This window comes from Zosterops lateralis (assembly GCF_965231275.1).
Source record: "Zosterops lateralis genome assembly, chromosome: Z".
Lineage (NCBI taxonomy): Eukaryota > Metazoa > Chordata > Aves > Passeriformes > Zosteropidae > Zosterops > Zosterops lateralis.
This window is the reverse complement of record NC_139800.1, coordinates 75,921,636-76,065,814: the sequence shown is the minus strand read 5'-3', so window position 1 is coordinate 76,065,814 and position 144,179 is coordinate 75,921,636. Positions and strand designations below refer to the sequence as shown.

Here is a 144,179-nt window from a genome sequence, read left to right as displayed (position 1 = left end):
ATTATATCATTTGCCAATCCACAGAGGTACCACAGGCACAGTCAGAAAAGACTTGAGGGTCAAGTGCAGCATCCCAGCATCCCAGAGCTGCTTGAGTGAGTAGCAACAGGGAAATTCACCTGCTGGGATGCAGTTCCTGTACCACCACACCAATCCATGATGCATTCCAGTTAAACAGCAGCCTTTAATTGTTACTTTTTTTTTTTTTTTTTCTGAAATGCATCTGTAAATCTGGATGTCACACTCCTCATTGAGTCTCCCATGGCAGAATCCCAGCCCACAAACAGGAGGGAAGTTGTGGGTAAGAGGCTGGTGGTGGTTTCTGCTCTGGGGTGGTCAGCGAGCAGCACTGGTGATGTTCAGCCCCCATCACCATGAGAGGAGTCTGGAGTATTGCAGCCTGCAACAGGGGTGGGAGGGCTGTGAACAGCTCTGATATGGTACAATTTAATTCTGGCTTTGCCCGTGAATCAGCAGGATCTGGAGAGCTGTAAATCCTGGTGGTTCTTGCTCCCTGCCTGCTGACGGTGCAGGACGGTGCCGCGCTCCGTGCTGGGGACGTGTTGAGCCAGGGTTTTGCTGGAAGAGCTCTGGAGCACTGCCATCCAAGCCAGGGTCAACAAAATCTCCTTGGCAAGGTAAAATCTGATGTGATATCATGTGCAGGGTGTGTCTGGGTGTGTGGCAGTGGCCAGCATGACAACACAGGTGCCTGGCTCCTCTGGGGATGCTGCAAAGGTGTCCACATCTTGGTTTTGCTCTATGTGTCTCAGGCAGAAGTACAGGATTTTTAGCCAGTTTTAACTGAATGTGAAGCTTTCTCTGCTGGCTTTTGTAGCACAGGATGGAGAAAAGGGAGGCACTAAAAGCAGGGATTAACTGAGTCCTTGCTGTCTCCAGACAGGTAGGGCAGAAATCACAAAGGAAATCCGTGTGTTATTAGCCAGCTTGGTTAACAAAACGTTGATGTGATTGACACATTTAACAGTTTAAATATGTCTTAAAACATTTTACTGGCAAAATCTGAAAGCCATAGGTATTTCTGCACAGAGCCAAGGAGCTGTGAAGGAGTTGTGTCATGATGCTTTGTGCATAAAATATGTCAAGAAAAGGAAAAAAGCTATGGGATATAATGGGGGAAATAACCCTGGACATGCTGGTAATTCTTTGTAGAAGCACTTATACTTGCAAACAGACAGACACACTCTTTGCTCAAGGCTGTTTTGTGCTAGAGGAGTAGGGTAGGATGAAGCTGGGAGAACAGGCTTGGAATGCAGCAGCTCTCAGAGGACAGAGAGAGGAGACCACAAAGTCAAGGACACTGCCAGGTGTGGAGCTGAGAAGGAGATGCTACAATAAACACACAGGAGTGCAAGAAGGATGATCTTATGTTCTGTGTTATGCTTGGAAGGAGGAGGTGGCTCCAAGGCACAAGTCCAACTTCTTCCCAAGGCTGCTCCCAAAGGTGACACCAGCACGTGGCCAGGGGGAAAAAGGATCAGGTTTCTCTATCCAGCACTGCTAGTGTGCAGGCAATAATTCCTGATGGGTGGGGAGGAGTGTGCAGGGCTGAGACTGAAATCACACAGAAATAAATGCTCACCACCATCCAGTGGGAACGTTAATGGAACCTGCACCAGCTCACCAGGAAGAGCCTGGAGAACAGCTTGAGAGTCACTGATGAATTATGGCCTGTCTCCTGCTACAGACACTGCCTTAGCATCTGAAGGGAATGATAGAAATCTGTCCTTAATGATTGCTGACCTTCAAACAGGAGGGGGAAGAAAACCAGACCCAGCTTGACAATATCTTCTCTGAAGAAAAAAAAATAAAACAAACCAAAACAAAAAACCCACCCAAACAAACCCCAACCAAAACCCCCTATATTTAACTGGATTCTCATGAAAGATCACATGTGCCACAAGAGGATAAATTTGGAGCATTCTCGGTTTCAGAGTGAATATTTTATATAAACAGACTAAACAGCATAGGAAAAATACAGTGCTGTGCACAACAGCAATGCTCACTGAGCTAAAAAACCAGACTGGGCCAGATCTTAGTGATAATTCCCAGTGCAACCTATTCTTGAGTCTGAAGTCTCCTGAGAGATACCTTACATAACAGGAAATTGTGGATAATCACAGAAAATACATCAAAGCCATTTCAGATATTTCTATCACAACATGTACTAAATGTTATTGGGGGGCAGGGGGGGTTGGAAATAAATGTGCAGATTAGCATTTAGTGTCGTACATTTTTTTCTTTTTTTTTTTTTTATTTTGAGTTGGTTGGAATATTTCTTCCAGGAACAGGGGCTGAGAGATTTTCCAGGGCGTGGAGTTCTGACCGGCCTGTGTGTTCCATCCTGCCCGTGTGATCTCCACAGGAGAGCACAGGGAGGGAACAGGCACGGAGGATCAGAGGCAGTCAGGGAACATTAACTGCATACATGCATAATTATTACTACAGTGACCTGATGGAAATTTTGCAGGGATTTCAAAATGTGTGTGTGAGGAGCAGAACCTTCCCCGAGCCCTTTGCTGTGTGTTTCCCCTCGCGTGCTGACAAAACAGGAATGGTAAATAATATCATGGGTAGGTGTTAATTCACCACAGACCCGGCAGAAGGGGTTTTTCAAGAGAGGGTAACTGAGTGCTTAGAAAATGGTAGAAGACTGCATCAAATTGGGTGTTACATCCATCCATTCCATGCGGGAATAGACAAGGAAGAAAATGCCAGAGTGACTCTGGCTGCCACCACCATCCATACAGCCTTCACCATGGGTCCATCCACCCATCTCTCTCTGTGTTGATTTTCTGTGTTATGGAAGTATTATGATAATGTAAAGGTGGAAAAAAATTCAAATTTACCATGGAGTTTTGTGGGTTTTTGGTGGGTTTTTATTTTCTCAAGGCAGCACAGTGGTGGTGTTGAACACTGTGTGCTAACTTAGCCAGAGCTGGGGACTGTGGGCTGGGGAGTTTCAAAATATGCTGGAATTAATGACACAGAATCCACTGTTCCATGGTTTTATACCAGCCTGTCTCAGTCTAAGGTCAAACTGGAAAAGTTTCCTGACAAGAGCTGTAGGTCTGACTCTGCCTCGCTGCTGACTGAGCTGGGGAGCTGCATAAGTATAAAATAACCCGAAAAAAAATCCTCTAACAGAGGGGAATGGGGGAGATGGGGGGGGATCCACAAATTTAGGTTAAAAACAAAAGTTATGGCAACGTAAGTGCCTCTAAGTTTTGCAATAATCCTCCAGTACTTTTTGCATCCCAAAAGGCTCCAGATGTGACCAGCCACTGCGAAGTGGCGAGTTGTTTATCAGCATCCTGCTCCGCAGACGGGCACCTGTAATTTCACTCGTGCTTTGCATCAGCAGAATTAAGATATCCAGAAAAAATAAAAAAATTAAAAAAAAAAAAAAAAAAAAAAAAAAAAAAAAAAAAAGTAGAGGGGAAAAAAAGAGAAATTGCTCTGTCAAGGCAGGTTTCTGCATTTTAAGGCATAAACAGGGACTGTGCAAAGCCCTGCCTGTCACCCTCAAGGTGAGGTGGGCAGCACCTGGCTCCTCCTGCAGGGAGGGTGTTTCTCTCTGCTGGGTGTTGAGGGTGGCTCTGCCCATAAAAAGAGTGAAAATTAATAAGAACCAGCTACTCTCAGCAGTACTCCTAAACGCTTGGATTTTTTTTTTCCACGTCTTTCCCAGCTGTGAGGGATGGGGCTGCCATGGTGTACATGGTGTGTTTGAAAACTACCTGATTTCAGCCCTGCTCCCTTCCTGATCCCTGGTCTGTTCACTGCTTCCTTTTGTTTTGGGGAGGAAAATTTCCTCTTGATGACTTCTTTCTAAAAACCAGTGCCACCTTCCTCTGCATTTTTACAGGTGGTTAATTCAGTCGTTGATAAAAGCCACCAGGTAAAATTCCTGCACTCGAGGGGCAGATCTGTATTTTCAGAAAGTCACCTCCATGTTTGTGTGAAGCACCTGCCAATTAATATGCTTAAAAATATCACTGGAGTTATGTAAGATCTTTAAAAATCCTTCTGCTTCTTGACTCTGCGGCACTTCACCTATGACTAAAAGTCATCAAGCTTCAATGTGCTTTAAAATAAACTCAAAACCCAAGCAGCCCGAATTTAATAGAAACAAGAAATTATTAACTCCTTCCTCTTGTGCAGGATTATTCAAACCTGTCCATACGGAACACAGTCTGATCTTGGAGTAATGATCTTCAGGACCTGTGTCTGGCACCCCCCAACTATGGTGCCTTAATATATGATATTATTTTATATATATGAAAAATATGTATCATTCTCTCTTAATGATATATAAAAACTGTGACACTTAACATTTTATTGGCATTAGAATGGTTATGGCTGGGTAAACTCCAAACTCAACACACCAAACACACCGCCCAGGGTAATTCTGATTCTCCCATCCTTTACAATTCTAATTTTTTTAAAAAAAGAAAAGACTATATGGAATTGAACCTCCAGGGGCAAGTTGTGGCAAATGGATTTTCTTCTGGTGCTGTTTTGAAGATGAGAGATTTGATTTTGGGTGACATGGGTGTGAGGAGTTACAAACACATCCAAGCACCAAACGAGCATCAGGGCTGAGAAAACGTGCTGCTTATGGCCCCTTTAAACACATTTAAACACAGTGGGATTTGTGTAATATAAATATTAAATCCTTCATAGCACCGTTTAATATACAGGGTGTTGGAAGTCATAAAGGTTTTCTGGTTTAAAATTATAGAAGATACTGAAAGTGATACGTGGTGTTTTCTCTTCCAGGAGCTGATTCGGGCTGCTGACATTAATGAGAATTTTTCCTTTGTGAGCTGTGGATGAGGCTTTAAGCAAGACTTATAAATAAATCAACAAATAGATAGATAAAGCCTCTCCTTTCCCATTTGCTGCCCATTTAGAGGATTTTTTAGAGCTGGAGCTGTTGTTGTTCACCAGGTACCGAGAGCTGGGCAGCGCCTGCTCTTCCTGCAGCTCTTCCTTGCAACTCCAGTAACCCCAAATATATTTAGACCGATGACTCGATTCCCTCATCAGAAAGATATGTGAGTAGGAATTGTTGTCTATATTGTAAAAACAGTGCCACACTTGTGCATGCATGTGTGGGGCTGTTAAAGGTTTTACAAGGTACACGGGAATGTGTGGCTGCTTATCCAGGGCAAGGAGGGAGCCCAGCACCACCAAAAAACCCTCCCTGGCCCTCCCAGTCCCAGCTCTGGGCTCCCTCCATGGCACAAAACTCTCACACTCTGCACACAGAGGTGAACACTCCGTTCAGGTCAGGAGGGAAGATTTAGGAGCAAACTCTACTTCCATTTACATCATTAAAATCCTAATGAGGCTGTAAATCAGGGTAAGAGTATGGTCGAGGTCGATAGGGTTGGGTGGGTTTAAATGGCTGGAGAATTTCTCTGTTTTTGGTGGAAATACAGACCAGACCAGCCAAAGCAGAGCTGAAAGAGAAAAGGTTTCATGTTGTTATTAAGATCTGAAGGGAATAACAACAACTATCAATTTTGAGTCAGATTGTTTCACTTCCTTCTGAAAGGAGATAATAGTGGAAATGTTTACTGTCCTAAAAGACAGTGGCTAATAACAAATACATTGAACTGAGCCAAAATTACTTATAAAAGTTTGAATATTTTTTCTGATATATCCTTAATAGGATAGTAATTAGAACTACTTTTGTATATTTCAGTTTACAATTTTCTTCAAACTATTAATAAAATCTGATATATTTCCCAAGATACACCATCACGATTACATTTTCCATTACTTCTTTTTTTAAAGTAAACTTCAATATTTCAAATATTACATAATGTGGAACAATCTGGAAATGCACATATTCACTGAGAGTTTTGGGTTGACTTTGAAGTTTTAATTAATATGTTTAATAAATGCTTCAGTGTAGGAGGGCACAGTTTAGAAGCTGAGAAAGGCAGCCCACCCTGTACACCCAGTGCAGACCACTGGTTTCAGTGGAATTCTCCAACTAGCACAGCCATGGAAGCAGCCTCTCCTCTGAGCTGCAGCCAACTTGTTTTTCTGTTCCTTAAACAGTCCTGCAGCACTTGCCAGGAAATGCAAGAAAATAAAATGACTCACTGAAACAGTAGTTGTTTCCATTGGAAATTATTAAAACAAATGGCAATGTTATCATATATTAACTATAATATTAACGTTCTGTAGCACAATTGTTTCTGATGATGAGTGGCAGCATCATAACAATGACCATTTTGTCTTAAAAATAATATTAATGTGAGCTTATGCAAGTGGTGAGGTTGCCTAATGCAGTAGTGCTGACACAAGACATGGAATGACAATCTGTGGACCATGGAAAAAACCCACTGTCTGCTGAGCCAAGCTCACATCTTCAACCTGCACAGCAGCAAATCTGTGATTTAATTGCGAGGCTCTTTAATTCCATATACCACCACTGGTAATTGTGCTTATGTTATAGACAGACAGGATTATTATTTTTTTTTCCAAAATGTGAAGGGAGTGGCTCTGAAAGACAAATTTCTAGATAAGATATCAAGGCTGAAAGAGAGAATTTGCACATAAAGGATTGCACTAGGCAGAGTAACATTGAAATTATTACAGGTTTTTCCTCTGTCACAATCCGAGTCTGAATTTCTCTGTGTTCTTCCAAAACAGTGCAATATCTATTTTCCTGCATTGTTTGATCTGCCCAACAACATCACAACACTTCCCAGCAGTTGGAATACAGACCTTGGGAGCAGCTTATGCAAAGGGCAGCATCCCAAGGAATGGAAAGATCTGGAGACCTGCATGTTTCTGCATTGTTGAAAATGCTAAATTTCTGTAACTGCTGGGAGTGATGGGGGTGATTTCTGGTGCCCTCTGAGCAGTTGTTGTTTAACCAGGAGCTGGTAGCTCCTAACTAAACATAAACCCAGGTGTGTGTAGACACCCTGCCTGACGTCATGATTGCGTAATAAAACATACATAAGAAACACCAAGGCTTGTAATTAGGGCTCTGGTGAGAACATTTGCGTCTGACAGTCTAAAATATACGTGAAAATTTTGAATTATTTGCTTAAATTGTGCAGTTTCTGTAAACAATCCCAACAGTAAACCTATTAGCTGAAATATTCGCACAAAGTAAACAAAAGGAGCACGAACGTAGCCAAGTCAAATTCAACTTTCTGTCTTAGTAAACACTTGTCAGAGTGTTTTTAGAAGCACATTTCTAGCTCTGCCTCGGTTCCTCAGAACGTCCAAATACTGGTCTTTACAGAATTAATAAAAGTATATAAAAGCACATTTTCTCCCAAACAACAGCAGAACTTCTATAAAAATAAAAGGACACAAAGCAATGAAGTCAAGCATGAGTCTTGCCCCTTGTACCTGGACCCAAATTATCAGTTTTCAATCCCAGCCCATTTTTGGCTGCTTTCTCCCCAGAGCTGCCCACAGTAGAGGGAGGTGCATGAGTATTCCTTGTGCAGGTTATCTAAGCTGGTTTGCTCCTGGGTGTACCTGGAAACCCATCCTGTGTCCACTCAGGCAGGTTGGCTATGGGAGTCCTACAGCCTAAATTTCGCCTCACTCCTATATTGGGCACATCAGAAACTGGAATTATTGGGTAAATGTAGGGCTGGAGTGTCAGGAAGGTGTTTTTTATCACCAATCTGCCATTTTATAGCAATTTATGGAAGAGGATGAAGGGATGGATGGGAGGGCACACAAAGAACTCGTCATGAGAGGCACCTTTGGGTGCCAAAAATATCGATTTTTCCCCGGCTCTGGTGTGTGAGGGAGGACACCTCCAATGGCAGATTGCCTCCTAGTGCCACTCTCAGGAAATGACTGAGAGGCCAGAAACCACCAGGGCAGGTATTTCGCCGTGGATCCCACACCTCAGTGACATTTAATGCCTGCATTATGAATGGATCGAAATTTTCAAATAGAGATTAAAATTATCTTAAGTCCAGTTTAAAAAAAAAAATCTTAAAAAGGTGATTTTGTCCACCACCACAAAAAAAAAAAAAAAAAAAAAAAAAAAAAAAAAAAAAAAAAAAAAAAAAAAAAATTGTTTCTGTTTTCTATCATGAGTTAGAGAAACACCTGTTTTGTAAAGTTTGTACCAGGGACATTCTGCATGTTTTTTTCTTACTTCAAAATCTAGTTTAGTTCAATCAACCATTTGTTTTAGGTTTTGTTGCAACAAACTATTACAGTCTGCATCACATATAGAATGAGAAAAGAAAGAAAATATTTGTCCTAATTCCTTTCCTTTTTCTCCTGAGGATGTCCTTTGGAACCGCAACTTCTCCATCCTTGTCCCAGAGAAGAGATCTATCATCTTTGCTGCTCCTTGCTCTCTTGCCAGAAGTAAAACCATTTTTTTTTTTAAATTTTTTTTTTAATCTCCCACCCTTCCAAATCTTCCAGTGAGAACAGTTGAGCGAATTTCACACCTCACACAATTGCAAAGGCATTACGGGCAGGCTGACAACGCCCTCCTTCAATTTGCTTCCAGGAGGACGTATTTTTGGTAAGGAGTAGAATTTACAGGATATCAAACATATCATTGGGAGCGAGATGGAGCAGCAGAAGGGAACATTTTTATATATTCCATCTCCAGCAGACACTCGAGGAAACAGCAGAGGATGCCCATGTTCTCCATCAGCCTTGGGCAGGGGATGGGGTGCCTGGGGCAGGGCTGGGGATGGTGTGCAGGGGTGGGAGGTGGGTGAAGATCAAAGGGGGCACAACCAAGGGGTCACGCACCCGAGACCTCCTTGGCTGGCAGCCTCACCTGGAGCAGCCTCACCTGGAGCAGCCTCACCTGGAGCCCTCCATCGGGCTGGCCTTGGGGACAGCAGCCCCACACCTCTCGCAGCCTCTCCGGAGCCTTCCCCAGAGTGGAAAGGAAAGCAGGAATGTTAGATGTTAAAACCCTAACTGAGCTGACTTGCAGAAATTACTGGAATACCTCCTTCTGTTCTGGCCACTCCGTGTGTCCAAATTCCTCCGAGATCTCTCAGGATTGGCGCTTCCTGCACAAGCTGCGGTGGAAAGGTCTGAGCAGGAGCACTATCAATAAAGAATATTTTTACCAGTAGCGCAATTTCGCTTTGGGCAGACCCTGAACAGATCAAACCCCTCTGTTTGCAAAGCCTGACACAACACAAGAAGCAATGGGAACCTCGAGTATCCATAGGAATTCATGTTTATCTTTGGAAGGTCAAAACCTACCCCAGTTTCAGTTTTCAGCTGAATGTGGGGAGGGAGTTGCTAAGGTTCAGCTCTTAAAAAAAAAGCTGTAATAGAATTGTCTGGCAGAAGAAGTTTGACTCGCTCCTGCAGGATTCATTACTTCCCCAATAAATGCAACATGGCATTTCAACATGTTTGTATTGTGACTTCACTAGCTTTTGTTATGTATTTGAAATATAATAATATTCGATAATAGTTCATGGCAGAGTTATATTTAAAATGTATAACAGTGACAGCATTCAGACATATTACAGACTTCATTTGAATGAGAAAAAGTTTATGATTCACTTGCCTCACAGAAATTGTATTTTACTGTCATTATCAAAATTACATTATTTAAGTACCGCACGATTTTCATACCAAATTATCTTTTCACAGAAAAAAAAAACATCACTGCGGTAAATTACAGTGTATTAAAATTCTGTACACCATTTTCATATTACATTACAAACATTCTTTGTGCATTGTTTCTTCACTGGAGCTTTGCTCTTTCATCAGATATAACCCAACATGAGATGCACAGAACTGGACTGAATGGGGAAGAATGTAGAGGAGACGCTGGTGCTGGGATCTGTTATGCTAAATGTAAATGTTAATCATCTGTGTTCCATTATGCTTATCTTTCCGTGGATTTTTGGCTAATTTTCCAGGTCCAGGATATTACCAGTGTTTTGTGGTACGCATGGATTAGGTTATTGTGTTAGGGTTGGAATGGCTGAGAGGGTGAAACCAAAGAAATGCAGTAAAAAGCTGTTGTTTGTGGAGCTGTAAATAGTTCCCAGCAGAAATGTCTCTGCCCACTCTGCTCAGCCCCAAAGCCTGGGGAAGGGGATTGGTTTGTTTGCTTGAACTCAGAGGTGGCTCTGACTGCTCCAGGTCAGTTATTAATGAGGAGAAGAAGGCTAATGGCAAGAGGAGGAGCTGACATCCCAGCTTTTATTCTGTGGAACCATTCAACATCAGATAAAAACAGTTCTCGTGTCACACTGGCTGCAAAACCGGCAGTTGTTCAAACACACCTGAATCTAACCAGAGTTTTTTAGTATATATCACAAAGACTGTGGCTGGAATAAATAGTAGATAGTCACCCAATGGTTAATGTGACAGTCTGATTTCAGTGGCCATAATTAATGATTAATTAATTAATTAATTAATTTAAAGGTGACTCAACAGCCCAGCTGAACAAACCACCTCTGCCCTCCTCACATGGGACATTTCAGCCCGAGGTGGGAATTTAACCCGCATTCTCTTTCTTGGTTCTGTGCTGGACTCTCAGACAAGCCCTGCTCTTTAAATGCTGATTATTTGTCTAATTTGTTTAATTGGAAAAACTGCACCATCAGTCAAAGAAAGATCAGGTGAAATAACCACGGACTGGGTTGGAAAAGATGCAGTCTAAGGGCAATAAAGGATTGGTCTCTGAAACAGGGGACTGCAGCTGGGACCCCATGAGAGCAGCACAAGGAGGGCTGACATCCACACTGAATTTTGTGGGGTTTCACTCAAAAACAAACCCAAGTCTGGTCCCACAAAGGGAATGCTGTCTTGAAACAGGTTGGATGGGCTCATAGGCTGTCAAATACACTGCATTTCAGAGCAGCAACTCCATGGCTGCACAAACATCAGAGTGTTCTTGGTCTCTCTCATCAAAGGAGCACCTCTGAAGTCACTGGAGAGCCAGAGCTCCATTTGCCACAAACCAGCATAACATTAGTGTGGGCAGGGCAAATCAGAGCATGGACATACAGCAGCAACAACATCTTGCATTTTTAATCTTAATGTATGTGATGTCTAGGCAGGTACTGAGAAAGGAGTGGTGTAACTGATAGCAAGGGGAATGCACAGGTAAACCTGCAATGACTGACCATTGAGGAGTCCTAAAAAATGGTGACATCTAGCATTTAGAGGGGAAGAAAGTGGCTTGCCATCAGGGACAGCCCCAGCTAGAAAAATCATGTCCTCACTAGGGAGGCCCATGTGTTAATGCTGGAGGAGTTAATGCCATTTCTTCAGAACAGAGAGGGCAAGCACATAAGGTTGGGGATGGGAACATATTTTGGATTATTCTATGTATACTGTGTATTGTCCACGTACTCTTCCTTTTACCTGGCATTATTTTATTACTATAAATACTATAAATTAACTAAATTTAATATATAGTGTTACTGCACCGTCCCCAAATCCTCATCACTCCATGCCCAGTGCTGTCAAATCACAGATAAAACCAGGACTCTTGTCCCAACACCATGAGAGATATGTTATGTCATGATTCTAAATAAAACCCAAGCTTTAATACAATTCCATAGGAAATATAATTTTTTAGCATGTATTAAAAAGGATTTACCTTCTGGTAATTTAGGACGCATTTCAATCCAACTATCCAGAAAGGCCGAATTATGCATAATAAATGATTGTTGAGGAAGAGGTATCACGTTATCTGTCTTGTCCACAGCAAATTATAAAGCTATTCTAAACCACAAATGCTGAGTTCTTAATCAAAGAAAACTACTTCCAATAATTTTGCTGCAGGTTTTTATATAGCTGCGAAGACGTACGTCAGTTGGAAAGATGATAACATGTTTTTAGGGGATCAAATGTTTTTTAAAAATTCATATTGCTTTATGTCTTGGAATTCTACTAGCAGGCCTTTTCATTTTCCTCCAGCACGGCCATAGGCTCAGCTCCGTGGTCTTTGCAGCCAGAAATAAAAACATAGAGATGTGGGTTTTTTTTACCTGAATGATGACATCACGGGGGGCGTAGCAGCATCCTCTGAATAGTGAAGGTGACAGTGAGATCCCTCTTCCTTCATCCCAGCCAAGGCAAGCCTGGCTTGGGGAAGGGGGTTAGGATTGGGTCCCTGGAAAGAAGAGATAACGAGCCATAAGTGGGGATAATGGGGTGATCAGAAGACTTGGAAAACGTAGGTTGAATATCATTAAAATCTTCCTGACAGTGAGCTCTATTGTGCCGGGGAATAATCTCCTCGGCTTCAACGGGAGCACTGCCAGGGGAAGGTCTCAGGAACAGCCCCAGTGCTGATCCAGAGCCCATGGAGCTCAGAAAGGACATGTCCTCACCCTTCAGAGGGGTGTGGGCCTGGCCTGGGGCAAGCACTGCAGGTGAATTCGCCTGGACTGGCACAATTCCCAGAGATTTTCCCAAAATTGCAGTGAATGTTTGAGAGAGGCTTCTTCACACAGGCAGCACATGGTGCTCCTGCTCACTGCAGCACAGCTGAACCCCACCGGCTCAAGAGGCATCTTCCACCTGGTGCAAATGTAAAAAAACGTAAAAATCATCGATTGTGGTTGAGCAGTCAGGTCATTTTAACAATGGGGGCCACTGTGAGGAACAGGGTTAGGGAACAAGGCCCTGCTGGGTGTTCTTGTAGCCCAGGGATGGTGGAGGTGGCACTGGAAATCCCTGCTTTCTGTTTTCCTGCCATGGGCAGAAAGTCAGGGGAGCTGCAAGAAAGGGAGCGCCAGGCACAGCATCACATACTTGAAACAAGTGAGAAAAGAGCTTTTTTTTTTTTTTTCCCATGCATGTTTTTTATACCCTTGGTAAATAAACTGCATCACGTGGGAGCTGACAGCCCCTGCGTCTGCTCTCTCCTGACAGACAAAACTTGCAGGATTGAACTTTAGCTGCTACCTGGCTCCAGAAGGGCAGCAAGACTAAATATTGGTGGGAAGTGCCTCTGCACAAATAACCTCACTCATATACTGCTTGGTAGGCACCAGTGATTAAGCCCATTTTAATGCCGAAACTCAATAAAGTACCCCAAATGCCAAATATTAAAAATCACATTTTCCCAACAACAAACATGCTTTTGCCCTTGTGTGAATCCACTGCACCTGGGTGTCTTTTTCAGCATCTCGTCCAGCCCTATCCATATGTTTTATATTCTGCCACACACTGGCAGATGCTGATGTGAAAGTTTCTGTCTCCCAGTAAAGTTTCTGTAGCTCACTGGTTGAGAGGAAGGGGTTCATCCATTTTTTATTCATTACTACATGTACCACAGTCAATGAGATGTAGAGATCTGCAGCACTCATCTGAGGCTAATAAAACCAGATTAAATAAAGTTCCTGTGGTTTTTTAGGTAAATTTATTGAAACCTCAAGATCTGTGTGTGGGGAAAAATAACTACACACCTCCTCAGTTTTTAACTTGCAGCACTTGCTGGTCTGTTGGAGAGGGTTTACACAGTTACTACAGCACTTCGTGATTATATTAGTTTAACCCAAAGCAGAATGACACAGTGAAAGGAGTTTCACAACTACTTTTTGGCATTTGAAGTATTATGCTGAGCTTCTCTGCACCTTACCTTTTGTATCCCTGAATAGTGTTCACCTCTTCTTACAGTACTCTGATGGTTTTGAGTTTTTGTTTCACTTTGGGTTTCCACAGCTCCAGCACAAAGTCTGTCTCTACCCTGTGTACTTCCTCGGGGTGTAATTTTGGGTTTACTAATTGAATTTCCACCTGATTTTCAGAGTTTTCCTAATTTTCAGCAAAATTTTGAATTATCACCCTGCCCTTGAACATGACCTCCACTTGCCATTGTCTTCAGAGGAGAGAAACTTTTTGTATTTTATTAACTAAGCCATTGCTAAAACCTGCTGTACAGTATTGGACTGGAGAAGAACCCCCAGTGTGAAATCCCATTTGATAATCTGTTTCTACTTCAATAATGTGACACCTGTGCTCTCCAAACACATTTTCAGTAAGCTGATTAGTAATTTCATGTTTCCCTACCTTGCACACAAGAATTTTGTGACACAGTGACACAAACCCACTGAAGCCAAAATTGTACCATGTCCACAGCTTCCTCCTGCTCCTGATGCCAGTGACTCTGTCATGGAACAAAATTAGTTTGTTTTGACATTACCTGCTCTTGACAAATTCGTCTTGGCTGCTGCTTGTCTCTTTGTTGTCTTCTAGAAGACTATAAATATTTTAATTAATTGGTCCACAACTTTCTCCCCTGATTTTCTTCTTCATAGTACAATGGCTTTGAAAATGACTAGTTGTATTTAATTTTTTTTTTTTTTTGTCCTGGCCTACCTTTTTTTTTTTTTTTTTTTTTTTTTCAGTTTGACCTAGTTTCCAACTTCCTGTACTCTCTTCTTGTGTTTTAAGCCATTGAAACATGCCTGATTTAGCTACATTCACTTCTAGCCTGTTTCTGCATTGGCAGAGTTTATGGTTCTGCCTTTAATATAGTTTTTTAAAGGAGCTGTCAAATCTACTGGATATCTGTTCTCCAGAAAATCCTTCCATTCGTGTGTATTTATTGAACAATGACTTCTTGATGACCATTTGTTTTGCTTTGCTTCAAACTTCAAGCTGATTTTTCTCCTGTTTTCCTGGTTTCCTACCTCACCTCTGGAGCAGTTAAACTTCTGCATTTCCCCGGGTTCCAGTGTTTTCACACAATTCTATATCAGTTTACAAAAGCATCATTCACTTCAGCAGTGCACAAAAGCTGTGATTTTTCCCTGCTACTTTCACCCACCAGTTTATAACCCATCCATCTTCTTTACCACCTGGGCCTTGGGACAATCCTTGTATCATCTTGATATTTAGGAAAACACTTTCCGCTGCCCTCCCCACCCTTCCAGGGAAAGTTAAACCCTCACAAATTAATATTCCAGTCATGTAAATTACTTGAACAAGTGCCTGCTATGCTTATTAACTTGCAGTTTCATTCCAAGATTTTGCACCAAGATTTTCAGCCATTCCTGTTAATTGCCCCACTTTTTGCTGCACGAAATTGTAAGATATTGAGTAGGTGGCTTCATCCTCCTGCTTGTCCCTCCACCAACTACAAATATCATGATTTTTGATATTTATAAATATCATAAATATCCCCAGATATTCCACTTGTAGCCCTTTGAGCAGAACTTCCCCAGTGTCACTGTTCTGACCAGGCACAACTACTGCCAGGCATGTGAAAAATTCTGAATTCTGGCACTGCCTTTTTTCCACATTTTTGAAGATGGACTTTTTTTTTTCCCCTTTTATTTTTTTTTTCTGGTATTTGCCAAAGGAAATAATCACAAAGGCTCCTGCAAAATAATGTGATGTTAGCAGAAGTCATCAAGAACTCTACTGAAAAACTAAACTAAGGGCTAAATTGAAAGGTGGCTTTTTAAACGTTTTTTAAAATGAAGCCCAGTTTTGATGAAGTTAATTCAAAATGTGAATTTTTCTGCTATTTAATAATATTAAAATTCCCTGTGTTATATTGAAACTCCGGAGATACTTAGAGGAGCTATTAGGGAAAATTTGGTGGGATTTAGGAGAGTCTTTCAGCATCTTGTGAAAGCACATTTTCTACCAGATGTTTGTAAAGAAAGGAAAAAAAAAAAAAAAAGGCGTATTTTGATTCCATTGAATCATCAGCTGCATGAGAATCTTTGTCTTCTGAAAGCCCCTTAAGCACTTTCTCTGGATCAAATATTAAGAGAAACTTTCATTAATTAATATTTTTTTTTACAGCAGACGGCAGAGATTGGATTTGAAACTTCCTCAGGAAATTTTCTGATGATTTGGAAGACAGGTTCTTATTTTCTGTTGTTTTTTGGTTTTTTGGTGTGGGGTTTTTTTTTTTTTTTTTTTTTTTTTTTTTCAGTTTTTCCAGAACATTACTAGCTGGAGAGCCGGCGGAATTTTTAACACTAGCAGAAAACGCTGTTTATAACTCAGAACTCTTCCCTGTCACAAAACCACGTGAAAAAACATCAAAATAATCTATTTTAACGCCACCGATAATCACCATCACTTAATAAAAACAGAAGCACATCACAGTCCTGCGGAGGAATTTTTCTCTCTCTCTCTCTCTCTCTGCTCAGGCTGAAGCACGATTTCCAAACTCTCTGGGTTTGGATCACGTGCCTAATTGCTGCTGCTGCTGCTGCTGCTTTTCAACACTTCCAGTTTATTTCTCCTTCCCGACGAGAAGATGGGAACCAATACCTGGCACCACCGAGCCAATATTCACCTGGGCAGCACCTGGGACTTGGCTGCAGCCACCAAACCCCCAGCACAGGAGGGCTGGGCGGGTGTCTGGGGGTGTCCTGGGGGGTCTCTCCCGAGCAGCACAAGCAGCTCTCCCACCCCTCCAGCTGTTTTCTGGCCGCCCACGGGCGCGGCACAGCTGTGCCAGCGCTGCTCGGTGGGCGGCTCGGCATCCACAAGCGCTGCCGATGAGCGGGGAGGATGATGATGGTGATGATGATGATGAGGATGATGATGCTCCGAGCGCCGGAGGAAGGCTCGGGGTGGTGCGGGGCAGCTGCTGCGGGAATGTCTCGGTTCTTTCACTCAGTGCTCCTTTCTCCCCCGGTCCCTTCCTGGGCACAGCCCCGGGGAGAGGGAAAGTGAAGCCTGCTGTGACTGCTGTGACACTGCCAGCCCACGCTGGGGATTAATTAAAGCCCAAGATGCTGGTGAAGCCACAGGACCGAGGCCAATGGGAGACAAACCTCCTACAGTGTGCTGGCTCCAGCTGGGGCACAGGGAATTGCCTCCCCAGTGGCTGCTGTGGGTTGTTGTGTACATGGGGTCGATAATTCAAAGATGTTTTTGTTATTGCTGAGCTCACTCAGAGCCCAGGCCCTTTTCTGCCCCTGGGTTGGGGGTATCTGGGAGGCTGGAGGGGACACAGCCAGGACAGGTGACCCAAAGTGACCCAAGGGATGCTCCAGACCATTTGGCACCGTGCTCAGAGTGGAAGGTGAGGGAAAAGGGAGGAAGAGGGGTGTTGGCAGTGCTGGTGTTTGTCTCCCCAAGTCACTGTTACAGGTGAAGGGGCCCTGCTCTCTGGGAGGTGCTGAAGGGGAAGCAGGGAATGAATTCCTGTCTTGCTTTGCTTGTGTGCATGGCTTGTGAACTATTGAATTATCTTAATCTCAACCCATGAGTTCTCTGTGTTTTACCCACCCAGTTCTCTCCCCAGTCCCACTGGTGGATGAATGAGCCAGTATCCATGAGAGGCTTGGCTGCTGGCTGGGGTGACACCATGACACACAGACACCAGTGTCAGTTCTGAGCTGGTGGAAACCCAGAAACAGTAGAAAATTCACAGCCCAACTCAGCCCACAGCCTCCTTGTCTAGATCTTATCCACAGGTGTCCTGGCTTGGCAAAGTGTCCCACAGGGGGCCAGACTGCTGCTGTCACAAAACAGCAAAATGATCCCTCCCAGCCAGAAAAGTGAGAGTCAGTTTTGTGAGACAGGGTCTGCTGCACTAGTGAACGTTTTGGTGGATGTACAGTGGGTTAAACTCAGTCTCCCAGCCTGAGAAACCCAAGGCACCAACAAATGACCAACAACAAATGCACTCACAAATGTAATTGAAAAAGTGTGTCTCCACTGTGGGCGTTCCCCAGCTGAAGAAAGTGACCCCGTGGTTTAGGAACAACTCATTAATTTGCAAATTCTCCTCAGTACAAAGCAAACATAGGTGTATCATTCAGGGCTTGGATCTCCTGTTCTCTCCGTGTTTAATCTGTTTCGGTAGCTGCAGGAATCAGATGTTTCCAATAAAAGTTCAAGGAGCCCTCAGTAAAGATGTGCAGTGATCTGCCCAGTATCTGTCCGTATCTGACTTGTTTGTTCTAAGATTGAGGGAAGATTTGGAACCTAAGGTTTTATATCTCCCTCTGTACATGTTTGCTTTAGTTTATCTGCTCCGATTTTGAATGTTCTTGCTGCTCATAAAAAAAAAAAACCTCTGCTTTCTTTTGTAGCTTGGAAACTGCTTGACCTCAGTTATCTGCTGTGGCAATGTGTTCTCTCATCTGAAGTCATGTGGTCTGATAAAATGTTTTCTTTCATTGGTGGTGAGTTTGTAAATACTGATGTTCCACTCGCCTTTTGTATGAAACAGTGGGAGCAGAGGCTGTCAATATTTTTTTTATTCTGCAACAAGCCATGAAATCAGCACTGGCATGGCAAGTCAGGGCAGAGTGATCCTTATGCAGATACACTGCCCAAAATGCCCTGCCAGTGCATCAACAAGACCATGTATTTTTTGGAAACAGTACTTTCAAAGTATTGATTTTTAGTTAGGATTAGCTTTTAGAGGCTTAGGGGAAAAAAAAAAAAAAATCTCTAGAATAAAGACCTGAAAAGGGTCCTATGCTTTGAAGTGGATGATTTTTTTTCTCATGACCTTCATGACCTTTGGAAATCTTGGAGAGATCCTTGGAGTTTCTGAACCAAAACTTCCATATCTGAACTCCACGCAGTTTTCCAAGTTCCATGTTATTTGTGCATGAGAAAACTTTGGACACAAGGCAGCAAATGCTTGAATCTGCTTGAGTGGAAAAAAAAAAGGAGAAGATGGCTGAAAAAGAGAAGGAGCCGATTGTCGTGAGCTGCAACCTGAAGCAAGTTCTCTAAACAACAAGACCAAGCATGTTAATCCTCCTGAGGTTGTAGAAAAACTTGGAAAGATAAACATAATTCAGTCTTTTATAGGTTGCAGTAGCAAGGGTTTGGCTCAGAAAAACCCTAAACAAAATATGCATATAGGTGTTTCATCAGAACTACAGGATTTAACAGGGAATCTGAATCAGGGTAATCTGTTTGCTGAATCTGGGTTAGAGGTATTAACTCTGGGTACCACATGTGAAACCCCTCATCTCACTGAAATCCTTGGGAATTCTGATCCTTCGGCGTCTGGGTTTCAAGTCACTCATTCTTCAGAGAGAGAAGAGTTAATGTTCATATATGTGTGTGTGTGTGTGTGTGTGTCTAATCAAAGTGCTATCTTTTTTAGACAGCAAAAAAATCAGGCATTAATTAGCAGGAAGTGTTGGAGTTGGGCAGAGAGCCGTGTGGAGAATACAGCTGAAGGAGCAGAGTGGACCAACCTGGAAAAAGCAGGAGGCAGAGCAGGGTCCACTGAGTGATGTAAAGCAACAGACTGGAATAGTGAACCATCCTGAGCAGGGAATTAAGCAAGGAATGAAGCAGGCCAGCTAGCCAGGAGGCAGCAGGGCTTACTGGACAGCTCTGCTTTTAATGAGCCTGTCGCAAGCCACACTCGCAGGATGTCAATAGTGCTCATGCTGCATTTATTTTATTTATGAATAGATGGATTCTCTGCGGCAATGGCAAAGGCAGGAACATCCCAAAGGCACCAAACTCTCCGTGCAACACCTGCACACGATGGGGCCGTGTCACGACAGGGTGGGATGTGTCACGACAGTCCTGAGGTGCTGATGGGTGTTGAGGTATTGCAGTTTCTGACAGAGGTGGCTCTGCTGATGGCAGGGATAATCCCATGTGTGGCAAACGGGAGCTGAGGGAAGCCTTTTTTGTAGTGGGAAAAACAAGAGTGACTTGTGGTTTTGCTGCCCTCCCTAAAAAAAAATGAAATACTCCCCAACTTCCTAAAAAAACGGGTGCTCCCAGGGAGGTCCTTCCATCCTGGGAAGGGACAAGCAGCAGTGTCAGTGGGAATACTGGGAATTGGGCATTTTTAAAGATAAGATATACCTCTGAGCGTGTACCCAGGGAAGTATTTTTGGAATCCAGAGAGTGCCGTGTGTGTGAGGAGGGCCAGGAGAGCCCCCCATGCCCCGGGGCTGGCCCAGCTGACGGGGATGGGGCTGGGGCGGGCTCCGGGCTCAGGGCAGGGCTGGGGCCGGTCACGGTGCGGGGACCCCCCGAGCGGGCGGGACACGCCGCGCGAACCATCCCCGGGCCGGGGGCACACGGACCCCGCTTTGGGGATGTGGCTGCCCCCGGCCCGTCCCGCATCCCCCGGGCCCAGCCCGAGCATCGCTCCCGCTCCCACTTCGCCTTGGCCGGGCACCGCCATCAGCCGGAGTGGGAGGAAGAAACATTAACTCCAGCAGCTGTTTCTTGACCCCGGGCTGTCAGCCCTGCCCCCCGAACGGGGCGCGCTTGGGGTTCTGCTCTTGTTTATTTATTTTTTTTTAATTACTTAAAAAAAAAAAAATTAAAAAAAAATTAAAATTGTCAGACTCCAGCACTCAAAGGCGGGTGAAGTTTTTTTTTTTGGGGGGGGGGTTCAGTGGGATGTGTGTCCCTCCACCCCCCCCAAGTCACCCGCGCCTCCTCCCGCGGGGGGCGCGTTCCCGCGCGCGCGCGCGCCCCCCGCGCTCCCGCGCCGCCTCCTCCTCCGCGCGCGCCCCCGCGTTCCCGCACCGGGCGGCGGGAGGGAGCGGGAGCGGGAGCGCGCTCGCTCGCTCGGCTCCGGCGCTGGGCGCCCGCAGCTCCGGCAATTCCCCGGCAATGGGCGGCTTGAAACTGCTGGGGCTGAATAGCATTTGCTGTTCCGTCCCCCGCGCCGCCTCCCGCCGCCGCTGCCGCCGCCCGGCGCCTGGCGCGGCCGCTCCTCCCGCCCGGCTTGTGCTGACACAGGCGGTGCCGCCGCCGCCGCCGCTGCCCCCCGAGCATCCCGAGCATCCCCGGGGTCCCGGGATGGGGGGCCGGGATGGGGATGTGCCCTGCCCGCCGAGGTGCCGCTCCCGGAGCCGCTGTGCCCCTTAGTTGTTAGTTGAGGGGGTGTGGGTCCATTTTTTTTTTTTTTTTTTAAATTTTTTTTTTTTTTTTTGGGGGGGGGGAGTTTAATATACATGTGGAAGGGGACTGAGGGACTGTCACTCAGCTCACCCCAGGCTGTGTCACTCGGGGTGAGGGCACAGGCGCGGGTGGGGTTTCACTGGCGGTGCCAAAATTGCCCGGTCCTTGTCCCCCGGGGGCCGGGCAGGGCAGGGAGGGCCGTGGGCAGGTGTGCCCATGTCACTGTTCCCAGACCACCGCACGCCCACACCTGCGGCGCTGGGCAGGCCGGGGGTGCGCTCCCTGCTCCCCGCTCCCACCTCAAGTCGCTTCCACACAACCCGAAGGGTTTGGGAGGTTTCGGGGGGGGGGATACTGGTTTAAGTGGTCTCCTCTTGGCTCCGTGCCCCCCGAGCCCCGGGGAGGCTTTGCGGAGGGAGCATTAACCCTTTGCAGGGCGCAGCAGGCGCGGGCAGCCCCGGCCGAGCGGCGGGACCCGCAAACCACGGGCGGGCACTGCCCGGGGTCACGGCCGGGAGAGGAACGGGAGGAAGGGGAGGAAGGGGAGGAAGGCAGAGCCAGAGCACCAGGAACGGCAGGCGATTGCTCTGGCCCCTCGCTGGGGTCCCTGGTGCGCTCGGCTGGGCTGGAGACAGGAGGAATCCCTGATGCTCCCAGCCCCGGCTGAGCATCCCTCCGCTCCCGGCTCCCGCTCCCTCCTCCCAGCAGGGAAAAGCGACTCCGAGGAGACGGATGCTGGAGTGAAGGTGCCCCTGGGTGTGTGTGTGTGTGCCCAGGGACAGGGTGCGAGGAGGAGGAGGAGGAAGGCTCTGAGAGTTGATACCCAGGGCAGCCAGAGCTCCAGGGGCTGAGCAACATCATCAGCCTCACCTGCTGTGGGGCAGCAGGACACCCATCCTGGCCAACTTGGTGAATGAAATAGTAGTTGTATATTATATAGTAACCATTAAAAAAATAAAAATCTTAACCACATATGTTATAGATTGATCGAAGGATATTTATCTTAAACTAGCAGAGATTATTCTCTCCCTTTTGGTAGAGTGGGAGTACCTGTCTGTGACTCCTCAGGTCCATGCAAACCTCCTTATTTTTGGGTGAGCTGACGTATTTTTAGTTGCTCTAAAATTAATTTGATTGTTGCAGCTGGTGAATAAGTTCTGTTTTGGGTTTTTAAAATAAAATTCATGACTCTACCAGTGAAAGCTCACTTGGAATGTCAAGATTCCTGAACACAAAGCAGGAATCTCTCACTGCCCTTTCAAGAAAAATCTTATAAACTTTAAAACTTTCTGGAAATTACTGTGCTAGTGCCTAAGTTGTGGGTGGGTTTGGGGTGGTTTTTTTCTCCCTTTTTGTTGTCTTTATATTTAGTCTAGTTGTGTTTTGGGGAAAATTAGTTGGAATTCCTGTAATAATTTGCTGAAGGTTTGCTTCTTTGCCAGCTGTGAATGCAGGTGAGACATCAGCAGCCATATTGGCTGACAAGTTTCCAGATACACAACCAAGTAATGCATATTATATATAAATAGATATTGCATATAAAATATATTCTATGTGGCTATAATATCAAATATTACGTGCATAAGTATGTCCTGCAGGATTGTTTCATGCAAGTTTAATACCAAGGCAGGTGTAGAGAACATGTTGCACTGAGACTAAAGACAAATCTGGTGCAGCAGGAGTGTTTTCCTAAATCTAGTCAGAAATATAATCTGTTCCATGCCTTACACAAAGATTACTGTTATTTTAACTGCATTCTAAGTGCATCTTGTGCACCTTCTTAATCCAGAGGCAGCATTTATTACTCATGAAGAGGATGGTATCTGGGCAAAATTGTAATAATCAAAGTCCATAAGCATGAGGCAGGACCCTTCGACTGCTTCCACAGAAGCTGGTGATAAAGTTCCAGAGATCTCATGGGTACAGGATTACTTTTCTAAAAATACTATGCTAGTACAAATAAACAGAAAGAATAATAATAATAGCAAAAAAAGAAGAGTAAGCAGTTGGGAAAGCAAACTCTTTCATGGCCAATGCAGATGAAATTCACATTTTTCTGAAGTTTTTGTGGTAAGTTTTTGTTCTTCCCCAGTGCAGTTGATAACTATCTCTGTGATATTCTCTGCAGGAGCAATTTCACTTGGGTGCTGATGCCAGTTTTAGCCTGAGAATACCTTCCCTGCAGTTGGAATCTGGTTTATGGTGTCTCTGTCGTGTTTTTACATGCTTAGCAGCAGAGTGCTAATGAAGGCATGGTGCAGAGATGGTGTGCTGGTTTTATGGTTAGCTAAGACATAGATTTAGATTTGAAAATGAAGGTGCTAAAAACTAGATTAATGAGGTCTGGATAAGCAGTTAAACAGCGCCTAATGGATTAAACTATAATAAATACTCAATGGGTACTTCTTTTTCTGCAAAAAGTTGCATTGTGTTGTCCAATTATTAGAGAAATTTCTTAGGCTAGAAGGAACAATTGCTGATTTTTTTTTACCCTTATAATTTATGGTTATTATCTTTTGAATTATTTTTGGTTTGGGCAGCAGTGTGTTTTTTGGTACAGTGGCTACCAATCTTCTTGTCATGAGTCATGACACTGTATTTCAGTTACTCCCGTGGACAAAATATTAAATCTTCTCTACTTGTGGCAAAATTTACAATATCAGGAAATTACTTAAGTAATAGCCCAAACACACATTTAGCACGTGGCTTAATTCTTCAGTATGTGCAATAGGAATACACAGGCATGTGAAACGTGGATTTAACATTTCAGTGGCTCTCCAAAATGTGATTATGGCCAGCAGAGGATCTCGGCAGTAAACTGAAGTATTTATATCCCACTAGTGGTGCAGACCTGAGCTGCAAAGCAGAGTGGACCAATAGTGACTGTGCCAATCCTGGAGCAGACATTCCATAGGTAAGGGTAACCTTTTCAGTAGAAAGTGTCTCAAAATTAAGAGCTTTTTCCCTGCTGATGAGAAAGATTAAATCTGTAGTCACAGGGTTGGGTTTGATAAGAGAAGAATGGGGATCTTGGCTAAAAAGCAAGTTTATTTTCGTGAGTTTCTTACAAAAATGCTCCAACAGTTTCCAATGTCCAGATACTGTTTAGTGTGTCCTTTATGTTTTCTGTTTTGGGGGGATATGGTGCTGTGTGTTACAATTCTAAGTCTTGGTACCAGTACTTTTGGATGTAACATCACCAGGCTTGCATTAATCTTTGAAAAGGTTCTGAAAATGTACCTTTGTAAACTGGAATAATGGGAGCATGGGAGCCTGGAGCCAGTGGTAGAGCAGCAGGTTACTTGGCTGTACTTGGCAGTTGTATTCCCTCTAAAGAAATTAACTGAGCAGGGCATAATGAGCACTGACTAGTTCCAGGGAGTTGAGGGGGAAGGAATGAAACCAGAGCAGAGCTCGTGCTGCTGTTTTTTAAAACAGGGTGTGAGAGGAATTTGGAGCAAGAAAATATTTGGGCAACTTTTTCCTTTTGTCTGAAGAAAGAAATAAAGAAGAGGAAAAAGAAAAAAAGAATAAATCAGCTCATTTAGGATTTTTTTTTGATTTTTTTTTAAGGAATAGTTGGAAGTTCTGATCCTTTTCCTGGCAGGAAAAATCCTCATGCTATGTTAGGAAGTTTCCCTGTGCACGTGGAGGACCAGGAGAGCAATAAGACAGGCGATTCCTGAGGGACTCACGTTCCACCACTGCAAGAAGCCCATTTTTTTTTTTTTTTTTTTTTTTTTTTTTTTTTTTTTTTTTTTTTTGTGCCAGCACCAGAAAAGCAAGCCTCTAATGCTGGTAGATCCTGCAGCTAAAGCCTTAGGTTTACAGGAATCACTAGGGGATAGCCCGTGAGCAAATCAGAGAGGCTGGGGAGGACAAAGCCATTCCCAAAGTGACACTGGAAATGCTCCCTCCATCCCTGTGAAGGAGCCCGGGTCCTGGCACCACTCTCACCACACCCCCACAGTGAAGGTTCCTCTGGCTGAGTGGGAAGCTTTCTTTGACACCCTTAAAAGCAATTTAATAATTCTATTTTCCAACCAGGGTTAAAAAAAGACCAGCAACAACAGATTAAAGACTGAGTAAAAGAGCAGTAAAAAAAAAATAAATACTGATCATTGAAAGAGTTTACTCTGATCTGTGCCCTCAAAAAGGTGGGCAAACACAATACAGATGAACCACTAATTACCACACCAGAATGCTGATGTGTAAGATGAACAAATTAAAGCTAAATTGTCTGTTTTGACACTTTTGAGTACTAGACTTTGCAAATGTAATAGTATTGAACACATTATTTTATGTACAGTATGTATGAAGTGGTGACAATTTTGCTAATACAAATGATGCTCTTCAGAGGACCTCTTTTCTAGAGGGAACATCACCTAAAATCCTGGAAAATTTCCATTTTATGGCAACAAAGAAATAATAAACGTAATTTTAATTCCTTAACATTTTTTCCTAAAGTTCTAAAGGGTGTTTCTCCTTAATAGGAGAACCAAAATCAGAGTGAAGATTTCAGAGAAAAGTTTAATCAAAATAAAACCAAAAAGAATTTTCAGCCTGTTCCCAAAACAGTGCATTTCAGGATTTTTTTTTTTTTAATGTCCTGAGAACATATCTGGGAGTGCTAAGGAATGCAAAATTTTGGTGGGGTTATTACATTACACATAAACAAGAAAACCCTTAAAAAACCCAAACAAAATAAACCACAAAAAAACCCACGAAAAAACACCCCAAAACAAGCAAACAAAAACCCCCTCAAACCAACCTTCCAAACAAAAACAAAACCACCACCACAACAAAAAAACCCAAACAAAAACCACTAAAAAACAAACAACCCCCCCAAACCCCCCTCACAAAACAAACAAACAAACAAAAAAATAAAGAAAACCAGAAGAGAGAAAATGCTTAAAAACATATTTATCTCAACCCCCAAATTCTTACCTTATCTGGAAAGTAGCTATTGCAACCTTTTAGTGCAAGATCAGCACAAATACAAAGACAGAGATAAAGCAGAGGTTATGAGGCTGGTTTTGCTCTGTATGGTGGATTGTGGGAGGACAGATGCAATGATTTTTTTTTTATTTGATTGAAAACTGCAGCTTGTTTTAATTGGATTGCAAGTAATATACTGATTTCACATCAATAAAGTTTTAAATAAATAATGAATTGAAACTTATTGATACTAAAAGTGATTTTAGCGTGGAGTAGTAACTTTGTGTGACTAGAATGGCTCAAAGTCCAAACAAAATCATGACAATGAAATGGAAAAACCTCTGGGTGATAAATTAGGCTTGTTAGCATCGAAAATGCAAGTGGTGAACAATGCAGGCATTCCCCAATGAAATAAAACTCAGGGAAATGGGTATAAATAAAAACCCCAACAAGCTCTGATTCGTACAAACTTGTCCTGCACACACCTTCAAGAAATATTGTATACGCTGCGATCAAAAGGATTGTCTGCAGTTTCCATATGATACCATCACTTTGTGGCTGGCAGTTCATGCTATAGCTCATGGATACAAACTTTGAAGAATATTAACAATATCCTGTCTAATGACCCTGTGTTTTTTGCACTTTCTGCCTCGGCATGTCTGCTCAGGGAGAGACTTTCTTCTCCTGACCAACCTTCTCTCACAGAGAGGGTTTGTGACGTTGATTACGCTGACAGAATATATAACCTGGCACTGAAGTACTGAGTAAACAAACAAACAAACAAAGAGCACACAATGGCCAAGAATGGGGCATTTCTTCACACTGCCAAGCTCTTCTTGCTCATCCATCCCATTAGGCCGCAGGTCAGGATTTGAGTAAAGCACATGTAGGAGAGAAAATCCTGTTTCCGGGGTTCCTTTCGAACATGGATTTTTCAGAATGAAATCTATCTGAGCCAGAACCCTCCAGTGTTTCTACTACTACTTTATAAAGCTGCAGCTCAAACAATGTCAAAAAAGCACTGGGTAAGGTCTGACCAGCTGTAACTGCTGATGCTGTAGACTTGTATTTAAAAGAGTGCACACAAATGGCATGGGACAAAAGGACCCACACTTGCAGGATGGATACATGCTCCAGAGGCAGGGCCAAGTGCCAGCAGAGTCATGAAGTTTATGTTAAGCATTGCATTGTAACCACATGCCTTGGAATGAATTACTGAGCTTCTTAAATGGTCATGCTAATGTTTTTACTTATGAGTTCTTACCTGTAGAGGTATGGTCTCATAATTACGGTAATTACAAGGCTTATGAGTCTCATCACTCAAATCACCTTGCTCCCTCAAGACATTCTCAAAATTGCTATCTGTCTGATTCCCACACACTGAAAACATAATTTTGGAGTAAAGTTTCCACAACGAAAAAATAGCTTGAATAGTCAGAGGAAAGAAATACTCTGCTTTGTTATTCAAACCCCTTCTCCCTTGCAGTTTTCCTTTCTAAGTTTACCAAACCTCTTGTGAGCAGGGACACCACTGCACAGGCAGCTGGGGGTGGGTGAGGAGCACGGTTGGTGTGGGGTGTTGCAGGGTGAGAACTACAGCACCGAGTTTATTAACTGGTGCCTGAGTTAATGCCCAACAAGAGATGGGAAGGAAGAAATTTTTCTCCGTAGTTCCAGCAGCACTGGCCACAATACTGAGAGCTGCACTAAGGGCTGCACTGGCAGCGTGCTCAGGATTGAAGCTGCTGGATATTTCTTGGCTTTGATTTTTTCTTTTGAAGTTGTGTAAAGGCAGGGAAATCTTCCACTGTCACGGGCTGCTCCAAGCCCCAGTGTCCAACCTGGCCTTGGGCACTGCCAGGGATCCAGGGGCAGCCACAGCTTCTCTGGGCACCCTGTGCCAGGGCCTGCCCACCCTCCCAGGGAACAATTCCTGCCCAAGATCCCATCCAGCCCTGCCCTCTGGCACTGGGAAGCCATTCCCTGGGTCCTGTCCCTCTGGGTCCTTTCCCAAATTCCCTCTCCAACTCCCTTTTAGGTGCTGATATTAATTTATTATGCCACTAGTTACTGGTTCCCACTTGGGTGCTGAGTGGTTTCCTGTAACTTTTTGAATGCAGCCATCCAGCCAGGTCCTTATCTATCCAAGAGTCCCTCCTTCAAACCTGTCTCCCCAATTCAGTGCCAAAGTCTGAGTCTACACAGAGCTAAGTAGTTCTTCTATGAAGACAGAAATTATTTAGAATGCAAAAGAAATCTTGTATCCTACAGGGAATAGCTGTGTGCTTAATTTTGAAAGTTCAGAATTGCCTTATGGCTAAATATGTGCATGTGTGAAATCTGGAATTTGTGGAGATGGTGGCTGTTAGCCCCCAAATACATAAGAGAAAAACAGGATAAAATGTGAAAGAGGAACATTTAGAAATGCATCCTCTTTCATAGTATAGAAAGCGTTATTAAAATATTATTGTCTTTTGCAATAATATTGAGCATATTTTGTATCTAAATTTAAGATATATAAATTTTAAAGATATATATTATTAAATATATATAAATTCTCCTTTAAGACCCTAATTACTGCCTCTTTGGAAGTAATGTGGAGGGGCATCCAGTGAAGAGAGAGAATTCTATAAATAGAAACCCCAACGAGAGGGCTGCTACTGGAATGTTCATGATACTGTGGAATCCAAATGAGCAGACAAAGTTCAAGAAATGAAATGCAGTGTAACATGAGATCCACACTGGGTGCTGTATCACATTTATGTCTGACTTTACATCATGTACAGAACAGTTATAATTGATGTGATTTATGGCAACATGAGATTTATAAATGCCACCCCTTTAGCCTTTTCTGGATTGAGCTGGAGATACTCCATTTCATGTCCTCTGAAAAGGAATAGTGGTTGCAGAAGTAACATTGGCTCCTCAGGAGCAACCAAGGGAATTGAGGGCAATGTGGCTCAGTTTGGACCTTTCATCTCTAATAAATTCAAACATGGTAAATCTTCAGGTGCTTTTTGATGACGTGTTTCTTAAGACTCAGAATTGTAACAGAATTAAAACAAAATTGTTGTTGGTAGCCTCTATCTGATAATATAACTAGTATTAACAAAACAGTAGGGACCAAAATCTAGATCTGTTAATGTTGTATTTACTGATTTGATGAATATGGTTACAGGCTTGAGCCCTTAAAACACTATTTTACAGCTTCCCATTCCCAACCATACTGCCACATATCTTTTAGATGCCAAGATTGTGGCACCTGGGAACATGGTTTAGTGGTGAACATGTAGTGCTGGGTTAAAGGTTGTACTTGATGGCCTTAGAGGCTTGCCCAACCTCAAGTGTTAACATGAAAAAAAAAAATTAAGGAAATGACTATTTCTAGCTAGGAACGCCCTCCCTTGAGCTCAATTAAAAATGCTTTTTTTTTTTTACTTTCTTAATATCATGTCTCAAAATCCTTCAGTTCCAGTGGTCTGATTATCTCATCATCTTGCCTTCCCTTCCCTTTCACTCTGAACAATACTGTACATTTTCATAATAATTATACTTTGATTTTCTATACACCCATGCTCTCACTTGAGAGTCTGAAAGGGCCTTAAGTACTATTGAACTGATCTTCAAAAACACCTCTTCCATTATCCTCCTCATCCTCATTCTGCAGGTAGGTGAAAACAGCAGCAAGGAGCCAGTGACCTGCCAAAGGCAATAGTGAAAGCAGGGGCAGAGATGGAAGAAGGTGAGAGCTGAAAATGGGTGACACTCACCTCACCATTAGCCCCCAGCAATTCTCCAGTTGATAAAACAGGATAGAGCAGCTGTGCCTCAGCTCCTGGACACCCACAACGAGCTGTCATCTCCCAGGGTGCTTTTATCCACCTCAGTGTGTAAACATTTTCCTGAAAAAGGCTTATCAGATGGACAACATTTGTAGGTGTTGTTGCAAACATACATGGATAGGTACTTTTACATGAACAAAACATGCCTGTCCACAAAGCCACGTTATTTGACTGTGAGCAAGTGAGGGGACAGGAAAAGTTACCAAGACTTGGGATAAAATGGATTAAGCAGAAACTGACCTGGATTTGGGTAAACTGTAGGGATGGCAGACAAAAAAACCCATGGCTGGGAAAACAGTGCTCGGGATGGCTGCTGCTGGGTGGGTCTGCTCTGAATTGGTGCTCGGGGGCACATTCCACTATTCTTGCATGCTGAATAACCACCTCTCTGGCTTCTACAAATCACGTACAGATGTATACATTGTACACCAGGGATCCACCGTTTAATTTTACATCTTATTTTGGCTTTGTTTCTCGAATTTAGCTGTTTCTGTGAAAATTCCCGAGAAGAGAAATAAATCTGTATCTTCAGCGTGATTTAGTCTGAGTCCTGCACAGGACTTGCACGGGTTTGTCATTCCTCAGGTGTTGCAGCCCCACCACCAGCCCGGATAATGCAGAGTGATTGCTGGACTGAATGAATTCTGACACGACCTCCCTGACTTCAGCAGAGCTGCACCGGTGGTGAGTTTGGCCCGTGGATCCCATTGTTATGTTAAGGAGCTGTCAGTGCCGTGCACAGATCAGGGGAGCTGACGCTGATGAGCTACTGAAGCTAAAGTGTGCTATTTCACAGTGTTATTAAATAAATCATTCAAATTTCGGCGACAGATTGCTCTCAGACTCTTGCCTTCCTGACTTCCTTTGACTCCTGCTGTATTATTTACCTGGTGAAAGTGCTGCATAATGGCTGGGGCTGGGGATTGGAGGTGGTTTGGATAACCTCTACCCCCTGCCCTGCCTGAAATCTTCCTTTGTGGTATAACTGTGCTGTAGGTAAATACTTCAGTCAACCCTTGTGCCAGGGTAAATCTGGTCAAGTGGGTCAGTGCATTTGGGAATCATGGACTAAAAGTAAGAAATTCTGAGCTAAGTACGGGGATGGGAATGGACACGAGTACTGAAACTGCAAGAACCTGGTGCTGAAATTCTGCTGACATGGTTTGAAGGGTTGGACCCCAACAAATCCCTTTTTTTGCACATACTTCTGCAGTGGAAATTGTCAGCAGTTTCGGGGTCAGGAAAGTAGTCCAGCAAAATTCAAAGAATCATCTTACTTGATACACGCAGTGATTATGCAGCATGCTGCAGGTTTCAAACTTTATCTGAATAAATGTACAGCTATTATGGGGGAAAAACCCACCAAACTCAAACAAAATTGGATTTGATAATACCTCTAATTTAACTGCTGATACGACTTTTGAAGGTTCTGGTAAATTCCTGGACTCTGTAATTCAAAAGAAGGAAAAAAAGTCCTTGGCCTTGTCCAAATAATGATAAACAAAAGCATGAGTATTATAAATAAACTTATGTTATTTAACAGAGTATTTCGTGAAGTCTAGCACAGAGGTGATATTTTAGCACATGCTAACCTCTTCATTTTAGGCAGCAGGTCTTTTCTGTGATGTAAAGAAAATTCTTATCATTAACAAATGGGAGAAAGAGGTATATTAAAAATGCATAGTTAGAGGGCATAGTCTCATGTTGGTGAGGACATTAAAACACAGGGATTTTCTCCAGTGCCATAACTGTTTTATTAGGAATGCTAGAGAGTAGTAAAACGTTAAGAATTCCTAGGGAAGGGGAGGCCTGAAGGAGAACTGCATAATCCTTTGTTTTAGGTTACTTTGTTTCTGCAACCATTTAATTCACATTTTAACAAGTGGCTTTGAAATGCTCGCAGAGAGAACCATCACCAGGTGATGCTTAAGAGATACTTAATATCATATTTTTCCAAGTAAGCTTGTAAGTTTCTTACAGAAGTAGCTCCAATCTCCTATTCATAAACTCACACTAGTGTTAGAGGCATGCCCGCTGACAGCACAAAGCAGTTTAATTTCATTGTTGTAGGTCCATGTCCATAGCCCATTGGATGTTTTCTAGGGTACAGAAGCCCAGAGTCACACCAACTCCCACCTCGTAACTCCCAAAGACCACCTCAACCCAGGGATAATCCTCCCTGTAGCCCCCCAAATCACCCCAAATCCGTGATAACTCCCCTATAGCCCCCTGAGACCCCTCAGAGCTGCCCCAGATTAATGATAGCCCCTTATGGCCCCACAGACTGCCCCTGAGCTCCCCAGGCTCCCCAAATCCATGTTAACTTCCCAGAACCTCTCCCAACTCCCTCAGCACCCCTCAATCCGTTTTACCTCCCCATTAACCCTCTTGTCCCTCTAGAACCCCCTAGCCCCCCTAGCACCTTATAGCACCCCCAGACCCCTCTAGAGCCTCTTCAAACCTGTAACACCCCAGAGCCCCCCAACTCCTCTACACTTCCAAAACCCCAAGAAAACCCCCTATAGACCTACCAGAAACCCCCAAGCCCCCATAACTCCTTGATACCCCCCCAGACCCTCCTACACCACCAAAAATTCATGATAAACCCCATTACCCCCTATAGCCTCCCCAGACCTCCCCAAAGACCCCCATAATCCTTCTACATCCTACCAGACTCCCTACAGTGCCCCAAATCTATAATATCCCAGAGCAACCCCAATCACATTGTGCCTGTCCAGGCCCCCTTAGACCCCCATAAACCCCTGAAAATCCTCTACAGCTACACAAAAAATTCCACAGCCCCGCCAGACCTCCCAAAATCCGTGATAAACATCTTAACAGCTCCCCCAAACCTCTCTAACATCCCTGACCTCCCCAAATCCATGATAATTCCCCTATAGCCCCCTCAGACACCCCCAAACCTCCCCCCCAATCCCCTTGTACCCCTCACCCAGCTGCCATCAGGAGGCATTTTCACAGCTCTGGCATGTCTCCAGCGCGCCCAAAAGCACATTGCAGTTGTGCTGCTCCACTGCTAGGTATGTAGCTGGCATTTCCTCCTGGGATCTGAGCAGTCAGAGAAGGATTTCATGGTCTTTAATAAGAGAAATTAGCTGTTACTAAAATAACAGGGAGTGATAACACTCTGTGGGTAACAACCTTGCTGGGAAGGGCTTCACTTGGACCACGAGCTTAAGCCCCAGGGCTTGTTGCTTTGGTCACAGGCAAGGGGAAAAGTAGGGAAGAAAGGAAAATGAAACCAAGCCTAACTCTTGGAACAATGCCTGTGGTGATCCTCAGAAATCCTGGAGTCAAACATATATCCTCGGTGTGCAGGGTGTTGTGTGCATGCACTGCTGTGACATCAAGAACATGTGTTAAGTCCAACCTGCTGGGACACAACATGTACTGCACACACTATACATAAGTGCTATTTAAAAAACTATGCTGAAATACTTTTTAACTTGTGTTACTTCTTCCTTGGCTTCTGGATAGTTTCTGTTGTCAAACTACTTTGTTTTACCAAAAAAAAAAAAAAAAAAAAAAAAAAAAAAGAAAAAAAAAAAATCCCTTTTACCTGTGAAGAATTTCCCTCTCAATCTTCAACTGGATCAGCCTCCTTAGGTAGAAGAATTCTTTATACCTGTACCAGAAGAGTAATTTACTCTGGAGCTTAGCAATAGGCTTCATCTATGTTATTTACATAAAATTAATCCTAGTTCTGATCTACCTACAAAAATACTTCACACACTGCACTTTGAACTTGTTTCTGACTTTTTAGTGAACTTGACACTGGTATTGTAGTTTGCTGGTTTGATAAAACAAGAGAGAAAGGCTAACTTGCTTATTTATTAGAATCATATGTATTTACTATAGTTCTGAGTGTATTCTCTTACTGTAATTTCATGTAATAATGACCTTCATTGTCCACTGATATTTTAATAGTGTTTTGACCAAGAACTTGTGAGGTAATTACATTTTTTTAAAATTTTATTTATTTATTTATTTATTTATTTTTTGCATCAAGCAGTCCTCATTAGCCACAACACCCCCCAAATTCAATCTCCCTGCCCAGGAGCAACATTTTGAGACCTCCAACTGTTGCTACCTTTTGTATGAATGGCATCAGTATTTTCTAGATAGCCTGTCTGAAGTTGAGTTTGATATATGCTGGACTCTTAGGAGACAAAAAATTAAAGAAAACAAGAAAGGAACATGAATAACAGCAACTGGAAGAGAATACAAAACAAATTAAAAAAATGAATCTGAACTCTCAAAGATTTATTCAACTTTTATGTAAAATGAACAAGATAGGGAAAATAGCTAAAAACAGAAGGTGGCAACAACTGCTGCATTGTGACTGTACTTCATTCAGTGCTGATTGGAAACATTTGCCACTGGAGTGGAATAAAAACCTTCATGAAAAATGAATGCTGTTTGTGTACCTCTCCGTTTATTTCCTTTTGAACTTTCAGCACAGTCACAGGGCCCAAGAGCTCAAACAGTTGAAGGCACAGAATATGAGTTGACAAAATTCATCTCCATTCACCACCTCAGCAGCTACCACATTCTTCAACAGGTCACTTCATTCTTCCATTTCTGCCAGCAAAAGGAAAAATAACACTACTTGTATACCTCACAAAAGAAGAGTGGTATTACAGTGATTACTGGAAAATGTTTTTTTTTTAACAATTTTGATAGAGTAACTGTCCACTTGCCAAGTTCTATCAGGGGACAGAATTTTGACTACTAAGTCTCGTGAACTAACACAACATAAAAATGCAGAATATCTTAATTTTAATTCTTATTACATATTAATAAGAACAGAAAAAAACCCAACTTTGTTTTATAGCAGAAATGAAGTGGTTTGAACATGCTGTCCAGCAGCCTCACAAGACATTCTCAGAAGCATTTTGCTTTGGCTACACCATTATTTCTGTTTTGGCCCACCTGGCAATATTCTTTTTTTTTAGTAAAACCTTGCAACATGGGTACTGCCAGGCACTGGCAATAACAAATTATTATCTCTTTTTGTCCTAGCAACATCACTCAGTGTCAGAAATTAAGAGTAATCAAAGAACAAAGTGTAAGAGGTGGCATTAGAATTACTGTGAAGAATTACTTTGTCAGGAGATGAAGCACACTGAGGAAGATTCATGGAATGAAATGTACACGGTGTTAATTCTGTCAGACTGAGAGCTGTAGTGTCACCTTTTCTCCTTTGGAGAGTGGAGTGCTGCATGAACTGCACGACTGATCAAGGGGTTTGGGCTGGAGCTGCATTTCCTGGGACAAAAGAGCAGGATGAAGAGATGAAAAAGACCTTTCAAAGGTCCTTGAGTCTGTCTGATAAAGGATTACTCTCCATGATCTTTATTTGGTTTAGTTCCAAAATTCCCAATCAACAAAGTTCTTACAACAACTGCAATTTACATTGAATTTTTTTTTTGTTTTGATATATTTGATAAAAATTTAGTATTTGTATCAATAATTTTGGTCATTCATCATCATCATCAATGATAATATATGAAAAAATATATATTCTAAATGCATAATAATATATTTAGAAGAAAATTATATGGTCTAATGACCTTTCAATGAATTTAAGTATATAAACATCTAAGCAGAGACACAAGGAATAGGGCTATTAATGCGCTTGTGTGGCAGAGATGAGATGGAAATTTGAGGCATTATTCAGGCAAAAGGAGAAAGAGAGAGGAGAAACCCTTGACTTTGGGACTTCTTGTCCAGTACGTTCGGAGCTGCAGCAGAACATTTCCCTTGATAAAGAGGCACACACTGCAATCTACTGCAGTGCCCTGGCAACGGGACTGGAGATGACCAAGCTGATACCAGGTGCTGCAAGAACAGAATTTCACTCTGCTCAGCCTTATTTTTTCAGCCATGGTAACTCCTTTGCCAACTTTGATGCAAAACCAGGGCTCTATCAGCCACTTTTTATATGAGCCACGTCTCAAGCCCAACGTTTCTTCCCTAAGATAATCCAGAGAGACAGTAACAAAGCTAAAATTAGAAATCAGGAGCTGTAGCTTCCAAGGAAATACACATTACGTGACTTTTTTTCATTACCACATGCATTTAGTGTTTGCAAAAATGGCCTAGAGAGAACACTCCATAGTGCAAAAACCCTTCCCCAAAACTCAGCGTTTTACTCACCAAATTAAAAAAAAAAAAAAAAAAAATTAAAAGAAACAGTAAAGAATGATATAAATAATTAATTCTGATGATTAAATACGGACTATACCATCACAGCCTGCAGCTATAATGGCATCACCCAAACCATGCAGCTGATTTTAAAAATGACTTATGCAGTGAATATACCAATCTATGACAGCACCGTAATCTGTTCAAAGCACATAATACAATTAATAATTCTCCAGAATAACTTAATGAAGTAAAACTTTGCTTATGTATACACCTAATTTTGAAAACTGCAAAATTAGATGGAACATTTCATTGACCACAAGTGGTAAAAATCATCTTTACACACGAACTCTGGCATTTATTTGAAAGGCTTGGCTGCTAACAGGAATTTTAAGAACAAAGAGAAATGCTTTACCTCAGGATTATTTCAGAAAAAAAAAAAAAAAAAAAAAAAAGAAAAGAAAAAAAGAAAAGGCAAAAAAGCTTTGTCCCTCCTGAGCTGTCCACACCCAGCAAATTACAAGGAAATTAGGAAGTGCACGGTTGGGAAAATGTCACATCACAACACACCACTTGCATCCCTGAGTAGGGTGCTCTCCAGAGTGGTGGGGTAGCTCTGGTTTACTATAAACACAACAATCCTAGAACTGTTTAAAATGGCAGTTTAGAGCTAAATAGGTACAAATAAAGATTTTATGTTTATCCTGTTGAAGTGCATTCTACACACAATTCCTTTGACTGCTCAGCTGAGCCAGACAAGACTTTACCGCTGAAAAATGCATGGTTTAATAGACTCTTTAATTTAAAAATAATTCCCCCACCATTTGCGTAGCAGAACAGCTTCGATGCTCCTCCCAAATTCTCAGACCTAAAGGCAATTACAGAAACAGCACAGCTGGATGATGGAAGGAACACTGGAATACACGCTGGCAACTCCTGGAAATGGCCTGGGAAGGACAGTACCCAAGTGACCCCCTGGCCATGTTAACTCCACACCTCTTCCTCCTCAAAAAGTAACAACATGACATGTTTATACAGCGAAGGTGACTAGGCTTGGCGGAGAACAGCCTGGGCTGGGCTAAACCTCGTGGAGGGCAGGAGGAGGCGAATGGCAGCGCCGGGTGCACAGAGGGCCCCTCCATCTCTGCCACCCTCATCCCCCGGACCACACCCTGCTTGTCCCCCTCGGCCTGCAGCCCCACCTTTCATCTCCTAGAGGCCCTCATTTCCTCCATTCCTCTTATCCCTTATTGCCTTTATCCCTTTCATTCCCTGCATCCTGCCATTCTCTCATGCCCCCATTCCCTCATGCCTCTCATTCTCTCACTCCCTCATCTCATTCCCTCGCTCCTTCATTCCCTCACCCCTCTCTCTTTCATTCCTTCATCCCACCATTCCCTCACTCCTTCATTCCGTCATCCCTCTCATTCCCTCACTCCTTCATTCCCTCACTCTTTCATTTGCTCATCCTTCTCATTGCCTCACTCCCTCATCTCTCTCATTCCTTCACTCCTTCATTCCCTCATCCCTCTCATCCCCCCATTCCCTCACTCCTTCATTCCCTCTTCCTTCTCATTGCCTCACTCCTTCATCTCTCTCATTCTCTCACTCCTTCATGCCCTCATCCCTCTCATTCCCTCACTCCTTCCTTCCCTCATCCCTCTCACTCCCTCATCCCTCTCATTCCCCCACTCCTCCATTCCCTCCCACTCCCCCGATCCCCTCAGTCCCCCATTCCCGCCCCCCTCCCCGAGCCCCGCGCACGCGCAGTCCCCCTCCCGCCCCCCTGCGGGTCCGCGCATGCGCGTTGGGGCGGGCAGGCGCCCCGAGCGGCGGGAGGAGGAGGAGGAGGAGAAGGAGGAAAAAGAAAGGAGGAAAAGGAAAAGGAGGAGGAGCGCACGGTACGTGAGGGGCGGTGAGCGGGGCTGGTCCCTCCCGCTCTCCCCGACCCTGTCCGCCGGGGCCGGGAAGAACGAGGAGAGGAGGGGGAAAAAAAGGAAAAACCTGCGCGGGGCTTGCCTGGCCTCCGGCAGCCGGCCGGGCCCGTGTCCCAGCGGGTCGGCTCGGGGCTCTTTCTCAGAGGGGATCCCATCAATCCATACAAACATCTCCAAGGGCTGCCAGAGGATGGGGCCAGGCTCTGCTCAGTGGGGACAGGGCCAGGATGAGGAGCAATGGCCATCAAATAAAGGCCAGCAAGTTGCAGCCCAGCAGGAGGAAGAACTTGTGTCCATGGAGGGGCAGAGCCCTGGAAGAGCTGCCCAGGGAGGGCCTGGAGTGTCCCTGTCTGGAGACATCCCAGCCCAGCTGGACACGTTCCTGTGTCACTGCTCCAGGGGACCTGCCTGGGCAGGGGATTGGGCTGGGGGAGCTCCAGACGCCCCTTCCAACCCCAGGAGTGCTGGAATTCTGTGGTTCTTCACAGCTGCTGATTTCCTGAAGCGCACAGCTCTGCTTCAAGCCTGTGAGGGAACTGTGCGCTCCTCACTTTTTCAATGAAGGCGTTTTGCAACCCGTCATCAGGGCTGGGGCACTTGGGGAGTTGTAGAAACACCTGCATTTTGTCTGTTTCCTGCTTTCCCCCTTTCCTGGCATCCAAGAGGCACAGAGCAGCAGTCTTGGGTTAACTGCTGTTGGGAGTAATGTATTTCAAGTGCTAATAAATAATTTTTGTCGTGGGCAGACAGGATGATGATGTGACTCAGGGTCAGATACTGAAAAATAACGAGCATTGAGTGAGGTGCTGTGTCACTTGGATTTCTTGTTAAGGAGAGGTGTGATCTGGTTGTAATAGTTACAGGTTATTGTTGTGATGGCCATTGACAGGACAAGGGGAATGGCTTTAAACTGGTTAAGAGTAGATAATAGGAAGAAATCCTTCCCTGGGAGGGTGGGCAGGCCCTGGCACAGGGTGCCTAGAGAAGCTGTGGCTGCCCCTGGATCCCTGGCAGTGTCCAAGGCCAGGCTGGACATTAGGGCTTGGAGCAGCCCGGGAATAGTGGAAGGTGTCCCTGCCCATGGAACAAGAGGAGTTTTATGGTTCTTTCCATCCAAACCGTTCTGTGATTCAGTGATTTGTTTGTGGTGCTGCAGTGCTGCCTGATGTCCACAAACACATTAAACCAGCTCTGTTTGTGACACATCCTCATTGGGATGGGCAAAAGGAGAAGGGGGGGCAAGTAAAAATGACCAAATTCTCTGAGAAAAAAAATTATCTTCAAAACCCTGTGAGAAAACCCTTTGAGGAACAGGGAAGGCTTTGAAGCCATGCTTCTGGGCCACTGAGAGCAAAACTGAACTATTAAGGAAATACATGTTTAAAGTGCAGCTCCAGGCTGCCCAGTGGAAGGAAGACACCACCATACTGGAATCAGTCCAGCAAAGAGCCCCAAAGATGATTAAGGGTGTTTGGTGTATGAGGTAAGGCTGAGAGAGCTGGGATCAATCAGCCTGGAGAAGAGAAGGGTCAGTGGGATCTTCTAAATGTCCATAAATACGTGGTGGAAGGGAGTAAAGAAGATGGAGCCAGGCTTTCTTCAGTCAAGACAACACAAGAGGCAACAAGCACAAGCTGATGGCTAAATGCTTCCAGTTAAACAGAAGAAAAAATATTCCCTGCTGTGGTAGTTGAGCACTGAAACAGGTTCCCTAGAGGGGCTGTGGCATCTCCATCCTTGGAGATAATCAAAACCCAAGTGGAAACAATCCCAAACAACCTGCTGCAGTTGACACTGGTCTCTTCATATCCATGATTTCATGATGGAATTGGAGAAAAGTTTTTGTTTTATTTAAAGCAATATTTTTTCCCCTATGCTTTGTTATTTTACTATTCGGTTGCCATAAATTAGTGAAATTTCTTGGTGTTCTTTTTATCTGCCAGCACTGACCTTCAGTTTTCTCTGCAGGTATCATGTAGCATGGCAGGTGGAGAAGAGTTCTTTTTGGATGAGAAGAGATTCAAGCAGTGCTGTGAAGACTTTGTTAAACACTCGCAGCAGATAGGAGATGGTTGGGAGTGGAGAACTAGCAAGGTAAAACAGTCAGAGTGTTGACTTTCAGAAACTCCTGGCGGACTTTTTGAGCTGTTGCCAACCACCACAAGCTGGAACATCCTTTTACAACACAGGAAACAAATTTTTTATGCAGCTGGTCCAAGACATAACTGCAGAGGTGTGTTGAGGGTTTAGGCCAGGGCATGTATTGAGTAGGGCTGTGGATCTCTGAATCTTGGCCAATCTATCAAAACCCTTTTTCAGCTGTGGGCAGGACCAGACAATGAATGTGGTGTCACTGTGAAATTCAATCCCTCCTACTCTGGGCATTTATATCCACTTTAACCCTTTAGGCTTTGTTCTAGATCCTTGGCTCAGTATTTTCATTACAATACCTGCCAGTTGCATACAGCAGCCAGAAATATCTGCCAGTATTAATGATCAATTCTCATTATTTGCTGCTTCTCCATAACTTTCAAACCTCTACAATAATAATTACATATTGTTTCTAGGTCATTAATCAAAATTTTAAATAGCACAGGGCTAAGACAAGTCCCAAAGGACCCCATTAGAATCACTTCTTTTATGATGATTTCCCCATTTTTTAAGTTACACTTGAGATCTGTGAATTAATAAGTTTTCATCCTATAGCATGTGTAAGATTAGTGTGGGATTATTTTAATTTTTTTTTTAATTTCCACTTGTGGAATCCACAGATATCTTAGGGAATTCTGAGCATGTATTGTTCCAGCTTGTATGTTTATCAACCAGACATATCCTCTGAAATTAGACTTGACAAATTCTGTTTTAAGAAAAATGCTTTTAGTATGCGTATTTTTTTCATTTTTTAAATTCTATATGACTTTTGTTGTTTTGCTCAGGATAATGTCAAACTAATATGTATATAGGTACACAAATTACACTATATGTATATACAGTATATGTATTATAGTGTATAAATATATATTGATACAGTAGATAAAAATGGCTGGCTTTCTCCAGCATGTATGTTTTCATGTTTTCTTTTTTGTGTATTCTTTCTATTGTAGAAATTGTCCTGCTCTAGCTTTCTTTTTTTTAAGAGCTTAATGGCTGTACTGGTTTCTCATGCTGTCATGGGTTTTTTTGGAGAGAAGTCATGCTTTTTCCAATGTGTGCCATCATTTTTACATATATAGTTGTACATTAATATTTGTAACCCTTTCATCACAGACAATCAGAACTTCAGTAAGAGGGAGGACCTTGAACTTTGATTTGCTCTGTTTAGGAGTTTTTAAAAGAGTGCAAATATTAGTTAAGTGTTACAATGCACCCTTTCTTACAGAAAACCATTTGAAACTTTAGATTTCAGTCCAAGGCAATATTTGTGAGGATTTATTCAACAAAGAAAGATGCTCTGAGCCTCTACTGGGAATTTAATACATGGGTCAAAGTCTAAACTTTCTGTGAAATAAGAAGCTTTGCTGGAAGTAGCAGAATGAGATAGATTTTTGTTCTCATATAAAAAAATTCTAAGAGGGTTGTTTTCTTTTTTTAATGGGCCAAGTTGGCGACTCTGTGATTTCAGTGTGTGATAAAAACCTGGCCGTGGAGACCATCCATTTATAGTGTGGAGTCTGGGAAGAAAGCTTTCCCTCAACAAGATGTCTCATTGTCTTTTTGCCTTTTAATTTTTTTTTTTTTTTTTTTTTTTTTTTTTTTTTTTTTTTTTTTTTTTTTTTTTTTTTTATAACCAGTATATGTGTTGTGGGTAGTAGTTTGGGGCACTTTTAATTTTGCTGATGTAATGCACTTGGATCCCATTCCTCATTCCTGACTCACGTGAATAGACCCATTGATAGCAGTGAGACCACACAAGTGAACCGGGCTGGTAGAACTGTGTTCCTGTGTTCCCGTGTTTTCTGTGGAGATTAAATTTAGATGATGAAATACTCATTGTTCTCGTGGAGCTGGCTCTTGGTGCATAAGCTCACATGGCCCAAGCAGAACCCTGTATTTATAGCTGTAAGTGAAATGTTCCAAATGATGTTATTTTTATAATGTGTTTTCTTGGTTTGTGTTTTTTTTTCCCACTGGAAGAAAGCTGTATAAAAGCTAAGAGCACCTCTTCTGCAGGAGCTGGTGGAGCTGAACCTGGTGCTGCCTTTAGGGATGGATGGTTAAATCTTGCTGTGGAGGTCGAGATTTAACTGAAGGAAATGAGGCCCTGTTTGCTCTCTGCTTTATGTTTGTCTCATATTTAGTGAGGTTAATCCAGGTAATCATACCAAAAGCTGCATTAGTTCCCTTTGGTTTTTGATACAGCTGCAGTAGGAAGGGACTCCCTTTGCACATCAGTGAGATCAAGGTTCTGGCTGCAGCTTTGATTTATAGGGGTATAGAAGTGTACAGAGTACAAAACACTGCAGGAGGGATGCTCCTCCTTCCTGCCTGCTCTGACACACAGCTACCAAACACAGAGACTGCTGGCTCCAGGTCTCCATCCATCCATCCATCCATCCATCCATCCATCCATCCATCCATCCATCCATCCATCCATCCATCCATCCATCCATTTTTTCCCGTGGCACTCGCAGGATGCAGAGGCTGTGAGGTTTGACCGCACTCTGTTGTGGGGAAAAACTGGTTTAGGGGGGTGGAGGCTCTGTCCAACCCTGCTCTGGCACAGCTCCCTGTGCTGTGGGCATTTCACCCACCTCTGTGGGTAGCTGCAGCAATTTCTCTGCTACTCCTGTGGGACAAATACCTGTGCAGGGATCTTTCCTCCTGCTGGCTCTGTTGGGAAGCTCCACAAGGAGACACTTGAGAGGAACAAGGAGACACTTGAGAGGGTGTTGAGAGTGAAAGAAGTGGATTTTCTATCATCAATTTAGGCTTAAGTTTTTCTTTCACTGTTCTCTGCCTGCTGGGTTCCTCCCTGCCTTTAGCTCTGCAGCCAGGACATGCAGGAAAGTTTGCTGGGCTCATGCTCTTAATGAGATTTATTGAGAAAATAAGGCATGCAGTAGGAGAAGTGAGCAATGTAATTATCTGTAGTGTTATTCATGTTTAAAAGTCAATGGAAAAAATACATGTAGAGAGGATTATCCTTTTTTTATGTGTGTGTGAAACTTGATCAGGACAAAGTAAACAAGTAGCTCATAGTAGATTTTGGAGGTATGTATAATCTACAGTCTTTGGGAAGAGAGAACTAATGTGTCAGTATAAAACCTCTGATGGTTTAAAGGTCAAAATAAATGGCATAAACTGTGTCAGCAATGACAAATTAATTAAAGAGTTAAATGATAGTTAAATTTGCAGTCTTATCAAGTAATTTAGTGCTATGTTAATGAATTTGGTAGCGAGACTGTTTTGAGTAGAATCCTTTTTCATCAGATGTTGTGCATATGCTCTCTGTTTGTCTAAAATAAAATGTAATGAAACAGCTAATAAACCCCCAATTTATTTGTTTCCTTTGAGAAATAAATCGTTGACATGCAACTACTGTTCTTTGTGTTCTGTACATGCTTTCTCCCTTTCAGAGTGTATCTGTTATTAAACATTTTCTCTCCTCTTGCATCTAATTAGGAAACATAAAATGTGCAGGTAGACAGGCCAGCAATGCAGGAAAGCTCCTAAACCTTTCTCCTGCCACTCTGGGATTGCACATGGGCACTTAACAACTGTGGGCTGTGTGGCCTGGGAAGCAGAATGATAAAATAGCAACTGAGGGAAGGCGCAGCTTCTTCTGTTTTCTCTTATGTTTGACCTCAGAGGTGATCAAGAGAAGGAAACAAGTTGTGACTCTGCATACATAAATTCTGAAATGGTTTTGTTTTGTTTTGTTTTCAGAACTTTGCAAAGTCAAGAGGGGGAAACAGGGCAAAACCTAACCAGCCTCTCAAGAGTTGGGAAGTTAATCCTGGCATGAATGCATTAAAATAGGTCAAAATCGTTAATAGCTCCCCGTCCCTTCATCACCTTGGTGCACTGCCTTCCCCTTCTTTGGCGCTTATCCTGATCCCCAGGGTGCAGTTGTCTTACTCCATTAATAGCTGTATTAAACTTCATTTTTGCTGCTCAGGTCTTTGACTTCCTTCAGCACTGAGAACTGGTGTAAACTGTCTGTGAGAAGGTGCTGAGGAGCACTGCAGTCATCGGTGCCTATAAAAAGACTTGGAGCCTGTGCCTAAATACCATGCTCTGTTTGTTTTCTAGAACAGTGAAGGCATTTACCATTTTGGTTACAGAAAATTTGTTTTTTTCTTTCTCTTTTTCTGGACACAGGACCTTGGTGATGGTTATCTTAGTAAGACACACTTCCAAGTAAGAAATAGACACATCCCACCAGACCTCAAGGAGAAAAACAGTGATAATACTGAACAAATGTTACTTGCACATATAGAAGTAAGTACAGATTTCTGAATTTATGTGTTTATAAAATAAGTAATAAAATTAAAAAACACTATGCTAGTAAGTCCTTCCAGCAAAACTTCAGATCTGAAGCTACCAGTGGCTTTTAGTTAGTTATAGGAAAATTAATTAATACACCTCATTGAGATATACAACTGTATTGGTGATGAAAACTGGGAAGAAATGGAAAAGATTCCAGCATCCTTTGTGTAGGTGTTCTCCTCATAGGATGATATTTCTTATAATTTTGATTAACTAACATTAAGGAAACTTTTTGTGTGTGTGTGTGTGTGTTTGGAAAAAGATTAATCATCAAGATTTATTTATCTTAGAGGTAAATGTTAGTTAAAAGAATAAAGGAAACTTTGAAGTTAATGCTCACTTGAAGTGGTATTAATTGAATAAGACTTTTATACTCAGTGGCTACTTTTCTCCTATGGAGCTGACTTAAAGACTGAGCAATTTTTTGAAACTTGTGGCAGGTAATGAGATGTTCCTGAAGGAAAATAAACATCTTTCTTCCAGAAAATTAAAACTGTTCATTAAACTCTGGTTGGACTGATCTGAATAATTATTTGCTTGCTTGAGTCTGCATTAGACCTCCAGATTATTGACTAATTAGGATATAAATGACAGAGATTCCCTCCCTTCTTATGTTGTTACCATAAATAAGAAAATAAATCTTGGATTGTAATAGACTGAAAGCAAAGTATTCTGTATGTTATGAGCTGTTGAATAGGTGGATGTGGTATACTTTGCAGTTACCTTTTTCTGCAATTCCTTTCTTTTTTCCATCAGTACTCTGATTGCCTTTTTTTTTCCCCACTGAGACTCTGGTACATTTAAGACATTTCTGGTCTGAAATAAGTATTCTTTTGGCCTGGTTTCTGAAGGAAATGGCACTTAAAACAATTGTGCTATTAGTCTGTGATACAGTAATTTCTCCTGATTTTTGGGCTCACTCACAGGTTTCAGCTGCATTTTAAAGAGGGTTAGATACCCAAGTCATTTAACGAATAGCTGTAGCTTTTTTCAAGTTTTTTCTTTAAATTGTTTTCTAGTATTTTGTAAAAAGAGGGCAGATACCAATGCTTCAGGGGTTGTTATTTAATTGTCATTAACAACAGTGTTTGTATACTTCAGTCCTGACTTGAAACAACAAATTACTGTTTATATTGAAAATTGCTTTTGATGATTGTGACCTTTTTTTCTTTTTTTTAGATAACGAACCAAGTCTTGGTTACAGAGTGCATTTTAAAAGAACACCTGTAAAAAGCTATTCAGTCCTTCTTCTGGAAAGAAGGTGTCAGTTATAGAAAATGTCATAAAACAAAAAAGACTTCAGAGTCTCTAACATACTGAAATGTTAAATACATCGAAATATTATGATAAATAATACACTGAAATAAGATTCCAGGCCAAGCTTTGTGATTTATCAAGATACTGAAGTGAGTAGTCCTTGAGATAGTTTGAAAGATTTCTTTGTTTTGAAGCACAGTAATGGGCAGGTTGGAAGGAGCCTTTGTACCTGTCGTGTAGGAGCAGTAAAGATGAAGAGTGAAGCAAGAGAAAGGTCTCAGAAAATTATGGAGGTTATAAGACCATAAGAAAAAGAATTAACTTCTTCTCCAAAATATTCAATGAGATGATGTCAAATTTACATTCTTCATTGAGCTGAAGGGTAACCAGACTGTTAAAGTTATTTAATCTATCAAATAGAAAAATGAAATTTGCTATGGATATGTAGAGTAAAGCTGTGTGTTTAACGCTAAGAAAGATGAAAATGGTGACTGTAGAGAGGTTGATTTTCTTAGGCACACTAGTTCCTGTGTAAGATGCATGTTCTTTTTCACAGATATTGAGTGCTAGAGACCAATTCCACTCTAATAACAATCTGTTATTTAAATAGGTGTTAGGTTTGGTTTTTTTTTTTTTTAGTTTTAATATATGTCGTACCCATAAATCGCATGGCGTTACAGAATTACTGCAATCTGTTTGAATAAGTTATCGAAATACATTCTGATGAAAAGCAAAAGTCATGGTCTTGGTGGAAATTAGAAAGGTTTCTTCTTGCTATATGTATTCAATATTTTTTTTTCTAATTAATAAATTTTATTTTTATATATTCGAAGCTTAAGCTCTAAATAAGAAATTAAATTTATTTTGTAAAAAAAGGCCACTGACTGATAGTTCCATATTTCACAATTTTCAGTTCCGGAATTACTGTTATGATCTTGAATTTTCTATATTGTGTTTGTTATTTGTTTCTTATTGGAATATTTCCATCCGTCTAATCTGATCTCCTCCAAGGTGTGGTAGATGCATGTGCATGTAATAATATAATTAACCAGGAACAGTAAGAAAGGAAAAATACAGAATTTAGGATTCCAGTAACCAACATTCATTGTTAGGGACAATCAGTGTTGACAAAAAAAAACAAAACAAAACTAAACAACCTGTGCTGTGGAATATGCCAGGGCATAAGAGGCCAGAAGGTTTTCCTTCCCTCATCCTGGAAATCCAGTTTGAAGGTTAGAAATAGAACATTAATTTTGGCAGGCAAGGTGAAAATTTGGAGGAAAATCAGAAGACAGATTTTTGAAGTTGGGTGAAGTTGATGTAGAATAAATCATAAATATATCCATTTGTATTGGGGTATAGTTAGGATGTTAAAACTGCAGAGAGGCAAAATTATTATTGTTCTACTCATTTTTAGTCTGTGAAGAGACACCAAAACCTAATGATACGATAAAGAAAGTACACAAATAGCCTGAAGTAACTTTATTCAAATAGCAAATCAATTATCAGTTATCACAGTATCAAAAGTGTGCTAATCCTATGGGATATACTGGAAACCTGACCAATTTATTTGGAGTTTGTTTCATCTCATTGATTGGCATGGACAGTTAGTGTTTCCAACTTTCCATCTCATTGATTGGTGTATAAATATCAGGAGCCTTCCTGGTGAAGGAGTGATGAATAACTTTGTATTCTGGTCTTTTCCACAGAGCAGTCTGTATTATGTGCTGATTCCTTTTATACAAGTTATGTTTTCATCTGAAAACCAAGAATAAAATTCTATGTGGGTTTCTTTCTGCTTATTTTAGGTATCTGCAATACAGAGCTTGTCACTTAAATCTTTGTTTCAGCCTGAGGAGGTAAAAAAGCATTTTTGGGTATAAATCAGTTGACCTATTTTAGGTGTCTCCTCTAAGAGAGGATGAGTCTAAAAGTGTGTGTTTTTCCTCAGAGGTGATCAAGGTTAGGCTTCATGGCTTTAGATACCTAGATGTTATCATGTGAGCCCCATTCAATGAAAAAAGTGGCTCTCGGCTCCTAAAAGCACTGGGAATTTCTGCTGGTGACTTCACTGGGACCAAGATTTCACTTTGATAGTGAAGCTCATACTTAGTTGAGGACTGTGTTTTGTAAAGTAGCAACTTAAAGACAGTTTAAAGGAGTTTGTCGTTTTATACTTGGCAGTATCTCAGTTCTCAAGCTGTTTATCTTAATGAGATGCTTGGGGATCCTGTCTTAGGCAGACCCTATTTTTCCATTTTTCTATCTTCCTAGAAGAGGATTCACACTGTTCTTCTGGGACCCCATCCTCATTTTTTTGTGGTTTTAGTTTATTCAAGATGTTTATTTCAACATTCTGACTGGTAAACAGAAACTACTAATGACATTGTGACTGATGATAAACTTTAGTCCAAGTTGGTGGAGGACACTCTTCTGACCAGTGAGATCAGATTCAGTCTCTTGGATATGAGCTGGATATAAACCTTTTAGAGTCTCTTCCAAAAGAATAAAAATAGCCTGCGATGCAAAGCAAGGGACAGATAGGAGCACACAGGCGCCATTTGAAAAATTTTAAGTTGCCATTTTGTTCTGGTTAAATTTTTATTGAATCAGTTGTTGTCTTTCTGAGCTGTTCTGACTTTATGCCAGCTGAGTGTCATCTGTACTTTTCCACAGACAGCATAAATCTTGTGTAACCACCATAAAGCGTTCTGGCTAATTCTACAACAATCTTCAGTATGTATTCTTTCTTGATCCAAATCAAATCTGTCCTCCCAGGACATCTGTCAGGGTCTTTATCAGTGCACATGGTACTGTGTCTTCTTTCCTAGCAAGGACGAAACAGTTACATACATTATTGCATGAATTGTTGATAAGGTGAAAAATACTGTGGAAGGTTCAAAGTGAGGGTAGTTCTCCTGCCTCAAAGAGCTTATACTCTGAACGAGTAAAATGGGAAAATCTGGATTCACTTTATGCATTCTTTTTGTTTGTTATTCAAATAGCCCAAGGGAAGCAATAACTTGGAGTAATAATTCTCAGTGTGTGGTGTGTCTCAGCTCCTCTGGGTATTGCAGAAGTGAGTCAGCATGGAACCATTCCTGGAGCTGGAGCCACTGCCGCTTTATAAAGGAGTGGGCAGGTTGGGAATGCTGAAGGTCTGTTCGTACCTGGTATTGCTTTTGGAAAATGAGCACTGGGCCCCAGCAAACATGCTGATGAAATTATGCATTTGCTGTATTGTTCACCTTTGTTGGCAGCTGTTCATGAGAGTTGGTGGGGATCTTCCTGATGGGGATGTGGAATGAGTCTGACATCTTTCTTAAACGTCGTAATTCTATAATTTGCTGTTCAGCTGTGCTTTAAATTTTGTAGCAAATAGAAAATGACAATTTTTAGCAATTATTAATCTTTTTTTTTTTTCTCTAAACAAATGCAGTATTTTTGCAATTAGGAACCACTCCTTTTTCTTTTTTTTTTTTGTGCAAAAATAAATAAGATGAATGCAGTGTAAACATTTGCATAACCACAGTATTTGTTGGATGGTTAAGTGAAAACCCAGCAAACAATGCTTAAGGAGAAAAATGTAAATACATTTAATAGAATCCAGCATTCACTGCAGGAAATAATGGAAGTACCTTAGTAAAGAGGGAGAAAATCAAGTACTGCATACCTTAAACATCAGTTTGTAGTAAATGTGTTGGGTTCAAGAGCAGCGAAGTTGCTCATGTACCAGCACCATTTTCACATGCCACGTCACAGAAATGAAACCCAAATGGAGACCTGTAAAAAATAAATCAAGAAACCACTTATGCTGAAGAGTTCTAAAGCATATTGCAAAACACAGTGAAGATCCTCGTGATTTTGCTTAAAAATCTATTAATCTGAAAGTGGAATTAGCCTTTATTAAACCACAGGAAAATATTCCAGTGTGGATTTTATTAACTGTTGTCTGCATGGAAGGGCTTGGCAAAATAACGGCATTGTTTAGAAATATCAAGGCTGGAAGGGACTTTGGTGTAGACAATTGCACCCCTTCCTCAAGCTGGAGAGCCCTCAGAAAAAGAAGAATGCCTCAGACAGAGGCCACCTGAGTCCCAGTCCTGCTTTGGGGCTCCTTCTGTGAGGGGATGCCTGAGTCTTCAAGAAGGAGGTTTAAATGCTTCTGCTCCTGTAAAGTTCTGGAGGCATGGGGAGGTTTTGTCTCCCACACACAGACCTTTGTGCATCATTTTCTGTGTGTCACATTGGAATCCTGGCAAATCTTGTTAGCAGTAGTTACATTTAGTTTTCAACAGCTTTGATGACATGCTGTTGGCTTCACTGTTGTTGAGGGTGGTGGGACCCTAATCTGAATTCTCTATCTTGCACATTCTTTGATTGCTGTTCTGTTTTACCCACTAATAACTTTCTACAAATCTTAGGAAATATATCAAAAACGAGTATATAAACTAATTATGATGCTTTCGGTAGAGCTGAAGGAGCACTTTGTATGACCTCCAAAAGTGATTAATTTTCTGTTTAGATGTTAGTGTGGAGTGATTTCAACTTTTTATCTGCCATCTTGGTATTCAGAGCTGTCACTTATTATTAGCAAATAAATGCTACATCAGACACAGGAAAAGATGCTCTAATTCGGGTTTGGTAACTGAATGTGACAGTTTAGTTGGAGTTACCCTGGTTGAAGGCATGATGTCATTCCAGCAGAATGTCTTTCTTCTGCAGTAAATAAACCTTCATTTCCTGTGGGGCATGCACTGAGGCTGTGGGAAGTGAAGGTGATTTTCCCAGAATCTGAACTTTGAGAGAATAGTAATGCCAGTGACTATAAGCTCACCCTTTTGTCCTGGTGATCCTGTGTTTTAGATATTGAAAAGGGGAATTTTTTTTTTTCCATTTAATGCATTTTCCCATGTCTGGAAAGGTGTTTTGAAAAAATCTGTATGGTGCTTTTAGAACATCTAGACAAGATCCAAATCAGAGTAAAGTATTTACATTTCTTTAATTCTTCATGTTAAAATTTAAGTAAATAGTTCTAGTTTGATTTAATGTCATAAATGTACATTCTGGTGGGGTTTCTTGGTACAGTAAGTCATTATTATGGGATGTAAAAAACAGATTTTAGAAATTGTGCCAGAGTGGACTTGAACTGTGGTTGTCTTCACAGTAAATTGTGTTAATTTACCTTAGAACTGTGTGTAATTGCATATGCAGCAGCAGTATCAGAGAAATGTAGGCCACACAGTCACTCACCTCCGTGGACTGTGTGCTTTCCCTCTCAACTTGCTGGGTTAATATGATTTTTTACAAGTCTTGGTGACTCTTCCATCAAATGTTTTGAAGCTTGGCATGCCTTGATAGCTGGGCAAAGCATCAAGAGATCCCAGCTTCTACAGTTTTATCAATGGAAAGGCTTGTGAGAAATTAAAATCTGTTTTTCTGTTTCTAATTTAAAAAATATTACTGCTGTGGTCTTAGTAGGAGAGACAGTTTTGAAAAAAGACATTTTTCCTTTGTTGTATTGTTCACCCCCCCCCTCCTCTTTTTCTCTCCTCCAAAAAATGTTCAAAATGAGCTGCCATGAATGGAGGAGGAACTGCACTGATGGCCATATCAACAGTGCTTGTGTTGGCACGTACGGCCACACTTTGGCTTCCTTTTATTTAATACATTGAAACAAATGCATGTTGTAATACAGCACCACTATGACATTTTCTAAGCAGTGCTGTCTGCCTGGAGATGATGGGAATGAAGAATTTGGGGGGGATCTAAATTCCCCAACTTCTGTGCATTTTGATATCAATACTTTAGGATGCAGTAGAACACGATTCATTTTGGTCATAGTTGTTCAGAGTTGTTTAATCACTGAGATGCACACATTGCAGAAGGATTTTTCTTCAAGCACATGCATTGAGATGTAAAATATCATGGAAAGTTACTGTTCTTGCGTTCCTGAAAGCAAATCTTCAGTAACAACCTGACCTTGCCAGGTATTGATAAATTTTGTAGATAAATACACATTTTCAAATACTTAATGACATTAATTCACAAATGAGCGACATGACACTGTAGTGTTTGTCAATACTGTTTTACAACAATAGAAACAAAATCACAATCTTGTCAATTGTTAGCATTTTACTTTTAATGGTGAACTTCAAAACACTTCATGTTTCCAGCCTTGCATACATGCCTGCTTTAGTTTCTCTTAAATTAAATTGTACTTGTTCAATGTTATGCTCTAATTTTCTGGGGATGATGATGCTCATCTGTATTGGAACAATGCTTTTATTTTGGCCAAGTGCCTGTGTTTTTAGCAGTGTCATATGATTATCTTTCAGTGTGTTTGGATTGTTCTCCTGCAGCACACAGGTCGTGTTGGCTCAGAGTGAATATTGCAGATTTAGGGCCTCAGAGTGGCTTCCTGAGAACCAGGCTAAATGGCCAAACTTCCATATGTTGCTGCTTTGTGGAAAATTCATGGTTATTGTCCTTTTAGCTGTGAGGTCCAACTGTGAGTTTTTTTCCTTCCCAACACCATCTCACTCTCATTGTCTCTGAACTCTCAAGATACATGAAAAAATGCTTTTCTCCCCTTTGTTACTAAGAATGGTTGTGATTTTCCGCTCTGGAAAAAGATGAAGTCTCATACTTTCTTTCTCTTCCCACTGCATGATAAGGTTTTCTTTGCCATAACTCTTTTTGTTAGCCTTATTAATTAAGTTAATATTGTAAATAAAGCAATTTAGCTTTTTTCTCAAGGTCAGAACGTGGTGTTTCTCAAGAATACTATAGACTTACATTGTGTAATCAGCGTGTGATTTTGAGGTCAGGCTCTTTCTAGATATAACTAAAGAGCATTGAAGTTCACTGAAACTTAGGAACTTGTGGTGCAGGAAAATGTGTTCTGGAGTTACAAATTATTTTTCATGAATCATAAAAATATCTTACTTTTCCCCATATAGACCAGCACACAGAGAGGAGACACTGCTTTTTTACCTTGTAGGAGTCAACTTAATATATATACTTTAAAAACATGTCTATATATAAGTGTATATATAACATAAGACTTTTTTTGTACTGCACTGGTACTCAACATGACGGTGGCAATGCAGAGTGTTAAAATTTCGTACTAATGTGATTATGAATGCCCCAATTTCAAAATTTCTGTTCTAGTATAGGGGAGAAATTAATTTGGTTCTGTCATCTTATATGAGACAGGTATTTTCCTGAATGAGCAAGACAACATATCTTTAATACAGAGCAGGTTTTTTTTTTTTTTTCACTTGAATTAGGTTTGTTATGTTGTGTAATCTTTCTGCTCTGGTTTGCCAGGGACTAGTTCCGGCAGCACTTGGACATGCTAACTGACTTTTTAAATGAGACACTCACTTCTGCTGAGTGCAAGATACTGAGAGCACATCCTGATCATAGAGGGCATTAATGCTTGGGAATGGAAAATACACTTTTTGGCATAAATGGATGTAACTGGCTAGTGGGTGGCTTTCTCATGATGGTCTGTGGTGGTAGCAAAGAAAATGATTTATTTGAGTTGACTCAAGCATCTCTTACCACCATTTTGCTCTGAATTCTGAGGAAGATATAATGCCATACATTAAATAAGATTTAAGTTTGCTGTTTGAAGAGAAAAACAATAAAGTGTAAGAACTTGTGATCATGAGATAGACATTTTTCTGGGATAAGTGATCAGTGAAGTTGTGGAAAGCCAGATGTGTCTAGTAAGGGAGAGAGAAAGCTGAGAGACAAAAGACTTGTGCTGTAGGTCATACTTTATAACATACAGTTTGTGTCCATCTAGTGATTTTTGTAATATGATCATTAGTGTTTCCATCTGTATTTTGTGTTTTCCCCTATTTGATAGCTTGCCAATAAAATTTCTTTCCCAGACAGCTGAACCTAGCTTGCAGACTGACAGGGCACAGAAAAGCCCCCCACCTTCAAAGGAAAGCACATAAAAAAGCTTAGAAATCACCCGAAAGCGTTAACGGCTCTGTTGGCTGTTACACGATGGGATGCAGGAATTGCAATAATGTTCTCTTCCATCTGGTGCCTGCAAACTTGCTGTTTTCGGAGGCATTCACTGCTGTAGCAAACTGTTCACTTATTCATTCTTGTGTAGTTGCCCGTTATTCTTTGGAAAAGACTCGGGTTGAAAGCAGCTCGGTTCTTTGTTACAGAAGTGCTCAGTGTCAAACATATTACAAGGAGATGTCAGTCCAAATGCAAATACCATCAACTCTCAAAGCCTCTCCGCATGTTGTGTATATTTGGAATGTGCTCTGAAGGTGTAGTCCCAGGAGCAAAGGATCTTGACTGACAATACTCAAAGGAAAATCATGCAATATCTGTGCCAAAACGTCTATCTCAGGCTGAAATTTCAATTTCCGCTTTAAATTTCCTGGCTTGTGTTAGCTAACATTACAGCCTCAGTTTTCCTTCTTTTCTTAGGATCTTGGTGGTTATTTTCTTTGTTGCATCTGGACTGGGTAATTTTCAGGAAGGTGAGGTAGCAACTGAGTGGAAGGTGTCACTCTGAGAGGGAGGAATGGTTTAAGGAACTAAAGCAAGTGAAGACACATTCCTTATTGCCAGACCATGAGATAAAGGAGTTAATATGTAATTTTTGAGCACAAATGACTTAAAAATGTCCAACTCTTTGTCATCCCTGAACATCTGAAGTCACTATGTTGATACAGCAAATTCTATTTTTGCTATGTGTTCATAGCAAGACAGGTTAGCCATCACCTGTCATACATGATCTTATCCCAGAATTTAAATTAGTCTCTTCAGTCCTGCAGTATTGAGCAGATACATTAACTTTTTAATAGTTTCCCTGAAAGTATTACAGGAATTACCAGCATTCTGCCCGTTTTAGTTGAATGCTACGTAATGATGTACATTTATATAATTCTTGTGTTGATTTCAGAAATTGTGAGCAGTATTGGGGTGTGTTGAGATGACCTTGGAAACATTCATTTCAATATATGTAAATTTTCAGGTGGTGTACTATGTGCCTTTGTCTTTATCAGCTTTTTTTTCTGGAAGGATTTGGTGCTGCCTGTGCTAATGTGGCCGTGGTTGTTGTGTGTGGGATCCGGCACTGCTGTATTTCCACATGCTGCAGGTGTAGTGTCTGAATTACCAGCCACCAGGTGTGCTCTTGAGGGCCTCAGGGCTTTTAGGATGAAAGCTTAGCTCTCATAGGCAGGTATGTGGGAGCCAGTGGTTGTGCCTGCTTTTGACTCAGTTCCTTTGGAAATGCTCTGGAGATCACTTAAGATTCTGTTTGTCACCACAGTGTACTCTTGAGGTTGTTTGCCAGTTTTTTGTGCTTTTGAGTATTTCTAAATAAAGATCTTTCCTACTTGAGTTCAGGCAGCAGCAGTGCAGACGTGGGTAGATGGTCATGGTAACCTTCAAAACCAGTTATTGTTTCACCAATGACTTGGAACTTTATCCCCGAATATGATTTAATGAATCCGAATTGTGTCTAGCTTAAGAAAATGGAGTTTTGTCTTCTAACTTCAGTCAGCGTTTGTGAAACTTTTGTTTTCCCTCCTATATATTCAGTGAAATACATACTTTTGGGGTGTTGGTATGTAATACTGATCTTACTGTAAGAGAGTTGTGTCAGAAGACTTAAATGTTGTTATCTGGGCCATACAATTTCCAGCAGTTGTGGAAGCTGAGGCAGGTGTCTGAGCTGACCGGGACCTTGGCAACAGTGGGTCCTTTGCCTCTCTTCAGCAGCAGCTGCTGAGCACTAAATGCTTGGGGAAACCAGGCCACGCAGGCACTTAAAGGGAGCAATACCAATCCAAATGAGAATCTCTGAGTTTGAAGGTGTTGTCCAAGATTTAGAAGCTAAGGCAAAATTAACTGTCCTGAGTAGTTGCACAGGTTTACAAGAATGAACACAAGAGCTAGAAAAAACTTCCTATATGTTATCCTGAAACCAAATAGAATGCATGGGATATATTTAAACACCTCTTTGCAGGATTCTTGTCTTTCAGCAGAGTCACAGCATGTGTTCTAATACATGTTTAATGTATGTTTAATTATTCCAGTGTTTAAGATGCTGAAGTGTAGTTAAAAATTGAAGAGAATATTGAATCAAAATTTTGGTTTCATGGTCTGGTATAAGCTAGAATTATTTAGCACTCAGAAATAAAATATTACTACTGCTATTATTACTACTGTCCATTTAAATACAAATGTAAATAGAAGACTGTCTCATGGGTTTCTAATTTTTAAAATATTTCTAATTGCTGCCTGTTGCTAGAAGCTTAAACTCCATGTTCCCCAGGTTTTGTCCTATATTTTAAAAGGATAGAAACACATTTAACATCAGATATAGTTTTTGTGTAAACCATAACTGCACAAATTTGAATTCTGAGAAAAATGTTAAACATTGGAAAAATGAGACTGTGAAAGGACTGCTACATCATGGTTAGCAAGGTATAACACTTTCCTTTGGATTGTGTTAGGAAACTTTTGATCTGTTTTTCTGTGGTGTGTGCTTAAGTCTCTGCCCTTGCCCGTTTCTCAGAGATTCTTCTTTCCGTGGAGTGATGCTAACTATGTTTGAGTAAAGTGAAGGTTTTTAAAGATAATTAAGCTCTTACATGTTTTATGGAGGTAAGTGGCTGAGTGGAGGACAGGCCATGACAGTTCTCTGCCTGAGGTAACTTACTGTGTGCCAGAGAATCAACACAACAAAGGCCTTTGTTAGAGCCCCAGCTGAGGAAAGTGCCCTCTCCTTCCTTGGGCCTAAGACTTGATGCAGAAGGATAGTAAAATCAGCCAGACTAAACATTTCAATGTCAGTCAGCCAGACTAACATTTCAAAGTAATTCCAAGTAGTTCTGGTCTTACAGTATTTAGCGAGCAACTTGATAAGCAATTTCAAAATACTTTGTCATCTTAATTTGAGGCAATACAAATAAATAAATATGAATTGATTAAAGAACTATGAAGCATAAAAGAAGAGATTGCTTTCTTGGAATTGATTTTTTGCCCCCACTTTCCTCTGCTGCCTTTGCTTTGGGAAGACAGTGCATTTGATAGAATGTGAGTAAAGGCACCCTTGTATTCCTGGCACAATATGCAAAGTACATGAACATTAAAACGTTGCATTCTTTGGGGAAGCCCAGCTTAACCATAGCTGATACAACACTTACCCCTGTGAATGGCAGATTTGAATGCCTATGAACAGTGAGAATACCTTGGCAAGGTATTTTTTTCTCCACTGTAAATGAGATTTGTGGTATTGGACTATATTTCCTGCACCAGGTTTTTTACCTCATCTACCAACTCTACTGATTTTCTTTGTCTCTGCATGGAAAGAGCTGCCACAGTAGGGTCTCATTATAGAAATTTATTTGAAACCCATCTCTGGAAATACCTCTAAAAATAACTAGACTTTAATGTCCTTTTTTTAAAAAAAAGTCTTTCTGAAAACTGCTAAGATAATACTGTGACAAAAATCCTGATAAAAAAAGAAGAAATAGAAAAATAACATGAGTGGGGTGGTTGGTGATGTTTGTCAGTTAATGTACTTCATTACCTTTAAATGTAATCCCTGTTCTGGTACACTTAGTTTTCTGGAAGGTGTTCTCAACATTATTTCAATTAGCTGGTACTTTCAGATTTTGTCCATTGGTATTTTAAACTGTTTCTGAGAATTCACTTTTACCTGTTGTTTTTCAAAGGCAGCTCTGGATTGCAGACCTTGTTACCATGTGTAAACAGCTGTAGCAGGTGTTCCATCATCCTTTTTTTCAGTCAGGTCTGGGAATCTTACTGTGGTGAGCTGTTCCCTTACATGTGTGAAGCCCTTCATGAAGGACAGCTCTCCTCAAAGATGTAAATATCTAATTAAAAAGCGTTATCAGTTTTCTTTTGTGATTGAAGAACATTTAATGGCCATGCATAAGTAATACAACAAAGTGCTTAAGCAAATCAAATCAGAATCAAGTGCCTCAAAGTTTTTAAAATAAAATTATTAAGAACTGAACACTTGACACTTTGGGCTGAACTTATTAATAATTTGTAGTCATAAAGGGAGGGAGTGAATGGATGAATAGAAAGAAGTGTGAAGAGTAGGAGGGAAGTGACCTGATGCAATACTTTGGTAAGGAAGGGGATGAGCCCATTCTAGTTCTTTACAGGCTTATTTTTTTTTTTTTTTTTGGGTCGTTTCATAGTACCAGAAATAAGATTGTGAATTGTTTAATTTTCAGCAGCAGGAGAGCAGAAGGGTAGGTTTTCCCTGCTTCTTCTTTTTTTTTTTTTTTTTTTTTTTTTTTCTTCCTTTTTCCGTGTCCATTTTTTGAATTGTCTTTTACTTAAATTTTCCCCTACCAGTATAAAAAAACCCTCCTAGATATTAAAAAAATTCTTTTCTTGGTAGAGTAGATACTGCTGTATTCAGTTGGTCCTGAAATAAAGTATTTGTTCTTCAATAATAAGAAAAATACAGAAAGCTTCTTCAACACTTCCCTCAAAAAATAGCTTAGGGTAGATAGTTGTTGCAGACTATAAGTTAGTTTGAGAGGATTTACAACTTTTTAGTTTAAAAGAACAGCTGAAACAAATTTTGAGTATGTCACTAACTGGATTTGAACTCAGACTTGTAGAATTATTTTCCCCCACTAGTCTATTGCAAATGGCTTGTTGATAAGTATGGCATTATTAAATTTAATTACTATTCTGGTTATTATTTCTAGAACTGGTAAGAGGCTTTGGTACATAACAGCTGATGGATTTCTCTCAGCAGTTGTGTTTCTTCATGAGCAAAACCTGAAACTCCTTCAGACTTGGGTTTACCATGTAGTAAGAATTACAGAACAGCTGGCCTGAGAAAACAGGCTTGGAGGGATATATCATTAATTGATTCTGTTTAAAATAAATAGATGGACAACTTGAGTGTTTATGTTTCTTAGTTTCCAGAGGGCAAATTTGAATTTCTGGAAGAGGTTTAATAGTTTTGACTGATGCATGCTTCACCATTCTTTGACCAAATGTGCCAGATAGTCTGAGAAGCAGCTATTGTACCAAGATCATTAGGTACCCCAACATTTAGGAATGGTACCAAAGTGCGGCATAGGCTTTTTAAATTGAAGAATTTTCAGAAAGAGAACCTGCTTTATATATGGAAAATAGGTCTGAAAAGATGCTGAGACAAATACCAGAAGGTTATGTAACCCTGCATATAGCAATATTAAAGAAAGAGAAACAAGCCCAGGGAAAAGATTGCAGACAAAATATATTTTACTCTATTCACCAGGTAAATGGAAATAAATTCCTATTTCCAGTAAAAGATTATTTCAGATAAGGCAGGATGTCTGGTGAGGATGGGTCTGTAGACAGTAGATGCTTCAGTCAAGGAGGGAACAATTTTTGAGAGGAGATCATGAAGAGGAAAGTAAGAGATAACTCCTCCCCTAGAATTTTTGTTAAGTGTCAGAAATCTGTTGGATTTTGGGTTTTTTTTTCCTATTTCAAAAGGTGAAAAGCTATGTACTTGTTAGTCTGGCGTCAGTGGTATTCAAAGAATTTTCAAAGAAATTCTTAAAGAAGATTTAAGTAAAGGTTTAATATGGAAATAGGATGGAATGCAAGATGATGTTACAGAGGGTAGTGGATTGAATCATTGAACCATTATCTGTGACCTGGCAAAATAGCTGAGTGACTGGACAAAGACAATTCAGTGCTCCTAATCCATGTAGAGTTTAGTAAAACTTTTTATCAGTGGCCCACAGGAAAGCAAAGCTGTGTGAAAATACAAAAATTCACCCTCAGACAACTCTCTTGTTTTAAGTTGTAATTGCAGGACAAGGATTTGGAGAGGGTTAATGAAATTTGCTGATGGCAGAATATCTGGAGGCATTGTAGAGCAGAAGGTAAGAAATTCCTGTGGAGAGAGCCAGAGGAGCTCGAGGACTGGCACAACAGAATCAGGATGAAATTTAGTGGTGCAAAGTATAAGGTCATGTACTTGGGGAGTACAGGTAAGGTAATGCTGCTTCAGAAGCTTGTGTCTCATTAGTTGGAAATGACTGAGGAGGAGAAATAAATTGATGTTTTAGTTGATCATAGGATTACTGTGAACTGCTCATGGGCATGAATGAAATAAAGACAGTTTTAGGTTCTGCCTGGCTGTTGCTCTCTGATGGAATTGATATTAAACAAGGATGTTGAGGACTTGTCTGTCATGTTGTATGTTTAATTACAGCTACTCTCACTGAAACAAAAAAAAAAAAAAAAAAAAAAAAAAAAAAAAAAAAAAAAAAAAAAAAAAGAAGAGAATTAAAATATAACAAGTTTTTTATGTTGATTGGAAAAATCAGATTGGAAAAAAAGAAAATACCAGAAGAATTCTTATTTAGCATTTAAAAAAGAAAGCTCGAGAAGAAAACATGATTTCTGTTAATACAGTGGGCAAAAAAGGTTTGAAATGCCACGGAATGAAAAAAAGCTCCTTAAACTAAACTACCATGTTGGCATGAGAATTTACAGTTACAAACTGAACTTGGATAAACATGCAGTAGAACCAGAGAAAGCTGAAATAGCTTTCCAAAAGGAGCAACCACATCAAGAAGTCAGTTAGTTTGCAGATAAAACCATATAAATCTAGAAAAAGGCATTTTATGATGTTTGATACCTCTGGTAATAAGACACTGAACTTCATCACCCAGGAGGTCCCTTAGTCTCCTGTTTCACAGAGCATTGTTCATTTGTGTTATCTGTAGCTGCAGTGCAGGATGCACTTTTAGAGTTAATGCCTTTGCTTATATGTAAAATCAGATTCTGCAAGGCTGCTTTAAGAGCAAGGAAATCAAAGCAGAGATTGCACAAGAATGAATATTTTCCCTGTGTGAAACAGGACCCTCATCTTTACATAGCTCTGTGAGAGGGAGTTTCACTTTTGGCCTAGATAAGGGGTCCTGAAAGCCTGGGATCTGATTTTTAGAGTGTGTGATCCTCAAAATCCCTCAGATTTTATTCTTTTAAAGAGCTGTTTCCCAAGTTCTGTTTTCATGTGAAGTTCAGCTAAGAGTTTATTCTTTTATGTCCTGATGGATTAAAGAAGGAGAATGCTGCAAGGTTAGTCATTTATTTCACCTTTGTATCCAAGCTTTGTTGTGAAACAGAGAAACACTCAGGTCTTTAAAAATGCATTTTTAATGACACACAATTTTAGATTATTAATAGCTTTAGATTTTTACCTTTCTTTGGTAATCTTGTTTCCAGCTTTGTTACCAAGAACATAGTATTTCCTTTCCTGGGTGGAATTTGTTTTCATTTTTCAGTCATTGGGTGTTGAAAAGGAGCAGAACTGATAGTCTTCTCCAAGGAGGATGTATAACAGGAAAACAGCAGGGATGTAGAACTGGAGATAAGTTTGGGATTTTCTGGAGCTCTGCAGAAGTGAGGAGTCCATGAACACCTGGAGTCTCTGAAGTGGTAGGAAAACACCCTGGCATCATTTGTACAGAGTGCCTTAGTTGAGGTTTATACTAAAATAAAGAGAAGCTAACCCTGATGACAGGATTATAATTTTGTGTGATAAAATTTAATATTAATATGCTCTTTTTTAGGTTAATTTTGTCTGAGTGACTCAGACAGTTCTCAGTTGTGATTGGCAATCAATAGCAATGATATGAACACTGTCATGTTTCCTCATGGAAATGACAGGGCTCGGAGCAGACAGCATAATTGTTTGCTTTTCTGCACAGGTACAGATGTGATTGCACTGCTCTTTTTCAAAGGAACAAGTTCATGTGACTAAAGTTGTTGTGTAAAGTATCAGAGACAAAGGCTTGGTGGAAGGAAACGTGGTTATAAAATACAATGAGCATCAAGTCAGTAGTGATAAACACTGGCAACTCAACAGATTCCAACCTTGTACCCTAAAACCCCAAATTAAAATCTGTAATGAGTTTTTTTCACTTCTCAACATGGCACATTCTTTTTCTTGAGGCTTGTCTCCATAACTAAGCATTCAATTTCACTATTTCTTTTATATTTTAGGTAAGCAAAGTTACATATTTCTGTCTAGCATTTTTCCCTTTACCCATTCCAGTTTTGATTTGGTTCTATGTTTATTACTTAATATCTTCAGTATCAACAATTCCTTTAATGCCGGTGTGGTTAAGAAATAAACAAATAAAAAACAAGTTGTTTTGAGAGCACCTAATATTAAAGGGATGAAAAGCACAGATGTTCTGTTGAACCATGGCAAAATGGAGTGAAGCAAATGCATCCTAGATAGTCAGTCAGTTTTGGAAAGCTGATTCCAGCCCTGTGTTACACAGTCATTATCCTTCATAGTTTTAAGAAAATGTATGTATTTTTAGTTTTTGTTATAAAATCCATGTTTCTTTTTCTTTCCTGTGTTCATCTTCTCTCTGAAGACTATATAAAGAATTGATATTTTCTTCTACAGAGGAAAATGTGGGAAAAGAATATGTTCAGATGTGTTTTAAGTATGCTTTTGGCACCTATTTCTGTGATTAATGCTCTTTTGAATAGAAGACAAAATTTTCAAAAGTGTTAACCCTCCTAGTGTTCGAATTATATTTTCAAGTTAAAGATATAAACAAATCTTGCATTTACTGTTGCTTCTCTGTCCTGGGTTTACACTGGAAGTTACTTACTAGCATGGCAATATTATTAAGTAATTCTTACAGACACAGTTGTGAGCTCTAATGTGACTAATTTTTTTTTTTTTTCAAGTGTTTGGAAATACTCAGCATTTTGGCTGTAGGGATCAGGGTAACTAAATTATATTCTCTGTTCTGTTGTGAATTTGATATGTGTGTTTGATCAAAGCTTTTCACTTTTTTGTTTCTGTTTTCACAGAGTAGCTCTTGCTTGGTGGGGGGTGGAAGCAAACAGAACAAAATTAGTGTAAAAGCAATCTTGATACAGAATATTCAGTGAGTTCTGTATTGTCACTTTGTATTGGAAATCCTTCTTAAAATATTTAATAAAACCATTAAGGCAAGAACTTTACCTGGAATTAGTCTATCACTGCATTGCAATGTTTACTTTCCTTTCAACTATTCCTGTGTTAAACAACAAAAATGTCTATTTAGAACTTTACCTTTCCTGTTGTATCTTGGTCTTGTGTTTATTGCTGAAAATTTTGCCTTACTTCTTTTAAGGGTGGAGCTATAGGATAAGCAAACATGGTGCAGCTTATTAAAAAGTCATAACACTAAAGACTTTTTAGGATAAAAATCCTCAGGACAGAGCTGTTTGATGTTTGTGTTACAGATGGTCAACTATCCTTGAAAGCTAGAACAAACTTTATATCACATCAGACCTGTGCATAATCAATGTTTAGTGTAGTGGTCTGCATTCCTCTTCCATCCTAAAATTGGTTGATAATATAAACAAGAAAAATTTCTGTCTAGCTTAATTTTACATGCTTTAATGTATAGATATGAAATTAATGGATATTCTTTGACTATGAAGTGGCTTTATTTTTCTCTTTTTTTTCAGTTTTGATTGCAGTTTTAATGAACATTCACTTTTGCTTTATGCTGTGTGGATACTGCAGTACAGGTGAAGGCATCAAGAGAATTTCAGAGTAGAAAATCCATTTTCTACAAACTCCGATTTTTTCAGGAACTTAGTTTTCTACTTAGACAAATGAAGTAGTTAATCTAAGATCAGATTAATCCTACTTAAAAAGTGACAAGGTTTTAAACTTTTCTGAAAGTTTTTTTTTCAGCAAGTTTAATAATCTGTTGCATTGCCCAGCAGAGCTGTGTTTTTTAAATCTTTTCCCATTAGTGCCTTAACGCACACTACCAGGATTATCAAACTGAATGTCCAGCTGATTCCTCGTGAGCCAGTTCAGATTTGTATGGTACACTTTAATTTTGCAATTCCGACATTTTCTAATTTAATATTTACCATCTCGGACCAGGTTTTTGTCCTGTGAAAAGTGCTCATATTTAGCTTCTGTACTGGTTAAAGAAAAAGACAAATGTTAAAATCCCGGATTTTGTTACAGAGTGGAAATGGCAGCGTTTGGTCGAGTCTCAGCATTTCTGTTTCTCTGCTCTCGGTGTAAATCACGGCTGGGGCAATGAGGTCTGTGGAGTGTGTGTGGGATCCCTGGGGGCAGCGGGGAATGAGGGGCATTCGTCTTGTGATTTGTTGGCCCTGTCAATACTCGTGTGACAAGGGAGGAGCAGAGCTGAGATCAGCTCGTGGGCAGTCTCAGTGTGGCAGTGCTGGTGTTATAAACTCCGTTTCCTGCCACAGTTTCCATCTCCTGCTCTATTGACAGTGCTGCCCAGCTTTGTATCATCAGCAGAATTTGTCAACAATCTCCTGCTTTTGTGCTCAGGTTGTGGAGGAATATTGTAACTAAGATTACTTTACAGTTCAGCTGTAGAGGTGCTTTGTTAGTCGACTGTCTCCTGGTCAATAATTCTCTTTTTAGCTTTTCACATTATTCTCTCTCCTTTTCCACTTCTTGTGTATTACATTTTGAACATAATCCCCATCTTCTCCACTTTAAAGAACTGCTTCCCATTTGGCCTGGTATCAAATATTTTACTGCATCCAGCCAGATTGAATCTCCTGCATTTCCTTGTCCACTAATTCAGTTATTTTATCAGGGGAAGATATCGGGTTCCTTTGGCTTGCTCTCTCTTTGACAAACCAATGTTAAGTTTTAATCCAGTTTCTACATAGCTCTGTATGATTAATTATTCTTTCCTTCAAAAATGGTTCTAATCCCTTTTGCCATTTGTAAGTACCACTTGAATTTTGGCAGTTCTTACTTTCTCCTGTAAACTTAGTCTTCAAGAAATAAAGTTTTTTTGCTTGCCATGTATCTTTTTTGTTCTCTGTAGGGGTTTTCTTTTCATATTTTTGGTATAATTTGTGAGGTGATTATTCACTCAAGTTTGCAGTTTTATCCTATATTTTGTTTACAGTTGTTCAGGGTATAAATGAAGTTTTTGTATCTCTGATTTAAATAAATATAAGCCTCTTCCAAATTCAAGTCCTTCCCCATTTCAATTTTCCTGCTTTAACTCATGATCTCCCTTATTTCTCAAATATTTAAAAAAATCTAAACAGAGATTTAGAAAGCTTATCATGGGCAGTTTCTGAACAGATGCTGAGTTCAGGAGGACCCATGGAATGTCTATGCTGTGGTCACCTGGACATTGCAGACCAGAACACATTTCCCTCTCCACTCTACCATACAAAGATCTGTTAAAAAATCCCGACCATCACTTCTTGAACTTGTAAAATTCCTGTCTGATCCTTGAAAGCAGAACATGCTCTTGATTTTCCATTCAAGACATTAAAATTTCAGTAATCTCTGCCAGTCTGATGGCAGATGAGATTCCCACCTGACTTGTGTCTTGCAGTTGGTTGTTTTTGAGAGATTGAGCAAGACCCAAAAGTCAAATAAACTTTATATCATGTACGCACCTTTCTAAATGTATTTTTACTTGTATGTAATCGTAATCTTTGAGTCAGATTTATTTTATGTAAGCAGTTTTATCCTATAATCATCTTAGAACTTTGTTAATCCACATAAAAATATTTTTGTTTATTAATTCACAAAATTTAGGTGAAGGAATACCAATATTGCATCCAAAAATACTAGAAACATAATTTCCTGCAGTTTTTTTTAATTATTATTATTATTAATTTATATTTTGCTATTTCCTATTTCTTCATCTGTGCTTTTATTCTCTGTTTGGGTAACAGGCAAATCTCTTGCAACATTTTTCCTGGTTTAAAACCCTAACTATATCAGGATCCTGTGGATAGGAGTGACCATGGTGTCTTTTTATTGACAGAGGTCAGTTTCGTGTGGATGCCTATCAACATTTGGACTTGATGGTCTGAGAGGTCTTTGCCAGCCTAAATAATTCCATGATTCTACTAAATCCAAAGCTGAGTCCTCTGGGAAAGGAGTCTGCTGTAAGAAAGAATTTCACATACCTGCACTCACGCTGTGCATAGGTGTGTAGATGTTTGTGAAAACAGGCAAATTGATATAAAAAGACATCATTAGCCTTTTTTCTGTAAATTGGATGGAGTTTTCTTGGATTTATCTTATGAAAGACCCTGGGAGCTGGTTTCTGTAGTCATTAATTCCTGATCCACTCACATGTTACTTCCAGACTCAGCTAAGTCAGAAACTCTTCTTTTACCTGAAACGTGATGGAATAGGGACCTCAGCAGTACTGTTTGTAATATCATATGGACAACAGGCCTTTATTCTAAAATTATTCCTTGAGGGATTGCAGTTGAGTTGCAGAAACCTATAAACTGAAGATTAGAAAAAAAAATCAATTTGTCTCTGATTTTGGTGCAACACTACCATTTGTAGCTTCTGCCTTATGAATGAAGCCATTCATAGGCTTCATTCATATAGGATGTTAAAAATATATTAACATATTTTTAGTTGTTTCTTCTTCTCCAAATTCCCTGTTTTTGCACTTATCTGAAGTTTAATATTTAGGGAAGCATGGTCTTGGTTATCTCCAGATTGATTCCTTTACATAATCAGAGACAATTTTAGTAGTAAATATCTTGCGGGACCCTGTTTGGGGTACAAGCAGCAGCATGCAGTACAATAAAAGGTTCTTTCAGCAAATGTTTAGGAAAATACTTTCCAAGAGATCTGCACATGATTAGAATTGCTGACTGCTCTCCTCTCTGGCTTCCTGTTTTGGAATTGAATGCCTTCAGGACACTTGGAATATCTCAGTTTTGAGAAGCAAGAGGAATTTAACCAGCTCTGTCCTTCATTGTTTTAGCTATGATTTCAGTTAGTTGCAAATAGAGATAAATATATGGAATAACCTCTGAGATACCTTAATCAAATTGAAGGAATAAATTATAGAGCAGCTTTTGAGGGAAATGAGAGCAGATAAAATGTCCCAACAGCCAGAGCCATGTTCTGGCTCTTTCTCTGCACATGTGCACAATTAGTGGCTCTTTCCTTGCTTCTTGTTTCCCATCCTGTAGGATAATGAGTTTGGACATTTTTTGGAACAACTTGCTAATTGCTGAAAGTATTTAATATAGGTTATTTATAAAGTTAGAAGGGAAAATTTGATATGGTTATCAAACAGTTGTATACAGAACAGTTTCTTGAGATCCCTCCACCTAGTTCTGAGCAATTCAACTTCAATAATAATTCCTTGAAATGAGATTAATTTATTTTAACAATTCAGCCATTATGCTGATTTTTTGGATGTGTATTTTTTTTGAAAGAATTCATGAGCTTGGCCAAATGCAGTTACGTACATCTGTACCATTTCTTGGTGTTTTTAACTCTTCTGCCACAGTGGTGTTGTTTGGTCATTGTGTTTCTGGATGTTGTTGACCCCATGTTTTCCACCACATACAGCACTGGAAATATTTAATTCTTAATTCTCCACCAGGCTTTCTTGTAAAATAAAACACAGTTTGAATGGAGACTGTTAGAAGAGTCATTCCAGACAAAAACATTGTCAATAATTCATGCAGATTTTCTACTTGGCTTTAAAGAATTGTAAAGCAAATTCCAAGTGGTTACATTTGCATCAAGACTTATTATGTACCACATTTCTGGAAATTGAAAATACCATGTAACATGCCATGGCAGTTTTCATTTGAGATCAGACTAATAAGGAATCAATTCAGTGCTTCTCTCCAGCCACTGTGAATGTCTCCAATATACATTTGGTGTGTTCATGATCAGTGATATTTGATAACTTCGTATTTATTTGTTACTATTTAGAATATTCTTACAGAGTATTTTATTTGAAAATGAACTGAAGGGCATTTGACCTGCCCCAATCTGAGTTCAGAGCTTTGCATTTCCTTTGTTACAGAGTTGAAGGTAAGTGCATCTGTACTGTATCATTTATGAATATAATCAACAGCTTTTCAGAATGGGCAAAAGCTGAACATCCTTGACTGGTAGGGTCTGCCCCTGCTCCATTTAAAAATTTAGTTATTATACGTGGCTATTTCAAAATGCAAACAGTCAGTGGATCCTAACATGCTGTCATTTTTTGTCTAAGTGTAGGTACACATTCAGGTTTTCTTTTGGGGATTTTAGGAGTAAAATCAACTATTCACATCTATTTTGAGTAATTTCGTAATTATTTTAGTAGCAGCTAAAAGTTTTGAATTCAGGCTATTTTAAATGTGAAATAGATCATTGTAATTTAGTATCATCTTCCTGTTTTCTTAATAGGAGAATAACATGTGCTTTAGCCCTAACACATGGTTAATAGCATTGCATCTCTCACATCCAAATAAGCCAGCTGTAATTAAGCCACATTGTTTATGATTATTGTTTCTAATGGTTGTGCTTATCTAATACAGTCTATGGCCAAGCTTAGGTTAGCATCTCAGGTAACTTTCAAGATGTATCTTTTTGTCAGATATTAACTTAATGAGATGCCATTTCCTTTTTCAAGTGGGCAGCATCCAACAATTCTATCTCTTGGAGTAAGTCACTGCCCTAGTGCCACAGCTGTTCCCTTAGAGTGTCCTGGGTGGGCACCAGTGCAGCCCCTTCTAATTGCAACCCTCAATTTCAAATTTCTTGTTTTTACAGTGCCAGATTTTGTGATAATTTGAGCATTTCTGTCTGTAACTTTTTCACCAGAATTACTGTTAAACACTGTCTGTCAGTCTTGGCATCGTTTTCATACAGTTTCTCATCTGAGAAATTAATGAGGATTTGAGTTTGTCTTCTAAAAAGTAAAGGTTTGTAGGCATTTGCTGTCAGTCTCCCTGTTGAATTAAGCGTGGCCAAAACTGGGTTGCTGCTGTGAATCACAAAGCAGAAATAATAATCCTTGTTCTAAAAAAATAAAGCTGACCTAAAATACAGCTGAACTGCTACTGTTGTCTTCTAGTGTAGCAATTTTTTTTCCTTTTTTTTTGCCTGTTGTAAAGCACAGAGAGCTCAGTCCTGGAAGCACTTCAGTTCTAAAGAAGCAATAATCTTGTGGAATAGTACTTAACCTCAAAGTAGTAGCTTACTCCAATTTGTGCAAATGGAAGATAATGACAAAAATGATGGGAAAATCCTTCAAAAGGAGTCTCGGGGGGCCCTTCTGGCTCTGCACAACTCCCTGACAGGAGGGGACAGCTGAGGGGGGTCGGGCTCTGCTCCCAGGGAACAGGGACAGGAGGAGAGGAACAGCCTCAGGCTGGGCCTGGTTGGACATCCGCAGGAATTTCCTCATGGAAAGGGTGGTCAGGAATTGGCAGGGGCTGCCCAGGAAGGTTTGGAGTCCCCATCCCTGGATGTTGCTCTTGGAGCTCTGGGCTGGGGACAGGGTGGAGCTGGAGCACAGCTTGGACTCATATCTGAGAGGGGTTTTCCAGCCTCAGTGATCATGGGATTCTGTGATTGTTACTGAAAGGCAGGTGGCAAAAATGAGTGGATACAGGCACCACCATCTCCAACCACTCCTTATCCCACCAGACTTCCATGGAAAGAAAATGGCTGTAAGTTCCTCAGTCTGAGGAATAACATTGGCATAGAACATTGGTCGGAGGCAGTGGAAGTGCTTCCAGGTGGGGCTGCTCTGATCTTCTCCAAGGTCTGTCTCCATAGCTTCAGGGGGACCTTCCTTTCAGGAGTTACAGGTGGTTTGGGTTGGTCCATCTTCCCTCAGCAGATGAACTGTGTCCCTTTGTCTCCTTGGATTTCTTTGCCTCATATCCCAGATTTCTGTCATTCTCACCAGAAGTGGTTTCCTAACACACCACGCCTCTGTTCCAGCCCTGTGCAGACAGCCTTGCACTCTCTACATTAAAACAAGAAAAAATGTTTCTTCTGTGGGAGGAGAAAAGCCACCAAAATCTGCATTTTATCTGTGACAACTCAGGAAGAATGAGGAATGATTTTGTAACAATTCCCCACCTTTATGTGAAGACAAAATTCACAACTGTTCTGTTTTCACGGTCTGTTGCTTCTTTTGCTTGAAAAGGCTTTGCTTTCAGTTGTGATGGTGGTTTTGAAGCAATCAAAAGACAAATCTAATTTCCAGCTGTTAGAAATGATTGTTCATGCATGAGGAACTACTGCAGTTTTATGTGCCATGTCTTTTTGGGATGTAAGTCTTGGTTTTGGTGTTTTGGTATGTCACGAATAACAGAAGGCTTGGCAGGGGGTGCAACTTTTTTGGGGAAATGGTTATTTTGAAAATGTCTAGAGGCTTTCATAGTGTCATGGCCAGGTTGCTGAGTTCAGTCAGATTTCCCTTTGGGAAATGACATGTTTCAGGGATCCACTCCCTGTTTACCTTGACTCCACTGGTGACATAGTGGCTTTAAAGGGCAGCTGTATCTTGCAAAAGAAAGCTCTTTGCACGCAGTATTTCAGGCATCACCAAATGATTTAAGAGCCACTTTCTTTCTCGTTATTGAGTATTTAACCAGGTTCTTCACTTGGATGACTAAATTGTAAGAAGTCCAGGACAGTGGGGGAGGATTTTGTAGCTGCACACAGAAAATAAATCCATAAGATAACTTCGTTATGCTTCAGACCACTTCTGTTGTTCTTGCGTTTTCCTCATCTGTCACTGGTGATGTCAGCACTAGAAAGCACCTGGAGGTGGTTGGGTTATGTGTTCTTCACATAAGAGAGCAGTTTATCAACATACATAAAAATGGTGCAACTGGTGGTAAAGGGTTTTGTACAACATTCATATTGCACTGAAATTCTTCAGGGAGATGTCTGCATTTTTACAGGCTGTGGTAGAGCTACTTTTGTTTAGAGCCTGTGAATTTGAGCACAGTGTGAATATTTAGTAGTGATGGAAAACTTTTGGTGATTTTCAGTAGATACAGTCAGTCTCCCCCTGCCCAGGCGGGGTCACCTCGCTGACTGCTGTGACCTCACCCTGCGTGGTCAGTGGCGGTGGCAAAGGCAGCTTAAGGTCTAGAGGTGTCAGGCTGTGCCAGGCTGGGGGTGAGTCGAGATCTTGCACAGGAGGGACCAAAGCCTGCAAGAAAATGTCCTGCAGAGACTGGATCCGCAGGGGCTGCAGCAAGAACGTGGGGCACGGTCTGAATGCTTGGGAGAACACCCGGGAGAAGAACGGAGATACGATCTCACCACACGGCCACGCCCTGCTCATCAGCCTCTGCTTTAGTTCTCCCTGATGAAACGCTGTCCCACCATTCAGTTTCCATGCTCAAATCTCTCTGTTTGCCAGGGAGAAAGTGTGGAAAGAGCTGCTCCTGAAAGTTCTTGTGTTTCAGTGGTGGCTCTGCGTCTCTGAAGAGAGAAGAGCGATGCATTTCAACCTTAGAGGCTGAAATGAAATTAGATGTAAATGCATTCCAAGCAATGAAGGCAAATTTGCTTACTAATCTGGATTGCATCTCCTTTTTCCTCTTCTCACACTGAAAGAAGCATTATTGGTACCTGTGCCTCCGTCACTTCTTCCCAGTCCTGCCTGTGTTCCTGCAGGAGCATCTGCCAAGAGCTTGGAAAATGCAGGAGTAAAGAGGCCAGGGCAGCAAGAAAGGAGATGAGGAACATGGGAACTGGGAAAAGGCGAAAGTGTCTGGACATCCAGGAGAAATGTTTATTTGCACCACTTCTCTTACCTTTTCCTGCAAAAGAGGGGCTGCTTCTTAATTTCAAAGGGAATTTAGGCTGAGCAATAAAGTCTGGCTCAGTGGGCCTCTTGCTGGTGAGGTGGAGATAGGAAAATGTTTGGTGTCAGTAGGGAAATCCTTTTTTTTAGGTAATTCTGTCACCTTCCCAGTTTACTCTATCTAGCTTGCCTTTCCTTCATGGTCTCCCTCCAAAGGTACCTTAACCCACACCTCCGTGGTGCCACTAAACTACCCAAACCCACAATTAACTCTCTCCTGCTGTCAAATTAACTTGTTACCACAGGTTTTAAAGTTGCCTTCCTCATCAAGAGGAATACAAATAGTACAAATATGTTATTTTGCCTTCAGAATGACACCTGGCAGTGTTTCTTATCTATTGATTTAAATAATTTAGCGTTTTAAAGGGAACAAATCGACTTAATTTGTTTTGGGGATACTTAAAGGTTGAGGACAATTTTATATCAACTAAAATCAGTGGTAATTCATTTATGATGGAACTAATGTAATTAATTAGGTAGTTGCTGCTTATCTTCTTTCTAATACATACATTGCTTTTAAACATCTGCTCAATAGTCCATTATGATAGCACAGGAGTGATTTTACCTGAGAGCAACAGAGGAGCAGATGCTTCCTGATGACAGCCTCCCAATTTGTTTTGGAAACAGACAGTAAGTCCTGGATTCACGTTTTTAACTTGAAGCATGGCAGGCATGCCAGTAAATTTGAAAATCAGAAACAAAAAATTTGAGGAACAAGTTTCTTCATATCATTTTTAATGATTGCAGTTTGGTTAAAATATAAAAACCTTTTTTGGTTAGTGTTGTATATGACTTTTTTTAAGGCTGATGTTTGTGTTTTGTCTTTTGTTTTGTGGTGTCTGTACACATGTGGATGTTTTGCAGCAATTAGAAAATCATACAAATTTAAATTTGATTTCAGTGTTGTCCAGTAGAGTAACTAAAATTCAGCATTAGGTCAAAAAGAGTCAGAACAACAATATAATTAGGGAAAGGAAACTAGAACAATTATTGAAAGAAAGAGTTAAAATACGCTATCATGACATATATAAAGTGTCAGTTTTACTTTTTTAAAATAAGTTACACCTGTGTTTTGTATTTATGGCTTTATCAGTAGCTGGTTAAAGAGTAAAGATGAAGTCTTGTGTGCTGATATAAAACTGGCTGACGCTCCTTGGTTCTAGTCAGCCATTTGTAGATTTTTAGATGTTGCAAAGATCACCCAAAATGACTGTACTCGTTTTATTCATCTCATCAGCAAAGTTCATCTCATCAGCTACAGAGATACCATCAAAACTTGTAGGCTACAAAATGTACTTTCCCTGCAAAAATACTGTGGGCTGTGCTTGCAGAGACTGTAAAGAGCACGATTGCACATCAATGATGTGTCTTTTTAAATCAGAAAATGTGAAACTGCTGTTTACTGAGAGGAAGAGGGATTAGAGTAGCCCTGAGAAGGATTCAGCTATTTGCTTTTGTGTGCAGGTCTAAAATAGTCACAAATTAGTCATTTTACCATTATATACTGAATGCAGTGTATGCAGACAGTCTTTTTCCTAGAACAGTGGTATTTAACACAGGAACAGGTAGTCTTGCCATTTCCAGAAGTATCTTTTAGGGCAGGGTAAGCTGTGACTAAGCAGGAGGCAAGGCCATGGTATCTGATGAAACATTAATGTCTGAGAAGCACCATGTAGGCTCAGTTCTGAGCACAGACTCTTTCTCTTCCCCCACCCCTGCACACATGAAAACCAGTCTGTAGCTGGGTTTGATTTTTTTGTTTTATTTTCCCACAGGCTGATGATGGTCTCTTTTGTTGTTTTTACTGAAGCATTAATCAATTTTAATGAAGGTTCAGCGATATATAGAGAAGAAATTTACTTTTTTCTTGATTTTTCTTTTAACCTATATTTTACATGTAATCACTGGGTATGACCTGTGTTAGGAGGAAAAGAATTCCCCTTCTTGATCTGTCACTCATGTATGTGGGAACTGGGTATATCATACCTGTCTTTATCTGGCCTGTGACATCAGGAAGAGCAATCGTCACAATCATCACGATCATCACTGTCCTTCTGGCAGGTTGACTTTAGGATCTCCTCAAATACAGTATTTGAAACTAGGTTAATCCAGGGAGCATATTTTCAAACATTCCCATTCCCATACTTGTTTTCCTGTAAGCCAGAATCAACCATTTTCCTGCAGACAGCTAGGATTTACCAGGAAACCTCTGGTCTGTGGCCATCTGTGATCTTCTCACTTCATGCACAAAAATGTATGGGCTGTTCCTTGGTCTGCAGCTCCCCAAGATTTGGGCTTTCATTTGTGAACTTCTGTCCCTCTGCCTGAGCAGCATCTGTGTGTCTAATGCACTAAATTTGGGGAAGGTCACATCAGGAGAAAACCCTGAAAATATCTTGGGTGTCATTACTGTTAATCAGTTTTTATATTTCTTCATATATTGATTCCTCCATTTCTGACTTGACTAATAATGGGAGATAAAAATGCAAAGGTAGCTTTGAATTTCTGGTGTGTTGTATGAACATAGTGTTCAGAGGATGCTGGTTCTTCTTTTCTGCACAGTCTTCTTCTATTTTCCTTGGACAGATACCATAACCCAATATTCAGGGTTGCTTGGCAATAGCCAAGTCGTGAAACGCACACCCAACCTGTGGGGCATTATGGTTGCTTAGTTCATGCATTTAAATTCGGGGGTTTGAGCACTGAATAAGTCCACACCCAGAATGTCTTCTTGGAAAGTTTGTTCTTATGTTTAATCTTAATGGCATTATTCATTTAATGGTTCCATTTTCAGAGACATTGAGTTATAACAGCTTTTAGAAAAATCCAAACAACTGGGTGCTTAGCACAGTTGGAATATTAATTTGAAATGTTGTGAAATCTGTGTTTGCAGCTGGGGTGTATCTCAATGCAGTTAGTTTCATCTGTTTTGATTTGTTTCAAGTCTACCATAAACTTCAGTACTTCACACCTGGAATATACACTAAAAAGGGGAAAAAAACCCTCTCAGTTTTATTATTACATTTTATTTTATTATTATATTTACATTATATGATATATTTTATATTATTAGCAAAAGCAACTCCTGGCAAAAAGCCTTTAAAGAAAGTAGATCAGAGGATTTTTGGTAGATACATTTGATTTGTCTTTTGGCAAGCAAAACTGGATTATTTAAGGATACACTTCTAAAATGGTCTATACTGAATGTAATGAGGAGAGGTACAGCTGTAGTCCCCTTATTGTGCCAGTTACTGTGCCATGAAAATTTTAGAGAGAGCCTTGGTGCAGCTTAGAAAATCTTAAGTTCTGGAAAGGCTTGCAAATAGTTCACAGTTTGTGGAAGGAAGCGTGTAAGATGTCTTTGTAGGTTTCGGGCTTCTCTGATTTTCTTGCTAGCATTGAAAAATTCCCTTGGGAGTTTGCATGAGTGGTACTGTCGAAGGGTGGTTGCCATTATTTCTGTTCTGTGCATTTATTGAATTCATGACAATTTCTCTACAAATGCAGTGGTTGATGTGTTCCTGTGGTCACCTGTGTCATTTCAGGAGCCCTTGGATGACTCTCAGGCCGCTGGGGTTTGCAGCACTGAAGAAGTGGTTCGCTATGAGTACCACGTCCTGTACTCCAGCAGCTACCAAGTGCCTGTGCTGTATTTCAGAGCATGCTTTTTGGGTAAGGCCAGCATAGACCAAGTATGTTTGGTGCAGTAGATGTTGAAAATTTTGTATTAAGTTGAGGAAGGGATGTAATAACAAACTAAGAGATGAGGCAGCTCACCAGCGAATTTTTCAATGCTTTGGACTTAGAGCTCCAGGACCGTGGAGGAGATGATATCATCTCAGCCTGAGGGAGGCTGATCTTTGGCTCCTGGCATCTTGCCTGTGGTTGACTGAAACTGCCGGTCATTTTTCTTGTTCTTTTCTTGAAATGACTACAAAAACTTAGTGCTGTAGGTTTAAACTGGGCCTGGCAATCAGTGGATGTAACCACAGTGCTTGAGCCACAAGGCTGGGGTCTAAATGGTGTCTTTTAAAATGTATGCTGTTTTCTGTTTAAATTTGCTGCTTAAGGGAAAACAAAACAATACTAATATGATATTTACTTTTTTTGGTATTGAAGCTGGCTCTTGAAACAGTCTGATGCTGTCTCTTCCCTGCTATATACATCTTGTTACCCAGTGCTCTGTGGCTGTAGCCCCTGTGATTTCAGCCCCCATCCTGTCAGGGGAGGAAGGAGGAACACTCAGCCTCCCCTGAAGGCCAGAGTTGGTGTCACTCATTTGATCAGCAGGCACGAGTGATCACACTGCAGCACTGGCTGTGCTCTGTTCCTTGCTGCCCCAAGCCTGTGTACCTGTGCTCCAGAGGCACCTGGCTTGTGCCTGCAGTGGTGTGGCCAGCAGGACCAGCTTGTGGCACTTGGGGACAACCTTTAGTGGTGAGCATGGCTGTGTTGGGTTAAGCTTTGGACTCAATCATTTTAGAGCTCTTTTCCAACCTAAACAATTCTATGATCAGCATCTTTTGTGTTTTGAATAATATCTTAATTTTATCTAGATAAAGATGTCTGAATGTTGCCAGTGATATCTTTTCCTTTTTAATTAAAAAGTAGCTTAAGCTGCTTTGGATGTGTTTGGTAGATTTAATCACTCTCTGCCTTATATTGTTTAATGGTTTCTAATTTTGCAGTGTTAGCGTTTCAAAAAGCACTTCAGATTCAAAATTGAAGAACGAATTCTTGTAGGCTCCCTGGTGGAAAGATTTAGTCTGAGGTGCAGTTTCAGGAATGGATAATTTGGGGTAAATTTTCAGAGTGGGATGTGGGGAACTGGGGACATTGCTCTGCCTTTACCACCAAGAAAACTCATTTGCACACATCCTGTTGCGAATTTGTTTCCAATATTATTACAGGCATTTACAAACGTGCAGTGTTGTGCCTTTGAACTTATTGTGCAGACAGGAAGATAAAGGTAGTTTTGCTGTGAGAGACGGGTTAGCCTATTTGTGGTCCTGAAAAATGTCATCTTCTGGATTTTTGCTAAATTTTATAGTGCAGTGTCTCTGCAGAAGAGGACGGAGACGCTGCAGGTAGAGGAAGTAGGACAGTATCTCTACTGTACTTCCATATAATTAGTATTCACCATAAGCAGTTAATCACCAGAGAAGAGCTCACAGAGACAAAACAAGTTGTTTAGCTTGTCAGCACCAGGGAATCGGAGGTGTTGAAACATGACTCCTTATAGCTGGAAGTGGATATTACAGGAGCCAGTGGATGATCTAATGCACAATCATGGTATTATGTGCCAACAGCTCCCCTTGCAGTACAGAACTGTAATTGTTCCTACAAGTACAATTATCTTTTTAAACACTTCTTGGGAACCTTTCACAGTGGAAAACAAGGGCTTATTTTAGATGCTGCCGAAGGTCACCTGGGTTCTCTTCAGCATTTTACATTGTTTTTTAAATTATAGCAATATCTGACTCTTGAAGGGAGCAGGATACAAAATGCTGGCAGTAAGTGTGTTCCCTACAGTGTTACCAGCTGGTATTCTCTGATTTTAATTATGGACAGCTTTTGAAAATGAGAATTCTGTCTTCCTTGCACTTTGTTGGTCTGCCTGTGCTATCCTGTCTGAAGGTCCTAAAGTGAGATTTTTGAAAATGTACAGCTGGCACATGCTCACAGTCATTTGAGGTACCTGAGCACACTATCCTTTGTCCTGTCCCAAACCTGCTCTGAGGAAAACTCTGGGAAATGCTATGAGTTTTTTTCTTTTGAGGTAATAGTCATGTGATGAGCTCCTCACTTTGTCAGACAATCAGCAGTACTCATTGCGTTCTTCACCTCACTAATCAAGGAACAATCTCCTCAAGACTTACCTCAATTTCCCAGTCTAAATTCCTACCATTATTTGTGGACTTAGTAACAGGAGGGTTTCCTCACAAGTCTCCTGTGAGCTGTCCCTGGTTCCTCTGGGATCCTGTCCATACTGATCCCAGTGCTAATAAGAGCTGACTGCGGGAGATAGAGGTGAGCTGTAATCATTCCAGTGGTTCCACAGCCCTGCCCTGTCTTGCTTTCCGCAGCACAGGGCACAGAGCTGGAATTCAGAGCTCCGCTTCCTCCTTGGCAGTGTCTGCAATGCCCATCACACCTGGGGAACAATAATTCTTCTGTTCAACCTGGCTGAGGGCGTTTGCAGCGTTCACTTCCTCTCTTTGTATAACAGCAGCTGATACCAGCCTGTCCAAATCTGCACTCAACAGACATTTTACAAACTTCTCTAGAATGATGAAATCAATGAAATCTTGCCTTTCTCCCAGTGCATGTGAGTCCAGCTTCCATTTACCTGGTCTCTCAGTCCCTCCTAGGAAAAAAGGCTCCCCGCAGAGTTGCTGGGGGGATTTTCCTGTGATCTCCAGGTTGGTTGGCATCCTCAGGAGCTTGTGCCAGTGAAGATAACCAGTTTTCATTCCTCTCTGGAATGTTCAAGCATTACAGATCACTTCTTCCTGCAGAAGGGAGAAGTTGCATTGTATCCTTGTCCTTGCTGCTGTCTAAATTGGATGAAATGACTTACATTCTCAAACTCATCTTTAGACCTTTTTTTGTTATTTTTAAGATGAAGTTTGCTACATAAGGTGGTGTAGGGTAAGGTTTGAAATTTTGGTTGCAACAGAACTAAAACCTTTTGAGGGACATCTGAACTGTTTTGTAGTCTCAGGGGATGGATTTACAGGGAAGATCTTGTTCTGTGCAAGGACAAATACTTCTGTTGGAAATAGTGATTAAGCTGAGAGATGATGAGACTGTCTGGAAAGGTGTTTGGGAACATTATAGGGTACAAGAAGATATTTTTAGGCAGTGTGTATATACATAAGAAACGTTTTTCAGTGCCTCATCATACTTTCCACGTGGCATATATGCCTAATTTCAGTCCTGCTGAAGTCACAGTCAAGTGTCAGGAGCTCAGGGCAGAGGCTAATTTTTCCAAAATCAGCCCTGTGCCTGCTGTACTGAGCCCTTCTTTCTTTCCCTGGCTTCTGAGACTACCAAATAGGTAGTTGAAGAAATGCATGAACCCCTGCTGATATCTGATGTCAGCAATTAGCCCTCTTGGAGACAGATGGTATAGGCAATTATCCTTCCCCTTCAATGCTGGCATCAGCCAGATGGGCTGAGCTAGGTCCAGTAAGCTTTCTTTAATCAGCAGAGTATTTTCCTCTTTTCCTAGTCTTTAAGATGTCAAGGAGCTTCAGTCTTTTCCCGAACCATCCTTATCTGAAGCCAGGCATTCAGAATCCTCTTCCCATACATTAGAAAACCCCCAGTGAGGTATCAGCAGCACAGGTGAGCACAGGTACCATTCAGGAATCACCCCGTGTGTGGAGATAATAATGGCTTGTCTCACACTTCTGTTTCCTGCAAAGGCAGAGGAAGCAGCACAAAAGCTGGCTAAAACACTGAAAAGGAAGGGCAGGACTAATGGGAGTCAACAAGAACTGCACCCTCACTCCTCTAGAGAAAAGGAATGAGGTTTTTTAGGCTGACCTGCTCAAAATACACTCTCAGCTCAGTGACAGCTAAATCCCTGTCAATAAAAACCACGCTAATCAGTGGTTAGAGAGAGGGAGCTTCTGAGATAGGGAAACTTCCTCCAACCCTGAAGGCATGACTTTATGTATTCACAACCACACTGGGCCTGACTGAAGTGCTTTCCAGAATACAGATTTACTTCCTGAGCTCAAAAACATGTAACCACCATGTCCTTTCTCAGAAATACAGCTGCTCTAAAGACCACATCCTGTAAGAACTGGTTTTATTGTGGCTTTGGACATAACTGAAATTGATTAATTTCTGTGATCATATATTCTTTTAAGCCATATGAGTGTTTTTTTCCCTTTTGGCAGTGGTTTCTTAAGGTTGTTTCTTTATAACATGCGTCAGAATGACGCCTCAAAACAATTTGTGCACCATTTCACCCAAAGTGTCAAATAACCTTTAATTGAAAATCTTAGAAATGGTTAAAAGCTTTTAATTGGAAATCAGTGAAATTACTAAAAGCCCTCACTAAACATGAACAAAATAGATTGCAGTAACTTGGGAAGCCTGAAAACTTTATCTGAAAATAAATATGGAATTTTGTCTGCCTAAAGAATTTCTGCTCTTTGGAGAAATTAAGGTCCAGCTGAGAACTGCAGCTCCTGTGTGGTCTGATAGCCTCACCTTGCTGCTGTAAGGGGGCACTCAGTATTCTGCCTTTTAACTATTTGTTGCTTGTGATGACATGATTGAGTTAACCCCAGCTGGACAGTCAAGAAGCTTTTTCTCAGAAAATTTTGTTGTAGTCTAAACAGTTTAAATAACAAAACTATCCCAGCTGGACTTGGGATAAGCCTTGGGACACACAGCAAGCTGTTTCCTTGTGGGTGGATGGTGGCTAAATAAATGTATGGATGGGTGAATCTGGAGTCTTCACCTTCCTCTCCTGTGCCTTCTCTTGGCTCGGTGCTGCTCTTTCCTTCTCATTCTGGCTGAACTTCCCAGGTCAGCTCCATCTCAGGGAAGAAAAGAGGCACGAAGGCAAGAGGCTGCTTGGCTTAGCAGGTGCCACAGTGGGCCCTTGTTGCCAGCAGCAACAATTACTGACTGCTCTGTCAGACCAGCTGGATGTTTGAGGTCTCAGTGGGTTGCAAGAATGTGTAACAGGGCTGCTAAGCATGTGAGTGTGCTGGAAAAAAGGGGGTAAGAGTGCCCAAAGAATACAGATCTGTGTTTAGAGAAAGTCTGGGAGCTCGTGAATGGAATGAATTCACCATGTGGTAAAGACAAAACTCGTTTTTAACTATAAAATGGTTAATGATTCAATGACTTCCGATCATTTCTAAAAATGGGATTAACAGTCAGAGTAATCCATTTCACGTGTACATGGATCTGCTCAGAGTTATAAAAATTCTCAGAGAAATGTACATGGTACAGTCTAGAGTGGCAAATCAGATGTTGCACTAGAACATGTGTTATTGTAGATTTTACACTTGGACTTCCTCTGTTGAGAAAAAAATTGCAAGTATGCATGGCGTTTCATATCACCTGCACACAGGTGATATGAGTGTAAATACATCCTTCTAAAATAAATTTATGCTGTTGTAGCAAATTTCTTTGTGAATGTTAGACTGTCTCCAGCACAGATCTGGTACCTGTCATCACAAGACAGTGGATGTGATGGTCTAACAAGTCTCACCTTCATGAGGATAGCATGGAAAAGCTGATTAATATGCTACTACCCCCTCAGACACTTCATTTGCCACATGATTCTGCTATATGGTGCTTATATAAGTTCAGAACTTTGTGCTTTTTTATAAATACGTGCAGAAAAATAAAAGAGGCTGTAGGCAGCTGGTTTGAACTTGTGTCTAAACATGGCATTCAAATGTTAATTGTGTGAATAAATCTTTTTCATTTTACAGACATACAAATGTCAGTAGAATAAAACTGATCATCAGAGGATGATGGTTTCTGACACCTGATAAATGCCAAGATGAAGCTACTTACTGAAAGTCTATCGAAATATTGTTTGCCATAAACAAATATTCATTAAAAACAGACATACCTATTTTCTAAGTGGTTGACACTAATATCTTGGCGTAATTGTAGCATCATAGCTAAAAACCTGATGCAACCATGCTGTATCAATGCAGCTCAAGAAAACATTGTGGACAGGCCAAAATGCAGTAATTTTGCAGAATTTTGTTCCTTAGATTTCTCCACCCTCTCACTATGAGTTGCATATGTTTACAGTAGGTGACTCTTCATGATGTTATTTTGTGGTTTTAAATCCACCTTATCAAAACTTAGTTTTACAAAACTAGTTACACTTCATACCTTACAATCAGCATGATTTTCTTCTTCACTCTCAAGTGACAGAGAAGAAAACTGATCAGGGAACTTAGGGTAGTTCTGTGTGTACCTTCAATCAGGATTTGAACAGTTTCCAGTTTTAATTTTGCTGTTCTGTATTAAAGATACAGCACGCTTAAGAGCTTTGGCTGAAGGTGGTTGTTTTTTCTCCTAGATGGAAGACCTTTAACTCTGGATGAAGTATGGGGAAGTGTTCATGCATCCTACCAGGACCGTCTGCAGGAGGGGCCCTGGGACACTATTACACAGCAGGTAAGAATCCTCTAGTCTTTCACGAAATTGGGGAGTGCAATATGTGCCTGGATCCTCAGTAGTCTTACTCCTCTCTTGGACAGAAGGAAAAAAATTAAAATAATATTAAAAATATATATGTCTATATCCTGTCGTGCTGAATGATTTACCAGCAATAGTTTCAGTCCTGGATTTTGAAGGCTATATAAGTGTTCACAATTTAAGGCTTGCCTTGACAGTCTCTCACATTTAAAATACTTTTATCCAAAGCCAGTCCTCAAAAATTCAGTCAGTTTCTGAGTAATCGTGAATTTGGGTAAATACAAAAGCAGACTTATTTCTGTAAATAAAACATATCAGTGTAACATTTCATGGATTGTCTGGTAATCAAATTACCAAAAAAAACTGTGTTTTAAATAGACATGCAGTCCTTAGGATTGAACAAGGGAAAATTGGTTTCCTATCAAAAAATATGTTGGTGCTGTCTAATAGTGCCACATGGCTCAGAGCTGAGCTGGTTCCACTGGTGTCTTCCCTTTGCTCCAGGTCTCATGAGCAAATCTGACAAAGAATTTGTCCAGGTGTGAGCTCTTTTCCCATCAGACCAAGATACCATTGTGTCCTCTCTCCCTCCTCTTCCCTTCCTGTTTTTTTTTTTTTTTTTTTTTTTTTTTTTTTTTTTTTTTATTATTTTAGCTGTTTCCAGGCACTCAGGTCTCTTGCCACAGCAGCATGACAAGGATGTAACATCCACCGGGTCCTACAGGTGCTCCCTTAATTCAAATAACACAGTTTAATTACAGGATGCCTGTTTGTAGATGATGCTCAGCCATGGGAACACGAGCAGCATTCTTGTGTTTTCAGCCACAGGCTATTATTTATCTTATAACAGCTTCCTGAGATCCTACCAAGCCATGGGTGTTCTGGTGGTTGCTGTGCGTGTCTGAATTCCAGTTGTGAGCTGGCAGGTTCTTATATTACACACTTTTCACATGAAGCATTAATTACCTGGGTTGTTTGTGAATGAAGATGGGGAAATTGGGGTTTAATAACATAATGTAATAATGCAACACTGCTGAGAATAAGGCATAAATGGGATGTTTGGAATGTGTGAAATCAGTTGTGAAAGCCAAAAGGAAAACCAGGTCACTCTTGCATGGGGATTATTTTTGCTTCTTAAGGGACAGTAAAGTAAAAACTGTCCTGCATCTAATAACTGGAGGCGTGTGGGGGATACATACTCACGAATTCCTGCAAAAAACAGGAGTTTAGGGTGGCAAAATGTGTGGAATGATGAATCTGATTCTGGGACACTCTCCAGAGGTGGTACAGCCAATTGTGGGTGCAATGGCAAACACAGGAAGAACATTTTTGAGAAATTAGCAGAGTTAACAGCTGCAAAATGTGACTTTCTGTTAAATAAGGAGATTATGGAAGATAATGACAACTAGCCTGCAAGCATCAGATCAAAGCAAGAGTCAGGTCTACAAGAAAAAAACTGCTTTTCTCAGTCAAATGAATCAGGATTCTGAACTGAAATATGGAGTTCTGTCTTGCCTTGCTGCTTTTCTGCTGACCCATTTTGTTATGTGGGTTAGGCTTTGCCTGCAGGGACACAGATCCTATAATGCAAGTCACTGGGCAAACTCATCAAATCAGGCTTGAGCACTCAGCTACACATGAGCAGCAGAGTAAAAAGGTTTAGGTTTTTAATCCAAAAGAGATACAAATTTTAGATGCTACAAGCACTCCACCACTGGGAAGAAAAAGTGAGCTTGCCAAGGGTCCAAGGATGGTACTTAACTTTTAACTAGGGCTGATCTGCACTGTGTTTGGCAGACCAGGAAAAGAAAGGCTTACTGACTTTTTGGGACTTTCCCCCATGTTTTTATGAAATGAGGGTGGCAGGCCTGTGCATATTTCTGATACAACTGCGTTTTGGTGTACACCCTCTGTGGTGGAGGGTGTACACCAAAATACATTATACATCTATAATAAAATACATCTCAGGAACTGAGACAAGCTGCTAAAAGTGGAGATATTTGACATTTGTAATTTTAGGTAAAATTTTGACTTCTATAGTTACTTTTGATTACAGTGGAAAGTTATGCTCATTTCCAGATAAAGCATCTTGAGATATTTTTCCTGGCTAGATTACTGCAAAAAGCAGAAGTCAACTAGTTACCTTCTCATAAATAAATTAACATGATAAGGTTGCATAGTATTTTATAATGATAATTGATAAATGGTGATGATTTAATTGCACTTCCTCTAGTAATAATCTTAAAATGCTCAAATGAAGTTCCTGTGATTGGCTTTCTTGTGAGTTAAATCTCCCTGGGGTCTTCAGTCATCCCTTCTCTACATCCGGCGATAACTTGCTTTAGCTGTTTTAAATAATACAAATCAATTAGAACACACAGCTGTTTAACAAAACTTCCAAATGTTGCTACAGGTCTCTGTGGGTATTTCCTGATGACTTATAATGACATCAATTTAGCACACCTGGTAAGATCTGTGTGAGCTGGAAGTGGCTTAATTCTGCAATGACAGGAAAATTAAGGAGTATTTATGGATTACTGTTGCCTTACAGAAATGTTGCCAACTGTGATTTTCAGTTTCTTTTTAGGAGGATTCAGAAGTGGAGTTACAGATATTGCAGCCGTATCTCCTGAAGAGTAACTTGCTGGGTGCTTTTTAGTTATTTATTTATATGAGTAATTTAAACATAAACATATATATGTATGATGTATAATATTTATATTAGTTATACACAAATACACAGTGGCACTGCCTTAACAGCTCAAACATATTTGGCCTTCTGTGTGTAATAAATGTAATAAATAGCAGGTGTAATGTCCCAGTTAAGAAGGCAGCAGCCCAAAAGTGCCATGGTCAAATGCTAAATGGTGAAGCAAATTGAGAGAATAAAACCTCGCAAGAACAGGGAAAAAAAAAAAAAAGGAAAAAAACAGTGGCGAACAGAAATGAGACAAGTGGGGAGAAATCTTCCCAAATATGAAGGAGAACATACTTGGTCACATGGTAGTGCATGGTGTAAGAACCAAGAATTAAAAACAAAAACAAAAAAAAGGATAGCTATTACAGAATTAATCTGTAGAGGCTGCATTTGACCTTCTATCATTTTGGAAACTTCTCTAGAGATGAGTGGGAGATGTGAAGCAGCAGAGAGTGATTCTGTGCTTATGGCCAGAACTTTAGGCTTTGTGGCCTTGGTTGGGTCCTCTCTGTGGAGCTGAGATCTGTTTATTTCTTAGGAAAATGGCTGAGATGCCATTTCTTGACAATGTAACTATGGACCTGCCAATTTTTAAGTATTAAGTTTTCTTGAAAAATCCTAAATGCATAAGTTTCAAATGCAAAACTGAAAGGCTTTTTTTGTTAGGATGGGTTTGGGTAGGCATTCTCAGGGTGTGAATTTTCATCCTGCTGTGGTTGAGGTCTCTACACCTGTTTTGAAGTGCCTTCATCAAAATCCAGGATACTGGTGTAGCCTTCACATCCAGGTATTTTCCAGAGTGTGGAATGATGCTGGAATGATGGATACAGTCACCTATTAGGAGGTAAACTGAGACACATTGATGTCTCAGGCACCTTCTAAAATTCAATAATAGTGGAATAAGGGATTGAAAAAAAATGGGTAAAGACACTACTGATTCTTCATATTTTTTTTCCCCTGATGAATATTTATAAAAGTGTAGGCAAAGCAGAAGGATTTCAACAGGGGGAGAGACAACACTCTGACAAACATGTTTCTAAGACTATGATGAATCTGAGTATTAATGTAAATAATGCTATGAACACAGGTGTCCAAGTCCATTTTTGATTCTTGTTAATTCTGCTAATCCATGCCTTCCATTATTTTTTTTCTCTGTGGAAGCAAACTAGCACAAGAATTTTTTAAGCTGATGAATGAAGCTGATCACAGTCAGTAGCATCACCAACAAATTTTGGTTTTAACAGAGTGATGTTGTCATAAAGCCTGACCTTCCCCTGAGGAAAAAAAGTCATAAACACAGTCAGGTATATGTGCTAAGGCTTAATCAATGCTTAGTGATGATGGAATGTAAAATCAAAGATCCAAGGATAGAAATCGAATTGCATTATTACAGGAGACTCAGGGGTTGAAAAACTACCCCATAAAACAAGAACAAAACTTGGTGACTTGAAGATCCAGCAGAAATAGTCTTAAAAATTAATCTGTGAGTCAGGATTCCAAAGGATTCTGGAAGCTGTTGAGTACATGTGATCATACATGGCTCCCCTCCTTTTTAACCAATGCTGTTGAGATGCAATTACTTCTGCCACCAAAGTGCTCCCAGCCCTGGGAGAGGACACATTTCATATGTGACACCTTGCTTCTGGATTTGCCAGCAATAAATGGGTATTTTCCTGGTTTAGCCATTTACTGTTGCTGCAGATAAAGTAATTCAAACCATTCTGATACTGACTGTATCCTATGTTTCTGAACAGTGAGTGATCAGGAATTTTGCATCTGGTTTTTCTCAACCATTCATTTCTCAGTTTCATCTCAGTTTCATCTATTTCTTCTGTCATTTGATACTTAGCAGGTAGTTTTAATATGTCCTTTCTGTCATATCAGAAGTATTCAAGCAAACCCAACTACAGAAATCACAGCACAGAACTGCACCCATTTCTGAGTTAATCCAGAGTCTTTTTCAACCAGGAGTTAGGAATCTGGAGGAGACGTTTTTTATAGTGTCTCAATAATCCTGTCCATTGCATCACTTAATTTATAGCAGTGTTAACAGAAAAATCAATAAACATTATTTCTAAAATGTCAGGGATGTTAATAGTGTGATTTAAAAAAGGAGAAAGAGTCAAAACTCTGAACAGAACACATTGATAGAGTGTTGTAGAGGCACATCTTGCTGAAAATGTGATAGGGAGGATTTAAATCATTACGGCTCAGTCATTTTGAAAAATGTGGTAAGGTAGCTATTCTTAGACATACAAATCTTTCTTGCCATATTGTGGGATTTTGCTAAGTGGGGGAGGCTGTATACAGTATTCTTAACAGAAGGTTGCTAGGATCGCTCTTAACAAATTTGAGTTGCATCAACAGTTGCTATGGATCCCTTGCTAATATTTTTGGAAAATTATTAGTACAACTTCCTGAGAAAAAGGAGTCTTACCAGTACAGGCTAGAAAGCTATTTGACAGGGCGAAGATACAAGGATGGCAAAGCTGGGTGGGTATTTATTTACCACTAAAATATTCTACGATATGTGTTGAACTCCTGGAGTTTAAACCAAGCTGTAGTATTGTACAAGCTACTAAGGAGGTTTTATTTGAAAACTAGCCACTGGTTAATAATGTTCAGCTGCCCTACAGTTTAGTCATGCTTTTCCCCATAAGACTTCATAGACAATAATCTAGTCCAATTAATTTCATAGAGAGAGAAGACCAAATAATGAACTAATACTTAATGTAAAGTAAATAAAGAAGCTTAATGGATAAGCAGCTGACTGATGTGCAGCTGATGGCATCTACCAGGACTTGTGCAAGGCATTTGACACTGACGTGACATCCTTGTCTCTGAGCTGGAGAGCCATAGGTTTGGTGGATGAATCCCTGGGTGGGTGAGGGATGGGTGGTCACACTTGGGGATTTGAGTCAATGTCCAAGTGGAGACTAGGGATGAGTGGTGGGACCATGGGGACCTCATGGAGCTCAGCAGGACCTAGGTCAGGGCAATCCCAGGCACCAGCACAGGCTGGGGCTGAGCAGATGGAGCAGCCCTGGAGAAGCCCTGGGGGTGCCGTGGGGCAGAGCTGGGAGCCCAAACCCCTGTGCTGGGCTGAGCCCCAGCGTGGGCAGCAGGGGAGGGGGATTCTGCCCCTCTGCCCCCTCAGCTCAGAGCCCACCTGCAGAGCTGCCCCAGCCCTGGGCCCAGCACAGCAAGGAGCTGGAGCTGCTGCAGCCAGGCCAGAGGAGGCTCCAGGATGAGCAGAGGGATGGAGCAGCTCTGCTGGGAGGAAAGGCTGCCACAGCTGCCATTGTTCAGCCTGGACAGGAGAAGCTTTGGGCTGACCTCACTGTGCCCTTGCAGGGCCTCAAGGGGCTGCAGGAAACATGGAGAGAGACAATTGCCAAGGGCTGGAAGGCCAGGACACAGGGAATGGCTTCCCAGTGCCAGAGAGCAGGGCTGGATGGGATCTTGGGCAGGAATTGTTCCCTGGGAGGGTGGGCAGGCCCTGGCACAGGGTGCCCAGAGAAGCTGTGGCTGCCCCTGGATCCCTGGCGGTGTCCAAGGCCAGGTTGGACATTGGGGCTTGGAGCAGCCTGGGACAGTGGAAGGTGTCCCTGCCATGGCATGGGGTGGCACTGAATGGGCTTGAAGTCCCTTCCAACCCAAATCATTCCAGGATTCTATAATAATTTACATGCAGAGATAAAAGCAATATGAAGTTCCCTGCCAGTTTCTTGGGCAGAATTCAGGACAGACTTTTAAGTCCTGGTACTATTGTTACATGAATTATTCTGATATAAAGATTCAGTAATATCTTCCATGCAGATTTGTAATTAATCAAACAAATTACAATGTAATAGTATTGATTCTCTTGATTATTTTCTACTTCTGTGGAAAAATCTGTTTCAGTGCTATGCGTTGCATTTACACATAATTTATCTAGCAGTGGTTCTGCTTCCAGAGACCTTCCCAAGCAGAGATTTGTGGAGTAAGTTTTAAGAGCCTTCCCTTCCTGGTCTGGCATTTCTCCTTGTAAGCTGAGGTGGGTTCTGTTCTGTCTTCGCCCCACAATGACTGCTGGCTGTTCACTACTGGAATGAATCTGCCTACTGAACATTCCCCCCTTATGGAAAAATCCTAAATTACGTGACAGCATTGACCGCACAGTATGAAAAAAGTGAGGATCAAATATGGCACACTCAGATCCATTTGAAAGGCCACTGGAGTGGCCACAAGGCATTGTAAACTGTTTTTTTTTCCCTTTATTAATAAAAAAAAGCATTTTGAGGTCCACTGAAATGGGAGTTAGGTATCTGTGCTAACAGAAAGCAGTTTATACCTAAGCACCTGTGCTCTCGAGTGGTGGCAGCAGATGGTGTCAGCAGTTCAAAAGCATTTAGACAAATTCATGAGGCCACTTGTCCATAAATGGATGCAAAATGACCTGGCAGGAGTGTGTCCTCCAGTGCCCATGGTGTAGATTTGCTGGAGCAGTGCAGGGGGAGTGAACCACAGAGGGAGCCCAGGCTTGTGCTGTCCCAGATGCTGCTGAGGGAGGCAGAAGCCACTGCTGGGGCATCCACTGGAATCTCAGGGATTATGGAATGAACCCTTTCAGGCTGCTTTTGTCAAATGCCAGCATGGGTTTGGGTTGGGTGTTTTTTTTTTGTTTTTTTTTTTTTTTTTTTTTTTCTTTATAAATTTTTAATCAGAGTAGGAAATCTGTCTCCAGCGTCTTTTCCATACTTCCACAGCTTGTTGGATCGTTCAGTTTTGCACCTTAGATGAATCTCGTAACTTAAGAACAGATTTTAAATAGTAATTAATTAAGACTATATGCTACATAACTAAAATGGTGACAACTGAATTAATCTACTTTTGGCAAGCATGGAAGAAGAATCATCTGTTTATTTCTTAGGAAAATGGCTGAGATGCCATTTCTTGACAATGTAACTATGGACCTGCCAATTTTTAAGTACAAAGTTTTCTTGAAAAATCCTAAATGCATAAGTTACGTGCTTGTGAGAAGCTTTAAAGAGCCTTAAAAGAAGCTTGTTAAGCTATAGAAACATGCCTGAGTGTCACCTACTGCTTTGATTCCTCCTGTTCTTAAAATTAATAATTCAAACCTTATTTTATATATATATCTAAAATACATAATTATAGATCAGCAGTGTTGGCTATTCTTGATTACTATTTTGCTTGTCCTGAATGACCTCTTCTGCCTTTCAGAGATCTTGTGTTAGCTATTTATTACCTTTAATAAAATAGTGAAATCATAAAATGTAAGAAATAATTACTACTCTTCAAAACTGTAAATACTCTAGAATCAGGCAGAATTGGGGCATAAAATATGAATTACAGAATCACAGAAGGGTTTGGTTTGGAAGGCACCTTCGTTGGGATCCATGATGGATTTGAAACAGCAGATGCAAAGTGGTAGGCGTGGTTCATCTCAGAGAAATTCTGGCTGTGTTACGTGTCCTTGTATTTCTGTGTTGTAGGATCTGCCAAAGCATCTCTGCTTTCCTCAGGAAAACATAGCCATTTAATTGCCTTTTCAGCTTGGACTTGGTATTTGATGAAAGAAGGACAGGATCCAGCTTAATTGGCTGTGGGGTGTTGGAAGTAGTAAAAGTGTTAATAAAAAATTGTTGCTGAAGTTGGTTGTGGGTCTTCGGTAGCACACAGGGAATGGGGACATTAAATGATGGGGGCAACTGCAATTGCTTGCCTGCAAAGAGCTGGGGTGTAAATGAAACCACTCTGCAGCCTCCTCTGACAATGACAGGCTCAGTAACCACAGAAATCTGCTTTTTGGGGCTAGTTTGCACTTCTTTGTCTTTTTGTGCCTTCATGCTTTCCCTTGCTCAATGCCAATGCAGACCTGCTTTGATTGTCTGAGAAAAGCAGGAGAGCTGTGGCAGTGGCACTTGCCTGGTCATTCCTCAGCATGTCTCACAGGCAGGGAGGTTGTTCCATCTTCAGCTTCTGGATTTGATGAGGTTTCTGTGTTTTGTTGCAAAGCTGGGGAAGCTTGCCTCAGTTGTGCCAGTAGGATGATTTGACCTCTGGTTGTGAATTGAAGTCAGTGACCATAAATCCTAGGCTGGTTTGGGTTGGAAGGGACCTGAAAGCCCATCCCATTCCATCCCCTGCCATGGGCAGGGACACTTTCCACTGTCTCAGGCTGCTCCAGGCCTTGGTGTCCAACCTGGCAGGGATCCAGGGGCAGCCACAGCTTCTCTGGGCACCCTGTGCCAGGGCCTCCCCACCCTCCCAGGGAACAATTCCTTCCCCAGCATAATCCTAAGTCAGTAGGATGGAGAAGACCTGTACAATTACTGTGCTACCAACAGCTTTATTACTGTGATTTACACCTTCTATCAGGATTATAAAAGTTCCCTGTGTCATTACAGTTCTTCAACTGTTGTGTTTGCAACATAGGGATTCCATAGTAATAGAGTTTCCATTGTAGTAATTCCATTATTAGAGGAAAATCCCTCTGACCTCAAGTTGCACACATTTGAAGTTCCATGTATGCAGTTACTGTTGTGGGACTCGGGGTCAGTCTGAAGAGAGAAATTTTCCTGCCTTCTTTCTGAATGTGTAGAGTTGGATTATATTAACAATTATTGATGTGTATGAAAATAAAGAATGAAAAAGAAGATAGACCATGAATTCAAGAACATAAATTACTTGTGGTATAATCTTGAACGAAGACTTTTTCCTTAAACCCAGCTGTTTGTTTCAGTAAATGTGGTCAGAAATTGGGAGGAAGGGAAAATCTTGTATCCTCTTTAGTAATTGCATCACTGTTTCCTTTTCCTAAATTGAAGAGATTATGGGGGGCATGTTTTATTAATTCTGCCTTCTTTTTCTGAGCTGGTAACTGGCGTTTTGAATGCTGCTGGGAAAATGTCTGGAATCAATTGGCACTGGCTGTGGTGTTTTCAGGTAGGATCCTGCATGAAATTTTTGACACCCTTGTGTGAATTTATTTTTGCAAAGCAACATCATGCAAACCAGCTTGGGGAAGAAGCAGTTTCAGGCACAAATCCCCTGCACTGTCATCAATGGAGAGACCATAAATGTTGTGATGGATGCTTGAAGGCAGTTTAATGTAGCACTGGAGAAAATAGAAGCCATTACCTCTGGAAGAGCTCCAGTTATGACAGAGAAAATAAATGGTGCTGTTACAAGAGATGTACTGACAACAAAATTCCTGCTGGCTGGGGAGGAGAGCAGCAGAGCACGGTACAGAAACCTACAGACAATTACCCGTTATCTGAAGTAATGTTTATTTTTGGTTTAAATCCGACATGGAGACTGCTTGATAAAATGACTTAATCCAATCTGACGGAAGTTTAGTCTTAATTATACTTGTACTTGGGAACTGCCCAGTCTTTGCCACTGCTCAGATCAGTGTTGTGACATTTCCCTGCTCAGTGTCTGTATGTGGAGGGCTGTACCTGCACAGACAGTGAACAGAGAGCTGTGCTGCCAGTGCTCACTCAAGCCCAGCCTGGGCTGGCATTCCTGAATAAACCAGGTTCAGGACAAGGGGGAACAGCTTTCCACTACCAGGAGGAAGGATTGCATGGGATCTTGGGAAGGAATTGTTCCCTGGGAGGATGGAGAGGCCCTGGCACAGGGTGCCCAGAGAAGCTGTGGCTGCCCCTGGATCCCTGGCAGTGTCCAAGGCCAGGTTGGACACTGGGGCTTGGAACAGCCTGGGATAGTGGAAGGTTTCCCTGCCCATGGCAGAGGTGGCACTGAATGGGCTTTCAGGTCCCTTCCAACCCAAACTATTTCAGGACTCTGTGATTCATTTTCAGTCAATCCCATGGAACACTTTGTGTCTTTCATCCATCTCTCTCTCCCAGGGTTTTTAATGGGAGGAGTTGAGGCAACAGCTACAGCAGCAGGCACAGAACATCCTCACACATCTTTCTTGCATCACCTAGGAGAAAGGTCTTTCTACAGAAAACAAATAAAGCAACATTTTGAGCTTCCAAATACAGCAGAGCCTGTGAAAATATTCCTTCCCTTTCCCAGCCCGGTCAGACTCAGAGGAATATGCAGATGTGTCATGGATTCCAGCGTGTGGTGCTGAACAGCCACTGCTGTATCTCAGCATCAAAGCTAGATAGATTCAAAATCATAGACAGATCCAAGAAAATAATGTTGATTTCAAATAAACTGTGGGTCATAGTATTACTGCCCAGAAGAGTTGTGGGCAACCTGCAGATGGGTTAATGCAGTACAACGGCAGCAAGTGCTTGTAGGAATTGACTTGAAACTCTCACACTGCCCTGGTGCATGACTGACTGGAAAAAGACTAATTGTAAACAAGAAGTGAGATGATTCATATAATTTGTTTGTACTGTTTAGCATTTTTTTCTTCATGAAGTCCCAGTAGGACTTTATATTTTTGGTGTAACTGGCACTGGACCAGCCTACATGAAGGGTAGAATGGCTGCCTTAATATTTTGCTCAGGATGCATTTCAGTGCGTGTGGAGTGTCATCATTCTGCCAGGTAAGTGCAGCAGGCAGTGAACTAATGCTAATGAGGCTGATGCAGCACAAACTTTCATTTATTTTCACCTGACAGTGTTTGAGAAGGACTTGGGGTTCATCCCACTGCGGACACCCCACCCTCTCTCATGGTAGGCTGGCTCCTGGGCAGGCTGGGGGCCTGGCAGTGAGAGGCTCTGTAGCCCATTACCAATTCTGAAATCATCCAGGGCTTTGATAACTCCTGCATTTTTATTGGCAGCATCCCCATGCTTCCTCCTCAGAGCTGCTGTGTCAGTGGTTTAACCTTGGGTGTGCATCAGAGCCTCAGAGGATGCCGCTGTGTACAGGATTTGGAATGTAGCATTTGCCTGAATCAGAGCTGATGCTTTCAGAGTGTTTTCCCTGATGATCCACAAGCTTCTCATTCCCACTTCAGCCTTTTTGCTTTTTAAAGGCTGTTCCTTAATGGCTCTTAGTTCAGGATTTCTTTTGGTCTCTTGTACTTTTGTGGTTTTCCTGCCAGTGTGCGACACATTCCTGTCTTTTGAGTAGCTTGGAATTCCTGTGTTTGGGAATGTTTTCAGTGTCACTGTGTTGTCATTTTGTAAGAAGAGGAAGGACTAAAAGAAGAAAGATGTAGAATGCAAAGGTAATAAAGCATTTTTAAAAATCAAGTCTGGCCTCCCTGTGTCACTCACTGGTGGTTTGCTGAAGCAAGAAGTGAAGGCAGAATCAAATACTGGGGGTCAGAATGGTTGGGAATAACTTCAGGCTGAATATTCAGCTTTGGGAATTATCTTCATGCCTCATTCAGAGAACTAAGTCACTTAAACCCAGGTTATTTCTCTCTTCTTCCTGGCAGTTTGTGCTGTCTCCTACACTCATCTCCTGTATAAGGGAGCTTGCTGAAATTTTTTTCACAATTTACTTTTTTTTTTTTTGTCCTTCACATAATAGTTTTGTAAAGGTTATTAACTATATACTTTTTTATTTTTTCCCTGTGTTTGAGGTATACCATTGGCACAACCCATGTATTTTCTGGAATTATTTGGAGGTCTAAGTTAATTTGAGCAGATAATGAAAAGGGGGGTTTAATTCAAAATACTACTCTTTCTCAAAGAAAAACTGCATCAATTCACTTTTGACAACAGCAGATGGTAGCATTCTTACGCATGTTATCTGTTTGCAGTGTGAAACAAAGCTTTCTGAACACCCTCTTTTGTATATTCTGAGGCTTCTGGGAGTTTTTAAAAGTTCTCTTAGACATGAAGGGATTGATCCTCATGAGAACATTTTCAGCATCAGAACCAAGTGGAAGTTAAAGCCACCTTGAGAGCACTTCCTTCTCCCTTCTTGCTGCCTCTCCAAAGGGAGCCATGTGTATTTTGCAACATCAGCCTGAGAAGATACCAGGGCTCAGGGTCGTGGAAGACCTTACTTCCTGAGGGGAATGGGTTTTATGTGTTACATTTGATCAGACTGGTTCACACAGTAGCTTTGCCTCTCCTCGTCCAGTTAATGCTGATACAGTAACTTGAGTTACTTTTGCAAACCATTACGTTTTAACTAAAATAGTGGCATAGCCTGGTTGCTGATCTTATTTCCCCTTCAACAGAGGAGGATGTATATTATTGATGTGTAATATATACAATATGTATTAATTTGTCATGACTGTGATAGGAAGAACAATGTGAGCTAGGATTCTGAAGTGAGAAGAGTTGTATCATGCACCCTGCCTTGTCTTCTCCACATGCATGTGATGAGTTTTCTGTTTTTCCTTTCTGTGACAAAGCAAATTCTGTTCCCTCTCAGGAGCACCCCATCCTCGGGCAGCCTTTCTTTGTCCTGCACCCCTGTCGAACCAATGAATTCATCTCTGCTGTGCTGGGTGGCTCACAGGAACGCCACAGGTGAGGGGCACTGCTGGACCTTGAAAGGCTTTATGCAGTGCATGTAAAGTCAATCAGCTGCAGAGTGTAAATGGCCAAAGCTACTTCCTTGGCCCAAGCAGAATAAGATTTCTGTATTGCCACTTCAGGCCTGATAATTAAAATACATTTGTGATAGGAGAAATGAAGGAATAGCCCCATCTGAAGTTGTTTTGTGACTGTTGAGTCTGTCTGCAAATCAGAAAAAGATGGCATGATATATTTATGGTGCTTTTTTTGTGTTCTTTTTTCCCCTAGACATACAAATTACATCATACTGTGGCTCAGTACTGTAGGCCCAGTTGTGGGCCTGAATCTTCCTTTGAGTTATGCAAAACTGGCACCTGAGCAGAGCACAGATGCTGATTTGGCTGAAAGGTAAGAGAAAAGGAAGTCATCCTTTCCTCTCCCATCTTCCTGTTTCAAAGATCTGATGGATAAATGGCAGAACCATTACCTCTTCTGTTGAAGCTCCTGGTTCAGTTAATTTAGGACTCATCTTTCAGTGTTTTGCTTACCTGCCTGCCTTGTTGCCTTACTTGCTTTGCAATGAAAATTTGTGCAGAGAGAGAGATGCTTCGCCCATTGCTGACACCCTTCATGAGTCCAGAGGGTTCCTGATATCCTGGGGTCTCTCTCAAGAGAAATGCTTTATATTGGTTCCCCCAGCACAGGTTGGGTGTCTGGCATAACTGCTGCAAGGATTTTAATTTAACTCCTTTTTTGTGTTTGCTGTCTCCTCTCCAGAGCCCTAAGCTGAAGGACTGGGAGTGGCTAGACTGCGATAAAGCTGCTGCAGACTTCCTTACGGATGAAGCTGAAGGATCCTTCCTGGCTGGTCAGCCATACCAAAGTGAAATAATTGCTCATGGCTCTTTCTCTGGCCAGAACTTGCCACTGGTGATGGTGGAAATTGGCTGCAGCTGTGAGGACACCTCCCCAGCACTACCCAGACCTGACCTCCCTTGGGACTGACCTCCCTTGAGGTCACTCATCTCCTGCCTCCTGTGCCTGTGCCCTTGGTGAGGCTGCACACAGATGCACAAGCCAGAGCCTAGTTGCTGGATCTACTGAACTTACCTCTAGAAAATCTGCACCCTCTATGGGGCAGAAAATGCAATGTAAAAAGAAAAATGCTCATGTGATGTGGTGTGAGCTTGTGGCAGTCAGGGTTTGGGGTGAGACTGCTTCATCTGGGAGCCACCTTCTCCACCAGAGCCTGGTGAGAGACCAGCCCGTGTTCCCCAGCACACAGAACATCCTCATCCTGGGAATAATGCACACACATCACATGTCAGGGAGCAAACGGCGTTGGGGCTGTCACAAGCAGAGCTCTTGGAGCCTGCATGGAGTGAGCACGTCCAGCTCTGGAGCTCAGGTGCCTGGAGCAGCCGTGTGGGAACATCTGGCTCTGCCGTGCTCTGCTGCCTGCCAGAGAAGCTCTCCGTGCCCCCTGGGAGCTGCTGTTGTTCCCAATTAGTGTTTCTCGTTGTAGTTGTGGTTGTTCACAGGTTTGCTCCCTACCCTGCACTGCTTCAGCAGCCTCCCCTGACAGCTGTTGGTTTTTTGGGGAATTGCCTGGTGGTACTGCCACTGAGAACCAGATTATGAGGAATTTCCCCACCATCCGTCCTGGCTTCTCTCCCAGTCCCATTTTATTTGCAGTGTAAAACAGAGTCTTGAGCAGCTGACATTGAAACACAGATTTGTACATTCAGCAATTGTCATTTGCACACAGAGTCTAGTGTGTGCCACGTCAGGGCAGGGAGTGTGAAATGCATCCAGATTCTGGCTTTTCAGATTATGTTTTTAACTTCCATTACTTGTCATTGGTGGGTATGGAATACAGAGTGTAGTCTGTCAAATTCCATTGGTGTGGAATTTGTTTGCCAGCCATTTGGAATTAATAATGAAAGCACATAGTTTATTTTGTTCTGTGTCATAACAACCTGAAAAGCCATTTTCCCCGTGTAAGATTTACAAAATATGGCCTGCAGCTACATTGATTTTTTTAACACTTTTGGTAACACGTGCTTGATAATTGCATCCACAGCCTATTTTTAAATTTAAATGAGACTTAGGCAGGAGGAAGAACCAACAAAAAGAGGCAACAGCAGGTTTAAGAGCTGTTGAATGTTCCCCCTGCTCTGTGATCTTCACTTGTGATACCCTGGAACAGAAGAATAGAAGCACTCAGTCTTCAAAATGTGGAATTTATATGTGAAGAAAAATAAATATTTTTATTTTACGTGGAAAAAGTCTCACCACACGTTGCTTTCTACCTTAATTTACCATTTGCAAACAAAGAAGAGGATTGTTTACCAGGGCATTACACATTGTACTGGGCTCAAACAACAAGGTGACAGTGCAGTGTCTCACCAGTATCAAGATTTCCCTGAAATTTACCTGGAAAACCAAGATTCATCTTGGTTAGTACAAATACATGGAGATTAGATAGAGAAACAAATACAAGCTAACACAAATATTTGGGACCAAGGAGATAAATAAGCCCATTTGGATATCAGCTTTTTAATGGCTGGGGTGGGAGGTAGGCACCCAATTTCCTGTTTACATTTATGCCTTAATGACTTAGGATATCTTAACCGAATTTTTATGAACAAAAATTATATATATGTATATATAATTTCTTTTTAAAGCAAGTGACTTGTGGCACTGTTTTGTGATTTTATTTTATGTTGCAATTAATTATTTAGTGAAGCTATTGAAGATCCTTCGACCTGAGCTTGGGTTTTGTCTACATGCATTGTCTGAACTCTTGCATCCTACCAAGGAGAAAATTTCTAGTTTAGATTTGTAAATTTGCTCAGTCGTTCATCTTTGGTAATCTGGGAAGACACATCAAGGGAGGTTCTTTACTTCTGGGGACTCCTTCTAAGAGAGAACAGTCTCATACCTGGCCTTGGTGGCCAGAATCATCAACAGGAAATAATTTTATGTATTCACCTAAGCCAAAAAATGTGTTTTTCTGTGGAATGCAGTTGGTAGCCACATACATAATCCCTCATTTGTGTCAGCATGACCAGGTAAGAATTTAACCCCCTGCCAGGAGATTTGAGGTTGCCTGGCTTTGGTTACTAACAGGAACATTCCTTTCCATGCAGGAAATGTGGAGCTACTTAATTACAGCTAAATACATTCAAGTAATCAGTATCAATTCTTGCTGCAACTACATGAATTTCAGCAAAACTTTCTCAATAACTTTTTTCCCCTCCCTCTTTGCTATGATGAGGTTTCATGAGTCTGTTTGGACATCTGTATTTATATGGCACACATATAAATTCAGTTCCAGCACAAAGGAAGGACGATTGCTCTTCCCTCTGAATGGTGAAGTTACAATTATTTCCTCAAAAATACTCTCTTCTAGAGAACAGCGTGTGTAGGGGTATTTATAACTATTTTTAGTAACATGTAGGCTTTTAAAAGTGTTTCAAGGAATTTAGTGCATTTTTTTAGCAATAAATTCTTACTACCTAGAATAATAATAAAAAAAAAAAGCCTGAAGCTGAGAGCTGCAAAAGTAAAAAAGTAACCCTGTATTGAGTGCTCAGGATTAGGAAGGTGTCACACAGGTTGTTATCTCTTAGATTTCATTGAAATCTTAAAAAACCCTGCATCAGGAGGAAGCTTTCAGTTCCCCGCTTGAGAGCTTGTTGTAGCTGTCACCTCCTGAAGACAAATTCAGCTTAGGGCGAGAGGAGATTTCACTGCTGTGTTTGAACATAGAATGGAATTACAGAGCACCCTCTTAACACCTTCCTCAAGTGTGTTACCAAACAACAGCTTCTCTTGTTAGCAGTGTTATTATTCAGTCAGGTATTGCTGGTGTCAGATGGTTGGACAACTGCTTTAATAAGTGAAAATATTAATTAGTTTTGGTGATAAAGTGGAAAACACGGTCAGCTGTGGATTCTCCTCTTTTGGAGGATTTTGGGGTTATATAACATGTATTTATTAGGCTTAAAAACCCTCTAGTAGCAATTTGGTGATGTTTGGCTCAGCTCATCTTTCTCTTGAGTCTTTCCTGCAGTGTCCAGGTAATACAGGCTATTTCTGGGTACTGGCACAATCACAGACTCATAGGATGGCTGGAGTGGGAATGGACTAAGAGCTCATCCAGTGCCACCCCTGCCATGGGCAGGGACACCTTCCACTGTCCCAGGCTGCTCCAAGCCCCAGTGTCCAACCTGGCCTTGGACACCGCCAGGGATCCAGGGGCAGCCACAGCTTCTCTGGGCACCCTGTGCCAGGGCCTGCCCACCCTCCCAGGGAACAATTCCTGCCCAAGATCCCATCCAGCCCTGCCCTCTGGCACTGGGAAGCCATTCCCTGTGTCCTGGCCCTCCAGCCCTTGGCAATTGTCTCTCTCCATGTTTCCTGCAGCCCCTTGAGGCCCTGCAAGGCCACAGTGAGGTCAGCCCAAAGCTTCTCCTGTCCAGGCTGAACAATGGCAGCTGTGGCAGCCTTTCCTCCCAGCAGAGCTGCTCCATCCCTCTGCTCATCCTGGAGCCTCCTCTGGCCTGGCTGCAGCAGCTCCAGCTCCTTGCTGTGCTGGGCCCAGGGCTGGGGCAGCTCTGCAGGTGGGCTCTGAGCTGAGGGGGCAGAGGGGCAGAATCCCCCTCCCCTGCTGCCCACGCTGGGGCTCAGCCCAGCACAGGGGTTTGGGCTCCCAGTTCCCCTGGGGTTCCTCCATCTGCTCAGCCCCAGCCTGGATCCAGCCCGGGGATGCTCTCCGGAGTCCCCGTTTGCCTGATTTTCCCCGTTTCCTTTGTCAGAGCCCACACAAAATCGTGGCTGGAGCATTTCCGTTTCAGCTGCCGCCCTCCCCGCTCCTGACGCGACATCTGGTGGCGACTCGGCCTCACGACAGCGCCCGCCGAGTCTTCCTCTTCGGGAATTTGGAGATACAGAACCGCGAGGGTGACAGTCCCCTTCCCTTCTGCCTCCCCCAGGCCTTTGAGTACACAAACCTCGGGAGAGATTCTCTACGTATTGATTTTTTCTCCCTTTACATATAAAATATGGAATTTCCACATTAATTCCTATATAAATAAATTATTTGAATCAGAGCCTTACCATCACAACCAAGACCAACTGCAGTTGTGACAAGGGAATTGTTTGCTCTGACATTAGCCAAATAGGTATTTTGAGGTTTTACTATTAATAAACTCCTGAACTATGCATTTTTATCTGCCTAAGCAGGTAAAAACTCAGAGACACCCAAGTCAGTGCACAGCACTAGCGTACAACAACAGGTGTCCTAAAATTGTGCAGCCTTCCCCAAAAAATCCCCAGTTAATTTGTACTGAGCACAGGTGTAACTCTCTGGGTTGGGTAGATGGTTTCCTCACCCCTTCAGGGCCCAAACCCGCTGAGTTCTGTGCCTGTGCTCACAGCTGGGACCAGGAGCTGCCACCAAAACCATTCCCAGCACTTTCAGTGACCATTTCTGATGTGAGGAAGCATCTTTTTCACAATTATGCATTAAAACTCATGCAGTTTCTCATCCCTTGAGAGGACATTTTGATTCCTGTCCCAAAGAAACATTAGGGTTTGGGCTTCTCCTTTGGCCAGATCTTGGAAGAAATTTCAGTTTCTTGGGGAAGATTCTTGTGACCTCCTCCTTCAGCAACCCCTGAATAAGAAGCACAGAACTTTTAAACCAAAAGATTTTTATTGGTGTTCTTGTCAGAGTGGCGAGGATTTACGACCTGGGTCTCTCCTTCTTGCCCTTGTAGAGGGCCAGCAGGGACACGTTGGCTACCTTGACCACCTTGAAGCGCACGCCCGGGATGTCGCCCACGGCGTGTCCCTTGCGCCCGAAACCGGCCACCAGCACCTCGTCGTTCTCCTGTGACAGGGACAGACAGTCAGCACAAATCCAGCATGGAATTCCTCCCTCTTAGGAGGAGTCCCCAGGAGCTGCACCCACCCTGCCCCAGCACAGCCTGGGAACACACAGGGTGCTCCACCAAAACCCCTGAAACCCAACCCACAGTCAGATTTTTCATGGTTTTTCACGCCTTTTCCTCACAAGGTTTTAGGCTTTTTTTGGCAATTACCTCGATGAAGTTCAGGCAGCCATCGTTGGGGACAAAAGCTGTGATTTTTTTGCCGTTCTTAATGAGCTGGACCCTGACACACTTCCTGATGGCAGAGTTGGGCTGCTTGGCTTCCACCCCCCTGCAAGGGAAAACCAGCAGAGACATCAGTGTTGTGGGCCAGGAGGGGCGTTAATTAACACAAAATTAACTTTTTAACCTTGCCTTCAGTGTCAATTGTCTGTATTTCAAGACCTGTGAGCTGTTTAGAAGTACCGAATTAATACTTTATATAATATATATTAATCTAGATTTATGTATGAGTCCATAAAATATCACTTTCTTAAGCCAAACAAACTTAAAATGACCTCCAGAAAAATTCAGTAGAATTCTAAAAAAAAAAAACCTGAAAAAATCGAAATCAGAGAAAGTGCCCCAAAAGCAGAACCTTGGCAGCATCCCAATGAAATTCATACATTATTTGAAAAGGGGAAAAAAAAGGCAGAGAGAGAGTGAAGAGATCTATGATTGATATGATTGATATGTGACACACAAACACAATTTTCTTTCCATTTGAGCCCAAAATCCTGATTAACCCCTGCAAAAAAAAAAACAACAAAAAACAAACCACCCAAAATTTCCTTTTCCCTCTATTTTAAACTAAAATTCTCTATTTTTTCTTACGTTTTAAAGAAACTAATTTTTTAATTTTTGCCCAAAAATTCCGTTTTCTACAATTTTTGAAAAAAAATCCGCCACATGTTTCTAATTTTCCTATAGTATGTGCCAACCTCCTTCCTTTTTTTAAAGGTAACTTTTGCCCAAGATATTTATTTTCTCCCCTCCCTTTTTCTTAAGATTTCTTTTTCTCTCCAATTCCTAGGAGAGAGGAAAAAAACCACCCCGAAAATCCCTATTTTCCCCCATCCTTGGTGGGAGCTGCATCCCTGGTGCGCCCATTCCAGGCGGGAAGGAGCACCCACACTTTCTCCAGGACGATGCCCTTGGCGTGGGAAGCGCCCCCGAAGGGGTTGGCCTTCAGCGCCGTGCCCAGGTGAGCCTTCTTGTACTGCTTGTCGTGCCATTTCTGGTCCCGGCGGTGGCTGCGCAGCTTCCGAGCGGTGCGGAGGCCTCGGCACTTCCCTGCAGGGCGAGACAGAGGCGGCGTGAGGAGGGGAAGGAGCCATGAGGGGAAGGCGGCCTGAGGCCACCATGGCGGGCATGCGGCGGCTAATGGCGGACGCGGCCTCCCGCCCCGCAGCGCCGCCCGCACGGCGCCGAGCCGGCTGGAGAGGGGCGGGCCGCGCTTTCGGAGCGCTGCGGGCACCGCCGCGGATCCCCCAGCCCCAGCCCCGGCCCCGCTCCCGGCCCCAGCCCCGCGTGGCGCTCACCCATCTTCTCCGCGCGGCTGCCGAGCGAGAAAAGAGGGAGGAGAGTCTGCGCCCGCCGCCTATAGCCGCGCCCGACAGGACCCGCGCGGGCTGCCCGCGGCGCGCCTGATCCAAATACCGACCGGCACCGCGAGGGGCGGCCCGGCGAGCAGAGAGGCCTCTGGTTCAGCCCGGCAGGGAGGGGCGGTCAGGACCCCCCGCCCTCTGGCGCCATGGGTTCGAGTCCCGGTGCTGCGGGTTTGTGTCTCCAGAGTGTCGGGTTCGTTCTGCCCGCACAGAAAATTGGGAAAGAAAATTTTGGAGCCAGAGTTAGACATAGAAAACCGGCACTGATTTATTACCGCACCGCGTGCTTGAGGCTGTCTCTCTTCCTGGTCACCCACACCGAGATGCTCACTTTCGTATACTATACACAGTTTGTTACACGAGTGCGTTTTTGCATTTCACAGACTTTTCACCTGTTTCCAAAAAAGCCTTCTACACATAGAAATTAATGTCACAGCTCTTATTATGTACACGTGCCACATCTTTTTCACCCTGACCTGACCTGACCTCAGGGACGAGTTGATGCTCCTGGTTATTACTGGTGTGCAGAACTGCTGATGAAAGATCACCCAATTATTATAACTGACAGGTAAAAAACGCAGGTTTGTTGTGGTGTGGTTGGTTTTTTTTTTTTTTTTTTTTTGGGGGGGGGTGGGGGGGTGGGTGGGTGTGCCCTTATTCCCACAGAGGCCTTTTGGCATCCCTGGAATGGAGGTTTGAAGTCCCAGAGGTTACGGGTTCGAGTCCTGTGGAGTGCTTGGGCTGGGCATGGGCCACTCCCAGGGCCTGGTGGGGCTTGAGCCAGGATTTCTGCCTGGAATAAGCCTGTACTCTGCTGGGATTTGGCTCTTTCCCCAGAGAAGAAGCAACAGGACGAGAGAAAATGGCCTCAAGTTGCAGCAGGAGAGGCTCAGGTTGGATATTGGGAGAATTCCTTCTTGGAAAGGGCTGTCCAGCCCTGGCACAGCTGCCCAGGACAGGGGTAGGGTCCCCATCCCTGGGGGGGATTCTAAAGCCCTGTTGGGGACATGGGTGGGAGTGGCCTTGGCCCTACTGGCAGATGGTTGGACTGGCTGGTTTTATGGATCTTTTCCAACCTCAATGGCTCTATGATTCTTACTGGCAGCTTTTCATGGAATCATGGAATGGTTTGAGTTGGGAGGGACCTTGAATCCTATCCAGTGCCACCCCTGTCGTGGGTAGGGACACTTTCCACTGTCCCAGGTTGCTTCAAGCCCTGTCCAGCCTGGCCTGGGACACTTCCAGGGATCCAGGAGCATTGTGACTTTAATTTCTACACTGCCCCCAAGCAGATCTGCATAGAGCAAAGTCCTGTAACAGAGACAAGCTTGTATTTCTCATTTTTGAGCACTCTTCAAGTCCATACTGCCAAACTGCCTCCATCCAAATCATGAACATTCCCTTCCCTTTTGGGAATGACTCTGAAGAGGCAGTAATTAAATATAAACACATATTTTTTAACACAGCCTGTGCTCATGGCTTAAGTGGAAAATACATATTTTGTGTGTTTATGGAGGGCTGGTTTTACATTCAAGCTTTATAGAATACCTAATAAAAAATTTAAAATACTATAAAAATGCAACCTCCCCCTGCAAAAGAAACCCCAACCAATTTCAAACAAAACCTTAAGCCCCATCACACTCTGAGGAGAAAACATTACTATTGTAAGAGCTATTGAAGATGCTGTTCCAATGTTGGAATGCAGTTGTTGTTTGGTAATTTCAAAACAATTTTGTCTTTGTGAAAAGGCTGCAGCTTTACTTTACAAAGGCAGGAATATTAGGAATACTTAAAACCTGACTAGGAAGACAATTGGTGACTATAACATAAATATACCATAACAAACTGGCATTTATTGGACAAATGTTCATTAAGAGGTCAAGATCTGGGAAAGAGATGGTTTGCCATGAAGCTACTATGGGGTTTACTCTTTTTTTTTAAAACTACACCAGGACTTCAGGACTTCTGTTAACACAGATTTTTTTTTTTTTTTTTTTTTTTTTTTTTTTTTTTTTTTTGCCATATTCTTCAATATTAGTGCTGGGCTTGTTTTTTTTTTTTAATCCAATATGTCAAGTTATAAACACCACATAGCCTCTTCCTCATTCCTGTCCCTCTCCTGGAGGGGAATTGTACCGAAAATGGGTTCAGATAAGAACAGTTTAAAAACTGAAATAAAGTCAGTAATAATAGTTAAAAACATGTGTCTGATTTAATCGAGACAACAAATAAGAATAAAGTCAATTAAGGCTAATGAGTGAGAGGTGTGCAGGCACAGGGGGCCTCAGGGTGTGTCCCTGGAAGGTATCCCATGGTTTGGGTTGGAGCAAGATGACCATCAGTGTCCAACCCAAACCATTCTGTGATTCAGAGAGTCTGAGACTCTTTCCTTTTTGCAGAACTCCCCTCCTGGGCACAGTCCTCAGGGCACTCTGGGCAGCTGCTCTCTTTGGAGAGTGCTACCAGATAAGCGCTTCTAAAATTAAATGTCTCGGTTGGCCAAGCAGACAAATCCACCCAAAATCCCACCACTTATCCTGAAACTCCCGGTATAATCTGATCTCTGATGCCTGGCGTCCCGTGGCGCTGCACAACCAAGGACAGCTGGGTTGTGTGACACACACTGGGATTTTTGTGGGGTCTTTTTGGGGTAGTTTCCCCCAAACCCTTCCCTGAAGGTGGAGGAAGGCTTGGAGTATGCATGGGGATTTCCCAGGGATGGGATCTTTGGGGATGTGGGACACAAAAAGGCAGTCCTGGAATCCCAGACTATTTTGGGTTGAATGGAACCCTAAAACTCATCCAGTTCCACCCCTGTCATGAGCAGGGACACCTTCCACTGTCCCAGGCTGCTCCAAGCCCCAGTGTCCAGCCTGACCTTGGACACTGCCAGGGATCCAGGGGCAGCCACAGCTTCTCTGGGCACCCTGTGCCAGGGCCTCCCCACCCTCACAAGGAAGCAGAAAAGAGTTGTAAAAGGATTAATTTTTGCATCCTCTCCCATAAGGATGCAGAAGGGCTTTTTGGCCTGGTTAGTTTCCCAGGGGGAATATTGTGTTGGAACTGAGACAAGATTTTTGTATATTTCAAGGCTGGTTTTCTGTCTGTGCTTCCATAGTATTGTCAGTACATGGTGAATCAGAGCAACAATGATAAATTAGATTAAAAAGGTGATGTGTTCAGTGCTGATACCTGTAAAGTGGCTGACACCTCACACTTTGGTTGATTTAGGAAGCTTCGTGGTGACCTGACATGACACTGGGAGGTGACTGCAAACAGCTGGAAATGATTTGTGCTGTGTGTGCCTGAGGAGACACAAGCCACAGGGATAAATTATCCATCTTTGTAGCATGCAAACCCAGCCTGTGCACAATTGCTGCAGCACAGCTGTCATCCCAGGGTCTCCATGAGTGTCTGTCTGGTCACACTCTGTGTGATGGGGGGTTGTCTGGACAGGGGTGACACACTGGGGGTGGGCAGGGTGTCATGTCTAACCTGTCACTCCTGACTGCTTCACAGCCCTGACAGAACTGTCGGCCTTTGCACTGACTTGAATAATTACCTTTCATGCCAGGTAGATTAAAAAAAAAAAAAAAAAAAAAAGGAAAAAAAAAAGGCAAAAAAAAAAGGGAAAAAAAAGGCAAAAAAAAAAAAAAAAAAAAAGGCATTGTTTAAAGTACGATAAGAACCATGGTGCCTCCTTCCTGGGGGTGGGAATGTCCTCAGTAGGAGATGTGGAGCACACAAGTGGCACCTTGCTGCCTGGTCATCAGAGGAGTTCTGCAGCAGGAATAACCACAACCAACACCGCACCTCCAAATGGGAGGTGGGGGAAAGATGATTGACAGAGGTTTTAACCCTTTTACTTGGAATACTGGAACACTTTCAGCCTAGCATAGCCCATCTTGCAGGCTGCAAACAACAGGGCAAGAGAGAATGGCCTCAGCCTGGGCCAGGGGAGGATCAGGTTGGACACCAGCAGGAATTTCTCCATGGAAGGGGTGGTCAGGGCTTGACAGGGGCTGTCCAGGGAGGTTTGGAGTCCCCATCCCTGGAGGTGTCCAAGGAAGGGCTGGATGTGGCACTCAGAGCTCTGAGCTGGGGACAAGGTGGAGATCAGTCCCAGGATGGACTCAATGGGCTGGCAGGGCTTCTCCAACCTCAGTGATTCTGGGATTCTGCTGACTTCCCATGGACTTTGCCCTACAGGTGGTTCATTTGTGGCCACAAAAAGTTCAAGGATGAAGCTTTTTCTGGTTGATTTCAGTATAAACCAGACAAAAGTACAACAGCAATTCAAAAACAGAATCACAAGAGCTGCCCTAACCACACCTGTGTCAGGACTGTTGCATGCAAGCCTCATTTCAGAACTTCTTACAAAGCCCAGTAATTCAGAGATGCTGATTTTGTCATAATTCTTCACCAGAATGAAGGATCTACTTTCTTTTCAGGTATCAAGTGTATTTGTTTATGCTTGAACCTCACAAAAAAGCAGAATTTTTGAGAAATGTTGAATTGTTATTATCAACAGGAGTCAAGGGGCGAGGAAAGGCTTTTACTCTGGCTCTTTGCTTCACCAATATTTCAGTTGATTACTGATTAGTGATTTACTATCAGTACCCCTAGCATTAATATCAGCACCCCTAGTGACATAGTCAGGATATTTTCACTGATTTATTCTGGTTTAACCTATGCTGGCAGTTTAGTGTTAGGTGTTTTCTGGGTTGTCTGCAAGCCCCCCATTTTTTCAGATGAAATTTGCTATATTTTTTCTGTGAAATGGTGGCCCAAGAAAGCAGGTATTGATAAATTGATAAATGGAAACACAGGGAGTGAAAGTACAGATAAAGGTGCATTCAGTTGTCACACAGCATCATCTGGGGTTCAGCCTGGGCTGACTTTACCTGTGGCCTCCCATGTGTTGCTTATGCTACTTTATTTCACTTTCTCTGCCCTCACACGACACATTTTTTCTTCTTTTGCACATTGCTGGTTTGTATTTCAGAGTTTTTATTTCTTAGCTTTTACTCTCAGGTGGTTGAGGAATGCTTGGGAAATGGATTCACATGGATCAAATTTCAAGGCACCACCAGAAATCCTCTCTGTGCCTTTCCCTCCATTAATTAGGAACCAGGCACTGAACAGTGACATTAGTGACCTCACAGTGTTTAGAAAAGTGTGTGATGCTTCTGTCCCTTCCCAGGGCTGCTTAAATTTTTTAACTGAGCCACGTGTCCATTCTAATTGCTCTAACTTTAGCATTATGCATGCTGATGCTTCTCAGAAAATTTAGGGGTTATCTTCAAGTAGGTTTTGCTTAATCCTACATTCCCTCATCTCATTTTTCAATCTGGGATTCTCACATAAGTATCTTTACTCCTCCTTAAATTGGATAGAAGCCTCTCGACTGAGGACAAGCTGTTGGGGGATTTCTCAGAGGAGCAGATACCCTCTGCATCCCAGAAGGAGAAATGAATTAAGATGGCAAATCCTTTTTAATGATTACAATGCTAAAGCCCCAATCCTTCTCTAATATCTAGAATGCAACAGGCAGGAGCTCCTAATCAGCAAAGTGAAGCTTCCCTGATGGTGCCATCAGCAGGTAGCAGGACAGGCCTGGGTGTCTGATGCCTGAAGATTGGTGTATGGCTGTGTCCTGCCTTATATTTAAAGGTTTTGGAACTAGATCTCTAAGGTCCCTTCCAGCCCAAATCATTTTATGACTCCATGATTTTTAGGGGTGTCTGACCCACAAATCTCTTGAGGATGACCCAGAGCCAACCCCCTGTAGTAACTGTGATGTGTGGGGGCTTTGGTGTCTTGATCTGGCAGCCCAGAAACACAAACATTGATTCTGTGGGCACCTCGCAGCTGTGGCCTGGCCTAGAGCTTCCCACTCCAGAGGGCAGGAGTAGATGGGACACTGGGAATTGTTCCCTGGGAGGGTGGGCAGGCCCTGGCACAGGGTGCCCAGAGAAGCTGTGGCTGCCCCTGGATCCCTGGCAGTGCCCAAGGTCAGGCTGGACACTGGGGCTTGGAGCAGCCTGGGACAGTGGAAGGTGTCCCTGCCTGTGGCAGGGGGTGGAATGGATGGGTTATATCTATCTATCTATCTATCTATCTATCTATCTATCTATCTATCATCTATCTATCCATCCATTCATCCATCCATCCATCCATCTAATCTATATAAGATATAGACGATATAAGATATTAGAAGACTTCAGAATGCAATTCTTTCTGTGAACAGAGGGAGAAATCCCAGAACTGCTTGTAAGCATCACCCTCATCTCCCTTTAAGGTCACGGTTAACTACAGATAAGAAGTGAACCTCAGTATGATTTTAGAGCTCCTTTGATCCTGTTCCTTTCCCCCCCCATTATCAAGCAGCTCTCGCCCGGGTACCATTTCCCCAGACCGAGTGATCGCTGCTTCAGGAGGTGTCGGGAGGTGCGAGGGACACACGGAGGGCGGTGTTGGTGGGGCTGGAGCGGGGATGGAGCGAGGACGGGACGGGGAAGGAGCGGGGATGGAGCAGGGAGGGAGCGGGAATGGAGCGTGGATGGGGCAGGGATGGAGTGGGGATGAGTCGGGGAAGAAGTGGGGATGGAACGGAGTGGGGATGGAGAGAGGATAGAAAGGAGCGGAGAAGGAGTGGGGAAGGAGCCAGGAGGGAGCTGGGATGGAAAGGAGTGGGGATGGAGAGGGGGTGGAAAGGAGCGGGGATGGAGCGGGGAGGGAGCGAGGATGGAAAGGAGCGGATATGAGGCGGGAAAGGAGCCAGGAGGGAGCGGGGATGGAGCGGGAATAGGATGGAGCGGGGATGGAAAGGAGCGGGGATGGAATGGAGCGGGGAGGGAGCGGCAGCTCCGCCCGCAGCCGCCGCCCCGCCGCTGTCCCGCCCCCGGAGCAGGGCGCTGATGTGCCGGGCGTGGAGGGGCTCCTCGCCTCCCCATGGACGGGAACGCTGCCCTGCGGCTGCTGCTGCTGCTGGCCTGCGCCGGGCTCGGCGGCTCCGAGGAGAAAAGCCCCGCGGGGAACAGGTCGGTACCCGGGCGCGGAGCGGTGGCGGAGCCGGGCGAGCGCAGGTTTTAAACGCTGCCGTTCCTGCCGCCTTCAGAATGCGAGGAACCGGCTGTGGTTTCCTTTCCAGGTCTGAAAACACCCCGGGCTGTTGGAGAAATTAATTATTTTGAGGCTGGCGGTGCGTTAGAGACGTAACTTTGAAACAATTTTGTGTTAAACAGTTTAAAACCGGGTGTTTTCTGTGCATCCGCCCGACATTTGGTTACGTTTTAATGACTCCCACATTGACTTTCCCTGGTCCCTGAGAAAAGGGAGTTATAAATAGTATAACAGCAAGGGTATGAAAACTACTCCAAGAAACACAGGCACGAAAATATTCTGCTTGTGTAGAATGTTTGAAGCGTGAATCCGATATTGCAAGTGGATATTAAACTTACAAAATTACTGGAGATTTGGGTTTGTTATTAGTAGTGCTGTTTGACTCTCTAATGAAACACAGTGAGCCCAGATCATAGCAGGGGGAAGAGGGGACTTTGTAGAGCCAAGCGTTAGGAAAGTGAAAACAGCCTGAGCTGTGTGAGTTGAATGGTGCCCAAAGTCACCAAAAACACACAGAGCAAACACGCTGATGAAGGTCACGGCTGTCAGTAAAATCTGTGCATTTGAGGCAAGAAGGACATGTGGTGATTTGCTTAAGCTTGTATTAAGAGATCTGGTAGTCAGTTACTGATAAATACTACAATATGTTTTCATTAAATAGCTTACTTGCTGCTCTCCTCTGCCAGTTCTCAGATTTCTTACTGCTCTTCTTAGTATAATTTATTTTTTTTTTCAATCAGACCAAAATCTTACAGAGAGCAAGCAGTGGAACATTACCTGAACTTCATTGCAATAAATGTTAAGAGGTGAAGTAATGATCTTGATGCCAGTGAATCAAATTGGAATTTTGCTTCCTTGGGAGTGGGATTGTGCCTGCACAATGTTAATTTGCTAGAAGTTCTATGAGCTCAATGTCTCTTTTTGTATTAAAAACGGGAGCTTGAGTATCATCTTGTTCTGACCCAGACCTTGTTGGACACCCATTAAATTGCACATCAGCCCCAGTAATCAGTGCTTTGTAAAATATTTATGGAAATCTGTCTCCCTGTGTCAAATCACACGTTAAAAAAAAAGAGATGAGTTGTGGGGTTTGTACATATTTCTTATTGATACAACTTACATAGGGGCATTTAAAAGTCAGTGTTTTTTTTGTCAGGATGTTTCTGAGAAGGAACCAGCTCTTTCCTTGAATCTGATCTCTCCAAACTTACACATTTATAGGATTAATAACTTCACTGAAATTCCTTATGTCAAGTGTCCCTAGGACTAGAAGCAGTGCATTGCCCCCAGGTGCTCCTCACCTTTCATAATTTTATTTTTAGTACATTTGAGAGGTCACATGTTATTTTTCAATTGGCCTTCTCAAAAATTGGTTGTAACCAGTTCAACAGCCAGTGAGGAATTCTGCAGCTGGAGTTTCTCAGTCTTAGGGAGATGACTCTGAAGTAATGGAAATACAGAAATAATGTTTCTGTAGATGTAGAGTGCATTTCTCCATCTGGTGCAGTTCATCAGAGCACTGACATGAAGAGTAGAAGTGTGGACATGGCATGAAAACTGTCTGTGACCTCCACACTCAACCCCTGCTGAGTGCCAGGATTATTCATGTGGTTATTTGAAAATGCTGTTTACGTGGAAGTCCTCAAGAGCTGGAGTGTTTATCAATTTTGCAGACAAACCAGACTCTGTTATCTCATATAGATGGATAATGTCATCTGATAAGAGGAAATTTACACTTCTTTATACTTATAATCTTATTTAATTGGGTTTTACATAGTGATTAGTCCTTCCAGTGCTTTGTATTAGGGCTAATCCAATTTCATGTGGGTTCCTAACATGCTTGGTTTGGTAAATTCAACATACAACATACGTGCCTGGGTGGATCTGGGAGAGCTGTTTACCAAATGGTGAGGAAAAATATGGCTCATTGAAACATACACCACTTGTGAACAAATGAATTTGAAATTTCAGGGTAAGAGAGGCTGATAAAAGGGTTCCTAACTCAATGTGCTAGAAATTATTTGTTGTGGACACTGCACTAGTGCTGACTAGTTTCTTTTCTCCTATACATGTAATTACCATTTTTATAATCAAAAGGGAACACATATTTTTTAACGTGTAGCTATTTTCTCTTTTCTCACTTTCAATACTTTTGTTTCTGTGGAACACGCTCCAGCTGAGGATGACAGGGCGCTGGTGCCTGTGGATTCCCCAGCTCACCTCTTGGGTGGAAAAGCTGCTGTTTTGGCATCAGGGTGGCCATGGACAGTCCATGGGTCACAGCCTGGTGACACCTCAGGGCTGAGTGTCAGGGGCAGGTGATAGAGCTGATAACATCAACATCCACTTGTGCTGCCCAAAAACCGGAATGGGATTGTCCTCATGTGCCAGTGACAGCCTGGATGTGCTACAGTGACGTGGGGTGATGAATTTCCCTTCCTGATGGCACTGCATGTCTTCTGCAGGAGGAGAGGAGGAAGCCAGCACTGCTAATTAATGGAGTAATTAGCAGGAGGGCCTGGCTGGAGGGACCTTCCTCGCATGCCTGGCACGGGGCTGAGTGTGTTCGTAGTGCTGTGGTGGCTCCCGGGTCACTCTCTGCTCTGCCTTCCTCATGAAAACATGAATATTTCATCAGCTGTGCACATTCATCTCTGTTTGAGTGTCTTCATGCTGAAAGCAGAGATGTGACAACTCTCCCAGAGTGGCTGAGCCTACATGGGGTGTGGAGGAGCCAGGATTCATTTTTCGTAATGGACAGTCACAAAACCAGAATTAACCTTTCCTCTTCCATGAACAGCATAAAAACCTGTCAGGGAATGGAATAAATTGTGCAATTTTGCACCATTCTGCTTCCAACCCAAATATTTTAATCCAGCTACCACAGCATGGTGATTTCCAAGCTGGAATAAATGGCTATGAGGAGCTAAAAGTATAACTAAGCATAACTATCTGTCTATCTATCTGTCTATATCTGTATCTATCTGCAACTAAGTATAACTAAAGTCAGAATAACTAAATAATATACATTCATGTCTTTTTGGCAAGCCCTGGTTTTGTAGCTATCATCATGAAAAAAAAATGCCCCCCCTTCCCATTTGCCTTTTTCAGCCTGCAGGCTTCTGTCATGAAGAAAGACTGGAGAGGATAAAAAAAGCTGCATCAAATTACAAGACCCACATTCCTAACTGTAAAACAATCTGAGAGAGAGTTTTGTTTAAGTGAGAAAACAAGTTTTGGTCCATTGTACCCACGTCTTTTATAACCTCTGTGTCAAAGTCTGAATATTTCCACCCATCTCTGAAGGCTATTTGCTGTTAGTATGAGCAGCCTCAAGCTCCCTGGAGACCCCAGGCTAGCACTAACCCTTGCACCCAAAAAGCAGTGGGAGAAAAAGGACCCACTCTGGAAGTGCTTCTTGAAGCCACTGGGGTTTCAAAGCTGCGACTGAGAACAAAGTTGGTCTCTCCATATGTAAACAAAACTGCCAGATAAATTTGGACAGAGTTGAACTTTTCTGAATGTAAGGTATTTATAAAGTTCTTTCAGCCTGGCAGCAAGCAGGGTGGGCTCTAGGCTGCCCCACTGCTGCTTGGACTCGTATTTATCTGCCCTTGAGGGTGCTGTGATGGAAATTAGGTTGGGATCACTCCTGTGCATGCCAGTGGGTCAGACAAATCCTCCTGCCCAGAACCCACCAGGGCAGGGTTTCACCCTGCTATCCAAGCACTTCCCAGGAGTGCCAAGCCCAGGCTTTGTAATTCCAAGAACCTATGGTGAAATTTGCACATAAACACTGAAAACCACTCTAATTCCTAATATTTATGTGTCAGCCTCAGTGTAAATATTTCCACAATTTTTTCTGCTGTGATGGTTTGGAAAGATGGTAAGAGATGGGATAAGGGAAGAAGATGGAAGTGTATTTCCATGTGCAGTGGAAGGTGAGGCCAGTCTGGAGGGCACTGAGGAGCACAAGCAGGGCGGGGTGTGGAGGGTCTGTGTGTTGATGCTAGGAGAGTGGGAATTCTGATGGAAGCCTTGGGAAGGGGACAGAGGCCATCACAGGAGCAAATCAATTCACTGAAGGGGGATGCAGGTCCCAAAGAAGCTGCTGTAATGTGGGAAGTGTTCATGGACTCATGGAGAGGAGTCTGGTCCTGACTGAGTCCTGGTTTCTTGGACTTTGATCTTTAGGTGTTTGTTGGTGTTTATGAATCCACTGGGCTTAAATCTCTGGCTCAGGAAAGCTGATAGTGCTGACACCAGCTGAAGACATGCCTAAGAAGAAAATCAAATGCTGAAAACTGCATGAGCCTGGTAGTTGTCACTTGAGATGTGCTTCACCTGAGCCCTGCCTTGCAGTGATTTCCATGGGGTTTGTTATTGCCTGGAGCCATCCAGGAGCTGTTTTCACGTGGTGTAAATCTGTGCCTAAGGCATTCTAAACCCCTGCTTTTGCTCTAAATCCAATGTGTTGCTTCTGATCTTCCCTGGGAAATGAGGGTGATGCTGAGCTCTCCTTGGTTCCCTTGCTTATGCACTGGAACTGGCTCAGTCTCCAGCCCAAAACTCACATCCCATGGGATGGGACTAGAGGGGTAATGAAGCCTTTTGTCAGCATGGTAAGGGCATGGAAGTGCCTGTCAGGGTTAGTCCAGCTGAGTGATGTCTGAAAATGAGACATTTTTAGCCAGGCTACAGCAGCTTTGGGATAATTTACCCTGTTCCTGTGGCCTTCACCAGCCAAGGACTTGAGTTACCTTTGGAATATTTTGTGGAGTGAAGCAGCAACAGGAGCTTTCCCCACTAAACTTGCTGCAGACTTTGAATTCGGATGCTGCACAATAAATACTTTTCTCCTCTCTCCTAGTTCACATGAATTTTCAGATCAAGATTCTCTCCAGAGAAATGGTAAGGCTTTCAGGGGGCTGAACCCCTGGCTGCTGGTTGTGTTACTGTTGCTGTAGAATATTTCATTCCCAGATGTTGCTTCTCTTGGCATTGGAGACTCTTTTGTCACATGTTTTGTTAACTCTCTTAAAAAATACCCTTTAGAGGATTTGCCTGTTAAAATAATCATTCGCTGTCCAGCTCTGAGATGCAGTGAGAATGTGGAAGGGAAAAGCCTTCACCTTTTTTTAACCAAATGAAAAGAGAGTTAAATGTTTGAAGGATGGAGCTGTGCGAGTGCCCATGAAATGATCTGTGCTTGTGAAACTTCACACTCCTGGCAAGGAGGAGTTGGGATGTCAGGGCATTTGTCACATCTTCCTGTCTCTGGCAGTGCAGGGAGAAAGTTCCCAGCACAGTTATCACACTTTTGCCAGGCAATTCAACACATACCCTGTGATGAATTTGCTGTAGGAAGAAAAAAGTGTCTTTTGTTGTCTTTGAGATGAATAATTACATATATAGACTGAATCCTGCAATTTTGAGGCCCTGGAGTTACTCTTAGTGAGGGTTACAAGGTGTCCAATGAAAACAAGAGGAACTTTGGTGAACAAGAAATTAGGAAATACATGCAGTGAAGGCAGTATTTGCTGCAAGTCAAGTATTGTCCAAGGCAAAATCAGTAATTCTGACATACACATTTTGTGCAGATAATTATTGTTTGCATAAGAATGTGAAAAATTTAATAAATGTTTGGTTTTATAAATGTGTTTACAAATGGATGTTTATAATATACTAATAATGAAATAACACTCCTTTTGCAGGTCAGCGTTACAATGGTCATGTGAAGCCAAATTTTAATGCCAATCAAGTGGCAATTGCACAGGTAATGTCTGGAGGATTGGATCTGTGAAGTCTTTTCATAGCACATTTACATCTTCCAACTTACATTGCTGAATTAAATTTGTCTTACTTTGTTTAAAGAAACAGCCAACAAAACCATCTAAAATATTGTGATACAGTTCTGCCTCAGCACTTGTACAAATATGCTCTGCTTTTGTGAGGGCTGAGGTGACCACTCAAGTGCTGCTGCTGGCTGGCCATGGGTTTGGGCACAGGATCTTTCTGGAAGGACAAAATCCTTATATCCATATTCTGTACAATGGGATTTAGCTGCTGTGACCAGTCTTGTTCTCATATCAGTTAGTACTGAAGGAAGAGCTGAAGCAAAACTTCAGATTTTTAGTGGGAGTTTTTTTCCTGAGACCAGGCTGTAGGTCTTGTCAAAAACTGAGCATAAAAGGCTTCATTACCAAAAGTGATGCATTCCAATGTTAGTGACATGTTGAATAAATCTCTCTCATGTGGACATCTGAGGAGACAGCCTTGTCATTTATATAAATACACATATAGCCACTCACCACATTTCCTCACCATGATCTTGCCTTGCTTTCAGCTTGTTCCTGTCAGTGTTTACTAATTTTAATCCTAAAACATCATTGTACCATATGTAAGGTCCAGTATCAAAAAGGATCGTTCAGGGTCTGAGCTGAGAGTTATGATTTGCTAATCTAAACAGCACACACACACACACTTTAAGCCAAGACAAAACCTTGGGGCTTAACTGTGTCCCTTCTGGAGCCTGGTGAAATGCTGTTTATGGCTAGGACTCAGAAAACCTTTCCTGTTTTAATGTGAACTTGCAATCACATGATGTGTTAAAAACAGTCATGCAGATATTGTGTGTGTTACCCTATTTGGATAGGGTGGACATGGTGACTGGAAATCTGAGTGTGAAATCTGAGAACAGCAGTTAAATTATTTAATTCTTTCTGGGGACTAAGTCAATTTGTCTTGCCTGACATTCAAATTGTCTTTTTGCTATGAAATTTGGCTTATAAGGGATGGCAATTTTCTGGAGTCTGCAGATGACATGGAAGCTGCAGTCCCTGGGTTTTTAGTCCTGCAGCTGATTTTGTAAAAGCAGGGATCCCTACTTGATCCATCTCATTCTGCAGCAGGTATTTCCCTGATTTAAAGCCATGGTGAGCTAAGCTGCCTGCAGGTAGGTGTAAACTCAGACATTCTCTCACCTGGAGAGCTGCCCAGTGTGCTTCCACCATGGTGGGCTGTGTCCTTGGCACAACCTGAGCCCTTTCCAGTGGGCTGAAGCAATTCTTAGAGGTGTGCTAGAGAGTCTTCACCTGGGGGGAGCACCTTCTGTGCTGGGGTTGGATGTTCTGTGAGGTGCCATCCCTGGGAAGGGATACAGCCAGGTATCCCTCTGCTTCCTCAGTCCGAAGCTGGCTCATGTATTCTGGTGAGATAGTAACTCCTGAAACTATATCTTCTGATAAAAACCTTTTGTGTGTTCCCTCAGGTTGTCAGGTACAACTTGAGCAGGGGAGGACAGTGGGAAGGAGCACCCTGGAGGCCGTTCCCCCACAGCCACTACAGCCCCCTGAACGTCACCGTCAACGGCACCCCCTGCATCCTCTTCTGGGCCAAGAGGATCATGATCCGGCTGGAGAACCACACCCAGCTGGATTTGACAGACAGGACCTTTGGTGTCCATGCCACCGTGGATGTTGGGGACTCAAACTGCAGCGAGGACAGCGCCATGTAAGGGGAATTCTGCTCTGCAGCTGGAACTGGGGCCAGATAACCACTGGGGAGTGATGCATTAAGATTTTAGCTTTTTATATTTTTCAAATCCTGTACTGCATTAGTGCATAACTCTAAGCTTCATGTAAAGTGTTAGTTAACTGTCTTCAGATTTTGGTCAGACAAAACAATTCCTCTGGGCTTGTGGTCCAAGGACACACCACAGCCTCAGGCCCTGAGAAGTATGAACAAAAGTGAATTGGGAGGGAGCAAACCGGGAGTAAATGACTACATTACCTGAAGCTGTAATTGGAGAATGATTGGAGAATTAACCCCTGATAAATGGACCAAACTTACAATTGTCTGAAAAACTCGTGAGCATCATCCATCTTGGGTGTAGCCTCTGAAAGCTTCTGACTGCCCAAGGTGTATCTATTGAAGGCCTTTAATAAATACCTGCTTTATTCTCTCAATCTTGTCTAGCCTCTGTTCCAGGTGGCCACTCCAGGGCATCAGGGGAACAGCCTTTGCAGAGCCCCAGGCTTTTACTGATGATGTCCTGCCATTGCAGGCAGCAGGGGTTATGTAGTTTAAACCCAGCTTTTTGTGGACACACATATTCAATTGTTGCAGTGGTGCAATCCCTCTTTGGGGCAGCCAGCTTTGCTTTTACTTCTCACGGAGCTGAAGCTGTTGGTCTGTTTCACCTCCATCTGTTTTACACAGCTGCTTGTGGGGTTGAGAGGGGATCCTGTGCTGAATGTGGGGCTTAGGTTCTGTGCTTGACTAATTATCCCTTCATGGGATGTGTTCCAGTGATGCCTTTTTGGGCTACCTAAAAACAAAAGACAGACAAAATTAAGATGCTAAAAAGCAGATATATTAATAAGAGACCTTCAGGTGTATTTCAGGCAGACAAAGCCCCTCCAGGGGCTACACCCAAAAATGGGCCATGGGTCACAGGTTTTCACACTTTTATAAGTTTGGGTCATTTGTGTATTGAGGCTTAATCTTCCAGTTACAGCTTCAGGTAACGAAGTAATTTACCCTAAGTTTGCATCCCCCCAAACTCACTTTTTTAAAGATTTCTCAGGGCCTGAGACAGTGAGGTGTCCTTGATTCCCAGGCCTGCAGAGGAATTGTTGAGTCTGATCAAAATGGGAAAGCAGCAGCTGACACTGTATATGGAATTTAGAATTTTACACTAAAGAATTGCAGGATTACAAATATATGAAAAATACAAAAGATAAAATCCTAAGGTATCACCAGCAGTGCTGCACAGCTGCAGGTCTGTGTTTGGATGGTCACCCCAAATCCCAGGCTGTGACCTGTGAGGTGCTGGAGACAAAGAGTGGGTTAATCACAGGTTTGCATGTGGCACAAGAGTGCCTGAAAACCTGAGCTCTGCATACCAGCCTGTCATTAATTTCTTCAGTATCAGCAGCATTTAGCAGTTTCGCTTAGTGTTTCTCACCCTGAGTAAAAAAGCATTCAGCAAAAGTTTGCTTTTTATGCTTCTCACCCTGAATGAGAGTTAAACATGAACCCCACTGCACCCAAAATCCTCCAGTGCCTTGTCTGTTCTAGGAAGGCATGTGGAATTTTTTAATTTCCTTTGCCATGTGTCTGATTGCTTCTCTCCCCGTCATGGCTCACACCAGATTCCACTCTGGGAGGCCTAAAAATCAGGAGGTAGATTCCTAACTGAACATCAGCACTAATTCTATCCCATAAAGGGAGTTTAAATTCATAATGACACACACAGCAATAAAAATAACATGACCAAACCCAGCAGTTTCATTTTTCTCTTATACAACATTTCATCTGTACATCTAAATATGTTTTCAGTGAAAAGTAGGTATTACCTCTTTCTGATTGTACAGCACAACGTGCACAGACATTTTGGTGAAGTTACCAAAAAGCTAAAAGTGAAATTGAAATAGAACCCAAGCCTCACAATATTCAACAAGGCAGTTTGAATATTACATCATCAGCACGTGAACTAATCCAGCACTTTTTTGACAGGCAGAGGTAGAGAATGGAATACAGTTATGTTAAAAATAAAAAAAAAGATAACACACATTTGTCTCTCTCTTCTGGCCTACAATTAATCTTTTTCTGATTAGTAAGTATTTTAAACTAACAGAAAATAAACTAAGGCAAAATTAATGGTTTCAAAACACAAAGAATGGTATCAGATATAATAGTCCAAACGGCATTCTTTTTTTCAGTTGAATGGCACATTTGCCATTTGTCTAATCCTCAACTCTTTCTGACTTTCCTTTGTAATAAAGCAAGGGATGGTCTGGGTTCATGTCCTATCTTAGGGGACCAGTGTTACCCAAGAAGTCTAGATCACCTATGAAATTGTGGGGCTAGCTTTTTTTTTTTTTTCCTCTGGTTGCTTTTTTGTTTGTTTGTTTTTAATCTGTTGTTTTTGTTTCTTTTGTTTTGTTTTCGTATTCTTCAACTTTAATTTTGGAAGCCTTTCAGAACCTGCATGCTTTCACTGTGTTTTGTTTTTGTCTTACTTGAACAATGAGAATCTCCATGCAGGTTTTAAGAGGCAAAATACTACTTTTCAGTGAGAAGAATATATTCACCCTAATTATGTATTGCATTAATTAACCTGATAGGGCCTTTCACTTCACTGAACTCCAGATGCCCAAGGCTGCTCAGATGAATATTGCAGAGCTGCTTCACAGCCAGGGCATTTGTAAGGCTGTAAAGAAAGAACGTGGAAATCTGAACTCTCACCTCTGCTTTCTTTCATGATCTGGTATTTAAAAAGATGAGGACAAGGTGTTTGTTTACACTTTCTAATGGCAGAGATGTCGTGGCTTGAGGAGGAGAACAGACATCCCCTGAACCTAATTATCAGCTAAGGTGGGAAGCAGTGAGATTGAGTTGTGTTGGAAGTTAAACATGAATTTCTATTCTTTCTGGGTAGTCTAGGTCTCATTCCAGTTAACAGGTGGATGAATATATTTCACTGGAGGAAGATTTAATCCTTTCAGGTTTTTTCCCCACTGACTTTAAGGGTAGACTGAGTAAAAATTTCCATGTATAACTGAGCTTAATCTTTTGTGCTGCTTTTTTCTCTGAAGGTTTTTGAATTTTTTTCCTAGCCTGATGTTACTTGCTTTTTGACCTAGGCTTTCCCTGAAGTTTGGTGACATTGGCAATCTAAAGGGACTTGTTATCAGGTAAGTTTATATAATAATTTTTTTACCAGATAGTAATATGTTAACATAAATTGTTGTGCAGTGGCGTGGGCAATTAAAGTGTATTTGTTTAAGCAAAAATAATGTGGGAGAAACTCTTGTATAACTGAAATATCTGCATTCAGCATGTCTGCTGTCACCTGCCTTATTTTATTAAGGCATTTTTTCTTCTACATTGATTTTTCTACTTGTGGAAAACTTTGGGTCATCTCTTTTGTGTAGAATTTTCTTGTGTCTGAGATTTTAGCTGAACCTTGCTAATTCACTACAGACTGGGCAACAGACTGTGACCTACTTTATGTTTGCTTCTTGGTGATAGAAGAGAACAGCATTTCTTGATAAGTGACTTTCCATAGACAGGGTGGGGTACAATACCAATGTTGCATTCATATTTTTCCCAATAGTTAGGCAAAATCCCTTCATATTCTTCTTGCTTTGTGAGAGAAACCAAACTCCTTCAGCTGCCACAGTGAACAATCTCAAATCACAGAATCCCAGGGTATTTGGGGTTGGAAGGGATGTCTGGAGCTCACCCAGCTCAAGCCCAGGCAGGGTCCCCTGGAGCAGTGACACAGGAACGTGTGGGATGTCTCCAGAGAGAGACACTCCAGGGCCTCCCTGGGCAGCTGTTCCAGGGCTCTGCCACCCTCTGTGGGAAGTTGTCCCTCCCTTTCCAGACTCCATGGAAGGAGCAAGAGCTCATTCTGATATAAACTGGTCATGCCAATGAGTCTTACAAAGTTGTTCAGTGCATGAATTCAACAGTTACAACCCTCTGACTGATTTTCTTGCTTGTCTCTGTTCCAACACGGTGTTCCCAGGCTCTTGTTAACCACCAGCTACTACCAGCTGTCTGTGCAGAACTGGTTCAGCTTGCACAGGCTGCAGCTGCTGTACAATCACTCTGTGCAGGCCACGTTCAACGCCACGGGGATCCACGCGCCAGCCACTTACTCCTTCCACTGTGAGCACGTCAGCAGCCTGCAGAGATATGATGCCCTGCTCATCCCCAGCTCTGCAAACGACCTCTCCCAGCTCTGGGAGGTCACTTTCGTCGACTTCCAGGTGATGCCATGGATTTCAGCCAGATGGATCCCATCTTGATTGATTGAGGGGGGATTTTGCCCTTCGTGCTGAGGAAAGATACCTTCCAATTTTGCACTTGTGCCTTACATGTGATGCCTTTTTGGGACTACCTAAAAACAAAAGCCAGGCAAAATTAAGGGAATAGAAAGTGATTATATTTATTGAAGGGCCTTCAGGTATATTTCAGGCAGACAAAGCCCCTCCCAGGGGCTACCCAAAAATGGACCATGGGGTCACAGGTTTTCACACTTTTATGTTTGGTCCATTTGCATATTGGGGGTTAATCTTCCAGTTACAGCTTCAGGTATGAAGTCATTTACCCCAAGTTTGCATCCCCCCCAAACTCACTTTTGTTTATGTTTCTCAGGGCCTGAGACAGTGAGGTGTCCTTGATTCCCAGGCCTGGAGAGGAATTGTTCTGTCTGACCAAAATGGGAAAACAGTTGCTGACACTCTATATGAAGTTTAGAGTTACACACCAAAGAATTGCAGGATTACAAATGTATGAAAAATACAAAAGCTAAAATCCTAAGGCATCACGTGGAGCATGAAATAGAAACGAAGAGTTTTCCTGTCCAAGGAATTAAGGGCTGTTTTTTGTAGTTTTTCTGCTTGTGTTCCCTCTAGTGGCAAGTGAATTTAATTTCCTGTTGTTACATCATTTTGAGCTGAGTTCTCACACTCAGCACCAATAATAGCACCACAACACAGGCATGGGATCCATCTCATTTTGCTTTTGATGCCTAGGAATTTTTACCTTGTGCCCTGATTATAGTTACCCCAGCCTGCCTCTAAAGCCACTGGATAATTCCCCTAACCCATCTTAAGTCCTTATTTTAGGATGAGATTAATAATCTTCTGAAAGTGCCAATTCTTCTGTGTTTGACAATGAGGGAGCCTAAGATGGCAGGACTAGAGTGTCTTGTATTTAGATACCTGCGTCAGAGGGCATGAGGAGCTGAGAAAGGAGTGGAAAAAACTGATCCCCTTTTGTCACTGTGTGAAAAATGTCCATGGTCTGATTTAGTGGAGCAGTCAATTCCCTGCATGCCAGAGTGCTAAAACCCATATTAGAGCTGAAGCCAAGAGTAAAACTTGCTGATGTTTTCCATAGCTGGGTGCAGCTTCCTGTAGTTTTGCTGGTTTGCTGCCACATACCTCCCATGTGGAACTGGTGAGAAAAATCTTGCCCTAGGGCAGGCACTTGGGAATATTTCCTGGTTTGTCATGTTGAAGTTTGTGCAGTCTGAAGCAGAGACTGTGGAGAGCCTCAGCAAGTGATGCTGGAGATGCACAGTTAATGTGAAAGGTACCACACTTGCAATTAAATATTGCTGGGCCATCAAGAGTGGGCGTGGAAGGTTTGTCTGAAACACAGCTGCAAATCCTTTTGGGCAGCACAGCAGAGTGGATTAGAATAGCTGGTAGTTTCAGAAGACTAACCTGGATAAACTCTGAGCATTAGCTCCAGCTATCAGTGGGAGACACAAATTTGCAATGTGCAGGTGTTAAATCAGAAATTCTTACTGCCATCAGGAGCAAATTCACGAAACACGAGTACTTTATTTAACATGATCCCTCTTGTTCTCTCTGTAGATTCAAGGTTTTAACGTTCAAGAAGGACATTTTGCCTACGCCAGAGACTGTGCATCCTTCTTCTCCCCAGCAATCCTGATGGGGTTGGTGATGTCCCTGATTCTGCTGCTGGTCCTGGCCTATGCTCTGCACATGCTCATCCACCTGAAATCTCTTGACAGGCACTACGAATGCAAAGCTTCTCCTGCCTATTTTGCACAGATGAAAGACAGTGACATGGGGGATGAGAAGGAGCCACTGAGAAACAGTGGAAATGAGTCCTATGAACTCAGGAACCAACAGTTTGGTAAAATCTATATTTAGCAGTGTTTGTCTCAGTGAAACCAGAGGTGTTTTCTTCTGCTGGCACTGTTGTGTGTAGTCTGTGCAGGTTTTTTTTTACCAGCCGATGAAAGGAAAAGTAGATAACAGATTATGTAGCCAGTTATTCACTGATAATCATCTCAAAGATGCCTTGGGAAAGAAGGTGAGAAAAAAAATCCATTGTAAGAGATATGCATGTTGTGGGACTTTATTGCTGTAGCAAAAAGACAAAATGCATAGCTCTTCATCCAGCTTACCAAGTCTTGAAGAGAGAATCTGTAATGAACACTTTGAAATTAAATAAAGGTTAAACTCCCCCTAAAACCAACTCTTTGCCTATTCTTTCAGAAGGCAAGATTCTCCCTCATTTTATATTTGCTCTGTGTCCTGACAAAACAGCATCAGTTTCTTTCTCAAGGATGTGTTTTCCTTTTATTTCCCAAGTCACATCCCCTCCTTCTTTTCCCCATAAACTCCTTTTCCTACTCTGGAATCTTCAGGGCCACATAAGGTGTGTATTTATCCACTGCACAGATGAAGTAGTGGCTGCAGGACAGCAGCATCCTGGTGCTTTCCTGTGTCTAAGCTGGAGGTTTATCCTGAGAATCTGATGGGAAAACACCAGACATCTGCTTGCAAAGGCTTACCCTCAACTCCCCGGCTCAGCTCTGTGCCAGGAGATGGATTAAGAGCATTATATACTGTAATTCCAGGTTAATTTCTTTTCTGCCAAATCCCTTCAGTCTTTCTCAGGGACTTCTACCTGAATGGAGATTTTCAGATGGAAAATACATATAAACAGAGAGGTGCAAGCTGCCAGCAGTGAAAAGGATACTGTGATACGGTTTTCACTGCTGCTTCTGAGAGTTTAGGATATTGCCATCCCATTCATGCTTTCCTCTGTTAGAGGCAAAGTTTGGGAGCTCCAATTTGGCTATAATTTGGCCCTGATTTCTAGCAAGTAAGAAAACAGCAATGTTCTTAGCACTGTAGTGCTTTTATGTTACAAATAATGGAAACAGCAGCATGATAGAAAATCAGTCAAAACCAGATTTGCAAGCAAATGCCTTTTTATTTTAGATTACAGAATTAATTAGTTGTTTGTAGCCTTTGCAAATGATACTGCAGTCTTTAAAAACCCTGAGAGATGTCCACATATATCCTGTTTATTAGTACAGGTGATGCACAGACTGGATGTGGAGTCCTAAGAGGTTAGTTCATCTAAGAAGGCACTTCAGAGGGAAAAAAAAAATATATGTATCTTTGATACATAACCTGGTGCAATAGACAAGCTTTTGAGGACTTGGCCAAGGCTGCCTGTGGCCAGTTGCTGCCAAACCTTCATCTGTTCCAGAAGGGAAGCAAGTAAAATCTTGAATCCCTGGTAACCTGAGTGGGGCTGGCATGAGAAGGTGAGAATTAAACCCTGCCCAGGCTGGTCCCCTGTTCTGCACACAGAGGAGGCTGATGATGGACAGGGCTCAGGGTGCCAGTGCCAAACAGGAGATATTCCTTGTGGTCTGGAGAGCCAGGCTGTCCTGCCTGGGGCTGAGCAAATAAAAACCTGGCACTGCTCAATGGCAGCCTGACTGTCAAATCGAAGGTGAGTCCCTGGTGTGAAATCCTCACCCAGCTGAGCTGCCCTTCCCAAACCCCTGGTTCTTTAGGCACAGGGGAACCTTTTCCTCCCACAGGAGTAATTTCTCCTCCTGGCTGCTGTCTGATGGTGCTACCAGGATAATTCTGGCCTGATAATTCATTTCCTTGCATGGTTTAAATGGGCAAATCAACACCACTGCTCTGAGAAGTTCTGCAAGACTGAGATTGGGAATAAGGGAATTCTGCTCTGGTCCTGTCCCTCACTCCTCACACCCTTTTCCAACCCAGCTATGTTCCCTTTGCTTTTTCTTGATTTTCAGTGTGAATGTCTGCAGGCTTAGTGCTTGAGATGCTCAGCACTGCAAATTTCCAGCATGTGCCAGTCCAGATTTTTTGGTGTAGAATTTCAAGACTTTTGTGTGTGCGTCCCTCCCAACCCCTCCTGAACAAGAGACAATAATTAATACCTGATAACTTACAAGGAAAACTTCAGAAATAAAAGAGAATGCAGATAAAAATGAAAAAAAAACCCAACCCCAAACCCCAAGAAAATATTTCTTTCGGTTTATCAGCTTTTTCTAAACTAGGATGCCCTGGGGAAAGTAGTACCCATAGTAGTTATCTCTGCTGTGACTTTTTGTGTTGCAGCTCTGCCTGGCAGTGGCAGGTAATCCTCCTCTGCCAGGTAGCCCCTGTGTCATCACAATTCCAGTGAAATGACAGAAGGATTTAGAAAGGATAAATGCACTAATTGAGTTAGACAGGAAATACATTGTTTGTCATAGGACTGGAAGGATGAGCCATATATTTGTAAAGAGTTAATGATGCTTTGATGGAAAATGCACCAGAAGAAAAAAAATCAACTTAATTGCAGTTTCTATCTCCTGGTGCCTTGTACACAAGCAAGCACCCATGGCTGAAAAACCCAAAAATGTGTCTTCTTACATTCCCAGTATGCTGTGAGCCAAACAATCCTTATCAAATGCACATTTTGGAGCAACAGAAACATTCCACTGCCTTGGTCCTTATACAGGAAAACTCGAGTGAAAATGATTTGTGTGCTACAGAAATAAGATGCAGTGGCACTAACAGACTAATTTATAAAATGCAAGCTTTTTTTCACATGCATAATTTCATTTCTGCATGAGAACACCTCCAGCTTTGCAATGTATACGTGTTCACTCAAACAAAAAACTTACAGCATCTTTTCAAAACCGATTCAGTGTTTCAAATTCAGGGTCCCATCCCACTCCCACTCAGAGCTAAAAGGAAGTGTCTCACTTCCTTTAATTCAAACAGGATAAATTTCACAGACTGTGATAACACTGAATCAAACAAATGAATACATTTATTCCTCATACATTTCATCTGCAGTAGTTAAAATGCTGTATAATTGCCCCTCACCCCAATATTTGGCAACTTTACACTGCCAAGAAACTAGATTTTCAGGCAGTACAATAAGCACTGTTGTTTGAACTGAAGTGGTGGAGTTTGGGCTTAGTATTAATTAAAAATGCACAGGAATAATCAGAGCCAACATCACTGTAAAGGCAGGGAGACAAACCATGAGCCTACTAGCTGGCAAGTAACACTGAATTGCAGGGAGCCAGAAGAAATAGATTTATTTCTTTCCTTCAAGATTTTTAAATGGTGGCATTTAACACTCATTGTTAAAACACTGATTCTTGCCACAACATCTTTGCTATTTCTGTTGTTTTTCTTTTGAATCAAGGATTTCCAAAAAGGTGGGTGCAATCTCATTTCAGAAACTTCCCCTAGGAGGTCAGAAGGTATTTTCAGGGTGGATCTGTTATTTACCATTATTGAACAGCTCCTGAGGCACAGTAAGCCTTGTGACATGGCATTTAACTGGTGTGTGATAGGCCTGGAATCTGATTTAATGGTTCCTAGGTCACCCCTTAATTTGTTTGCTCTAACAATACAGTAAATCAATACAAAATTTGATTAAAGAGCAAAACCTGTATGAAATCAGAAGAAAGTTCCTAATCTTGTATATATATATATTTGCACTTTTTTTCCCTTCAACTCGATTACCTATCATAAATCAGAAATTGCAACTTGTTTCTCCTGAGGTAGTAGTGTAAATTCACTCGTGACTCACATTTTGTTTGAAGCCTAACAAAGAGTTTCAGTTCCTGCAAATTTTGGAACAGCCTTCCTGAGCATTTTGCAGCTGCCTCTGAGTGCTTTTTCTGGGTGAGGTTTTGGTTCTGGTACATCAGGGTGCTGTCTGCTGGCTGCCTAAATACCTGAACTGGTCATTGCAAATAATTTCCTGGACTGTTTGTAGGTAAGTGCTGCTGCTTGGGAATATGAAGGAATATTCACTTGGGATGGAACCTGGAAAAGGAGGATTTCCAAGTGTTTCCAAATGGAGCAACACTTTTTTTTTGGCCCCATGATGACCCTTACACATTGAGCAGCCTCTCAGGTGTCCTGGAGCCAGTCTACAGCTTTTCTGCCATTTCTATATGTCTGCAGTGGAAATAATTCATTATCAATCTTCTCTCATTAAAAAAAAAACCCAAACAAACACCATAGGCCTCCAAAAAAAACCCCTCCCAAGCTGAAACCATACACACACAAAAAAACAAATCGGAGTTTTCAGCTCTGGATGTGATTTCCCATTGTTTTCTTCAAGCTAAAGCTTTCCACTGAAAAAGGAATTTGCAGCATTTTGTCTTACCAGCAATGAGCAGGTTCTTCACTCCCAGATGCAGTTTTCTGTCACAAAATATCAGTCAAGTCTCTTCAAGAGACTGAAAAGCTCTGTTCCAGTTATACCCATAACTGCACAGATGTGAAGCCTGAGAGAAAGGGACAGTTAAAACCCTACATTCAACTCCTCTAACATGGCCTGTGAAATGGAATGTGGGATTGTGACGAATCCTGCCCCTAATCAGCAAAATGAATTTGGTGGAAACATTTAAACCTGTTCCCAAATAAGCGTCTCCTCAGTATTAATGTTTTTCATTTTAGGATCTGTTCCAATTGACATGAGGTGACTCAGCTCCTCATACAACACAAGAAAGAATCTTAAATCCCTTTTGTATCAGGGCTGTTGCCTGTGGTGCCACCTGGGAATTTTTAAAGGTCGAAATGGTTTGCATAAACACATCACAGTAAAACTCATGGTCTGCCACAGTCCCTTGGGATTGTTCCCCAGGATATGCCATGCAGCCCTGGAATTCTGCAAAACTCTGCAGAGAAAATCAAAAAAGTGCAAAATTACACGTATAATCTTGCTGCAGCATTGGGAAGATTAATGGGTCACCAACAGAGGGGAAATAATAGTGTAAACCTCTCCAAAGGCAGATTCTTCATGTCATTAAAGTGATCAGAAAATCTTCAGTTCTCCTGCAAATCTGCTTAGTGAATTATATAAATCCTTGGTAGCAATTTGTTTGGAAGTAGCTGGAGCATCACTCTTCAGTAGTGCCTGAATATGTTTGATTCTTTTCCTTTGGATAACTGCCAGGAAGACATTTCTAGGCCAGTTGTAATATTTTCTTTTTGTTGTTCTTTGTTCTGCAGAGCTAATTTTAGGGGGATTCTCACTTTATGTACAAGACGTGCAGGGTCTGCGCTTGACACTGGAACCTCACTAATTTATCTTTTATCCTTCCAAACTCTGGAATAAGTAAATGGCTGCAATTACTAGAGGTTTGTTGGGTTTTTTTGGTGGCCTTTTAAGAGGCCTGAATTATTTTAATTATGTCTGAATTATTCTGAATTAGTAAAATCTCATTGTTTCCAGGACACTCTAGAAAGAACAGCTGGGAATTTTGAAGGAAATGCAGGTAATAATTGAAATGTGAATTATGGAGGATGAACCCCCCCATAAGCAGAACATACCCATTCTTATAGAGAAGCTTTGAAAGGGGTTTGTGATTAACTCCTTGGCCTGCTGAATCAGGTCCTCGGCTGGTGTGTAAACCATTTTAGATTCTGTTTGTGCTGCTTTGCCTTATTTATTCCTACCACTTGTGGCCACATTTAAAATATAGAAATATGACTGAAATACTGTGAAAGCCAGTGGGGATCTCTCCAGTGGGCTTTGGAGTTGGCACGGGTGGGTCAGAGCACAGCTCTGTGCAGTGTGGGGGCGTCAGGGGGGTCTGGGATCAGGTGGGAGCTGTGATGACCCCAGCACTCTGTGCCATGTGGCACTTTACAGGGGTCCCTCCAGCAGGAAGAGCAGCCTCTGGCCCCATGTTTGCTGGGAAGCTTCATCTTTGTCCTCTCTGCCCATCTCACCCTCTTTGGCTGCCTCAGCTTGGTTTCCTGTGCTGTGACTGTCACTCAGGAAGATTGGCACCTGCCCTAATTAGCCCCAGGAGCATCCTGCCTGTGGCCTTGTCCCTTCCTGTGCCTCTGCTGCCACACAGGGCTGGTGGCACCCTTCCCTCTGCTGGTTTCTGCTTGTGCCCTTGTCACCCTTCTCCTGCCTGACCTTCTCTGTGCCTGCTCACCAGCTACACACCAGTATCTGCTTTGGGGCACCACCTGACAGGACAGCACAGAATCCTCCCCCCTCTTCTTCCTGCTGTCTTTCCTCTCCTTATTTTCCTCCCAACCTCTTTTGAACTCTTGAGTGGTTTCATCCTTGACAAGCCCGAGCGGTGCTGCCGCCTCCCCTCCTGCAGATTTATTCCTTGGGGTCTGTGCTTCCCCTCCTGGCTCCTTGTGGCTGTCAGATGTGATTTCCCGTGCTCCTGCACATGGGTGATGTGAAGCAGAGGGGCAGCCACCAGCCTCAGGCACTTCTTCCTCTTCCAGGAGAGGGTCAGGTCACGGCTGGCTGTGATGAGCCTTGCCAGTCTGGGGAAGGCAATATTTTCAATAAGGGAATGCAGCTGCTTGGGAAGAAGGCAGCCTGCCTACAGTCCCAACTTATCCCAATTAAAGATGTGGACATTTTTTTTTTTCCTCCTCACATCCTGAAAACCTTGTGGCAGATGACTGTGTCTTGCCGGAGAAGAGATTAAAGGAGGATGTTGTGTGGCAGAAAGAGTCTGGAGTGTGGCAGTGGAAACTGCCCACTACCTGGGGAGGGCTGACCACACGTGGAGAACTTTAAATACACCAAAACTATTTACCACAGAAATCTGAACAGGAGGAGAAAACACATGAGCGCAAGGAATTTTATTCAAAGATGCAAAAACAGCCAAACAAGTGGTATTTTCTCAGGTAAACCCTTTAATCTAAAGAGATGGGGTCACTGTGCAGGGCTGTATCTCAGACAAGTCAGCTGAGTTTATTTGTGCCATGCACACGTGTGGTTCAGGATGGCACAAGGAAGTCCTGGGGTGCAGAGGGATGGGGCTGCTTTGCCTGGTCTCACCTGCAGGAACTGGGATCCTCCAGCTGCCCTGAGCTTCAGCTCCTCTTGGACGGGCCAGGCTGAGCTCTGGTGCAGCACAGGGGCACTGTGCTCTCCTCCCTTCCCCTGATGGGAGCTGTCTGTGTGGGCTGGTGGAGCAGGAGAAGGGGATCTGTGGCTTTGCAGGTGGGGATGCACCACCTTTGCTCCCCTGCCTGCCCCTGGATCTGGTTCTCTGTGCCGTGACCTCCTCGTTATGCCTGGGCAGCTGGAGGACATGGTTCCCCCAGGGTAAGGAGATTCTGCTTGTGAGTTTTATTTCTACAGCTGCAAATATCTGGACTGGGTCCTGTGCCAGATTCCAAGAGGCTCCATGGTGAAAGCTCTCTCTGGCAGATGGCAGCTGCCCAAATCACAGACTCACAGATTCCCTGAGGTTGGGAAATCCCTCCCAGCCCATCGAGTCCCAGGTGTGCCTGATCCCCACCTTGTCCCCAGCCCAGGGCACTGAGTGCCACTTCCAGGGATTCATTGGACACCTCCAGGGATGAGGAGACTCTACTACTGGAAGAAAAGCCCTGTGAGCAGTTGTCTTACAGGCTGATCCACCATCTCTGCAAACCCACACCCCTGCACCTTCCCCCTACTGTCAGACCCTGAGCATCCTTGTGCAAACACACAGCGCCCTGGGGCCCAGCCTGCCTGCAGAGACCTTCTCTGAGCTTTGGAAACGACCCAGAAACCTTAGGATCTGCCAAATCACATTCCTTCAGGGTGCAACATGAGAAAACCATTATTTGTTAACAGAGCTTGATTCACAAACTGCTCTGAAAACAGCCCTCTGTGGGATTTCATTACCAGCAGTTTGATGACATATCAAAGGCAGCATCTGTCAACCCAGACAATGACTCTTGACACCCTTCCTGAAGTACCAGAGCTGCTGGATAGTTCAGGAGTCCTCAGATCTGGGTTGTGGGGCCAGGATGGATGACTGTGTCACCTGCAGTGCTGTGTGTGGGGACAGGGACAGACAGGTGTCCTTCAGGGATGTGGGAACAGGAGGGAGGACATAGGCAGGATGGGAAGACACACCTTGAGAGTGGCCAATCTAGACCATTTCTTCAGAGAGTGATCAGAAGGATCCCAGGAGATGTCGCTGCATTTTCCATCTTGGAGTGGTGTGCAGGTGGATCCCTCCTTCAGGTCTGTCTGACACTGACCCTCTTTTGCTCTGTGTGATGTTTTATGGAAAATTCTGAAAATTGCAGGTCTGATTCCACTCCTGGTTGGTGGGGGGCAGGAGATGGATTATCCCTGGCCCAATTAATATAATTTAATTTTGCAGCAGTGGACCTGCCTTGCCCTTGCTGACACAAGGAGCTGGAATTCAGACTGTGCTGCATCAGGATCATCTGCCATATTTTTGTAAATTTCCCTCTCTGTGTCTTAATTATATTCCCCTGTGATTTTTTTCCACAGGGCTGGTTAAGGTTTCCCTGACTGACCCTGCACCCACCACCCAGCTCTGCAGGGTGAAAAGAATCCCAGAATAAAGCAGGTATCTCCTCACAGGGTGCACTAATTGCAGCATCCCTTGTCAAAATCTCATTTTCATTTCTTTATTATTGTGAAATACTGTGGAGTACAGCAATTCCACACAGGATTTATGGAAAACTGAGTGCACAGAAGCTCTTTCCAGAAGGTAAATTTCATGCTAGCTTTGCCCACATCAGGAAACCAAGATAACTTTTAACTTTTCAGTTGGTCCAGAGAGAAACTGGAACAAAAAAATTAATAAAATTTAAATGATTAAAGAATTTTTATTTTGACCTCTTTAGGCAGCTGAGAAGTCTCATGCTACCTCTACATCAAAGCAAATAAAAAACTGTGTGTTCTTTTGACAAACTGGAGCTCCTGTTGGAAACAGCCTACTTGGAATTAAAACATTGCAGCATCAGTGCTAAAAGAAAAGTAACACCGCAAAGCAATCTCTTCATTTGCTTCTTCTCTTTCTGCTCCATTTTAGGTATAAATCACTGATCCTTAATTTTCTCAAGAGGTCACTGATTAACACCTCACTGCCCAGATGACTTTGGTGCTTGCTGATCTCAGGGTGAACTGAGATGTCAGAAGATTGATTTTTCTGGTTAATTCATGGACTTTTCTTGAATCTAAATTAGCCAGTGTTAGGTCTCCAGGGGCAGACTTGTTTGCATGGGCTTAGTAAAACCAAAGTAACTGCATTTCTGCAGTCCTCTGAACAAAAGAAGCTTTGCCTTAGAGCGTGTTTTATTTTTATATTACATTATTTTTTTTGTTATATTGATTTTTACATAGGTAGTTTTACCTTTATCTAAATAAATCTGGTTTAAATAATGATATGCCAGGGCTGGGGAGCGACACTTTGTTTTAGAGGCGAACAAGTTCAGCTGCAGATGTAAAGATGTGAGGTCAAACTTTGTGTCAAGGCCATTTCCAGTTAATCCAACTCCCTCCATGCCACAAGCTGCAGAGGCTTTTATATTTTTGCTGTGGATTCAGGGAGAACTTTGCTCTTCAAGGCAGCTTCTGTTTGGATCAGATCAAACAGAAAGTTGGTGCAGACTTATTTTTAACCAATTCCAAGGTCTAAGCAGCTGAATCTTTTTCAACTAGAGAAAAAGTACCAGCAGCTGCACAACTGGATCATCTTAAACTACAAATTCTCAGTAATTCATATTACTTCTTTTTTAATTATTGTTTATTTTAGGACTACATACAGAAGGGATTTATCAGCAATAAAGAGGGATGTAAGATTATTTCCACAGCACATGTATAGATGGGGAGCAGATGCTCTTTCTTGCATGGCAGGACTTTCCCTGTATCTCGTGCAGTGAAATACAAAATGTGCTGCAGATACCTGAAGCACGTGGATTCAGGGTGCTTCACACCTGCAGGACATGTGAATTCAACATTTCTTGTTGAAAATACATCCCAGCTGCTGCATGATTAAACCCCTACCACTGCCAGGCTGTCCTTTGCTTCCACTTTGCAAATGCAATTATTCCTGGAGTGCCAGCAGGACCTGTGGTGTGCTTAAAACACAGCAGGAATGTTGTGCACCCCTCACACCCCTGTGCTCCTGGAAGAAAGCTGCAGCCTCTCCCAGGTTATTCACATTTTTCCCCTTTAAAGCAGGCTTCCTTTGCAGAATATGGATTTTTTTTTCATGTGGTCCCTGTTGAAAAGTCAGCAGTCCCTGTATTGAGGGCAGTGGTTTAGGGCTTTGAATGAGATGTTCAAAATCCACAGGGAGCTCCACACCACCCTGGTGCCAGAGGATGGGGCCAGGCTCTGTTCAGTGGGCCAGGGCCAGGATGAGGAGCAATGGCCATCAAATAAAGGCCAGCAAGTTGCAGCCCAGCAGGAGGAAGAACTTGTGTCCATGGAGGGGCAGAGCCCTGGAAGAGCTGCCCAGGGAGGGCCTGGAGTGTCCCTGTCTGGAGACATCCCAGCCCAGCTGGACACATTCCTGTGTCACTGCTCCAGGGGACCTGCCTGGGCAGGGGCTTGGGCTGGGTGAGCTCCAGACATCCCTTCCCAGATATCCTGGGATTCTGTGATATTACCTCTTATATTCTTATCTTTAAAAAGATGAATATAGGGAAAAATGTTTTTGGTTTTCTGAAGGTTTCTGAAGGTTTTCTGAAAGTTTTCCAAAGGTAAAAACTGTTCCTTCAATATGACAACACTTCTGTGTGCAGATTGTTGCTTTGGGCCTTGGGTGCTGTGGGAAAAGAGGAAGGGAAGATGTGGAATGGGGATACAAGAAGGGAGGAGTCTTATGGGTAATACTATCTGCTTAATCTGAAAAGGAATAAACAAGAAACTCATTAAAAAAAAGTTTATTTCTATGAATTCCTTACCATGATAAATAGAAACTTTTTGAAGGTATATTTTGAGAAAACCCTGGGCATGGTCAAATAAACAAGTAGCCTCAGAAGCAGACTGCTAGCTTGGTAGAAGATCACAGAGTGGTTCTCACTCTGTCATGTCCCTTTGCCCTGTCCTGGAACACAGTGAGGGCTCAGGGGCTGCTGAGGTGGGGTGAGGGTGGGTGTTGAGGGGAGAGGGTTTGGCTCCCTGCAGTGGAAATTGGTGTCTGGGGTAGCAGAGACCCTCCAGCCATGGGAGAGGGGCCTCGGGTGGGGCTGGTAGTAACACAGAATCCCCACAAAATCCCCACAGAATCACAGAATGGTTTGGGTTAGAAGGGAGCATAAAGATTTTCCTGTTCTTCATTCAGCATTAGGGGTCTGCACAGTTATGCCCTCTTCTTGCCTTGTTGTTTATTGCTGCCCCAGTCTTTCTGTCATCTGCCAAGTTCAGCACTGAAAGTTTTAGATATTTACCCTGGATCATTCACAATATGTAGTATGGTATAAACTCAATAACTAATTTCTATAATTTCAGTAAAAGCTTATCTTGTTTTTTTGGTTTTCTGTTTACAATGACTCTTTGAAATGTGCCATTTAATGTATGCCATGTGTGGATTATTTTCTTTTCCTTTTGTTTTTTATTAGAGTGCTCTGTGTCATGTAAAAGTGCTTGTATATCATTGCACTGTTAGATTGACTGAAATGTTTTGCATAACTATTTGACAATTAAAATTTTCTCTTGACCCAAAGACTTTGTGAACTTATGATTAATTCACTAGAAAGCTTAGGTTCAGGCAAATTTTAAAATTCCAAAATGAATAATTAAGTTTTTTCAGACTGGAACATTGAAAGTTTGTGTCAAGCAAACAAAATGTTAACAAAATGATATTCAAAAGAAATTAAGGATTTCCTAAATCATAAAGATATTTTTGGTACTGTATTCAATAACCTGGGAAGCAAAATCATTCATTTTTTCAGTTTTGCTTTTTAAGAAGAATGTTACTTTGTACACTTTTGCCTCACAGAGTTTGCTTCCCAGCCTTCCAGTTTTATATGGGATGTAAGGCTCATGACTGATATGTAGGAACATAGAGAATAATGATAAAATAATATCCCATATTACCAGTGAGGCAAAACCATATGGACTTAGTGGGAACAAGTCCTGAACAAATGAAAGATTGAGAAATAACATGACATGGTTAATGGGAGTCAATAGTAAGGTAAAAACAGAGGATGTGATGGACTGCCCTGTCAAAGTCAGACCATCATCATGGTCTAATTAAGAATCACTTGTCAAATGCTTATTTAAAAGTCACTGATTTCTGCCTCTGCCAATTCTGGTGTGTAAGCCATCGAATGGAATGGAAGGGAATGGAATGGAATGGAATAGAACAGAACAGGACAGAACAGAACAGAACAGAACAGAATAGAATAGAATAGAATAGAATAGAATAGAATAGAATAGAATAGAATAGAATAGAATAGAATATCCTGAGCTGGAAGGACCCACCAGGATCATCAGTCCCACCCCTGTCCCTGCACAGACATCCCAACAATCCTCCCTGTGCATCCCTGGGAGCCGTGTCCAAACACTCCTGGAGCTCTGGCAGCCTTGGGGCTGTGCCCATTCCTGGGGAACCTGGGCAGTGCCAGCACCCTCTGGGGGAAGAACCTTTCCCTGACCTCCAGCCTGTCCCTGCCTCTCCAGCCATTCCCTGGGTGCTGTTCCTGTCACAGGGAGCAGAGACAGGAGCTGTCTCTATGCTGCCCCTCGAGAGGAAGCTGTACAACACCACAAGCTTTACACCCTTTTGTTACTGTGCCAGTGCTGTTATTTAGCCTGAAAGCTGTTCTTCCTCCCCAGGGTTTACCCACTGGTGTATTTTTAGAGATCAATCACGTTCCCTCACTTTGATATGCTAAGTGAGCCTTTCCCATATCCTCTGTGCTGGCCCTGGCTCCTCCCCAGTTGTCCCAGCAATCTGGCCAGCTCCACTTCCATCCTCAGCTCCTCTTTGAACACAGATGGCTCAGCACCAAAGGCTGTTCCAGATGAAGGTTCATCCCTGTTTAATGAAAGAGCATTAATGGCTTACCTGTCTCCTGGCTCCCTTGTCTGATAAGCCAGAGGATGCATTTCCCTGGCTTTGATGGTGAAGAGCTCTGATATGCTCATCAGTGCAATGGGCTCATACACCTGAGCAAGGGACCCCCATCTGGTGTTTGCCCAGCTCCAGACAGGCATCACCACTCCAGCTGCACAGTTTTATTGAAAACTTTGGTGTGGAAAGTGCAAATCAGTGTGGCAGTGCTGGCATTCCAGGCTGGAGCTGTTCAGAGTCTCCTGAACACCACAGGTTGTGCACGTAGGCTTTGGTCCATGCTGGTTGCTGGTGGTGTGATGGGAGCCACACCATCCACATAACTGGTGGCATTTGGGATGGGAAATCAGGACTAGAGAGAGTTTTGAGGGTAAAAGGGGGAGGAACACCTGTCTCTGACCAGGATGAGCAGAGCCCAGGAGGAGCTGGGAGATGCAGAGGCCAGTGTGTGCAGATGAGGTGGCCCAAATAATTGTTTGGGGGGTGTAGTTCAGGTCCCGTTGGAGGTGGAGAAATTTTTCCTGTGCCTGGGACTGGATGTGACTGTCCCATTGACAAATATTGTGTACTGAAGAAGGATTTGAAGTTTCAAGCACTGGGGGCTGTAAGGCACTCAGAGGTGTGGGGATGTGGAGGAGAACTTGAAGAGAGAAAATTCTAGAGATTTAAAGCCAAGCTGCTGCCCAGTGCAGAGCTCCCATCCCTGCAAAGGGTAAGTCCTTGCAAGGAAAGGGTTGAGATCTGCTTGGAAGAACCCTCCCTTCATGAAGAAATGCAGGGAAAGCAGAGGTTAATGAGGAATTGAAGAGAGTCTGCAATAATTTTAAGTCCAAATGAATGGATAGTGTAAGTATTGATTAAACCAGGGTGGTGTTACAATTGACAGAAATAAGGCCTCTGTTCTTAAGCCATAGAAACCAAAAATGAGAAGAAAAATGGTGGGACAAGTCCAAGGGCAGAATTTTATGTGATGCATTTAGGGATTGATTAGATGTGACCACAGGTGGAACAATTTTGTGTCAGAGCCTGGGGAAGGTGACAAAGCACAGAACAGTGGCCAAGGCAGCAGGAGGAGGAGAAGGGTGGATGTTATCATGTTTGAACAACACACAGGTGCTGAAATCTGAATCAAGAGGGATTCTTCTTTACACTGGAAAGACTCTCACTCTTATTTTTCTCCAGAAGAGTCCTTTCCTTTTTTCCTTTTTTCCTTCCTCCCCCCCCCGCCTTTTCCTCTTTTCCCCTTTTCCTCTTTCCCCCTTTTTCTCTTTCCCCCTTTTCCTCTTTTCTTCATGTACATCCATGCCCAAAGAAATTTCAGAAATTTCAAAGGGACAGATGTAATTTCACAGAAACATAAACTCAGTGCTTAAATCACTATATTTTACCACCAATTGCACCGATTTCAAAATCTAGTTGCACCTTTGTGTCAAGGAGTTGCACCAGCAGATTTGAAGCCTGAGGGCTCTATGAGAGGAGAATATTTGGCAGAAATATACATAATTAGCATGCAAACTCAGTATCATATTTTTCATTTCACTCTTGAATACCCTGAATGCTTTACTTGGTTCCAATCACAGGTGTGGTTTGCTTGCTTGTTTTTGTCTGTGTTATTTGTGCAACTGATGAGGGAAAACTTTAGGCAGATTCATCTTTTTTTTTTTTTTTTTTTTTTTTTTCCAGTGACAGCACTAGATTGATAAAAAACATGAATATTTCCCAGTTCTGGGTTCAAGTACTATCACATCAACAGAATTATTTTCTTTATTTTATGTTCTGCTAGAGAGAAAGAAGCTATTGTTATATACATATAGTAAAGCAAAAAAAAATTGGTTTTCTTATAATTAGTATTTTTCTCAAACTAAGAATTCTGAATCATACTTATTCAACAACAACAATACCAACACCACCACCACAAAACCTAGCAAACAGCCCCACAACAAAAAACCAAACAAAACACCCCCAAAAAGTCAATTCCCTCCCACCTTCCCCCCAAAAAAACCCCAAAATGAAAACCCTAAAAAATCAACCAAAAAAGGAGAAAGGATTCTAGGTAAAGCCTGCATGAAAGTCACTTCTGATAAAGGATAAGGTCTGACAAGCGAACCAGGTCAAGCAGCACACATTATCTCTTCTGAGTTCTTCTGAGTTATGCTTTTAATTTAATGCTAGCCTCTATTTAAAGATCCTTTTTATTTTATTTATTTATTTATTTATTTAGGAATATCTGATGACCACTGGTAAAGTAGTAATTTGCTTTGGAAAAAAAAAACCAACAAAACACAAGGTTTGGTTTTTTTTTTTTGCTCACAGTTACAAAAAAATTCCATTTTTCACATGTGTAATTACAGATGTACAATCTGATCATTTATCTTCTATTAAAAGAAGAAAAAAGGTGGGCAATTTATTTGTGATTTCACACATTTGTTGCTGTGAAGGAGTGGACAGATGCTGACCCTCTTCTTTCACTGGTAATTTTATGAAGCAGAAATGGTGGTGAGCTAAAAACCAGTATGATTTTTGTGTTTAAATCTGCATTTAGTTAAACTCCACTTAAATTAAAGGTAGATGTGTGTTCCAAGTGTTGTGCTGGGCTAGGATCTGCGCCCAAGTGAAAGCAACACATTTTTATAAACCAGTTGTGTACACCCATGTTGTTAATACACAGAATCACACACACAGAATCACAGAATCACATCATCAGTAGGTTGGAAGAGACCTCCAAGATCATCGAGTCCAACCCAGCCCTAACACCTCACCTAGACCACGGCACCCAGTGTCACATCCAGTGTTTCTTTAAACACATCCAGGGATGGTGATGATGATTCTACCACCTCCCCAGACAGATCATTCCAGTACTTTATTACTCTTTCTGTAAAAAAACTTCTTCCTAATATCCAACCTTTATTTCTCTGGGCTCAGCTTAAGACTGTGTCTTCTCATTCTGTCTGTTGAGAACCTGACCCCCACCTGAGCACAGCCACCTTTCAGGAGATTGTAGAGTGTTATAAGGTCACCTCTGAGTCTCTTTTCTCCAGGCTAAACAACCCCAGGTCCCTCAGTTGTTCCTCACAGGGTTTGTGTTCCCAGCCCCTCACCAGCCTCGTTGCCTCCTCTGGACATGCTCAAGGGTCTCAATGTCCTTCTGAGGGCCCAGAGCTGGACACAGCACTCAATGTCCTTCCTAAACTGAGACACCCAGAACTGGACACAGCACTCAAGGTGTGACCTCACCAGTGCTGAGTACAGGGGAAGAATGACCTCCCTGCTCCTGCTGGCCACAACATTCCATCTACCAACCCAGGAGGACAGATGTCCTGAGGACAAGCCATCTTCCCACTAAAGACTAAGGCAAAGAAGGCATTAAGCACTTCCACCTCCTCCTCATCTGTAGTTACTAAGTTCCCTCCCATGTCCAATAGAGAACGAAGGCTGGTCACAGAATCACACACACAGAGTCACACACACAGAGTCACTAGGCTGGAAGAGACCTCCAAGATCAAACCTTTCTTCTCTGCATTCTGGGTAATTCTGTCCTTGTTAAAAATGGCTTTGGGTGCTTGATCCAGGAAAACTCAGTGAAAACAAGTGTTGGTCACTGGCTCACAATCAAAACCATGGCAAATGCAGCTCACTCACTGGTTGTATGGGCAAATGGAAAAGACTGTGATCAGAAAGCTGTAAACCATTCTTGCTGGCTTAATTTTGGCATGGGATGGCTGAAGGATTTATAATTTTACAATGAGACCTTCATCTCAGGCTGGTTAAAAACTGGGGGAGGGAGAGAAGCGGAAATTGTGGTTCCAAGTTCACCTGTGAGCGCGACCCCGGCGCTGTCTGCATCCGGGTTCTAATTAGACAATATTCCTGGTCTAGACTGCAGTCATGATTAAAACCAGACCTGACGCTCTCGTTTGAAGGAAAATTGAGTTAGCCTTTATTAACTTGCAGTTATTAACTTCACAAGGTACAAAGGAATCATTGAGCTGAAACTATTTTTGGGCTTTAAGCCGTAAATGCTTTCCAAGACCAAACCGTACGTGGGACAGTGTGGCAAATGTGGCTGTTTCCTCACTGAGCATTTATTTAAGAGCCTACCTTCAACAGAAGTAACTATGACCACCTAGGACTCACCACAAGTAGCTTTTTTCTCCTGCCACTGAAGCCCAGCACGGTTTGGATGTTGCTCAGTCCCCATGGTGCCCACTGAGGATGTGCTTGGGCCACCACGCTGAAGGATTGCTCACAATGGTGGCACACCCACCTCCCCTTCTCCTTTGCCCCCAAATGGTGCTTCTGGTTGTCTTGGGATCCAGGTCTACCAAAGAGCTTAGGACCCTGAGCTGAAATGCATCCAGCACTTGCTTGTTTTTTGTTAGGTTCACTTCTCAGTTTGTTCTGCTACCATCCATTAGCAGATGGACTCCATGACCTTCTCCAGAAAACACTGAAGTTACAGCTGTGTGTATTGTGCAGGAGTGAGGGAAGGTTTATTTATTCTGCTTTGTTGCAAGATTTTAATTTTTTTTCCCTGCATCATAAGATTTCTTTATATGTGGAGTGAGAAATCATCTCCCTGTGTTGCTTTGTTCACCTGGTTATTGCCTTTTAATTTAGTACCTGCTAACGAGAGGAAATCTATATTTCAAGGACCAAACACTGGATATTAATTTAGAAGTCCAAGGGTTTTCCCATCCTCTGGATATACAGAAAGGCTACACCTGAAGTTCATTTTACCCCTTTGGATCTGTAGGCTGTGTGCCTTTGGTCCCTTGCTCAGGAGCTGACATCCCACAGGACCAGGGTTGCAGAATTCCATGGGGATGTTCCTCTTTAGTCAGGTGAGGTCCAGGTCCACCAGGGGAGGTTCAGATTAGATATTAGGAATTTTTTTACAGAAAGAGTAAAGATCAGGCATTGGAATAAGTTGCCCAGGGAGGTGGAGGAGTCATTGTCTGAAGAGGTGTCCAGATGTGCCAGATGTGGCACTTGGTGTCATGTTTTAGGGGTGGTTATGGTGGTGCTGGGCTGACAGTTGGATTGGATGATCCTGAAGGTCTTTTCCAGCCTTGATGATTCTGAGACTTTGTAAATATGGGAACACGTATTTACAAAGAAAAACCAAACCCCAGAGAGAAGAAACCAAACCCCTGAGACAAGAGCCATTTGACTTTTTTTGTTGTGGTTTCTATTTTTTTCCCTCCTAATTAATGCCTTGCACAGCTTTTTGCCATATTTCAAAAACATCTGAAAATGTGAAGAATCTAAATTTTATAAAATCTCAATGATTTCAGTTTCCTAATCAAGTCTAATCAAGTGTGACAGGAATTGCTTTCTTTTGTAAAGAGGAATAGATGGGGAAGAAATTCAAAATGATGATTTAATTGTTCACTCCACAAATGAGATTCTCCATGGAAAATACTTGCAGAATCACTGTGCTTTGGATAGGTTTAGTGTCAGGGGGCAAGTCTGATTTGTGCCTGGGATGTCAAGATCAGCTGGTGGGAGATTGCAGTGGGCTGCTTTTGTTTTTAAAGCACATAAATGACTGTGCAATGTTAATAAATTGGACACAACCCTTATTGTCCTGAAAAAAAATTATTTTTTTCTCCTGTGAAAAAATGATGGCATTGCCCAGTAGCAGCTTGTGCTAATGGAAAACACTCAAAATCCATCAATACTCTTTAACCTGAGACATCTGTTTGACAGAGCGAGTGTCAACACCTGCCTGGAGCCCCATTCTTCAGTGTGATTTTGGTGATGAGGAGAAGATGCTTGGGTGAAATGCGTGTCAGGCTGAATCAGCACAGGGAAGGGGCTCTTGGTCCCTCAGGGTTCAGGGTAGCTTGAAAAGTAACAGAGGGAAAAGACCTCTCCTTTTCTGAGGGACTTCCCTGCTGATAAATCTTTTGCTGGGCATTTTACCCAGTCCTTCACTGTTAAGATCTGGCTATTTGAATTATTAGAGAGATGCCTCTGCCCCAATTAAGGTGCAAACAAGTCCATGTGTTGAGATCAATAATATGGATTATTATTTAACAGTAAATGTGAAATTGAGAGGGAGATAAGAAAAAAGGTGTGTGGGAGGGATGGGCTGGAAAAGAGAGAAAATGACGGAGAAACAGACTAAGTAGATATGATGGCACCACTCTGTAGATTCTTATGAAGCCCTGTTGTTCCTCCTCCTCTAGTCTTCTTGGTGGCTGCAGACTGCATCCATTGAGTGGTGGAGGGCAGAATCCAGGGAACATAACCTCTGGGTTTGTGTTCACCCAGGCTCAGGGGGGACACCCAGGGACCTCCCCCAGGCCAGGGAGTTTCACACTGGACACTAAAGATGTGGGTCACGGCTGGGACACTGGTGATGTGGGTCAGGGGCATCTCATGAGTCCTTGACACCTTCTAAGATGTTGCTGGTGTCTCTTAGGTCAGGTTCAGGTGTACCTGAATCCATCGTGGCCCATCAGAGGTGAAGCCCTGCATCCTACCTGTGAATGTGTGAGACTCTGCAGCTGAGCCAGTATGTAAGGGAGGACTCTGGCATGATAAGATCAGCCCACCTTTAGTCTTATCAGCCTCTTCCCTTATCTGAGAACCCAGTTTGCAGCCCCAGGCTGTGCATGAGTGCATACATCATGAGCAGAGCACCCACCATTGTTTGATCCATTGGCACAAATAGTCCCGGCTTGTCCAGCACTGGGTCCAGTGTTTGAGTCATTAATCAGAGTCTAGCCTCTCACATTCACTTTCACACAGGTTGTCTCAGTTATTTTTTCCCCATGGTCATGATTCCAGCATTCCAACTTGCTGCTTGTCCCCTGGGACACCTCTAAATTTAGGCGCTTGTCCCCTGAGACACCCAAATTTAGGGCACTTCCATTCTGCATGTCAGAAAATGGGACACAATCACACAGTCCAAACTGCTGCATGTTCCCACAGCTGAGCACCCTTTCTGGCCCCCCTCCCTGCCTTCCTTTCTGTGGGAAAGGAACCTGTGCCCTCATGCAGGGCCAAAGTTCCTGAAGAAATGGCAACCACCTTGACTCAGACATCTGCTCCTGCTCTCTGTTGCAGATGGGGAGGTGATGCACCCAGAACGTGCAGGCTGTGGAGCTGCTGGTGATCCAGGCCTCACACTGTCCCTGTGGTGTCTTCTGCAGCAGCAGAGCAGAAAAGAATTGATGATGAAAGCTGAAAGTGTAATAATAATGGAGCTTGGTTGTCACGTATAAAACAAGAGACAAACACAGACTAATGAGAAACAGAGTGGCCTGAGAGGAAGGGAGAAACAATGCCTGTACTATGGGGGGAAACATGAGAAAGGCAAATAAACTGCCAGCTGCAGGAGTTTATTGCAAGGAAAAAAAAACCCCAAACCAAACCATTTTGCAAACAATGACAGAAAAAGACTGGAAGTATGTGCCAAGTGGAGAGTGACAGTGACATCTCTTTGGACAATATGGTTTTCACTGCTTCCCACTGGGCTGGAGCTGGAGGAGCAAAGCCAAGAGCTGGCTTGCCCAGCCTAAAGTTTGTATGGAAGCAGGCTCAAGCAGGCAAGCTCCACACCTGGCAGTGACTTGGCTGGCAACTGAATGGGGTTTAAAAGCAGAATTATACTGGGTAAATCCTTCACACTGCAGAAGAGCGGCTCCTGTGTCCAGCACTGCACCATAGGAGGCCAAGGATGAGGTATGGTGGTATGGCTGAGTGATGGGGGCTTCAAAACCTCTTCTCAATAGAAACCGTCGCCTCTACCTTCAGCAGAGAGCTGGGATTAGGGAACAATCAGGAATTGTCAGCTACAGGTGGAGTCCTGATGCTCACTGGATGGAGCTGCTCATGTCACAGGAGAGGGAGGTGCAAGGGCACAGGACAAAGGAAGGTGATGAGAGTAATTTCAGGTGACTGGTAATTAAAGAGGTAAATTAAATGTGTGATGGTCAGAGTGTGCAACTCCTGTGCTCTGAAGGACAAAAAAACCCCTTCGTGCACTTTTTTCATGTGGCCCCTTTCTCCAGGTCTGAACATTTTGCAATATGAAGGGTAATAATAAAAGAGAGTTTATAATATCTTTATCAATAAAAGCTCAATCAATTCTTCATTGCCTTCCACAATCTTAGCATATTTTGCCAGTTTCCTTGCATATCTGCTTTTCATTTACCTGAAAAGTATCTCCTGAGCTGAATTCTTCCCTATGACACAGGCATGGCTCCACGTGTGCTGGCTCCTTCCTCCCTCCCTCTGTCCCTCCCCTGTTTTCTGCTCAGAGCTGCAGTTTTCATGACAGCCTTTGTCAAATGTATTTCTTAAGTATCTTTCTTTGTCCAAAAGCTGTTGCCAGAAGGGTGCAGTGTCCAAGCTCTTTCTGTGAC

The 144,179-nt window shown here is 42.3% G+C and overlaps 3 protein-coding genes across 4 annotated transcripts; 2 read left to right on the top strand and 1 right to left on the bottom strand.

Moving 5' to 3' along the window:
* The first annotated feature begins 37,619 nt into the window (after window positions 1-37,619).
* Window positions 37,620-96,733, top strand: ATG10 (autophagy related 10). Of its 2 annotated transcripts, XM_083882818.1 has the most exons (8): window positions 37,620-37,699; window positions 39,704-39,829; window positions 44,057-44,176; window positions 74,712-74,838; window positions 81,239-81,336; window positions 94,383-94,480; window positions 94,757-94,876; window positions 95,246-96,733. In XM_083882818.1, exons 2-8 carry the CDS (start codon window positions 39,716-39,718, stop codon window positions 95,256-95,258), a joined length of 690 nt encoding a protein of 229 aa, XP_083738944.1. In that variant the 5' UTR covers window positions 37,620-37,699; window positions 39,704-39,715; the 3' UTR covers window positions 95,259-96,733. The 2 variants fall into 2 exon arrangements, with proteins under 2 accessions (XP_083738944.1, XP_083738945.1); XM_083882819.1 differs by lacking the exon at window positions 44,057-44,176.
* Window positions 96,734-100,171: 3,438 nt separating this feature from the next.
* RPS23 (ribosomal protein S23) lies at window positions 100,172-102,038 on the bottom strand. The gene is made up of 4 exons (XM_083884095.1): window positions 101,949-102,038; window positions 101,541-101,700; window positions 100,579-100,699; window positions 100,172-100,367 (listed from the first exon to the last, which is right to left on the bottom strand). The coding sequence occupies exons 1-4, from the start codon at window positions 101,950-101,952 to the stop codon at window positions 100,221-100,223; spliced, it is 432 nt and encodes a 143-aa protein (XP_083740221.1). The 5' UTR covers window positions 101,953-102,038; the 3' UTR covers window positions 100,172-100,220.
* Window positions 102,039-108,955: 6,917 nt separating this feature from the next.
* On the top strand, window positions 108,956-123,100 carry LOC310922448 (V-type proton ATPase subunit S1-like protein). Its single transcript, XM_083883020.1, has 7 exons — window positions 108,956-109,057; window positions 114,010-114,050; window positions 114,854-114,915; window positions 116,410-116,651; window positions 119,789-119,839; window positions 120,679-120,922; window positions 122,540-123,100. Exons 1-7 carry the CDS (start codon window positions 108,969-108,971, stop codon window positions 122,840-122,842), a joined length of 1,032 nt encoding a protein of 343 aa, XP_083739146.1. The 5' UTR covers window positions 108,956-108,968; the 3' UTR covers window positions 122,843-123,100.
* Window positions 123,101-144,179: the final 21,079 nt, after the last annotated feature.

Excerpts from the sequence above, each read along its gene's own strand:
- ATG10 (XM_083882818.1), top strand. The coding sequence starts at position 39,716 with ATGGCAGGTGGAGAAGAGTTCTTTTTGGATGAGAAGAGATTCAAGCAG. Across the intron at positions 44,177-74,711 it reads TGTTACTTGCACATATAGAA|GAGCCCTTGGATGACTCTCA; the intron begins GTAAGTACAGAT and ends GTGTCATTTCAG. Across the intron at positions 94,481-94,756 it reads GGCTCACAGGAACGCCACAG|ACATACAAATTACATCATAC; the intron begins GTGAGGGGCACT and ends TTTTTCCCCTAG.
- RPS23 (XM_083884095.1), bottom strand. Across the intron at positions 100,700-101,540 it reads GGCATCGTCCTGGAGAAAGT|GGGGGTGGAAGCCAAGCAGC; the intron begins GTGGGTGCTCCT and ends TTTCCCTTGCAG. Across the intron at positions 100,368-100,578 it reads GCTGCCTGAACTTCATCGAG|GAGAACGACGAGGTGCTGGT; the intron begins GTAATTGCCAAA and ends TCCCTGTCACAG.
- LOC310922448 (XM_083883020.1), top strand. The coding sequence starts at position 108,969 with ATGGACGGGAACGCTGCCCTGCGGCTGCTGCTGCTGCTGGCCTGCGCC. Across the intron at positions 109,058-114,009 it reads AAAAGCCCCGCGGGGAACAG|TTCACATGAATTTTCAGATC; the intron begins GTCGGTACCCGG and ends CCTCTCTCCTAG. Across the intron at positions 120,923-122,539 it reads TCACTTTCGTCGACTTCCAG|ATTCAAGGTTTTAACGTTCA; the intron begins GTGATGCCATGG and ends TTCTCTCTGTAG.